Genomic DNA, 127,109 nt, shown 5'->3' with positions numbered 1-127,109 from the left:
AAGATCCTTCAGGGGAACAAAGGATGCTGTGAAATGATGACCCGCTTTGCCTTCTCTCATGCTCAGCTGTACAAGCAAAACCAAAAGGGGAGTGAGGGATCATTGACTCAGGTGCAGACAGGGAAGTACAGCACAGATGAAAGGGGAGAATGAGGAAGGAGCAGGCTCTCACCGAGGGCTGGGTTCTCAAGGGACAGAGCAGCTTTGCCTCAGCCCCCGGACACTTTGTGAGGGGACAACCCCAGCAAGAAACCACGAGTACACAACCAGCGGGTTGGGAACAGGAGGAACGGGAGGCGACTGGGCGTGCTCGAGCCCTGGAGCCCCGCTGCAGGGCCGGGGGCTGTGCCGGGGACGCGAAGCCTTTTTCCGGGCGGGCGGGTCCCTCTAGCGGCACCCGAGCCGAGCGCTCCCGGTCCCTGCCCGCGGAGCCCGGGGACACCCCCGGGTCACAACCCCGGCTGCCGTCCCCACGCACGTCCCTGGTCGGGGTGGGCTCGGCTGGCAGCCAAGCCCCGCTCCCCGTGTCCCCAGCATGGCACGCCGTGCCGCCCGGTGCCGGGCATCCCTGGCGTGGGGGTCAGCACCTGGCAGAACGAACATGCCGACAAGTTGGGGAACAGTCAGCATGGGATCCCTCCCTTCCCAGCAAGATTCTCAGAAACCCCATGCCTACCTGCACCCCCGTTCAGTAAGGTTCATCATAGAATCATAAAACATCCTGAGTTATAAAGGAACCACAAGGATCAACGAGTCCAGCCCCTGGCCCTGGACACACTAACCATCACACCACGCGCCTAAGAGCTCTGTCCAAGCACTTCTTGAACTCTAGCAGGCTTGGATCTGTGACCCCTTCCCTCGGGAGCCTGTTCAGTGCCCAACCACCCTCTGGGTGAAAAACACTTTCCTGATATCCAGACCACTCCCTCCTCCTTGGCACAGTTCCATGCCATTTCCTCAGGTCTGGACACCAGAGAGAAGAGAGCTGTGTCATCCACTCCTCTTCCCCTCATGAGGATGTTGAAGACCACAATAAGGTCTCCCTTCAGCCTTCTCATCTCCAGGCTGAAAAGACCAAGTGACTTCAGCCACTCCCCACATGGCTTCCCCTCCTGTCCCTTCACCATCCTCATGGTCCTCCTTTGGATGGTCTCCAAGTGATTTATATCCCTCTTATATTTTGATGCCCCAAACTGCCCCAAAGCACTCGAGGTGCAGAGCAGAGCGGGGCAATCACCTCCTTCACCTGGCCAGCACTGCACCCCAGTGTCTGCTCATTTAGAGACTTGGTGCACCATACGTGCAAAAGGAAGTAAAATTTCAGTGAAAGGTTGATTCACGTAAGGAATCATTACTGGGACAGTAACCCGAGAGGAGCCACTGAGCACAGAGCAGGTTGAAGACTGGGTTGGTGAACAAGGGAGTTGCAAGACAGCTTTCCTCAGGGTTAATACATCCATAGCATGAGGCTCCTGGGACAACCGGGTGCCAGAGGCAATGGAGGTTTCCAAGAAAGGGAACACGACATTTGCTCCCTCTCATGGCTGCTTCAAGACTGAGGTAGTAACATTTTGTGAGCTGAATGAGACTCCAGGGCATTCCAATTAAAGTTGGCAAGTCTGGGGAGTTCAGCAGTGTTTGTACAACCTTCCAAGCAAAGGTCAGAAAGGACTGTCATTTGAAATGGTGTGCAGAAACATCTAAGCAGTTGGAAAATGTACATGGGGGAGAAAAATTGCAAATCACCAGAGATCAGGGGAGCTGATAACACTTAAAGGCCTCAGTGACAGCTGAAAGTTTCTAAGGTGGTTTCTAGAGAAGCTATTTCTTGATGTGTTGTCAGGTTTATTTCAGGATTTAATTCCAAGTAGCTGTGAACAATACCAAGCACTACAGAGATAGCAACTTACCTCTCTATTTAAAGTAATGATACTAATTATAATAACTATTTTTGATTTGGACTTGTTTGTGGTTACCAGAGTAGAAGTTTTGTTCACAGCTGCTCTTTACCACCTTTTGCTATTGCACAGTACTTTGTGAAGTGGCCAAAACTTCCTCATTCCTAAAATCTGTAGCCCCTCTCATACTGCACAGGGACAAAGCAAATCACAGGGTGGTGGAGAATTGTGCTCTGGAATTATAAACTGGGCAATGACTGGAATTTCATTCTAGGAAAGAGAAATCATGCCGAAGCGTGAATAATTTGAGTCTTACTGTCTTGATACATTTTCTGTGAAATTCTACCAAGAGCATGTCTGGATTTGGTGGCATACTGGGCAGCAGAACATCAATGCAAACTCTGGGTATGGAGGAGAGGAGCTCTAAAGTCTCAACTGAGACCAGAACAAGTACACAAAGAAACACACATAGGCCACACAAATATTTGTACATGAACATGGAGCTAAAGTGTCACAAACAATCCTTTTCAGAGATAGAAATTACCAAATATAGGGAATTCATAATGGCAATTTTTTTCTGAGCAAGAGAAGAGCTCAGGAGCTGAAAGGGCTCTTTCTAATTCCCCTGGAATTTTTCATGTTAAGAAATCGTCTCTCTTGCATTGCCTAACCGTTGATTTATACCCAAGTGCTTCAGTTGGTTCCTGTCAGCTGTCCAACTCCATTCCTGTTTCTGGAAAAGTGAATCTAGAGTTGTTTATGCAATTCACTTGCAGCTTGAATTTTATGTTTCTTCTTTTTTTAAATATAGGCAGCACAAAAGCCAAAGAAGCACTTGAGCTCATTTCAAAGCAAAGCAAGAAAAATTATGACAGATTTTCTGAATCCTGTGTTTCTGTCAACATCTTTTTTCTGTCCTATATGCTTTCTTCACTGTCATACAGACACAAAACAAAATGAAGAAACAAATAAACAAAACAAAAACAACTCCACACAAACAACTTCACCAGATCTGGAAATTTCTTTCCAAGTTTTGTTGGATTCTTAGGGGGAGGGGAGGAAAAAAAAAAAATCAAACCAAGTCTCAAAAAAATCAATCCAAATCCTTCATAACAACTGTGAGGCCAGTTACAGTTAAATATGCTGCATTTCCAAGGGAATACGCAGTGGCAGTATGATCACATCTCATTCCCTTCTGCTGGGGAATATATTGCTATAAAGGTGGTAATTACAGATATTCAGACACCCTGAAGACAAGCTAGTTTTACATAGTAAAGAACTCACATTTTCAGGTTGTTTAGGGAGCGGTACAAACAGTAACCCTGCGTTCAGCATAGTCATAAGGTGGTGCAAAACCACATCCTCCTATTCAATTGCCCGGAAATATGTCAGTAGGATTTCTTGCCAGATAGTGCTCTTTACAATATTCAACATTTGTTTGATGTAGAAATACCATGGGGGCTCTTTCTACCTGCAGTAGTTCACCATATAATAAGCAAGTGCAGAGTAAACTCCTTCCCTTATTCCCCTATCTCAGTTTATTTCATTCTGTCACTGCATGACATACCCAGACAAATGTTCTGGCATGGGAGGTCTCCTCACTCAAGTGTATCTCCTGGAGTTTCATTGCTGTAGCAGGGAAGTTCACATATTGTCATCAACATCACAGGAGATCACAAATAAAAAGTGAGTGATCGTCTCTGCATCACACAAGGTAACTGCCAAAGGCCCCGAGGTCAAACGAAGCAAGTTAATGATCTGAAACAAATAAGGAAAGGAGCTTCCCCAGGCCCTGGTAAGGAAAAGGAAGACTGATGGTGAAACAGTCTGCTGAATGTGCCTTGGAGCCACAAAAGGAGGGAAATCCACAATCCAGCAGCCAGGGAGAGCACCTTCCCAAGAGGTGTCTCTGTTCAGCTGAGCTGGTGTCCCAGCAGCAGCTGCAGAAGGGCAGTGTGGGGACATGCTGGCTCACAGGTCCACAGGGCTGAGGCCACTGCAGGCAGGAAAAGGCCAGCCCAAACACACAGCCAAGGAAGATGACAGACCTGTGTCCCTTTAGTCCTCCCACTCAAATACAAACCCTGCTTGCTAGATAGCCTGCTGTCATTAAGGTATGGTCACTTCTGAGCCTTTTGAGGGCCTTTTTCGTACAAGGAAATCCTCTGCTGACCAATTAGTCCAGCTTGCCCTTTGCTTGGCATCCCGCTGAGGAAACAATGCAGACTATGAATATGCTCCTGATGACTCTGATCTTTATTGCCAGGAATGGAGTGAGGAGCATCACTTCCCTCAGCACTGCATTTTCTGATCTGGCTGTCGATACATTTAAAGCCTTGCATAGTGACCCAAAACGTAAATACAAAATGATCCTTTATTAATGCAGCAAAAGACTGACACACGTGCTACCATTTCCTCCCTGGTCTTTAGAGGTGTATTTCCTTCTTTCACACTGCATCCCCCACACTGTGGTAATTTTCTTGCTCTAACCCCATCATCATGACCTTCTCCTGTATCAGCACAACCCACTTCTTCACAGGTGGCCCACTGTTCCGAGAGGCTTCACAGACCACAAGGCAGCCAGAGTCTGATATATAGCTTCTATGTGCAGAATTACTGCCCACAAGCTCATGGGTTTTTCCATTTGCACATTTCCAAATGTGTCAAGAGAGCAAAGTCAGGCACCTGGAAGTTTTTTTCAAGTACAGAAACACAAATATTACCTTGTCTCAAAAAGGCTAAAAAGTGCTCCCCAAGCAAATGGGGATTTAAAAAAAAAAAGAATGAAAGAAACTGACAATAAACCAGACATTCATCTGAATGACAGCACTATCAGCCAACAGGTTTTCCTGTCCTCTTTTGTCCAGAGGTTGGAGGGAAATTCCTTCTTTCCAGGCTGCTTCTGCCTGAAGTTCATCAAATCCAAAGGTATCAGCCAGCACCATTTGTGGACAGTCTCAATAGCTATGGCATATCAAAGTGATGCGCCATATCCTTGCTGATCAACTCATCTCCTTTTCCAAGTTGGTTAAATGTGTTAATAAGCCCAAGCTGTAGCAATCTAGGCACAAAAATCAAGTAGGACAAGAGCAATTCATTAAGTGCCTTATTTTCTACTTTAATAACAACACCACCAAAAAAACCAAACCAAAACAAAAAAAAAAACAACCAAACCACAAGAAGAACCCCATAGAAGAAGCCTTTCCATCCTACACTTCCATTTCACAGGTGAGTGTGTTTTCTACAGTCTTTTTCAACATCGGAGATTAACAGCTGAAAAGATATTTGTAAAAGTAAGAACAAGGTTTGAGTTGGCAGCAGGGTTCGGATCTCTAACCCAGTAAGGTGCAGATGTTGTTGGTGTCCTCACTTCCCATGTTCACAGAGGGCACAACAAACTGATAGAAATATTTTAAAAATCCAGCCTTAAGTCAGGAGCCTCAGAGTGGCTTTTGGGGGTTTTTTCATCTATTGTTTTTAACATAATCCCTTGCTTTACTGTCTGAGCTCTTCATCATCTTTTATAGTAATTGAAATAATGCATCTCCAGGAGAAACAAGAAAGTTTCCTTTGTTCTGCATCCTCAGTTAGAGATAAAAAATCATAACGGAGAGAGAGAGAGACAGAGAAGGAGAAACTACTTGGCCAAGATCAGAAGAGAAAACAGCTGCAAAGAATTAAACCCAAGTCTCCTCACTTACTATGACATTGTTTGATTCTCTCCTTAGGCTGCATTATATCATTTTTAAATTCTGTAAAATGTTAAAGTCAGGAAACAAGCAAGGGAGCTCCTTTGACATAAACATGCAGGGTCTAGAGTAGAGATTTGATGAAAGAATATAGAAATTTATTATTTTTAGTTAGTCTCTTTGTTGTTAACCCTTACTCTTTGAAACCATGGCTAAGGCTTCAGAAAATAGTAGAACTGAGATTTGCTTAATTTGCCATTAACAGCTGTGGTGTCAGATCCACTGGCTTTTCAATCATTTTAAAATTCAGCAACACAGAATAAGCCAAACACCAAAACTGGGACTCAAACAAGTGGGATTTTAGGGTAAAACAAAGCAAAAATCATCAGAGACTTTGTGAATAATCAGTGAAAACAAGCAAGGCTATAGTCAGCTTGTGCTTTCAGAGATGTTGGAAAGTGAAAAATTACTTCACATGAGGAAATTTTGCATTAGGCCAGTAAAAAAAATGTTAAGCAGGTTTGTGTGGAAGTCCACAATCAAATTTTCACTCTGTCCATTCAACATCACGCTGACTCCTCAGGCTCCCACTTGGTACCCTGAGGAAGGGGTGTGATCTTCCAAACATCAAGCAGATGTCAAGTTCTTCCCATACCCAGCAGTTTTCTGATCCAGATACAGCCACCACAGGATTTGAGGAGGGGCACATTCTCCTTAGGCAGGTGGTGATTTTTGGTGTGTCCATTTATCCCCCCATATTTTTTAATGGACACAAAAAACATATGGGAGTCCTCTTGAATGTCTACCTTGCATCACACAGATTCCTTTCCATCTCTGCCCAAACACCTGCTGAATCCTCTGATGTGAAGCCATCACACATCAAACTAGCGATGAGACTGATAATTAAAATTTCCTAACACTTTGCAATAAAAGACTTTGTTGGTATTACTTCTCAAGGCTTTCCACTGCTCAGACTGAGCCCCTTCTGCCTCAAACAGATGCCTCATACCACAGGCATGTCTGGGCCAACACAGAACCCTGGCCTGGCCCACCTTGCCAGGTACCAAAAGCAAACTTGGACCAAAATGCTCCCCTCCTTACAGAAAAAACTCCAAATGTTTCTCTGTAGCAGTCCTTACCCCCACACCCCTTTTTTCTACTTACAGAGCACTGGTTGTGCATGACTCCAAACACCAGTCCCACAAGGTCTCCTGGCTCTCCCAAATTGCAGGAATACAACGAGAGCTTTGGGGCTCAGGGCTGCTCCCACCCCAGCTCTGCTTGCCCAAAACAGAGCAAAACCCCTGCTTAGCAATTAAAGGTACTTTGCAAGACCAGCTGTACAATTGCACAGCTGTTGGCAATTCCCATTTTCTCCCTGAGCTTCTTCATCCTTAAGACAGGCCTTTTTGAAGGACAACCACCTTTCCCCATCCTTGCAGGGTTTCCCTGTGTTCCTAATGTCCATTTCAATAGAATTTACCTTCATTTTCAGAGCTGGCTGGGCTGATGTTTCCTTTGGTTTAGAAGAGAAGTCCCCAGCATCTCTACATCTTTAACGTAAAGAAATTCCTGGCTTCATTTAAATTAAGTCCTGAGCTTTTTGGACTGTTCTTCACCATTTAGGTCCCTCCAGTTATGCATGATTTTCCCTTTTTAAACTAAGATCACATGCCCATGTTCCAGGTCACATCAACTAAATCAACCTCACTTGTTCACTCAAGGGTTTTGTCTACAACTGTCTCCTCTAAGTTGTTGATGTTAGTCAGAAAAACAGAGTTTTAAGTCATGTCATCCCCTGGTTCATTGACTGTGGAGTTAAACAGATCTTCTGTTGTCACTCCCATGGCATATGATTGCTAATGGTTTTCAGTGTGGATGACTAAGAAAATTTCTTGTGACACAAATCTCTGGAGTATTTCACTCTCTAAAAGCATTCAGTAATTCTTTATTTGCATCCAAATTCAACTCCCCAGTCTATCCCAGGAGGGCCTCCTTTGACATCTTTTCCTGGAATAATTTTGATGGAAACTGATCTACTTTACCCACATTACCACACTTTTTTCTTAACATCTTTAAAATATGTTTCTACCTTTAAAATCATTATTCTATCATTTCTCTACAGCCTATTTCCAACATGATTGCTCCTGTCATGTAATAATCACTGCTGCCCTTCCACCTCGATGTAGTTGATGTAGTTGGTGATGATATTCAGTTTCCTGCTCTAACAACACCTGCAATAAACACTCGCTTGCTGTGAACACCGTATCTGTTGTCTCCTACTGACCGTACTTTCTAGCCACATAAAAGTCAATAATTTGATATTGCCTACTTAACTACAGTTGGCAGCAATTTTACTCACTTTCCCCCTTCTCCTTGTATTATAAAAATAGCTGTAAATATTTCACTACTTTCCCAAACAATTTCATTCATTTCTTAATTTAGATTTCTTCTCACAAGCCTTCTTAACCGTGATCCCAGGAGCTGTGTCTTCAGCATTACCCACCCTCAGATGAATCCCCTTTGCATGGCTTTTGCCTCTAACCACACTCCTTGCACTGACTGCACCGATCTGCAGGAACTTTTCTGTCCTTCCTTTCAAAGTATTTTACCAAAGCTCACCTAAACCAAATCTTTCTTGAATATCACTTTCACACAGCTATTTTTTATTCCCTTCAGGCACTGACACTTGCTTTAACAGGGAAAAATCCACTGTTGATCCTTCCCATGACCTTCAGAATCTTTTTCAGCCTCAACACCCTGTCCTAGTCCTTCATTAGGGATGTGGTTCATGGGTCTCCCACTCACCAGTGAAAATCTGACCAATTTTTCCTCAGCCAGAGTTGTTCACATTCCTGGATGTGCCCTCCTGAGGGCAGGTGGGAATCTTTGAGGTCTTCTCCCTACTATCCTTCTTCCTGACTCTTACCTCTCTTTTGGAGAGAGGTGCTTTGCTCCTCTTCTTTGCCACTTGTTTCTTTTGCTGCTTGCTGATGTTTTCCTCAGCTTCACCACAGTAATGCCTCCTCCTCTCAGCATTTAACTACCAAGAAGTGGGTTTCAACCACCAACATAAATATTTTTTCACAGAACATAATTAAATTTGTGGAACTCATTGCTGCAGTTTATATTATAGATTAAAAACACACCATAAAAAAGGTTAAAAGAGAGTGAAATTATTATGGAGGGCAGGTTTATCAGTGGCTGTTAGGAGATGATTTAAATGCAGCCTCCATCTCACGAAGTCCTAAACCCTTGACTGTAAGAAGCTGAGCAAAGTGTTCAAAGGGTAAGATAAGCTGTGGTTTTCTATGATTTTTTTTTTCTTCTGGCCAGTGTGAACCATCCTGTAAAATACTATACAAAGTTAAAACAGTCTCAAGCCATCTCCAGAATGCCACTTCTGGGTTCCTAAAAAAGAGATGGGTTTCACAATATCTGGGCTTGTTTCACAGCCAGCTCCTTATTCAAATCACAGTATCATAGAATGGTGTGGGTTGGAAGGGGAGCCCAAAGTTCATCTGGTTCCAGTCCTGTTGCCATGGGCAGGGCATAAGGTACCAGGGAGGCATTCAAGTACTGGTTCAGAGCCAGTTCCATCAAACTCTACTAGGCCGAGCTCTACAGTGATGGTGCTAAAACTGGAAGGGCAAAAGAATTGCCTGCCCATCAGGCAGTGTCTGTATCTAAAATGTTTGCTGAAGGTGAAGTCCAGATATGGGACTGGCCTTGACATTGCATCTGGTAGATGTATTCCAAGAATTTGGCTTTTTACACATTTTTTTGTCACACACACCTTCCTTTGTATTTTTTTTTTTACAGATATGCTAATTCTCCACTTGCACTTAAGCACAATGACTTTTCAAATGCAAGCTGTTGTGCAATAACAGTAGAAATTTTATGCCAGTTTTTTATATGTGCATATTTATATATATGTAACTACTGAATAAGTGAAATGGGACTAATGCATGTGCAAATCATTGTGCAGACTGATCTTAAATTATGCTTTGTGGTATTTCAGCATTTGTGAAGAAGTGAGGTTTAGCCAGCAATAATGCCTGTGTGCAACCATGGCTCCTATGTTTTCTTGCCAAGCAATCCAGTTTTAGCAGGTCAAAAATCAGTCCCCAATGCTTTTTGCTAAACTGAAAACCACAGGAGCACACACAATATTTGGCCCCATCTTTTCCTTGCACATCCTTTGTGTGATCAAGAAAGATCTTCAATACATGAGCACTGCAAATCAGTATTTTTCAGTGCCTTCTTGGAGCTGATGCTGAAGTTATTTCTTGCATACAAAACAGATTAAAAAAAAAAATCACACTGCAGGAAGAGCTCGTTTAACAAAAGCTAAGTTTATCTCATCAGCTGCGTAGCTCAGCAGGAGTGATTTGACAGAGCACAGCACGGGTTGGGGGATTTTATTTTGGGCTAGCTCTGGCCTGATCCTGTGAGCTGAACACCCGTGAGCAGCTGGAGAGCATTAGGTGAACCCCCAGGGTGCTGCAGAAAAGATGCAGCGTTTGCTGTGTGCTCCAAGGCTGCTGGACAATACCAGCCCAGCACAGCGAGCACAGGACCACCGGGAGTTTCTTTTCAAAAGCACATTCCTGACCCAGGCTAACACTGTGTGAATGCATCTGCCAGCGGATGACTGCAGAAAACAACAGCTACGGGAGAGTCCCAAGGACAGAACATGGACAGCAGCTCTGGTGTGATCCAGCCTCTCGATACCAGAGCTCAAATCTCTTTTTGCTCATTTGACAGGCCCTATTTGAAATGTGTTTTTCTAAGAACGTGCTATAGAGGGATGGTGACAGCTGCAAGCTGAGAGCTAAAGCATGTTTTGTGTTTAGCAAAATGTTTCCTCTGTGCCTTAGACTTTTCCATAGTGTTTCTTTTTCTCTCCTCTATACCCTACCCCAAGCTGTCTCCTACACCAAAATTAGCTCCAATTAAGGTATTAATATCATTGGTTCCAAACTGCTGCGGCTGGTCAGAGGTGGGAAACAAAGATTACATTTTTTTCTGCCTTACACCTGATACCAGGACAAGAGAAAGGCTTAAAATATTCACAGGAAAGGAAAAAAAAAATTTTTCCATTAGTCTGAGATGCACTTTTACAGTCACCGTCAAGATGGGATTTCCATTTGTGTATCAGCAATTCAGATTCTTTCTAAAAGAGAGAAATGATATGCAAACAATATTCTAATAGAAGACAAAGACTGGGATTTTGAGTGCACAGAAGAAAGATTTTTTTCAGGTTATGGTTTCCACAGCAACTTTTCATTTTATCCCTCATGTGTCTATCTGTCTTATAAGGTCTTTCACAACATTTATATATAATGAGATGTTCTGTTGATGGGAAATTATTAAGAAATTAATTTCTCAGGGAAAAAACCCACAACTTTTCCTGTGTATATTCACAGCTTCGCACACACACAGAGCAGCATTCCTAGGAATCAAGATGCTTGCATATAGGAGTACATTTTTATTCTTGCTATCTAGAGCAGCATGAAATTGGCAGCCACCATTGATTACACAAGAATGACAATGATGAAGGATGTGATACTAGGTGTAGCTGGTAGATATTCAGACGTGGAGGCAGGCGGGGCTGAAGGTATCAGAGCTTTGCAGGCACTAACTTGCCTGTTTGAGGAGGCAGCCCTAACAACACACTAACTGATGCTGTTGGATTCTAATCTTCCTCATTTGAATATTTCAAGCAAGTTGCACAAAAAGACGAGCAGCCAGACCAGAGCTTTTCAGTAGCTGGCTCGCTCATCTGTTTATTCTACACAACACTTCTCTCACACAAGAGATGGAGTGAGTTACAAGACATTTATGTACTAAGCACACTGTTCTGATGCATGTGGCCGCATGTTTTGCACAGAAGAGGGGGTTGCATTCTTCGGAGATCATAAATCTAACACAGAAACTATTTCAGGGGGTTGTCCATGGCTTCTTTTTCAGACGTACACATGGAAATCTAAAATACAAGCACAGCTAGATACAAACATTATGATATGACAATATAAACTCTGTTGGACTGTGGCAGAAGTGAGACAAAAATCAATCCCAAAAGCACTTAGCCATGTTTGCTCAGCAGTACTTATTGACAGCTGAGAGAATAGAATGAGTGGAAATGAAATTTTTGGAGCTCAGTACACAGTGATGAGATTAGAGTCAGAAGACCCAGAGAGGGACCATCGGCATAAAAATGCCTTAATAATGTAGAATCTGATGTTTACAGCATCCTCTTTCCTATTATAGCTCTGCTGGTGACTAAGCCTTGCCTGGTGCATTGACCTTGGCTGGCTGCCACCTGCCCAGCCAGACACTCTCTCACTCCCCCTTCTCAGCAGGACAGGGGGAGAAAATATGATGGAAAAGTTCATGGGTCAAGGTAAGAACAGGGAGATCACTCATCAGTTTGTGTCATGGACAAAGCAGACTTGACTTGGGAAGTTAATTTAATTTATTACCAATGATTAACAGAGGAGGATAGTGAGATGTAACAAAGAAATTAAAACCGCCTTTGCCCCCACTCCCTCTTCTTCACAGATTTATCTCAAACTCCCCAGCCCCAGCTGTGCAGGGGGATGGGGAATGGGATTTGGGGTCAGTTCATACCTCTTCACCTCTGCCACTCCTTCTTCACATGGTTCCTCTGCTCCAGTGAGTTCGTTACCATGGGATAGAGTCCTTCACAAACTGCTCCAAGGTGGGTCCTTCCCACAGGCTGCAGTTCTTCATGAACTGCTCCAGTGTGGGTCCCCCACAGGGTCACAGGTCATGCCAGAAAACCCGCTCCTGCCTGGGCTCTTCTCCAGGGTCACAGCTCCTGCCAGGAGTCTGCTCCAGCATGGGATCCTCATGGGCTGCAGGTGAAGATCTGCTCCTCCATGGATCTCCATGGGCTGCAGGGGCACAGCTGCTTCACCATGGTCTCACCATGGACTGCAGGGGAGTCTCAGCTCTGGCACCTGGAGCTTCTCCTGCCCCTTCTTCTCCACTGACCTTGGTGTCTGCAGGGTGTTCCTCTCACATTCTTCTCAATCCTCATCCTCATGGGTGCCATAGAGTGTATTAGATATTCAGAAAAGTTTCCTCACTGAGAAGCTGGCTGGGCATTGTAACAGGCTGCCCAGGGAAGTGGTGGAATCACCATCCCAAGGTGCATTCAAAAACATGTAAATGTGTCACGGAGGGACATGGTTTAATGGTGACCATGATGGTGCTGGGTTAATGGTTGGACCTGATGATCTTAGAAGTTATCTCCAACCTTAACAATTCTATGATTCTGAAAGACAGATGTCAGCCAAGAACAAATAAAATGCTGCATATTATGCATTTGGATTTGGTGAGTGACCATGGAAGTCTAAGCACAGAAGATGTTTATTGTCAAGAGTGATTAATTTTCTATTATGTATTGGCAAAAAACAAACAAACAAACAAACAAACAAAAAAAGCAAAGGAGACCTGGAGTAAGTGTCTCTAAAAAATTCCAAAACAAGTCACAGTTTAAAACCTCTTGTTACGCACACACAAAAGGCAACAAAGAAATGAAGAATAAAATTGTATTTGATGCCAAAAAGAGAAGGAAATAAAACTAGATAATGAAATACTTTGAGAAGACAAAAGTCAGTAAACTGAGAAAACTAGTGTATGAGAAGATTGTGGAGGAAAAAGAGAAAAGTAGATATTTGCTTAAAGATGCACCATTAAGAGCACAAGCACAAACTATTGCAGGACAGAGAAGTGATAGCAAATGTAGAACAAATCCCACTTGTTTAATTCCTGAGCTCTTCACTGCCTCCAGCACATGACAGGTGCATACAGATTGTGGACACAAAATCAAGTGGCTGACAAGTTGTCATTAACTGCAAAGACTTCACAAAGTCAGACCAGGTCGCAAAGACATCACAGGTGTTACAGTTATTAGAGGAGAACCTAGAAAAGCATTCTTTTCTCATCAGAGAAGAAAAGCTGTGACAAATTGATGCCAAGAAGGTTAGACAAAACTTACAGCTGTAGTTTCCAGCTTAGGATACCAAGCTCTTCACTGAACTGGCAAATACCCTTTGGACATTTGCCCCATTTCCAAAGTCTGTAAGAAAATTGTTTACCTTCTTCATTTCAATCCTGGTGATGCAATTTGTGATTTTAAACAAATATTGTTCATAATCTGAAGTCCCATTCCAATTTATGAGGCCCTAAACATAATGCTTTGTCACCATTTCTTTCCATATTCAGTAAAGAGAAAGAGGCATCACAACACCTGCTATTTCCAGAAGATAAATTGTTCATAGATTAATCAGAAAGCAGACATCATCATTATTACAAAGAGTGTCCTATGAACAATGTGAGTGAAAATCCACACAATAAACAGGAGCATTTTCATCTATAATCACATCTGGTGCTAAAAAGCTCAAGTGACATTCAGTCAACTGTGCATTTGACTAAATAGTCAGCCTGAAACAGCAGTGTCACGCTCCCAGGCTTTTTTTTTAAATTTTTTTTTCTTGTGACAATGTGCAAATATCTCACTCCAATTTGCATCACTTTTTAGTAGCTCTCTCACAATGATTATTCAACAAACAGTCAGCATTTTCCTGCACATTTTGGCAAGGCCATTTTGGCAGTCTAAAATACCTGACTTGCTTAAATTTGCTTTCAGTGCAAATAAAAACAGTATAGAGTCACCAAAAGCGTTCTTATAATTAAGGGAGAAAAAAGCATGATAAATATACTCACAAAAACATTCTCAAGCTGCTTATTTTTGAGACCTATAAGACACAATTTGAATTATTCTTTGGGTTACACCACGTTGCCTGTCCCATGCAAAAGCAGCATGACAGAACATATTTAAGTTATTTATTTCTCATTCTCAAAATACTTAACAGATCAGCTCATCAGCCCAAAAAGCAGGGCACACATAGCTCTGGTGATGTCAGGCAGAGAGGAAGCCACCAAAGCCCACCCCAAGAGCTCCACATATGACAAAACCCTGCCCTTCACCAGTCACAATCAACAGTGAAAGTACCTACAGAAGCTTTATTGATGTCCCAGCCTTTCTTTCAACCACCCCCATAGCCACATTATTCTCCTTGGCCTAATAAGTTTTATTAATCATACACAACAAGCCTGAAAAGCAGGAGGGCCAATTTTATTGCAGAAGGAAGATACAACAATTAGGCAGCTGAGACCTTTTAATGCCTGCAACATGTGAGTTCCCCTGAGCTGTGCACTGCTAACTCAAGCTTTTTGTTGGCAATAAACAGGTTATGATCAAAGACTGATTATAATGCTGTAAGATAATTTTCTGCGAGGTTGAAGCAGGACTGGCTCTTGGGCCATCCCAGAAATAGGAAATCAGGCAAACCATAGCCCACACGGCTGCTAAGAGCTGTGGAACCACCAGGAGAGCCCATTTCACCAAGTACCTGCAGCATGAATGGACCTATGTCATTGCCAGAGCACCTCAGTTCAGCACAAAGCCTGTTCAGAACTTCTGGGTTAATGGAAGTGCTGACACATTGCAGGTGACTGGACCAATTCCACCACATACAAATTAAAGGTGAAAATAAAGTTACGAGTGTGAAAACCATAGTTTTCAGCCAGGGCAAATAATCACAGTGATGTTCCTTCACAGAGCTTCCCCCCCACACCATCCAACTGTCCAAGTTCTGTTTTTTCTGTCTCCATTAGATCTCACCCTTCAACATTTCACTTGGTGCAAAGGGGTTATGAAAAGGCCATACATTACACCCTAATAATCACAGCACACATGCACTAGGATTCCCAGAAGCACACTCTTCCACAGCCTAACTCTCTCAATTTTAACAGCCCTGTCATCCTTTGGTCTGGCTGCAATGATCCAACTTCTGAAAAAGGCACAGACTGCTGTAGCTGTCCGTAAAAACAATCCATGCTCACTTACCACACTGAGCAACACCAGCCCAGGAACCCAGGTTTAGACCTGACTGGGCAGTTCCTTAAGCAACAAGAGATCTTCCCCTCTATTTCAGAAGCTTCCAGTCACAAGTGACCCCTCGACAGCACCTTGGACTAAGGCGCTGCTGTGGATTTCATTGGAGCTACAAAGTACTCTTCCTATCATTTCAAACCTATTTGCACTAATTCCAAGCTGTCACTTATTTCTCCCAGATGTTTTACACATGAAAAAGTGCTTCTCCCTCCCCACAGAAGACATGATGGAGCTGCACACAGCTCTGAGAGCAACGCGTCACTGACATGAAACACCACAGGAAAGGCTTTTCTTGCCCACCAGTCGTGGTAGCCAGCCTGCCTCCTGGAGGCCCTTTTCCTTAAGGCAGAGAGTCTTCATGCCTTTCTGACTAAAAAGAAAGACTGGAGTGATGTCAGCAGACATCCATGTCTATTAGAAGCGACAAAGTGCAATTAAAAGTCACTGGGAGATGCTCATGCCTAAGAATACTGATGGAGCAGAGATGACCCTGCAGGACCAGCAGAAAAAGTCTCTTCAAAACACACATTTGAGTGTAGTTACTGCTGCATTAGTGTTTGGAAGGTCTGACAGACCTGACCAATGAAAACTGAAAGCAACAACCAGTCTGTGGACTGTTTTTTCAGCTTGGGGACATGAAGATGAGAAGAAATAAATGGTGTGGTAGCGCTTGGGTTTTTTCCTTTGTTTTAAACAAGCACACAACCTGCGTTTTATACAAATTAACACTTCTGTTCTCATTAAAACCATGCTGTGATCTCACTTCTCAGAAACCGGTCAACAAACATTTACCCAAATAGCCACAGAAATCCTTTACGTGAATATTTGCTTATTTGCACATTTACTTTAAAGAGTCTCCAAAAATTGCCCATTGCAGTTTCTCATTTCCATATCCAGTAAAATATTAAATTGGTTTTATTTTCCATCAATTATCAATGCAAACAGAAAGATTAATTGAAAAAGAAATATGTTAAAAATTTAAAAATAAACAAAGATGTCAAATACTAGAATGTCATCTGCCGTGTGCAACCATCTACCCAGAAAAAAAAGCAAAACAACAGAACCAAAAAAAACCTAAAACTCTCTTATTTCTGCATTTCTGTTAGATGTATTGCTTTGACCTTCTGTGTTTTGGGGTCCCCCCGTGTCACTCTCTGGTTTCCAACACAGAACTTTAAAGAGAATCCCATTACCAAAATGGAAAGAAAAGTGCTGTATTTTCACCAGCAGTCTGGTTCTCTGGCACAGAAATACGTCAATTATTGTTTTGAGGAAAGGCAGCACATACCTTAGAGTCCACTTTCAAACAAAATTAAGGCAGGTATTTCCCTAACTCAATCCTTGAAAGTTCCAACTTTTTTGAAGTCTGTACAAATATTTAGAGAAAGATAAAAACAACTTACTAGGACGGGCTTTTCTGCCCCACCATCATCAGCTCAGGAAAGGCAAAGGCATTTGTGGGTAAGGTCTGAGGCTGAATAGTTGAAGTACAAGTTCAAGTAGCTGAGTATCATTAGTAGCTGAGCTGGCTAGTTGTCCCTATGCTGTTGTAAGCATACATAAAGATGTCTTGTGTTGTAATTCTCATAGATTCTCTCTGGAAAGTCATGAGGCTTGTCTGCTTCTCTTCTCACACGTGAGGGCGTGAACTCAGAGGTTTTAATCTGCAACAGGAAGAAAAACATGTACCATTATATGATATTGGATAATTTTGTGGAACCATCATTCCTATAGATCCCAAACAAAAAGCAAGAGCAGAAGAAACCTGGTAGGTAATATGACTGTTGCAAAAGAACTTTAAGTGATTTCTCTGAGCTTTCTGAGCAAAAAGGAAGAGCACAGAGGGTGAAACATGAACGGCCAGAGAAATGCAAGAACAGCCTTCACAAAGCCTCAACAGAACAGCCTTTGAAATTCTTTTTCTTGATATGATTGAAAACAAATATTGGCATATTGGTATCAACAGTAAAATAGATGAAAATGAAGAATGCTAACTTCTCTGAAAACAAAACATCAAAACAAAATGAAAACAAAACAAAAAACAAAACCAAAATAGACAGACCACAAACAATCCAGTTTAGGCACCTAAAATCATTGGAAGACTTTGATCTCTGCAACTCCCACTCTCATCAATGAAATTGTCCTGAATGCCACACAAGAGCATATCAGGAAAGTAATCATTCTAACTTCAGAGCACTCTGACTTGTTTTGCAACAAATGAGGCACATGACCATTAATTAAATCATGAGCAGAAAACAAAATAGGAAATAATTGGTCTTTCCATGTGCATTAAGTGAGGCAGAAGCCCTGAGGAAAAAGCAGTGTATTTTCATTCTGTTAAATATATATCAAAAACCACTGGAATTAGAGAGTAAGTAAAAGTTGTGGTGGCAGATTTATCACTGCAGTTTCCTGGCTTCTAAGTATATGAACTGCCACTTAAAAAATAAAAGTTTCACAGCTGTGTTTGTCTCCAATACAGAGAAACAAAGTGGACCCTTTTCCCTCACTGTAAAAGGGATGTCTGGTTCCATCCAATCTTTAATCAGGCAGGTTTCTGCCATTAAGAATACACATTCTTAAACAAAACATCTGAGTTAAGACTACTCTGTGAAGCAGAAATATGAAAATATTGAGTTTTGGGAGAGTCCAAATTCAGCATTGTAAATGTAACTTATGGGCAGGAAATGCACTACACCACTCCCTTTCCAGTGCTTAAACAATTGCTCAAATACTCAGATTACATATGAAGATGGGGACATCCAAACAATAGAAATCCTCACAGAGGAGGTGTTCCTCATTGCCCCCTCCAAGTGCACACAGAGCTAAACGGGAGGTTTGTCACAGTAGACATGTTGCAAAGAAATTACAAGTTTTAGTGAAGAATACACCAAAAACTGCAAAAAGCCCACTTACTGTAAAGTGTTCTTCTGGGCCGTGTGCCCTTTTACGTAACCAGCGAGCTGAAAGTAGGATGTCAGGAAGTTAGAATGGTTTGATGGTGCAGGGTTATACAGCTGTTATATGTGGGGCTCTCCTCTAGCTGCCCTCAGCTCTTGAAAGACTTTCTTCAAAATACAGTTACACTCATATGTTAACTTCTTATTTGTTTTTACATCCTGTTCCTTAACAGGGGCTTGTTTTGTTTTTCCCTTCATTGAAACTTTTGGTCATGCTGGATGTCCTGGTTTCTACTGGGGTAGAGTTCATTTCCTTCTTAGTAGCTGTGTTTTGCATTTAGTATGAGAAAGGAACAAAATCAGCTGTCTAATATGCCCAATGCACAATTATCTGAAAGATATCAAAGTATGTATATTTGCCTATTCTTAGTCTTGCTCAAGGGAAAACTTATGAGTGCTGATGGAAACAGAGCTCATTTGTGTCTGATCATTAGTTTGTGAACTGTCATTCTTAAGTATAGAATTTTGTGCCAGTAAGTGCAGAGCAAACAAAATAATTCTAAAATCTCAAAGCCTGCCCTACTCTCAGAAAGCACCCTTTTTCATCCTGGATGAATCTCTGACATGCCTGTAATGCATAATAATATCATAATATCATAATATCTATGGCTTTTTCAAAACTCCAGACTTATTTTAAATTTCCACCCCTTATTTTATTATGACTTCTCCAAAAGGACAGTGCATATGTGAACATTTTCCTCAACCCTTGCCTCCCACCTCACTCTCAGCAATAAAGTGCATGTCCTTGTACCTGCACATAGTCAGCAACGGGATTGTAACATATTTCAGGGTCATCAAAGGACTCACCTCTGCACCTGAAAATCAAGCATGAAGTCACACCAGTGACAGCAGCGACACCTGCAGCTGCTCCTATCAGGATGTATGGAAGAATGTGGGAAGTGCCTGAGAGATGAGAAAAGAGAGCAAGTTACCGAGCTAGATGTCAATATCCACAGATTTGTGATGTTACTGCCTACCTTGGCTGGAGGAAAAAGCTAATCCTCTGCTTTCACAGCTCAAACAAGCAGCGAGAAACTGATGAGATGTCTGGATGCCAACCAGCAAGAAGAAGCTGCCTCACACATCCACTCATTTGTCTGTACAAACACATTTTCATTTTCAACTCATCTGCCTTTACACTCTCCTTTTCTTCAAGTACTATTTGCCCTGAACAACAGAACTGAGCAGCCATCCCTGCAAAATTCTGTTAATTAATGACTGGTCTATGCTGACTTCTGTCCTTTGTGCCACTACCAAGGTATTTTGATGATATAAGCACTTATTCAGCTATTCTTACAAATCCTACTTCCAACAGGTCCAGCACAGCCAGAGGAGAAGCTAAACTTTACACTTTACTACCTTTGGAACACTTGAAAGTCACAGACAGACATTCTCCAAGGAAATTTTCTCCAGACCATCACTACTGTGGAAAAAATGTTGTGGGGAAGGCGCTTTTAGATTCGTTCTTGTTTCTCGCTGTCCTACTCTGATTTGAGTCACAAGAAATTACTTTCTCTCAAGTCTCTTTTTCCTGTGACAGTAATTGGTGAGTGATCTCTCCCTGTCTTAACCTTGACCCGCGAGCTTTACGTTGTATTTTTCTCCCTGTGTTATTGAAGAGGGGGAGCAATAGAGCAGCTTGGAGGGCACCTGGCAGCCAACCAAGGTGAACCCACTGAAAGCAGAATAAGGAATTCTTGTAAAACAGAACAGGAATTGAAAGAAAAACACACTGAAAGCTTCTCCGTACAGTGCCACAAAACATCTGGTTTCAACTAACTCAAAATTATTAATTTCTCTCTCAACATGCTCTAGGACTTTACCTTATAACCACTCTAACCCAGCTCCAGGGCCCCAGCATTTAGTGGGAACAGCTGGACAGAACAGCACAGAGGAGCCCTAGGCATGATGAAGTGCAAGCACAGAATAACATTATTTACATGTCAGGTCCATGAGCAGAGTCTGGTTCATGGCTGGGTGGGTGACCAGGCAGGTGACAGAGGGAAATGAGCTGTTGGCCCAGTTGAAGTAGCTCACTCTGGTCACTGTTCCATTGGGGTGATGGAATTCTTCCTCAGAGCTGTGGTTGCTTGCAGGGATCCAGGAGATGTCAGCAGCTGGCTTTCCTGCAGATGCTTGACAGACAGCCACCCTGCTCTTGTCGTGGGTCAGGGTCACCGTAGGAGGCACTAGAGAAGAAATTTTAAAAAGCCATAATTTCTATCTTAGTTTCTATTTCTATTTCATTTTTAGCATAAAATCACCAACTGAGAAACTGAAAAACAGGTGGTATTTTTTAGTTTGTATGACCAATTCGTGAGATTTTAAAATCATTTGAAATATTAGCACATCTTTAAGGAAAAACAATACGTCAAAAAGTCTGAGGTGGACACCTCAAAAACTAGCTGGCTACATCTAAAGTACTGCTTCCTCCTGTTTTCCAAAAGGTGATGGCAGATTAGCAGATGTGATGACAGAGAGGGGTGGACTAAATAAAGCTTTACAGCTTGACTGATGAAAAGGCAGATTGCTGAGGCTTCAGGTAAAATAGGAGTTTGGATACATAGAATCCAAAATTTGATAGCAGGGAAATAAAAGAGAAATTAGACAAAACTGTTCTGCTTGAAGTCCAGCAACTCATATTCTGCATTTCGCAAAACAGGGAAAAGGCCAGCACCTAAGCCTTCATCAAAAAGGCAAGATTCTGCAGGGAACAACAAGAAGATAAAATCCAAAACCAAAACAAACTAAAACCAAAAACCAACTAAAAAAACCCAACAAAAAAAAAAAATCAAGTGACTAAAATTAATAATAATAGCAAATATAGAGTTCCAAAATTCATTTCCCATAATCTTTAGTTATATTGAGATGGCTTAATTAATATGGCCAAAACATAAAGTCTTCTTGTGTTTTTTTTTTAAACTTATGGAAACCTAGATATAGTTTACCTGACTATATGGAAAAGGTGACTTGATATATTCATGATGCTTCCTAATATTCTTTTGTTCCTGACTACATTGCAAATAGAATAATTTAATTTTTGTTTTAGTGATGCAATCTTACCTATCACAGTCAGAGAAAAGAAAAAATGAAAATTCCCTTCACTGTTGGCAGTGTCACAGGTGTAATTTCCCTCATCCCCAAGGTTCACAGGGTAAATACGAAGCGCAGGGTCACAGACAGGTGAATATTTCCACGTGATCCTCTCACTGCAGTTCAGCTTTCTTGTCTCATTGTGATCACTTCTATAGGACAACAAGCAGCAACTGCTGCAATTCTTCTTCCATGTCACCAGCAGCAAAGACACCTTGGAGATATTGGGGCAACTGAGCACAGCTTCATGGCCAGCCTCTACACTTACCCTGTTGTGAGCTGCATCAGATGAGAAAAAAAAATACATTAAAAGATGCTACAGCCATCATGAAAGCACAGGAAACTCTTGGCTTCATCACCCTTAAAAATACACTTCCTGACTGTACCGGCAGCCTTGGGGCACATATTAGTATTCAGCTTCCAGATCCACCTTCCTGAATTTGGAAGGCACCATCTCCACCTGAAGTGGAGATGGTGCCTTTTTGCTGTGTACAGTGATGCTGGCAATCTGCAAGTCCTTCACTTTTTTTTTTTAGTCAACAAATTTCTATCACTTTAATATAGGCTTTGAAAAAATGATTGGGAGGGAGGGCAAAATTCACTCTTAAGGGAAAGGAAACTACTTTTAAAAACTTTATTGTGTTTCTGAATTAGGTGCCTTGCTTCAAGCGCCAGTAAAATCCAAGATAGCTGGGGAATATACACCTGTGGCACAGTTAAAACCAAGACCTCTTGGAGCAGTAGTTTAGTAAGGGACATTTGTGGATCCCTTTTATTCCAGAAATCACATCTCTCCTGCTATTGTCCCAGGTGAACAGATGGCCAGTGTTGGATTCCTACCAGATTTATCATCCTGTGCCACTCTGCAAGGCACACAATTATTTTGCCAGCTGAGGTGACACTACTCCTTTGCATTCCCACTGAACAATTGGCAAAGTTTGCTCTGGTGTACTATGAAGTTTCAGTGTCCTGGCAAGTTGGAAATACAGAGTACCGAGCAGTGCTACAAGTAGTTTTGGATCTTTCTCACTTACCTTCAGCCAGATCGATTGGCAAGAAAAGGAGCGCAGCCAGAACTGCCCATTTCTGAGCCATCCTTAGCAGAAGGAATCAGCACTGCAGAAAGTGAAGGCAAAGAAAATGGAATGTAGTAACAAATTGTTGTGCTCATCCCTTCAAAGAGAACATGTAGTAAAACCTCTGATTCCTTTGAAAGCAGAAGTTTTAAACAAGACCCTATATCTTACTGAAGAAAGTAAGGAAAAAGAGAGTTGGAAAAAAAAAAGCTACTGTTTACAAACAGTTTTTTAAATCCTGGATCTCTGGTACCACTCAGGATCTAGACATCAACTATTTGGTAAAGAAATTATTCCTAACCTTTGCATGCTTTTAATTGCTTGAAAAGTAACTCCCGTTTTGGAGCAGAACAAAAAGAGCACCCCTTCTGCTGCGAGGGATCAAAGCCATATGAGTTTGTTTCCTGCTTTCAGAGAAGCCACAACGCTGCCACACGTGTGGCACAGGAAGAACAAATGCTGCCACAGCCACGAGCCAAATGCAAGAGATGGTGCTTTCCTTAAAGCAATGTGATACATGTCCACATTCAAGTCACTGAATCACAGACTGGTTTGGGTTCGGAGGAACCTTAAAAACCTTCCAGTTCCAACACCCCTGCCATGGACACTTCCACGACACCAGATCGCTCAGAGCCCCATCCAAGTTGTCCTTGAACACTTCCAGGGATGGGGCATCCACAACTGTTCTGGGCAACCTGTGCCAGGGCCTCGCCACCCTCAACAGGACTGTTTTCCTCAAAGAATTGTTCTCCTCACAACTCTAACAAAGAATTGTGGTGCATCTGGGTGAAAAGCTTTCATTACAACCTGGTAAAAATGCCAATACAACCACATTGATCTGTATTCCGCTACTAATGTGCAACAGGCAATGTAACTCTTACATTAAAAGCATCCCAAATTTCATTTTCATTCATGCAAAATCTTTGCCATAAAGGAAATATTTTGTTTTGTTTCATTTTATTCAAAGCTGTCAGAAGTTTAGGGATTTTTTTTTTTTTTTTTTTTGGCAATTGGGATACATTACACATGCAAAAGTTGCTTTCAATCAAAAAATTTTGAAACTTTAAAAGCTGAATTTTTTTTAACCAAAAAAAAATTAAAAGGATACATTTTGACCAGAATTATGTACTGAACTTGACCCAATTTGCAAAGAATTTCTCAGTCTCTTTCAAAAGGAAAGTAAAAGAAAAAACAAACCTCCCACAATTTCTATCAGCAAATTCACTGTTCACCAATTTTGATGGGTCCATAAATATTCATAACAGAATATTTTCACATTGGAACTTGTCCCAGAGAACTATCTTTTTTTTTAAATGCATACAAATCTCATATATGGGGTTTATTTGCTCAAAAGAACAGGCATTAATGATTAAAAATGGGACCTTACAGAAAGAACAGAGTACATTACTCTGTTTAAATATTCATGTGTGAAACACAGAATTTAATCTGCAATTTTTAAAATTCACAACCCTTGAATAGTTGTGCCTCTGAGCGAGAAGGAACTCTCAAAGTAAAATCCAAAAAGGAACAACCAAGTGCAGATTAATCAAACCCATTTAAAAGCAGCAAACCAATACTTGTGCCTCGCCTTGTGTTATTTCCTTTGATGGAATTAAAATGCCTCAATAGCTGCGTTTAAATAAATTAAAAGTTTTACTCAGCCTCGGTGGCGGTGGCTGGCACGAGACCGTGCGATATGTGTGTCACTCCTCCAGCCAGGGAACAGCACCGCTCCCGCTCGGATTCATCCCAAGGAGCGCTGAGGCTGGAGGAGAGTGACCCAGTTGTCAGCCTCAAGAGGAGCCCTCCTCATCCCGGGAACCTGGGAGGGGAGCAGCAGCAGTTCCAGTGTGCTCCGGTGCTCCGACTCTCGTTCTGGGGTGAGCAGAGAGATGTCGGCACAAGCACCCGCTCCCACTGGGACCCCTGTCCTGATGGCTGATCCCGAGACAGCTCCTGCACACCAGGGAACTGCAGAGAATACCTGGAGCTCCCCTCCCTCTCCATCCTCACAAAGGACTCAGACATAATTGCAAAGCGAGAACTATCTCAATTTAGGAGATCCCATCCCAGGTAGTCCCTGTGTTCAGCTGTACGGTTCATGAGTTTCTCTTCATTGCTGCTTCTGAGATCATAACATGCAGCTGATTCGTCTCACAGACAGATAAAGCCTCCATCCCCTCCAAAAGAGATGAGTGAAAAAAACTCTGGTTGTACACTGCTCTGAAGAGGATGTGGGAGAGCTAAACTGAGGGAAACAAACTCCTTCATGACATGAAGAACAAGTCACAACCTTAGCTGTCTGCTGTTACACATCAAACACAAGCCACAGGCCTCGAGCCATGCAAAGCACCAACTTAAAATCAGACAAATAAAAGCAAAGTCCAACATGATTAAAATATTTGCTAACACAACCTGAAAGAGGAAAAGGTCCGGTATCCATCAGCGCATCAGATGTCACCACAATTTTTTAAAGGATAACCAGTACGTCACAGAGCCATTTCCATGTTTAACTCAGCAAAATACGGTTCTGTTTTGAAGTGGAAGCACCTATTAAGGGGTACAAAAGGCCCTGCCTTAGAAGTCTGTTCTCTGTAAGACCTGTGTCTTGAGGCATGGAAGGGCTGAAAGGAACAGCAAGAAGAAGTGTTTGCACACATCTGTGTCAACTCTCTTGCTTCCTCTTATAAGGAAAACTGGTCTGCAAACCAAGGCTATGCTATTTAAAATCCAAACCCACACTTCTGGCAGTCAGAGCAGCAGCAGCTGCTTCTTCTATGCAGCATTTGATGTTTCCACTTCATCACCAAGACCACACAGCACCCAGCTCAAAAGCCTGCAGCTTTTCTGAAGTGAGAGATGCTGGTTGTATTGTACTTTCAACATCCCCAGGTCAGCCTCTTCTGCTCCCATTTCTCCCTAGCAATGGTCCTCTGTCGGGAATTCCTCAAGTCCCTCCACTGAAAATGAAGCAACAAATTACGGCAAGACTTTGGATGCCCTGAGAGGAAGACAAAACATATCAAAAGGGGCAGCATAGATAGTCCCAAAGCTGAAACCAAAAAGCTCTTGGGGGAGGGGAGAGGCTGTGTTCTTTCTCTGTTCTTAGCCATCTACCTAAGCCATCTGTGGCTGGCCCCTGACAATGCTGCAGGGTAATGAACCTTTGCTTTGACTTTAGAGCCTCCTGGTATTTTTTATTTTCTAAAAGATATCCTGGCCCTGAAAACTGATGCCTGAAATCCTGTACTAGCACAGCAGAAGACTGTTATCACTGTCATGGACTGATGGATCTGTACATCCACAGTGCATTTTCTTCTCAGACTCCCTGTTTGTCTCACAGTTGCTGGCATCGGTCAAAGCCAGAGACGATTTGAAATTCTGCCCATCCAGTTCGTGAGCTAGTTTCATCCAGTTCCAAACTACAAAGCTTTCTCTACAAACTGGGAAATAGAGAGTGGATGGCTTTCTGAAATAGAGAATTAGTCTAGTAGAAGGAGCTCTCAAAATAATCACAAGCGAGTTATACAAAACCACTGTAAAATTACAGTGTTTCAGTAAATATACATAAAGGTAAATAGGTTTGAAATTTCCTCCACAGCAAGGCAGAGATTTGTGGTGTCTATCTACTGAATTAATGAAGATACCAATATTTGGAGTAACACCAACTTTACAAAGTGTGGATTTTTTCCCCAGGGGAAAAAACAATTGCCATGCATAGTAGCTGTAATTCCAGAAAGCAGTTGGGCATCTCCCCTCTTCTCGGATATATTTACCTTTTTATCACTAGCTCATCTGGAAAATGGCTTAGTCCCATGACGTTCTTGCACAAGCCAAGGCATACTCCTCACATCTGTAGCTGCCTTGCAGCCAGTCCCCTCAGAGAGCACTGTAATCCAGCGTTGGGAAGAGGCAGTATGAGCAAAGGATGAATGAGAACAACACCACCCCTGGTAGCTCATTCTCTTCCTTTCAGAAAGAGGGAAGACATTTGCTTTACATTCTCCATTTTATGGGGGGGAAAGCCCAACAGTTCTCGTACCTAACACCTTGATTTTCCCAGGTATAAACCATCTGTGGCTCTCACCAATGTCAGCAAACAGATGGGGGAAAGCCCTGCTGATAATGAAGCCTGTAAAACCTGACACTTCCATGTTAAAATATCCTGATGCAATTATAACCCAATTTCCAGTGATCAAGAAAATGTATTTCTTTTTTAACTGTAGCTGATTGCACTGGGCCAGCAGGGCCATGCTCAGCAACTTCTACTCCTGGCCCTAGAGAATCCCCTTATCACTTGTAGGTCATTAACCTCAGGAGCTTTTCACTCGATCCCAATACTGCAGCAGACAAATCTATCTACCACACATATATTCACGATCTTAACAACTTTCACTCCTGCCCCTTGTGGGCCTACTGCTTTTTGTTGCTGATTTTCCAGGAAAAAAACTAGGAATTAGCAATCCACAAGTGCAATTACTGCTTTCAGGGCTGTGGATAACTAGAGAAAAATCTTCCAGACAAGTATTTATAGATGAACAGAGAGGAGATGGTTTATAGCTTGATGTTTAACTCCCAAAACACTCCGTTAAGAACCAGGACATATCTCAGGCTCCCCAAATGAAAGTTTCCTCCCCATTTTTCAGTCAGAGGTACTGGCCTCCCACTCCACAGCCAAACATGATGGAATTGCACCACAAATCCTGAACTGCAGAGAAAGACAAACCTCCAGTAATTCCTGCTTTAAAAAGAACAGAAATAGCAGAAGACCTGGTGTATAGCAGAAATAAAACCCCAGATAGTCCTTCCTCACCTGTCAGTAAGTCTTACCTGTAACATCACTAACCATGGTTTAGGCAGCACTTACCCGACCTCTCTCCTTCAGCTCTTCACTGCTCCTTCTCCTTCACACTTCAGGGAACATAATTTTCTCTGAAATCTACAGCTTACCCATTCCATGGATGGCTTTGAAGATCCTGCAAAAAGCCCCAGGAGCCCCCCATCAGCTGGGAGACAGCTTCTCCAGCCTCAAGGAGCTGCATTCTCAGCCCTCATTGGAGTCATCCAGTAGGGCATAGAAGAAGATATTTTACTTATTTATATATTTAAGGAGGAAAAAAATTGTCTCCTGTGTTTATAGAGCAGCTAGATCAACACTTACAAATATGAAGTACATACCGTTATTGTATGGCAAAGGAGGATGCTCAAAAGTTTTCTTTCATTTCCCTTTCTGCGGGTTTTTTTTACAAGTGGAATAAATTGTTTGTATAACAAAACATACCTAAAATAGAAACCCACATCTATATTGGAAAAAACTACACATCCCACCTCTCAAATGCTAAATAAAGTCATGACACCAGAGTGAGGATGTCATTTATCACGGCCTACACTCTTTTGGTGCAGTGTAATACACTGAAGGGGATGCTTGTCCTTTTTCTTTCCTCACCATATAGGTTTCTCTGCTGTCATAGACTCCCTTTCTCATGAGCCAGTTAACACCTATAGCTCCATGGTCTAGAAAAATTCTCCCTGGTGGTTTCCAGTAAAATTTCTCACCTCATTTCTCTTCTGGCAGATTTTAAGCTCCATTTGAGGCAGGATGATGCAGGAGGGTGGAGTTGCTGGGAGAAGTCCTACAACATGTCCTTATTCAGGTTTCTGCTAACCAAACTTCCCCCCCTATTTTGTAGACCAGTGGTCTGCAGGTGAAAACGTGACATAAATTCAGGTTGTCTCCCACAAACGTTAATGCTTCATGGGACTCTGAGCATTGCTGATAAAAAAATCTTCATTTTCTCATCTTCCCAGAGTGGCTTAAAATACAGCCCAGAGGGGAAGCTCCTGAGGATGGCAGAGCTTCTCCAGTCCAGGAGAACATGCAGATCACTGTCTCCTTATTCAATGTCCAAAGGCACTGTGTGAAAAGTTGAGGTGCAGCACTACGAAACAAATGAAAGAAAGGGAAGATTAAATAAGAAAAAAAAAAAAAAAGTCAACTAGCACAGAGAATGCAGAAGTGTCAGAGACTCAGGAAGCCTCTGGCTCCCCACCACAAGGACTTTGCTGAATGCATTCATGCAACAGACCACAGCCTTCTTGCCACCCCTGCCCTCAGGCCTGCACGGGCTATGTACATATATAGACTACAGCTATATGGCTGTGTCTGTGCACAGCTAAGGGCTCACTTAAACTGTATGTACAAAACCCATACCTTCACTTGCTAAAAGTGTCTGTGCTGGGCCATGTCCATGTATATTGCTGTATACATGAATATTTTAAAAAATCATTATATAGAGGTGCAACTTTATGCACACGCTTGGAGCTGCTGCACTCACAGACCTCTGACACAGCAGGAAAAGTTACTTGGCTTGTTTGCAAAGTCTCCATCACTAGAAATCCAAGTTGCACATTGCTTCCACATGGTTTATTGTCAGAGCTAGTTTATGGCTTCTCCAATTATAAAGAGTCTCTAGCTAAATTATTATAAAAATGCATCCAAAGGGATAAACCAGAGGCAACTTTGAGCTATACAGGCTTCCAACAAACCTCTTGGAAGAGAATGTCTTCCCCAAATAAGGTAATTCCTCATATAAAAGAAGATAACCTATGGAGAACTGACTGCATTTTACAGGGGGGTACCTGCAACTGGACAATGAACAAAACAACCTCACTCAGAGTCCAGATTCAGGGACTCCAGCACATCTATCCATCAGGGTTATGTACATGTGCTATAAAATTTCTCCAAACTGGTTTTAATGCAGTTAATGAGGGCATAAGGAACAAGTGGGATGAGGAATCCTGACTGAACGTATACGTGGACAGCTAGCTTGAAAACCCGTTTCCATTGAAAAAGACATTTTGATCTGGAAGCTTTGGACTAGCAGTCTATCTTTCTGTATAGGTTCTAAAAACATGTATTGCAGAATCTACTCAAAGCTGTCTTTTGCTGGTTCACACAGGACAGTTATGAGATGGATAAAGAACTTTCATTCTTTCCTCCAAAACAGGCAGATGGCATTGCCCTGGCATGGACAAAAAACAGGCACTTTCAATTTCTGAGCAGATCCTGAATGAAAACCCAGCTCTGGCTATACCATAGTCAAGGACAGGGAGGGGTCATCCTGACTTGCACAAGAGATTTTTATTTGGGAAAATTAGTGTTTTCTTACTACTGAAGGACACTTACAGAATGTCTCCCCCCACTCTCCTCGGGCCACATTATGAAATCATAATGCTGATTAGGCCTTGGCCTTGATGAACAGCATCAGGGCTGAACTTCTCTTGAGATTATCAGAAACAGTCTGTTCCCAGGAAACAGTGCTGTCTAACAAGCTTCTGGTTTTTAACACACAACTTTGGAAACTTATTTTTCTTGCCCAGATAATAACCTGAGTTTAGGCCTAAGCTGCTGGCCAAGCCCAGGCCTAAGTTTGGCAAGGCAGACGTCTTTGAACATTGTGATCCAGTGGGAGGCTTTCCTTATTCCTTTTTATCCATACCTTTTCGCATCCTTACCCCTTTTCCTTCCTCAACCTCAATGTAGATAATTTGTGGTTGATTTTAGTTTTAGATTGATTGATTTTACATTTTGGCATGATTTTTCTCTTTGTGCTTTAACCACCCAGTAAGCAGTAGAGTGAGCTTCGCCAGTGCCTTTTGTCACACTTTCACTTTAATATTAAACCTGCTCTTGCCAATTCCTTTGCTGGTGATTCTTTGAGCCTCCTAAAACACTCATTTGTGACAAAAAAATTAGCATTTTCTTGTTACTCAAGGCCACTCACCTCACAGAATTCCTAGTCTTGACTATGTGTCCTCTGTAACAGTATGTGCCTCTATAACAACTGTTGTTCCTAACAGACAGAACGCATAGGTATTTGGATCTGGAATTCCATTAGGTGTGTTCATGTCCCCAGTTACCATGGATATACACTGATGCTCCCCCTCTCCATGTAAAATGTCTCTCTGGTGTCTTATTACTCACAGACCTGCTGCAAGCACCTTGTTTTTATGACCTTTCAGCTCAAAGACTCATATTCACAGTTGTTGCAAAGCAGGTTATTTGGAAGCAGCTTCTATGCTTATACATAGTATAGAATACTGAACGCCAAGGAGTTAAAATCCCCCTGAGCTCAAGAGAACTGCCTCTTTAAAATTCCTACTTCATCTTCTAGAGCCTTGCAAAACCAAAAAATTCTCCCTAGTCTCTCCACAGCTATTCCTTGTAGCTGCCAGGAGGTGGAAACATAGCTTCACCAACCCACAGGAGAAGCATCATGTTGATGTGCAGTTGTACAGCGTGCTGCCTGCTGAAGAATGGTGCTAAAAATATCTGCAGTCCAAATTGGCTCATTGGAACCCAAACCATAGGCTCATACAATGCTCTCCCTGAGCCTCTCCACATCCCCTACCCCCACCTAGCAAGACATCTATACTGCTTGGTATGGGTGCCCTTAAAGCAGCTGGTTCTGTCAGATGTGGCTTACACATTTAGTTCAACAAGAATCCAAAATCAGGCTGCCTGTGATTGAAAGGCTCCCACAGCAGCAGCCATTGCAGCCCTCCAGAACTGATAAACAATCAGATCCCTTGCAAAGTGACAAAGAGATAAATTTTCACTTGGCCTATGTGTCTGCTTTGACGCTCAAAAACATTACACGTGCGTCCAAGTATGAAAAACATGTTAGAGATCAGCAGTGCTTCTCAGACAAGCCTTAGTCACCACAGAAACAAATACAGGTGTAACCATCTTCCCCTTGTCACTTAGTACCAAATCTTATGGCCTGAGAGACAAGTCCTTTCACAAAAGGGAAATCCACACAAATGCTTGGAAAAGGGGAGAGGGACACAGCACTGTTAAAATCTGTAGACAAAATAAGCTTTCAAAATATCCCAGAGCTGGGTAAAACATCACAACTTATTTTGATTTCTGTTTATAGAAGAGTGAGTTTGACACTGACTTCATTTCTGCTTCCTGTGCACTCCCCACCTTGAGCTCATCCCACTGAGAGTGGTCTCAGCTTTCTCAGAGCAAACTGAAAAGCACAGAGGATGGACTAGAAACGAGCCAGAAGATATTTCAGAGGGGAGAACAACACAGGAAATCCTTCTTTGCACAGAGAGCTGGAAAGGAAAGGAAAAAACCTCCCTGCATGGGAGGCAGGTCCCAAAAAAGTACAGCTGGACAAAAATGAGGAAGGGGTGTCAATAAATATATAGACAATGCCAGAAACCCACTAGAGAGACTTGTGATTTTATAAAATTAATCATACGCCTTATTTTCAGAAAAAAAATAAAAATACATGTATTTATCTTCTTACCTTTGACAGATATCATTATCCAGGATATCATGACCACAGCCCACATCTTCTCCAGCCCAGAATCCACACTCAGAGCTTTGTTCTGTTCCAGGTAAACTTCTGTACTCTCTGTGGAATTGGAAATGCCACACCAGATACAACAATTACTAACATGCAAATAAAGGTCTGCAGAACTGCATCTTCCCTTACCTAAAAATTGGTGTCAAAAAGGTGGAGGTGTAATTCTCATTTTATTTTTAGTCAAAATATTTTGGAGAAAACTTTAAGAAGGAGAAAGGTGAATATAAGCCCTGCATTTTGACAAAGCTGGGGAACAGCTTGGAATGAATATGAATCTCAGCTCAACTCAGATCACAACCAACCCACAAAGCTCCAGGAGCTCACCACCTTGGCTATCTAGGCCAAAGAGATATTCTCTTCTGCTGGGGCATGGAGCTGAAGTCAGTGGGCACAAGTAGAAGACACCACACAGTTGAGTGTCACTTAACTGTGACCAGCTAAGACACTTTCAGAAATGACTGCACAGGGGCACTGCCACTGTATGGATCAGCCTCCACAGCCTTTCTGCACAATATTTTTTCTCTTCTAACCAGTGAAGCAGGAAAATTAAAAAGTCGGGTCAATAAGAACAAAGTCGCTCACAGCAGTGGCTGCCACACCGCAAGTCCCACTCCCTCTAAGCACCAATACTTCCTGAGGTCTACATACACCACAATGAATTCCAGAGGTGATAAGGCTGGGCTGTTTGCATACACAAAGGTCTCAATTTAAGAAAATTCATGGATCTCCATTTTAGAGAAAATAACTTTGCTACCTGGGAATGCAGCTGTGGCTATGAACCCAGAACAGATGCTAGGTGAGCTGGGGCAGACCTGCCTCTAACCCGAGACTAACACACATTTTCCCATGCTGCTTTTTTCACCCAGTTCCTTTCAGCTCTGGTAACGGCGCTCAGAGTAGAAATCCCACGGGAAGCTATTTCCATTAGCTCAGGGAAAGCCACAGCCAACCTAAAACAAATCCTTTTCACATGTCAGCCTTGCATTTAGCATGCACAGATGAAGAGACAGAGGAATATGAGACTTATTGCCCATGTCACAGTGTGGCAGCAATCAATTTCAGTTTCACACCCTAGGAGGAGAGGATACATCTTCATGAACACGGTTTTTATCATGCAGAAATTTCTCCTGAGACACCACCGTGTCACCTCCAAACTCCCTCTACAAGCAAGCCCCTGGACACACAGAGCTTACCTGTTACACTCACCATAATGAAGTGGCCCACAGCAGTTAGGAAAATATTCTTTATTTTGGTTCTGCACTGATAGCAGGCACTGTCTGACTGGCTGACTGCTTATATTTTCACAAGTTTTCAGTGAGGACATGACTTTTGCCATGGGGTCTGCACTTTGTGAGAGGTGCAAGCTTTCTATCTCCTTTCCAAACCCAGCCCTGTTTTCCTTATTGGCTCTTTTATACTGGTGAGCGTCGATTTGTGACAAGTGATTCTGTTGATGCCTGATAAGGCAGTTCCAATCCAGGTTCTTTCCTTCTTCCAGGTATTTCATGGTAGATGCATAAATGATTTCCAGCACGCTGTGTTCTGTGGCGGGAGAGTGCAGACATTAACTGAGCTGACCTTTGTGCCAGGCCAATCCCCCTCCCTCCCCATACTTCTTCACTTATTTATGCACTGTAAAAGCAGGAGCTGTCTTGTGCTTCAGATGTGGACAGAGCACCCAGGATAACAGGCAACACAATGAAAACAATACTTTTTCCTTCACATGAGAGGACAGAAAAATCTATTTCCTAACACAGATCTTGCAGCAAAGGCCTCATGCCAGCACAATATTCTCTATAAGCTTTGCTGTTCTCATAAAAATGGAAGATGAGAAAAGCATCTTCTCTTCAACAAATAAGCAAGTGAAAGCATCAGGGGAGAGGGATATTTGGGAGGGCTCTTTGTTTATATTTCTTCAATTTGAAGGTTTTTCCTTTCTTCAAATATTGAGCTGTGCCACTGAAATATAATCTAAAAGCACTGACTGGCTCAAAGCAGCTCTCTTTTGGGACCAGGTTTCACCTCCCAGCTCTCTGGGCAAAATTGAGCATAGAGAAAACAAAAGACTCAAATACATCATGCAGAGCATGGCTCAGCAGAAGCTTATTGCAATAGATGTTCTTTCTTTCCCAGAACACAGGCAGCACCTCCTGGCCACACCAAGTAACTCCTAAACTGGACTAAAAAAATACCAAAAGCCAGCAAAATTCCTTTGTAATTGTTTCTTCTCCTCAGGAGGGCACCTGCATCAAACTATTTGGCTGGCACAGGTAAGAGCCTGACTTCCAACAATATGAATATATAGAACAACATGCTACTGCCATCTCTTTTTCAATGATGGGGGGGAAAAATGAATTCTCATTGCTTTAATTTGTACTTTAAGTAGGAGAATTCTGATGGGAGCATCAGGAAAAAATAGAGAAATTCTGAAAGAAAAAAGATTAATGCTTACCACAACATCCTTGTGTTTCAGACTAGCTTTAAGAGGCACAAGAGCTCCTTTCTTTACTTCAAAATATAGATTTTTCTTTTTCCTAGGAAAACAAAGCTGTCTTTTAGAAACATCTTAAGTGCCAGACCAGCAAGTGGAACTTGGTACACTGCTGGGAAGGAAAAAACAAGTGTCGTTTGCTTGGCCTCCATTTTCCAAATGGGTAGGTGGCTTGAGAGATTCTGTGATTCAATAAGAAACTAAACATCTAAAGAAAGTCTTTCTTTGCTTGGGGATTGATTTTTCCCCTCTCACCTTAGCCATGGAAGGACTTCTGGTTGTTCCACATTGTCCAGTCCTTGTAAGCTGTGTGGTTGTGTCCTGTGTGCTTGTGTGAGTTAAATCAGTTATTTGGGGTATGCTCTGATCTTGTTGGCAGGGGAGGACAGCAAATGGGGTTGAAAATGACAACCAAGGACTCATCTGCACTTTTCTACACTGCATAGAAGTTCCTGTGTAGGCTGTACTTGCAGGAAGTTGAATGTCTGGTTGGTTTCTGTGCTATTTTAACTATTATAGTGTTCTTCACTTATCTTTCAGCTCTCTGTTGGTGTTCTACAAGAGTCCACATTGCACTCTCTGGTATCAAACTTTCAGTTATGGGTCAGCTACCCAGGACCAGGAGATTTTGTTGGCTTTTACTAACTAAGGCCAGCTTAGCTTAGCCTTTTCTGATGGCCCAGTGATTTTCAGACACTTAGAAGACTCAGAAGACATTTCATTTTCAGAGTGCAGGAAACAAGTACAAGTTCAGTTACTCTTTTAACAGTTCCAGAGGTGCACAGAGCCCAGTGGTTCATGGAAGGGGAATAACGGGAGCTGCCAGTTCACAGCCTCTGCAAGTCACTGAAGCAATCAAAATCATTATTATTAACAACAAGCAGTTCAGTGCCCCAGACATGTTTACTGAAAATGTAAACTCTCTGTGCAGGAAAATATTTGTTTCCAGAATTGCTTCCAAACTTCCTTTGGAAGACATGAAAGGCGCTGGCTTGAGAGCTCAGACACAAGCAGCAGCCGTTCACAAAGCATGCACAACTTTGAGAGCAGAGCAAGACTTTTTTTCTCTTTGTACTTTCTGATATCTCATGCCAATCCCAAAGCAATCACTTCTCCTGCAGAGCAAGCGGTGAACTTTGAAGTCCATTCAGCACTGGGTCTGTCAGAGCAGTGTAATCCCAGTTACTCAGCCTCCTCAGTGAAGCCTCACAAGCAGACAGCACTGGACAGGTTTCTGAGGTTTTTGTCTCAGAAACAGGGTAGTGAACAGCCTTTTTATTTGAGAAAAGTCTCGGGAGGCTTGAAGCCAGCACTGGGAGCTGCACACACATTCTCAACAGACATCTGAGCTGAGTAACACAGGAAGACACTGTGCTTAGAGCTTAGAAGAGGAAAAGCTCTCTTATTTTAACCACCAAAAAAAAAAAAAATAGCAAAGTTCCTCTTGATGAGTAAATCTAAATATGTGCCCATTTGTTATCAGGCAAGTGAGATCTCCTCAGACAGCCCAGCTTTGGTAAATCCATCAGATTCTATACAACAGTTAACAAATTTTCATTACAAGATTGCAAGGCAATCAGGACTAGGAAAAACACAGATCACAAGATCAGACAGTGTGTTCTCCACTGTCCTCCTATATCCTACATATGTCCTGCTTTAGGAACCTACCTCCTTGTGAAAGAGGGGGAAAAAAAGAAAAAGGATGGTTTTAGTTCTTGTGTGGGTTTATACAAAATCAAAATATTAAACAGTGATAAAATTTAGCTATTGAGATCCTGATATTTTTATCCTACTTTGTTCAAAAAAAAAATGCATCATCATGGGAAAAATACATATCCACACAACTCAATGGTGACAAAAAGGCACCTTTTTACCCTCCTGCTTTACCTCAGTTTCAGACCTAGTTTGCTGGATTTGCTTTTCTAGAGTATCACTTCATTATTACATATCTTATACATTGGCTTCCAGAAATGACAAATGGGGTGTCAGTTTTACTTTCTTATATCAAGATTAAAAAAATTTAAAAAAAAATTTAAAAATTAACATCAAAACCCTAGAGTTTTATATTGAATTAAAAGAGGATATCAGTTAGTGAAAAGATGCACCTCTTTTTTTAATCAACATAACAAAATTAGTTATGTCAATCAAATAACAAAAAAATCAAGCAAACCTTGAGAAATCAACACTGCACTGTTAGCTAAATAATTAAATATATAACTTCACAGTATTACAGTAGATCAACAGACTAAGATAGTCAAGTGACCAAGCCCTCAAATGAAAACATCAGATTATTGCCACTCATTAAAGTAACTCTAGGAGTTTAAGACAATGACAACATCCTTCAATTACCTTACTCAATACAAATGCACTTTAAATGTTCACTAGGTACTTTTCCCTTTTAGTACAGGAGGGGTCATTTCTATCATTCTCTTTTTCAAAAGGACACAGTGAGCTTTAAAAAGATGTGTAAGAGTTAAATCATGCGACAGCTTAAAATGCAACCATTAATATAAGAAAATCTGCCTCGATGAGAAGTTGTGGTTTAAGTTTAGGAAATCATTAAAGAACTCTGCTGGGAATCTCTCATGGGCACAGACAAATGAAAACCAAGAGATAACAGTGTTACTGTCCCCTGCAAAGGCAAAAAAAACCAAAAACCAAGAGAGCAGGATAAATTATTCACTGCTTACCTTCTTGAGATCTTGTCACTGGCTATAAGGACTCAAACCCTGGACCTTACTGCCATGGACAGGAGTTTCATTCAGGCTTATGATGGCTTCCCCAGTGACAAAGAACTTGAAATTCTTCCTCCACTGGATGACCTGCCAAGGAATCAACTTCAGCTGTGTCTGTGGATAACAGGATTTTTTCCTTTTCCTTCTCTGGTCTTTACTTCTTGAAAGGGCATGTCCCACTCATTGCAGCTCTGAATCCAGTTCAGCACTTCAGGATCATTTAGGATCATTTCTTTAGGCCCAGATATAGTCAATGTCAGGATGATCAGGGTGATTTTCAAGGCAGGTAGTAAGCGAAGATGAAGGTAGGTGTTTTCTAGAAAGTTTGTGTCACCCTCCATCTTCCAGGGGCATAAGTTCTGCTGCCACCAAAACCAGTTTTACTCTTACAACCAAACCAACCTTATTTCCAGGTATGCATTTTATTGTGATTTATCCTGTCCTTAGTACTTTAGGCATGGTTTCCTGGTTGGATCTGTTGCTTATTTGGAGGGAATTTTGAAAGAATAAATATAAGCTCATATAAATTCTGCTGGCTTTTACACTATATTAAAATAATTATATTATATACTATTTTTTTATTTATTAATCTTGGCTTCAAATAGGGTCTAGGTTTACATCCCTCCCAAAGCTTATAAAATAGTTTTCAATAGTTACACAGGAAAAGGGCTGCATTCTGCATTTCTGCAGTGCCAAACATAGCAGTAGCCATTTTCTTTTTGTGATAACAGATAACAAGCCTTTCAAAGCCACAAAGTGACAAGAACTAATAAAGACCAGGCATTATCCACCCTCACGTTTCTATTAAAAGTTCTATAAGCATCACAAAAGCCTCATCAGAGCAGAACACAATAGTTCTCCCAACACAAAAGCCAATATACAGTGCCCAAGAAGATGGAAACCTACAGGAAGTTTGTATTTCTCTTTGCCTTCAAGGCTACATTCAGATTTTTCCATTATGTTCACTGATCTCAGATAGGAAGGTAAATGAATGCCAGTCCAATTTAAATCCTTCTTGGTGCAAGAGTGAATGCACCCAGTAAGAAATTTGATGCAGAAGTTAGGTCCTAATTAGCTGAGGCTAAAGCACCCAAGCACTCCAAATATCAGTTCAATCTGATCTTAGGGTAACGAAATTTCAGAATAGAGTCTTCACTAGCAAGGTGAAATTAAATACTGACTACTACAGAGAGGTTAATGCAGAAATTAGGGACATTTCCTTGAAGGATTACAGACTTGGGGGATGGGAGTGGGACGAGATAGGACACAGGGAGCCGGAAGAGGAATGGAAGAAGGGAAGAGAAAGAGCAATCAATGCCTTAGGCCTGGGTACTTCCTGCCTCACTGAGCTGTATTTTTTGGAGGAAGAGTATATGCTTTCTCTAGTAATTGTATAAGCACCTTTTCATCATACTCTTTGAGGAAAATAGTAAAATAGACATAGTCGTTATTTATATGTCTCAAAAGCTTAAAAGAAAAGGAACACTGTCTACTGTCAAATTCAGAAATCTATCTCCAGAGGGCAAGAAATGCATGTGCAACAAAGAGGTAAGTAACTTACACTGTTCTTTCATAGGTCAAGTGAAAAAACCCAGTTTTATAAGGGTACATACTGTAGTAAAAAGAAAGATCCATGTGCTGCATGGAAAAAGCCAGACTTGTAAATTTATGGCATTATTTTTTATGTCTCAGCATCTTGCATGTCCAAAGAGTACCAAATGATAGAGCAATTGAAAGGCAAAAGTGAAGAAATACACATCCAGAAAAGGCCCAACAGGATGAGCTGGAATGAAAAGTCTTCTCAAGGTACCAGGGCCAGCAGGAAGGGCTGAATTCCAAAGGCATTGCCTTTCAAGCAGCGTTATTCACACCAACATCAGCTGCAGTTACCCGAACAGTGCTGCAGCCTGATTGCTGTGCATGCATGTGAATATATCCACGTGTACTGCCAGTTACTAGAACAAACACATTGCTCCACCAAAAAGCCTACTTAGCTTGTATAAGTCCTCATTTTTAAGACCGTTGAAATTTTGCTGCAACAGAAATTTCCAGCTTTTTAACACTGATTTCAGTCTGACACGACGGCAAAAGAAGCTGCACAGACCTCACAGTTACCTCAGTAACAAATCCTGCACTTAAAGCCCAAATTAATGATCGATACAGAACATTCTAAAGAAGAAAGCATTGTTTAGAGTTTATGTTCTCTAGTAAAAAGGGCACTAGAGAAGACAATTCAATATTTAGAGTGAACAGAGCAAAGCCTGGGGCAAGAGGACTGCCACTGTAGTTCCTTACTGACAGGTCCAGGGGATGGAAAACCTCTCTTTGCTGCAAACACAGGGACAGCAAATGCTTTTTTTCCTCTCCTACTTTTTAGGAAGGCATAAGTCCAAAATGCTCGAAGGGTATTCTCTCCTTCCTCTAGAATCCTGCAAACCAGCAGGATTGCAATATTTGCTTCTCCTCTTTTTTTTCTCTGACTCTCTTTACCATGTCAGGAGAAGAGAAAGAATTAATTACCACTTACCTTTGTACAGGGTGACTGATGAATATTCATTTGGTAGCTCAAATGGACTTTGCTTCAGGATTAAGGAGGACTTCAGTGAACCAAATATTTCCATTACCAAATCACATGGTGCCTTATACATCACTTGCCAAACTAAAGTGGAAAAACCATCACTGACAAAAGAAGGGGCAAAGGGAAAGGGCTGTAGTGATTTTGAATACCTTAAATACAGGAATAAATAAATCATGCTTCCAAATATTTGGAAATGAATTTTCATTAACTGCTTTGTTATAAATCCAAGAAAAGGATGGCACTGCAAGGAGAGCAGCGAGCCTGTGGTCAGCAAGTATCCAGTTAGCAATATAGGTGAACAAGCACTATTTAGCAATCCTCATTACATCAATTTTTAAGGGATGTACACGCTCCCAGGCAAGAAAGTGAGTCACCATCATAAAGAAGGAACATTTTTGCACCCAAATAGTCACATAAACCTTTTGTCAACAGAACAACGTTGGCAGTGTTACAGATTATTTGAGCACAACTTTATCTTCCATACCAAACATATTAACTGTATTCATTCAATGTTAGGGCTAGACTCCTTGTAAAGTTGTGTTAATAACAAAAGGCACCTTTTAGTTAACTGAACTTTGTTACTTTATACTCCTATTAAAGACATTAAATATATACTTTACCTGTGAATTTAGTGAAATCAGAGATCCTAGCAAGTACCAAAATTAGGAACAAAGGTGCTTCCCTCCATCCACCCAACACACTGAGGAAATCATATGAACAATTATAACTACTAGAAAATGCTTTTTTCTGATCACTTATGTTAACGCAGGTGCGTTTCACAGAAACGTTTCTAACCAAACACCAGGAAAGCTTTGGCAAAATAATTAGAGAAAGTATTTTGTAAATCTGATCCCACAGGATAGCACCATGATAATAGAAACCAAGGTCCATATACTACTACAACCAGGCTACAGCTGAAAAGGGACATACTTTGGAGAAAGCAGATCCCCTGTGTCTAGTCCCTGTGCTAACAGAACCACACCACCTAAGTCACTGTGGCCAACTCCTGCATTATAGGAATATTATGAGTTAAAAGGATTTTTTCAGATTTTATCACTTTTCACTGTGTTAAAAAGTAAAATATCTTCTCTCCTTTTTTTTCTTAGTTATGTTCCTCATTTTTGTGGCTATATGAAAATGCTTGAGAACATTCTTGCAAAAGGATCAAGAGCCAGAAAAGGAGACATTACAAGCTGCCTTTACTCTGATCAATTCTCAAATAATTTTCATTCTACTGGTGGAAGGATAGGAGAAGTTTTGAATTTCTATGTTTCACTAACATTTTACATTTGTGTAGCATCTGATTATTGAAAAACCCTGCTGGGACACAAAATTACCTCACTTGACTATTGCAGTGGCACTACAGTGGAAAAATAAATCTTTATTCAAACGCAGAGTTGTTTCCTCGTATGCTGACCTGAGATCCTTGTAGAGTTCCCATCTGCACTGTGCTTGGTTGCAAAACTGTGAGCCACTCTGATTTCCTCCATCATCCAGCCTTTGTCTGACTTGCCTGAAAGGTTGCAAGCAGAGGACAGGGCAGGTTTGACTTGTCTGGTTCTTCTAATATCGGGGCTCGCTTACTTCACTTTGTAGGTTTGAAGCGGTACCAAAAGGAACAACTCCAAGTCACAACAGGCTTGCAAATCCACTTAGAGTAAGTGGATTACAGTAAGGCTTTTATAACATCAGTGACTGTTCTCTTGCAGCACATTTGGGTTATGATCATTTCAATTACCTTCCCTTTGAATTAAACAGTTGGAGCAGACAGCCAGGGAAAACACAGGTATTACTTCTAATAATCCAATTCCACAGCAAGCTAATGAGAGAAATAAGTAGTTTTAAAGCTTTTCAAAACTGAATTAGATTTTTTTAACAAGAAGTTCACACAGTCAGTTTAGTAATTGGTATTCTGAGATCTCAAATGTGGAGGCTTCCCTCTGTGTTAGAAACACCTTCAGGTCAGTCCATGTCCACAAGTATAGCCTGCACATGCCCATGGATCACGGATAAGATATGCCCTTGTGACAGACTGACCCCAACCAACAGCCAAACACCCGCCCTGACTTCCTCTCACTCCTTTCCTGCTGAATGGGAAAAAAATAAAAGGAAGGTTAGACTTATGCATTGAGATAAGGATAGCTTGATAGGGAAAGGAAAGCTGCGTGTGCAAGTAAAGAAAAATGGGAATTCTTTCCCTGCTTCCCATCAGCAGGCAGATCTCCAGCTACCTCCAGCTATACCTCAACATGCACAACAGCTGCTTGGGAAGACCACCATAACCAGGAACAACTGCCCTTCCTCCTCCTTTTACCAAGCTTTTAATGCTGAGGTGTGGAATATGGAATATCCCTTTGGTCAGTTCAGGTCAGCTGTCACCACTGTGTCCCCTCCCTGTTGTCTGGGAGGGACTGAGGAGGAGGAGAAAGCCATGAGAGAAAGCAAACACTGTTCCACAGCAGCCAAAAAAATGGTGTAGCATCAACACTGTCTTAGCCACAAATGCAAAGCACAGCACCACAAGGGCTGCCAGGGAGAAAGTTAACTCCATGCCAGCCAAACCCAGTACAATCTCAACCCCTTGTTCCCCACCATTCACACCATGTGTGATCTGAGGTATCAAAGCATCCTCTGTCCCATTCATACATTGCTTCATTTCTATACCCTACTCAAATGTTGTCATTCCATCTATTTCTCTTTCCTTCTTACCAACACTTACAACACATACTGTTTACTTAAACCACCTTTACATCCAATAGTCAGGTTTATACATCCTCTATAACCACTATACCTTGTCCCTTGACATACATGCAGATATTATCCCCCCATTCTATGCTCCCCCTCCCCCAAATTTCCACACAAACAGTCAATTACTTTGGTCCTATCTGTCAAGGAGATCACTCAGGACAGGAGAAGCACCACGTTGGATTGTTGAGCACAAAGAGCACTTGTGGTGGGTCAGCAGTGCTCTCACACGGCTCCTTGTGAGGCTCATTCTCTGTTGGTTCAGATGATTCCTTCTGTACTCCTTCCTACCCCACACAAGTCAAATAATGGATTATTTTCCCCCAGGGATAAATCTCCTTGAGGTACACAGCAGATTTCCACTTTCTCCTGCACCATGTGCACCTGGGTCCCTGAGCAAAGTCAATCCCACAAAGGCGCTTTCCTTTTCCCAAGGCAGAGCAACCCACACGGCCTTTCCCAGTGCACATGCAGCCTGGCCAGTTTGCCATGCCTCACTATATTGATATCACAGACACCTCCCTCCACCTGTTCCAGGGAGACTTCACCTACATGGGTCACTTGATTGCAGTGCATGTTTCACATGTGTGATGGCCTCATCAGTCAGGACCCACTCCTCAATCACAAACCCCATTTTTTCATTGCATCTCTCCCATTTATGGTCCTTATCTTGAATTCTTCAAGTGTTTTCATCCTGTTTTCTCCCCATGTTCTGTAGAGGAATGGGGTGAAAGTGGCTCAGTGGGCATCTGGCTGCTGGCCAAGGTTAACCTGACACAGTCTTTTTTTTTTTTTTATCCAACACAGGGCATACAGATTTTAACCAGTAACTTCCTAACCTGCAGTCAAATGCTCCTGGCCCAGGTCAATCCAGCACAATCCAAACATGCTCCCTTTAAGACATTTCTCAGAGCAGGAGAAGCTCTTGCCCAGAGCAAAGGTCAGGCTTGCCTCAGATGACCTCCTTGACTGAGTTTTTGAGTATAATATCTGCAGGACAAAACGCAAAGTTGCTGAGAAATGCATGTGATTAGCACTTCTGCCCACAAGGACAAGACAGCCTATCAAGGTATCACACATTCAGTGAAACTTGGTTAAATGAATCATCTTTTAAATCAACCTTTGCCCAATCAAAGTTCAGCCTTACTTATACGTACGGCCACAGGAGGAACAGCAAAAGAGAACTCCTGTGAAGGCTGCTCTACATAGATATACAGGTAAGAAATTCCTTTTTTCCTAATCCCTCCTCCCTTAGAAAACTCCTCTTTTGCAATACAAATCATGTTGCATGTAAAGCTCTGATGGATTAGAAAAAGTAGTATGCAGTGCATTGTAACCTTCCCTCCACTTCTAAATATGAAGAAATAATTTTTCCCATAAAAGCCTACTGTTTCTTCAGCTGTGTGTGTGGCACTGGTTTTGCATGTTAATTCCTGGAATTAGCACAGATCCCCAGTGTTTGTCAAGAAAAACTGCTTTAAATTGTACTTGCAGTTGATACAATCTGATGTGTTCTAAACAATGTTCAAACAGGGCAGTTCACCCCTTTATTAGAGAATCTCAGTGCAACACACAGAGACTCAAAAAAGCTCCAGGCATCTGACCAAGGAGTACAGGTGAATCATGATCTGCAGGCTTCATATCCTTGCCAGCTGAAATTCCTGTATTCTCCAGCTCCAGTGACATCTGTGCCAAACCCACACCACACATCCATGCTGTTCTGTGTGCTGCCCAAGTGACCTCAACAACGCAGCTTCAGCTTCCATAGCAAAAAATCTGCAGCATGGTTGGCCACAGCAGTGGCTCTGCAGTGAGTTGCTATCACAGAAGGATTTGACTGCCAGGAGATCTAAAGAACTGACTTCTGTCAGTAAAGAGACAGAAAAAAAAAATATCTTTCCAGTAAAATATAAACCGAGGTTGCTAATTACCTGGATTTTCCAACTGGAGGAATTTGTCTTCATTTGTCTCATTCCCCCATCTTCATGGATCTTTGGCAGGACAACTATCCTGGGATATGTTCCCTGATCACACCCACTATTTACCTTCCATATGGGGTATTCCTGTATGACATGCTTCACCCAAAACAGAATTTCATTACATCACAGAGCAGTTTAGGTAGGAAGGGACTTTTAGAGGTTGCCTGGTGCAATGTCCCATAGAAAACAGGGCTAGCTTAGATCAGGTTCCTCAGGGCTCAGTCCAGGTATCTCCCAGGACAGAGATTTCGCAGCCTCTCTGGGTACTTCTAGTACTGTCTGACTGCCCCAAAGAGGAAAAGCTGTCCTTATGGATGTCTGGTTGGAATTTCCCTTGCTGCAGCCTGTGTTGCCTCTCATCCTCCCACTGTTAATTTCCAGGAAGAATCTGGCTGTGTTCTCTACACAATCCAGTTAGGCAGTGGGAAGATACCAATAAGATCTTCCCTTTACTTTGTCTTCCCAAGACTGAACAAATCCAGCTCTCTCAGCCTCCTTAAATACATGCTTCAGAACGTAAATCCCCTCTGCAAACTAGCTCCAATATGTCAATTACTTAGGGACATCAAAACTGGGGACAGTGCTTACACGTGGTCTCCCAAGTGTCAAAGGGAGGGGAACAATCCTTTCACTCTAGTTACAATCCCTTTTCCCAAAACTTCATTTCCTCTGTAAGACTTAATCCTGGTATTACACCCACTCCTCAGTTTTTACTATGTTTTTCACAGGCACTTTTCTTATTTGAGTTCTGCATTTTGCTTAGCTTCATTTGAGATACAGAGGCAAAATAAGCAAGGAGGGTCTGGGAAAAGGATTTGGTTTCTTTTCCCTAGCCCTGTTAACTAAATTCAACTTTGCACCGCTGGATTTTCTGGGGCCAAAAAAAACCCCAAAACTCCACACCAAAAAAAAACCACTTCAAGAATTATGTAGAAAACCCCTTCAACGTGTAATCAGAGGGAATACACCCTAGGCAAGGTTACTGCTTTTACTCATAGGTACCTTTCCATCCTGTCTGGTAGAGATGAGTTCTGCTCTGCAGCCCCGAGAGTGTAAAGTGAGCAAGAAGCCCCAAAAGAACTACGGCTTCTTCCTGCGTATTGAAAAGGACACCGCAGGGCACATCATCCGGAACGTGAAACACAGCAGCCCAGCCGAAGGGGCTGGCCTGAAGGATGGAGACAGGGTCCTCAGGGTTAATGGTGTCTTCGTGGACAAGGAGGAACATGCACAGGTACATCTCTGTTCAGTCTGGGATCCACACCATGCCCCCATCACCCAGGCCCACGGCTGCTGCGTGAAGCTTTTTCTTCCAGTTTTTATGGCTAGGAAATCCAAGAGCAGAGTCAACTGCTCTGAGTACCCCCCTGCATCATTCATTACCCACCATGGGCATGAAATGTCTTTGGGGTGCCTCCCTAGTGCATGAGCAGGGGGGTGAGACAACAAAGACAGTGGACAGTGCAGCTTTCCCTGGGGAGAGCTTTTAGCTCCATCACTCAAGCACCTGCTTGCCATTTCCCCCTGTGCATTACAGGTGGTGGAGATCATCAAAAACAGTGGGAATTCTGTCGTGCTCCTTGTTCTGGATGACGCATCCTATGAAAAGGCACAAAAGGAGGGAGTGAACTTGGAAGAGCTGGGTCAAAAGGCATCAACAGGACAACAGCAGGAGCAGCAGTGCCAACCCTCCATGGGCAACAGAGGAACTGCTGCAGTTCCACAGCCCCGGCTCTGCTACCTGGTGAAGGAGGAGACAGGCTACGGCTTCTCTCTGAAAAGCACAGAAGGTGAGAGCCGGGAGAGAAGAAACTGGATAGATGTATGTATATAATTACATAAATATATAGATGTATAGATACATATATATTTAGCAGCAGGGACACAGGTGACCACAGTTAACACGTGAGGGCCAATGGTGACACACAAACTGTTCTGGCTAACAGAAAGAAAGTGAGAAGCAGCAAGATGAGTTCAGATCCATCTCCAGTACATTTCTGTACAGCACATGCAGCACAAGGTTTTCTGAGGGCCATGATTCTCATGGGGTGGAAAACAGATGAAAAAAAGAGAGAGAAAAATAATAAGCTTTTTTCTGCTTGGTTTTTAAGCCCACTTAACCAAATTTACAGTCCCTGCTCAAACACCAGATATACAGTCAATGTGCTATGTTAAGTCCTGTTCCATTCCACAAAATCAACTCAGGAATCAGCACATGAGGTTCTAGACAGCTGTAAGAAACACTTTCCCTCATTTGTAAGTTAATTCATTTAGAAAGAAAAGGATTTTGAACCTTTTCCATATATGCCTTTCTTTCAAGGCCAGTCAACAGAATAGGGAATCACCTCTAAAGAGCCCTCTAAGAGGTATTTTGGAATGTAATATAATTGAAGGACCAAACATAGAAGCCTTCCAAACACAGAAGCCTTCCAAACACAGGAAATTATGAAATGTATAAAACAACAGTAAAAGCAGATTCTCTCTTCAAAATGATGGGGGGAGAGCAGGATGGGAGGGAGCAGGAATCAAATCCCTTTCAGCTGTGGTAATCAGCCCCTTTGCGCTCCTGGTAGGGAAATAACAATTTGAGCTGCAGATAGTGAACAAATATCTCCCTCCACCACTGAAGGGATTTTTCCAGGACAGAGTAAGAGACAGAGCAGTGGCTGTGCGGAAGGTTTGTGGTGCTCCTGTAATCTGCATCCAAGCAGAGGCCAAGAGTCTCTGAGGACATCAATGCTGAGTTTCCTTAACCACTAAACTCAGGCCTATTGCAGTGATTTACCCTGTGTAATGAGTTTTCATTTATTTTAGGACAGAAGGGGTTGTTCATAGTAGAGCTTTCATCACAAGGAGCAGCTGCAAAGGCTGGTGTCCAAAATAACGATCGCCTGATTGAAATCAATGGAAAAAATGTGGAAAATGACACACACGAGGAAGTGGTGGAAAAGGTATTGATTCATCTTCTATTCTGGCCTACTTTCACAGCAACCTATCAGGGTTACTGAGGAGGCCAGGTTGGCTGATTTAAGCACTTCACAGTAAATCTTGGGAGCTGCTGTTCATGTACCATCAACACATCAGCATAGCCCTCTGCATTGGTGCTGTTATCAAGCAGCCTCTTGAGCTGCCTCTCAAATGAACACTGGCATCAAGACAGGCCAAAGAATTTTAAATAACACAAGTATACTGCTGCCAGGAACCCTATTAAATAAATTCATTTCCTAGAAGTCCTGGAAATGCTCCTAATGGCAGGAGGGCAAGTCATCAAATGTGGTTTCCAGGGCAGGAAGAGGGAAGCCTCTGATGACACAGCATGGAGCAGGGAAGATTCATGATTTTAGACAGTAGTCCCTTTCTCCTGTTAAGAAGTCCAAAACTAATGAAAATTACTGTGCAAGTAATTCCACTAACTGGCTGCAAAGAACACTGCTAATGAGGCTTCCAGCTTTCTGCTGTCAGCACTGCTGAAGCACAGCTGGAGCTGAAGAGGTTTCAGAGAGCCATGAGACTCCAGCATTCCAGGAGCACTCAGTGCACACAGCTAACTATGGAATCATGCAACACCTGTGTTTTGTTTGAGCTACTGCAACACCAGCAGCAATGTGACACTGGTTAAGATGGATAAAAAAGGTATCCATTAGAGTAGAAAGGACTAAGAGAAGGATGGACTTGGGAGAAGCTGAACAGACAGAAAAAAAACCCACCTCAGAATCAGTAATCCAGGGAAACAGAAGAGGACCAAGAGCGACAGAAACTTGACTCCTGTCACTGTCATCTAAAATAGTGGTACAGATGGCACAATAAGTCTATACCATAGAGTTCCACACCTAGAATAACCAAGTACTGTCTACAGAGGCTCACGGGATTCTACGGCACTGTATGCCACCTCCATGGCCCTCCACAGACAATTCCCTATAGGTCAGGAACACGGTATGAAATATGGATAATTTCCTCATGTATTACATGCCCCTGATTTTGTCATGGCCCAAATTTCTGATGGGGCGGGGTGGGGGGGTGGGGGGGGATAAGGAAAAAAATCAGTTTATAGTAGCATGGCCTAGACTAACAGCACCCAGCCCCTGCTATGTATCAGTGCACCAGTTACCAAAGTATCTGCAATTCCCATGAGCTGTTGAAGGGGTGACATCTGAGACTGTACATGTGCTGTCACAGGTAAAGAAGTCTGAAAATCATGTTATGTTTCTACTTTCAAATGAAGAAACAGACCGCTATTTCAAAAGCCAGAGGATGGCACTGAGCAAAGAGAGCGCCAGCCTAAGGTTGCTTCCCCTCAAACCACGACTTATTGAGATCCAGAAGGGAAAAAGTGGTTATGGATTTTATCTACGGATGGAACAAAACACTGGTGGTAAGAACCAAGTTAACACACAGACCATGACATTTGCTGTGCCATTTCTTCCTATATGATGTTTGAAGCCCTCATTCCCTTTGGCTTCTTACTGACCATCTAGGAGAAATCCTCAGGGAAAACAGCCTCAACCTGAAGTGCAATTCCGACCATTTGCCTCTGCCATGCATTTTAAAGTCTTTAAACTTACCAAGCTCTGCCTTCACGTCCATCTTTCTCCCCTTCTTATCTTAGGCCACATAATCAAAGATGTTAATTCTGGAAGCCCAGCAGCTGTGGCAGGTCTCAAGGACAATGACATCTTAGTGGCTGTCAATGGTGAGCGAGTGGATGGGCTGGATCATGAAAGCGTAGTGGGAAAAATTAAGCAGTCCGAGGCAAAAACCTCCCTGTTGGTAGTGGATAAGGAAACTGACAGCATGTATAAACTGGTAAGAAAATGCAAACTACTGCTAGGAATAGATAATTTATCACAATGAAACAGCCAATATGCTCTGATACTTTTTCAACTTACAGGAAATGTCGAAGATACCCCTGTACTTTAGCAACTCTATTTACACTTGTACAGAAAGTCACTAAACACCCAAATCTTTGGCCTCTTCCTGATTTTTTACACACCACTGCAACAATTCTAAATTCAAACACATGACAAGAAAGGTTAAGGTTTGCTGTTAAGAGAGGAAATTCAGAGCTACATGGCTGTGTAACCATTTATGAAGAACAAAATTTCCTTCTCACACAGATCAACACAGTAGTTTTCCACTCAGCCAGAAATTAATAGGGAAGAGTTCTTCACTGCAGCTCAAGTCTGAGTCACTAACAAAGTTTCAAAGTATGTTGAGTGTGAGAGCCTGAAACAGATTTCACAACAGAAGTTTTTATATTAACATCGTTTTGTTACTTTTTTCAGGCTCAAATTTCCCCTTTCTCATACTACTACAAAGCACAGGATCCAACTCCAGCTAAAACGGAGGAAAGATTGGAGTTCCACACTGAGCAGAAAGTGAGCCACAAGCCAAGGATCTGCAGCATGGTGAAAGGACCTAACGGATTTGGCTTCAGCTTAAACATGATCAAGAACAAGCCTGGATTGTTCATCAACGAGGTACTAATAAAGAATGAGGAGCAAGGAGAAGCTCAAGTAGTTTGTTGGACAGTTTCCTCCCTTCCATCCTGCAAACAAATACAAGAAAAGCCACAAAAGTCTCTTCTCCAATGATCTCAGATAAGAGATAGAATTGTTTCAGTCAGATTGACACTGTTGGCCCAAGACAAAAAAGGAGTAGCAGAAAATATTCCTCATGCTGTTAGTTACTCAGAGGGAAGGAGAATTCAGCTTTTGCATAATTTATGCTTTTAGTCATGAGTCTCACACACTAAAATTAGTATTTTAGACAGAATTGGTTTTTACTGTAGAACAGCTTAATTATAGAAGAGACACCTTTGCCCTACTTCGACCCACCTTCTCTGAATTCCACAGCCAGTAAAAGCCAAACTCCTGCTGTCCCAAATTACATCTGCAGCTTCAGCTTTCTTGAGAGGAGGGGTTCCACTCATTACTAAGGGATCTGTGAACTGTACTAAACTTTGAAGTTACTGGACAGAGACCTGCAAGTAGTTAGAAAACTGTTTTTCTACCTGTCTTTATGGTTCTACCATGCCACATTCCTATAATGTTAAGTCTATCAAGATCAAGATCAAGATGCATCTTAAAACCTCGAACTGATGGGTTCCATGTTTATTACATCTGGGCCCATTGCCTGTCCTAATTCCTTCCTGCCCCACAAATCTCCCCTTCCCCAAGCTTATACCACCATCCTCTAGGGAAAGCTAACCCTCAGCTGTTAATGCATCTTTCCAAGTTTAATGCCAATATGCTGCTCTGAACTCCCCTCTGCAGGTACAAAGCCAGGGCCCAGCTGACAGAGCAGGTGTGGAAAACAACGACTTCTTGGTGGAAGTGAACGGAGTGAATGTGACCAACGAATCCTATGACAAAGTGGTGGCAATGATCCAGAGCAGTGGGGACAGACTGACGCTGCTGGTGTGCAGCAGAGATGCTTACAGGTATTTCCAAGGCCAAAACATTCCCATCACAGCCTCCATGGCAGAATCAGACACTTCTGAGCCTCCTGCTTACACAGAAAACCACCCATCAGAGCCAGAGAGGAACTCACCTGAGCCAAGGGAAAGGGTGAGTAATCCTGCATCAGGCAGATGCTGAGGGATCACACAAGGAATAGGAAAAGAACTTTTTTTTCAGGTAGTATGTTTTCCAGAGCTAGGACTGTTAACTTAAGCTTGGATTTTTACAAGTTACTTAAAGGAAAGCTGCTGATTATCACAAACAACTCTTCTTTTCCCCACACTAATACAGATGAGTATCTTTAATGCAAGATTAAATCACACAAAGAATGCACGTACAAGAGATTTTATGGAACAAGATAATCCAAATACAGTAATCCCTAATGATGATGGGAAACAGGCAATACTATTGTGGAAGTGCAGGGAAAAGTGCTTAAATACACCAAAAACATAAACAATGTTTATGGAAACCACATTAAATATTTCAAAATGGATCATTTTGGAGAAGGAACAGCAACTGATAGGTCATGATGACACTTTCTAGACAATGTGCTAATTTGAAATTATTTTATTTCGTGCCACTAGAAAGAATCTGAAGCATGACTAAAGTCAGAAAAGCAGGAAGGTATTACTTTCTGAAACACTTTTAACCCTCTGTATGGTCAGCCTTAAATATTAAAATATGTATTTTCTGATCACACAAAAGAGACAGACAAGTTAAGACCAATACTGTTTCTCATTTATTTTTCGTTAGCCTTGTCTGCAAGTTTTTTCAATAATTTCTTAGTCCCCACGGTGCATTTTGCAGAAGTTACCACTACTTTTGTGTTCAAATTGAGCAGATAAGGGAATTCAACAATAGGAACCCTCTATCGAACAAATTTCTCTCAAATTGTACTTAACCAGAAAAGCCCTTGAACAACAAAAACTGTATTTGTTGGTTCATTCTACCAAGTGTGTGACTACTGCAGATGAAAATAGGAGTCTGCAACAGTGCAGACTATCAAACGTGTTTACAAACTCAAAATAATCACAACGTATTTGTTACTCCTCTGCAGGCAGACTCATCCTCCTCCTCCCTATCAGCTGCCTCCACAAGAGCTGACGGTGACAACAGTGATGACACTAAGTTGTGAGGAGACAAAACTATGCCAACAACAAAAAAGAAACCTTCCCAATCTTTTCTTCAGTTCTTCTTTGCTATTCCACCTCTCAGAACTTGGCTGCTCCAAGGAGTACCAAAACCATAAAGGAACGCAAACTCTTGCTGCAATAAACACTTCGGTGTAACTTGCACCTGTTTAACACTCTGCAACTGTGCTCCACTGGCTTTCTGCCTCGCGAAGTGGGCACTCAGTCACTCACTCCTGAAAAGGCTTAAAGAACTGCAACTTTATAATTTAGTGTCCTGCAGCAGAAGCTGGCAATGTTTTATAGATTTGTAAGCATCTTAGCCTGTTATAGATAAGCTCTTAACAAAGAGCAATTGATTTCTCATCATATCCCAGGAAAGGCAGCTCTCCCACTAATCCAAGTCCATCAACTCCATCTCTGTGGCATCTCTTTGCTTACAGCAGTACAGCTGCTGTGAAATGGCATAAGCCAGGTACTCTGTGCATTATGATCCTTTTTCCTCCTAACACTGCAGAAATTTCTTCCAAACATTAAGTTAACTTTGTAATTCACATCCCAAGATGTTTAATCACTATTCTCTCTCCTCTGCATACAGCTCTGGATTAGAATACTGTATGTAATTCAGTCATGCACATTTGTCTAACCCCAAGTCACCACCACGTTGTCTTGAATGCAGCATAAATGGTTCTGTAATACTGGTGCTGTATACTTTGCCTCCTTGCTGTACACCAAAGACAATACAGAAATAAATTGTTTAGAATGGTTATTTTCCCCCCTCCAGGTCTTACTCTCACCACGTACAATTTATGTCCCAGAACAATTATAAAACAAACAAAGCCTCAGAGAGTGGCCATGGGAACCTACAGGTTTAAGTCACACGAATAAAATTTGTAACATACAACGTAAACAAGGCATGGCAGTGGTCTTTGACTTTACACTGAACTCTAGATAGGTACCCAAAACCTCAGTTCCACTGACACAGGGAGAGAAAAGAAAAGCTGACACTCAGTAAGAGAAAGCCAATCTCCAGCTGCTAAGGACGGTAGGTACTAGTGATACACACTAGCACACACTGCATACAGAAATGAAGTTCTCTCCACTCCACTTCTGCCAGACAGCAAATCCTAACCACCTTCTATCTAGCTCAAATCCAGCCAAATCTTTGGGACTGACAAAAAACAACTGTGATGCTTGCACATTACAAAAGCTTATTTAATTCCACAGACTCAAACATTCAATTCCAGAATTGCCATCCTCCGAATCCCAATTACGAGTTGATTTTCAAAAGAAAAATCACATTTCTTGGTGCCTTCTATGAAGATGTTGTTCCAACAGTAGGAGGTGTTCCCTCAGCCAGCCTACCACACAAGTTCTGATGCCCCTGGATAGTGGTATGCCCACGATTGCTTTTATTACTTGGCAATGAACTGTTTCAAGTTCAATACGCACACCTCTGTCCCTTCCAGCTGTGGCACTGAACAAAATGAGCCACAGAGCTTGATGATGACATGTGTGGAGGTTCGAAGAGCCAAAACACACAGAGCAGTCCTGTCTCTCCGAGTTTTGCAGATACACTGCCAGAACACACAGAACAGTCCTATCTGTCTGAGTTCTACAATCCACAGGCGTTGCAGCAGTGCAGCTGACTGGACAGAGAGCAATGCATGGCTGCAGTTCTGCCTCAGAGGGCCATATGCTTTTCTGGGGCTTGTTTGTGTGCTAAATAGAGAAAGAGGATACTGGACAAGGCACTAACTAGGAATATCACATCAAACCAACGGTGATAGAAGTTGAACTGGAGCTCTCCCAGGACTTCTGTAATAATGGTGCGGTACTCCGGAGGCATGCTCATGCGGATCAGGAGCACTGATGACACAAAGTACATTCCCTGGAAGTTAGAACAGGGACAGCAGTTACTGCTTCACCACAGGCTCTGAGCCTAACAGGGGACAGCACACAAAGATATTGGTATGTGTTTATACACACACAAACAGGTCTGCAAGCGCAAATGCACACAGGGTGTGCCCACGGCTCTCCATACTCACCATGATCTGTGCTAACAGCAGAACAATAACATTGGAGGACTTGCTGCTGGAAATGGCATAGAAGAACTAGGGAAAAAAAAAAAACCAAAAACATTAGAAATAAGCAGTTAGGTAATTCTGATGTGCCTTAGGACAGCGCGAAAGGTACATACCATTCAATACCTTTTCATCCAAAAAAACTAATCAAAACATTCTAGAGGGCTACCTGTAGCCTACTTTCATAAACCTCAAGCTTTCATAAACCTTTCATAAAATTTCATAAACCCTAGTCTGAAACCTCAATCTCCCCCAGGCAGTTGCACCTTGTGGTAAAAATCACAAAACAATACAGACAAGTTTAAACATAGGTACCAAAGGCCAGGTCAAGTCAATGAGTCACATGTCTGTTGAGTCAATGCCTTTCAGTAGTACCAGCATCTTAAATTAAGTAATCCAAATGCTTTTAATCACCATCTTATCAACCTTACTAATAAGCCTTGGCTACAGCATCATTTTGAACCCTTGCTTACATTTAGCATCTTATTTAACATCTAGATCCCTTCCTGACAGAGACTGAGAGGGGAAATATCCTACAAAGGTATTTTTCCTACCTTCCTCCCTCTTGCAAGAATTTCTATTCAGACATTTAAACATAAATGCATATTGAAAGTTTAAGACAGTATTTGTTCCATCTAAAGGTAAACATCTCATAGTGAATTTCTCTTTGTAAAACCACTTAAAGAGACCCAGTTCTTACCTTTGTAAGTGTGATTAACAACCCTCTAATAGAGGTAACAATGATTATTCCAACAAGAATAAAGGAAATGTGCTGAGACCAGAATTTGACCTGTATCAACAAGAAGAACACAGTTAAAACTGTAACCTCATTTACACCACATTGTATAGCTGTCAATTCTTCAGGGTCTTTGTCCTTCCTAACTATACAGATATCCATTGCAGACAGCTTTATATAACAGACATTTTCACAAATGTATTAGCAACTGTTTACTCCAAACACAAGAGAAGGATATTTAGTTTATACCAATCACAAAGAACCCATTTTGAAACATACCCCAAAACAGGGATATGTTTCAGAAGTGTAAACGACAGAACAACCATTTGCATAAGCAATCAAAATTACTCTGTAGCTGAATGTATTAATCTAAGCAGGTTGCCTAAAGTGCTTCCATTTCTTCAAAACAAAAAACACAAATCACTGCCTCTCTGGCAAGACCACATCACCACCTCAGCATAAAATCAGTGTGAAAGCAACGTTCACTGCATATTTTCCCTTCCTCCCACTAAGTCAAAAGTCAAAGCCACGTTCTCAGGGTCTATCACTTTCTCCCTAGCAGCAGGATGGTTTTATTTAGATAAGATATGAATTGCTGAAAAGGCTGTAAGAATTAATAAAGGCTCACATCAAACTGGATTCCCAGGTAATTTACAGTGATCTCAATCCCTCTTGTGACTGGATCAGTCTTCCCCACACGGTCAAATACAATATTGATGGTCGCCTGAAAGAGAGATGGATTTACATTCAAGCAAAAAGGCAAAAGCATTTCGCACTCTCACATGTGAGGCGCATGCATGACTCTTCTATTGTACCATCAAGGAAAGGGCAGGGGACAGTCAGATTGTCTAAGAAGGCACAGAACACATCCACGTAAGAATTACTGGTCTAAGGCTGTATAGAAAAAAGCCAGACCCAGAGCTTTATTTCAACCAAGGGCCAGTTTCTTTCAGAATTTCTGCATTTTAATGAGACTAGAGTGTAACTTGATGAACTGCATGCATAGCATAATCTATGCAGGGTATGATATTTGCATACCACAAAAAATGCAATAAAATATTTACATACCATGAAGATTTTCCAGACACAATAGATGGAGAAAAAATAACCCAAAAAGTTAAAGTATTTTCCCTGGAAAGTTTTGGAGTACTCTATTCTCTCCTGGAAATACAAAAAGACAAGAGAGGAAGTAGAACACAGAAAAATACATCATTTCCACAATTACCCACAATATAAATTGTAATGGAGCACCAACAGTAGCAAACACAGCCCCACCTTTCTGTATCTTTTAATTCAAATGTTTCTGAACTCGTGATTGTTAATTCGTAAGCTTGTGAATGGTTATGGGGCCAGTGGGGCAAACTCAAGGATGGATCTGAACTGAAAGGGAACTGTAATCCAGCCCCAAAGCTAAAGAAACAGATCCTCACTCCACTGCATTACAATAATTCACCATCTACCTACTGAACGGGTTTCAATTTCTCATAACAGATGTTCTCTTTCAAACTATTCTGACCTCCCAACACCCATCTGGGCAGTTATTTGCTGTATACCTTGGTTGCATGCAAGTCAGCAGTTTCCAGGAAAAGCTGCCGACTCAATTCTTCCAGGGCATCCACTTCTTGCTGGATAAGGGACAGATCTGGCAAACCAGCATAGTCAAGGCTAGAACACACCAAAAATTCTTAATTAAAAACAAAACATTCCCCACCTTCAGCCCAAGGGCCACATCTAACGGTTTGGTCTCTTCTTTGATCCTGATGAACTTTTTCACTCAATCTTCATGCTCCTCACTAATACAGCACCAGAGAAATCTCCAGGATGTACGTGGTGAACACTACTCCAGTTTAAGGAGGTAGGCAGGACACAGTATTTAGGCAGTCATGCAACCAACTCTTTATTTCTCTGCCTGGGAAACACATCACAGAATAGAACCAGAGCTCTCAAAAACTGCTGCTCCACTTTGATCAGTGTCCCTTGCCACTGAAGTGCATCTCACAATATGCCATCCCAGATCATTTTCATAAACAAAACTGCTGAGTACCTGCTCCAAGAGATTAGTGATTACTATGAAGAGTCTGTTAAATAGCCAAATTCTGATTTTAGCTCCTTTTCTCTTCTAGAGAAAGGAGAGGAAGAAGAGTCCTCAGCCTTAAACATGCAAAATGCACACTTCAAGTGATCTGACAGAAATCATTGGTAAGTAACTCTGTTAAGAGAAGTACAGACCCTTGTAATTCCCAACAGATCCCTTCTATAGGGAAGATTGAAACTGGGTGATCTTTAGGGTCCCTTCTAACCCAAACCATTCTATGATTCTGTGACAAGTGTGCATGTCTGTCCCCTGATCTGCTGTACATTTATAGAGCAGGGCAGAAACATACAACTTCTGCCTGTGTCACAGTAAAACCATGCCCAAGCCTGGGCAAAAGGTCAGATGGTGCTGGAGAACAAACTTCCCAGGAGATGTTAGGCTTGAAATGTGTTGAAACACAAATGCTTTGTAACTGTCCCAACTAACATTTTACCTTTCAAAACAAAGAAAGCTGGATCCACCTCCCAAGGCAGGTGCCAGCATGCAGATGAAGGATACTTTCACTGCCAGGAACAGATGTTGTAACACTTTTTATCATTCCCCAGAAGCCAGTGGGTCTGTTATGCACTTCTCCTCTCTGGAACATTGTTCTGTGAGCCACTGCTATCCTGAAAGAACAGAAAACACAAGTCCTTAGGAATAAAATATTTTTATGAAAAATCAAAACAAGAAAAAATAAAACAAATCCACCAGTTTCTTAGAAGATGCTGTTAAACTAAATTCACTGAAAACAATGACCCTTTTTTCTTGCCCTAAACATCAACCTCGTTACATAAAATTATCCTGATTAGCTGTGGAGTAGAGCCCAGACCAAATCAAGTGCGATTGAATGAGACACTTCCCAAGCCTTTCACTCAGGATCCTGTTTCAATCCTAAAGGGGTTTAAACCCAGTTAAAAATAAGAATTCAAATGGATTTTTCAGCCATATGATTAGTTGCTTTCCTTTCCTCAAACACACAGCTGCGTTATCTCAAGCTCAGGACTTTTCATGCTCCTCTCTCCCCTTGGACACCTCTTCTTTATCGCTGCACATCCGCCTTTTCCATGGAGCTATGAGCTCTGGGTGGTGTGCAGAGCACCCTCTGATATGCTGTCACTCACTGCTGGGCTGCATGACAAGCTGCTATGAAGCAGAAACACACAAATCCATTCTTGGACTGAACCACTGGATGCTTCAGGCAACGTGAATGTGACTCCTGAAGTTAATTCCAACACTCCAGCAGCAGCTGTGTACCGTCCCTCACACTCCCATGCGCACCAAGGCATAATCCCCACGAGCAGTGTTGGCTTCCGGTCTCGTTCCCTCACATTTCTCCCCACTGAAATTTGTGAGCAAGTTATCCATTCCTAAGCTGAAAACTTTTCACAGGATTTTCAGGATGATCCACAATTCTGTGGGGTTCAGTCCCTTTCTTGTAGCTGCAGCCAGCATTGCTACATTTGGCACCGAGCCCTACTCAAGGTTGTTAATAAACAGTGTAATAGAAAAAAAATTTTAAAAATCATTCCGTTCAAATCAGCAAAAGAAACACCCTTGGGGCACCCCACATACACATAAAAGCACATATGGCCACAGACTAGAGAGACCTTGGAATCCTGATAGCTGCCAAATGTAAGAAATGCATTTTTAATCCTTGCTTTCTTCACAGTACACAAATTCACGTGGTCCATGCCAAATGATCCACAGCATTGCAGCAAAAATGCAGCAATGTCCAGGTGAAGCACAAGGCTATAGATACACAAAGGCAAATCTGTTCTTTTGAGAGGTGAGAGGGATCTCTGTATCCACACAGAGGCCAGTTCTGGAGACCTCACAGAAAGGATCCACAGGCAAACCCCACAAAACTCTGTTCGTGTAGATTGGTAATGATGTTATGTGATATTTGTGTCTCACATCAGTTGATCTGACTCTTTCATGATCCAAATGAAGCAATGTCATCACAGAATGCTGGCATTTCAAACCTGAGGCTTAGTTATGTCACACCTGCAAGGATGAGTATAAAGAATCTGACAGCTTTAGAGCTGAGTTTCCATAAGGCCTTACTTGATTGTGTTCAGGAAGGAGAGAAAAGTGATTCCTGTGCAAAAAACATCAGGGCAAACAACCTTCACCAACTATCTCTTACTGACTAGGAAGTCAGCATCAATCAGGGCTGGCATGAGAAGAAATGTCAGGATCAGCAAAGAAAACAAAAAGCTTTATGTTCTATTGCCTTATAACTCTTGCGCTCACAGGTAAGTTCTGAACTACCAATAATACGGAACTGTAGCATTTACCCTACACCGGAAAATACTGCTATTCCCACCTGTTCTGCCAATTATTTGGATTGCATTTGGACTGATACATATCATACTTTTCAAATTCTGCTTTATATGAACAAATAGTCCAATCATGCAAGCCAGTGCTCCCTGTCAAAGCAAAAAAGAGAACAAAATCTACAGAACTCAAGCTTCTGCTATTTCTTGCACAGTTCTGAGACTACCTAGTTTTGCAGTTTGTTTTGGGTTTTTTGTTGGGCTTTTTTAAACATATACATGAGTTTCATTATAATTCCCAAGTCATTAATACGTGGCTCTTCATAATGGTTAGGAAGTTGCTATATTCAGAAGATACCCTGGCCGTAGGAAGGCAAGAAAGTGCTAGCTAGTTACAAGCCTCTGGCATCCTTACTTTTACCCCAACATCACGCTTCCTGGACCAGAGGTCCAAAAACACTGTACAAAACAAAAGAGCAGACTCAGAAACAGCACTACACAGTATCTTTTAACTCCAAAGACAGTCTTTTAGTATGCTTCCAGCCAATTAAACCTGAGTAATTAAATTCTCTCACTACTTACCATCTCACACATGACCACAAATACAGAGTTTACCGTTGTTGACCACTTAACATTTTCAAAGGGGAAGGAGGTTATGCTTTAACTACACTTCCATCAGCTAATACTGATCAGCAGATACATACACGGTGATAAACTTAGCAAGGTTAGACTATCTAAAAGCTACGTTAAAAGGTTCCATTGAAACATTAGGACACAAAAGGTAAAGTTGGGGAGACTGCTGTGAGAATTCAGTGTCAGACAGTCAAACCTTTGAAGTGACTCCAGTGACTGGATTTATTCTGCACTATTAGCAAGACATGAAATATATGATTTGTAACAGCAGACAAAAATCTTCTCAGTGTAAATCAAATTACATTGTTTCTGAAAGCAGTTTTTTTAGCTTGGGGTACATGGAATAAGCTAAACCAACACCAGCAGAATTCTGAGAGCACACTTGTGTAGTACAGTATATCTACATCACCAATGTTTTGCAATTCTGCAAAATTTAACCAAAATAAACCTTGCTATTTGCAAGAATATAGATGTGTCCACACCACCTCACTACCCTACTTCAGCTTTGACCAGGATCCACCCTATGTACAAACCACTTTCTGTCCTGAAACCACCAGTAAGAGCCAGCTGCAGTGGCCTAAGGGTCACTGACTAAGCAGGAGAGAAAGGTGCCCATCCTACAGATCAGTTACGCAGCCAGCAGAGCGACACATGGTCTTGGAAGCCTAATCTGTGCCACTGCAGTCACAAAGGGCACTACTTAGTGTTAAAAACAGTCATGTATCAGGCCAGAACAGAACACCACACAGCTCAACCCAATTCAGATTTCAAAAACCATCTTATACTACTTCAAGAACCATCTTATACCATACTGACTGAAAATCTTTGAGGCAAACGGTTTCATGCTAATGTTGCCCTCTCACCTTTTTTTCTTGCTAACAATCATGTCCATAGTCTGAAGGAGCCGTCGCTCCAGAGCCAGAATATCTGCATCTGTCACATTCCTGCAAAATAAAGACCCCCAATTAGGCCTGCTACCCCATTTCAGAGGAGATGTGCACATGCCCATGAGACAAAGAGAAAAGCCTGTGTAAGGAGAATATGCATCAGCAGTGGAAATGGTTCTAGCATGCAGACATGACAATAGCTAGATTCAGAAAAAGAGTAACAAAAAACTTGAAACAACGCCACAGGAAAAACAGAAAAATAATCTCAAAAAACTGGGCAAGTATTTCACAAGGCTGCAGTTACCTGAGAAAGTAGGACATGTAAGTGTATGGACAGTTGACAGCCCCAAATCCTGACAGCAAAGCCATGAGTGTCACCCCAATCACACCAACGCGGCTGATGAGCTGTTCTATAGACAGGATTCCTGAGGGAGGGAAAAACATGGCATCAGCAACCTTGCTCTCTTCATTCTGCTCCACACTTGGTGCCCTCCTAACACAACACAGAGCTGCTTAATTAATCTGACTGCCTTCCCACTGCAATGACCCCAGGTAACAGGAAGGACAGACAGGGACTAGGAAAAGAAAGGGGTAGGATGTCTCCCTCAGAAATCACATTACCACGCTTAGAAACGGGGACGGGGAACTCCAGCTGTGAAGAAACTTAAGACAGATATATGGATATGTGGAGAGGACTAAATGTCAATATTTTGGTTCCAAACTAATAAAATGTTTGCCTTTGGCTGAGATGGGAACACAGACCATCCACCAGGCACTTATAAAAGAGTGTCTTCCATAAAGACACTTCTGCAATTATCAGCAATTATTACCAAACCAGTCAGTCCTGGCAAACTGGACTAAAAATGTCTGAACCATAGAGAGGAACCCCTAGCCTGTCAAGTGTCATTAGAAGTGACCCCTCCAGATCAGACACAAGTTGTGCTTGTAGGACAGTGGAGTTGGGAAGCTTAAGCTGCTCCTGGCTGTTCAGTATTCATCTGGTTGACACAAACACTTTGTTGAGGTGACCACCAACAAGGTCTTTACCTGAGCACCAAGTGGACTCTAACATGTTACTCAACATGAACATCAAGCCTGTGCTGTAATCATCACCAAGCACTGAAGCTATATTTATTCTTACACACAGACCTCAACCTGTCTTCCCAGGACACAGTGCCACGTGTAGTAAACACCACTCACTTTTTAGGGAGCTGGTTACAGAGCAGCTGCCACACACAGCACATTTGGAGCTTACACGATTGCAAAGCTGAGATGGCCGAGCGCCAAGCCACATTTCATGCTTCAGAGAAGTGGAATAAATGATGAAAACAAGGCAAAAAGACTTCACAAAGGGAAACTGAGACACCCAGTCATGTGCAGCTGCACAGAGATTTACAGGAGCTACAGAATGTGCTACAATACACTGGCCTTTTGCCCCACACAGTCAGACTGCAGCACTTAAAACAGAGGTGCCTTCAAAATGACATGACATTCCACTGGTTGGAGCAATGCTTTCCCGTGAAACTCACAGCAACCCTCTTGTGATCAGGTCACATAAACTGAATGAAAGTTCCATCAACTCACATAAAGGTAAGAGCTTTATTAAAATACTGGTGTGTCATCAAGCATAACCCTCCTTCCACTACGAGCTCCCAAACCCAGGTCTCTTAAATAAGCTGCAGACCAGCGGAGCCCTTGATCAAGGGTGCACTTCCCTGCTGCAGGACACTGCCATCCCCATCCCCACCTGCCTCAGCTGGGTCACCACTCCCTGATGAAACCCACAGCAGCCTTGTCCATACATGCAGGACACAGCACCCCAAAAACACAGCAGGGAACAAACATGTAGAATCCACTGCTTTAACCATATGTCTATACCCGATAGGAGAAGGCACTCTACAACTCTTAAGTGGAAGTATCACACCCTGTAAAGTACAATTAAAAACAGAAAACACCCTACTACCTGTTCTGGAAATCTGCAGGTGTTACACAGCCTCCCAGAACCTTTTGGTGACCTGAGAAGGATTACCCAAACCCCACAGCTAAGCTCCCACTGGGTTATTCCATTCTGCCAACTCACACACCTTCTGCAGCTCACAGTGGATACAACTTTTTCTTGGCCATGGAACACTGGGCAGAGGGATCTGCACTACACATCAGCTGCTACATTGCAGAGGCAAATGACACAATTACAAAACACAAACACACATTTTCTCTTAGGAAACTTTCAGGATCACAGATGAAAGGGTGAGCAGAACCTACAGCAGTCGATATCCTTCAACTTCTCATATGAGTACAGAGTCATGCAGCTTCCTACAGAACAGAAGGACTAAGCTGCAATGCTCAGACAGACATATTCATCAATTTCAGTGAAACAGACTGAATTTCACATGATGGGCACAATATACAAGCAATTTTCCAGTGCAGGGAAAATATAAGGCAAATATAAGTTTCACAGGAAACACAGGTAACAATCTGGTTCTAATCCTTCAGCACACTGAGGTGCCTCAAGGATTCAGCACAGCCAGGCACATGCTAACAAATTCTGTTGGACCCAAACTATCCTGAGTGCACACAGTATCTTCACACTGTAAATACTCTTGGTTCCACGACCGCAACAGATACCCAAGCTAATTCTGCACACAAATAGCTCTGGCATCCAGCAGGACTTACCAACTCACACTCCAGTCCCATGCAACTGCACAGCCTCTGGGGTCAGGCAGAGCAGGAATCTGTACCAAAGCCAGCACAACTGCCAGGCTACAGCCTGGGCAGCTCTGGTGTTTAGGCACAAAGCTGTGTTTTGTCAACTGGATAGCCACTCATGCTAAACTCATCTGATTGAAGCCACAAGAAAGAAAAATCTGACTGAAAAAATGTCAGATGAAGGAGTGATTGTTCAGCTGCTTCTTAAATAAACAAGGTTTAGTCTCCACAATAGAAAGAAATAAGTAAATAAAAATTGTGATCAACTTTTTGTGGAGCTAAAGCTTCTGTGTCCTCAAAAGTACATCATGTCCTTACATAGCCTAGGTTCAGCTAGGACGTACTTCATTCAAGTTTTCCTGTGGTACTGAAAGAACACTAATGAAAATAATCCAGGTGTATCCATGCCTTTTTGTCAGTCTGACTACCTTCATATTACAGATTTCAAAGCAGAGCAGACCCTCAGTTGCAGGAACTACTTTCCACAGTCCCAACTGCAGATCTGAGATCATTATAGGTCCAAGGTAAAAGTGAAGTAACAAAGCCTATTTGGGCAGGGGGGAAGAAATCAGCAAGAAAATGAAACTCACCATGTTTTGGGCTGAGGATAGGAAATGGATCCCCCAGCTTCCAGAAGAAATACATGAAGGTCAACCACACAACACATGCAAAAAGGAGTTTCTGTCTGTGCACTAATGGAGAGGAAAAAGGGAGTGTTTAAAATAGGTTCTTCCTTTAGAGCTTTTTATAGCTTGCAAAATTTCTACATTGATCTAAATGCTACTTTGAGCACAGGTGGCCAAAGCAGGCGTCACCTGACAGAGCTACAGCTTGCAGTGTGCACCCCGTCACCTCCCACAGATGCAGCCAGTTGAGAGACCATGACTTGTGAGAGCTCCTGCAGGGCCACACTTGGCCTTTTTCCCATTGTGGGACCACTTCACTGCTTGCTTCTTGTGTGACCTTGAACATGACTCCTAAATACTTCATCTTCATGGCAAAACCACACATTTAATATTCCCAACCTATGTGCCTAAGCTTCACACAAAAGAGCGACAAATATCAACAGCCCAAGGGTTAGGTGTCCATTAGCCCATAGAAGAGGCCTCATCCAGACAGTAGAAGTAAAAAAAGCAAAAGTAATTTATTGAGCTTTTCTGCTTCATGAGTGATGTATTGAGCTTCTCTGCCTCATTTCTTTTGCCCCCTAGCAGAACAACATAGCCTTGCCAAGGGTTGCAGAGTTTGGCTGCAAGCTTAAAATTGCAAAGGAACAAATCCCAGTAACACTACTCTGAAGTGCTCAACTTTGTTGAAACCTGTGAAGAAAAGCAGCACTTGCTGGGGTCATGTAAAGCATTTCCTGACTGTTCAATGAATGGTTCATGCTAAAGCATGAAGTTCCAAAGGGAAGTTATCTAGCCAGACAAAGCCAGGGGAAGGAGGGAGCTATGAAGACAGTGACCAGAATTATTTCTCATTTGTATTCTTTGTCTCAAATTAGCAACTCCCCTGCCACAAACCAAGTACTCACATAATCTGATATTGCTCACAACAAAGTAACCAATATAGAAGGGCACCATGAAGACCAGGATGAGCAAAATGACACACAGGTTCAGCTTCCAGTGAAAATATCGAGAGCTGAAATAAAGCCAAAATACTGATTAGCACGGTATCATAATACAACAAATTTCTCAAAGAAAATTGCATGTCAGTGAAATCTTTTCAACTACATCAAGCATTGAATAATATTAGCCTAGCATATAGAATATTCCGGATTTTTTTGTTTTTATTAGGGCAGTTGTTTGGTTTAGGGTTTTGTATGGTTTTATTTTTAAATACAGAGGTCAAGAATGTGTATTTCAAAATAAACACTGGGTATTTTATCAAACACTGTATTTTCTATGTTGACTAATGCCAGTTGCAGCATGATTCACGTGACTGCTCATCTAGTTGAACAGTAAATCAAAACTAAGTAGCAATTAATTTTCTAATGAACAGCTGAGTCAAAAAAAGAGCTAATTCATATAGAAAAGACTAAAAATATTTAATGTTGATAGTTCAGCATGTTTCACTTCAGAGAGAATTGTCCCATCTGCAATATTTTGCAAAGCAAGGTTTTATAAATATGTATCTCAACCAACATGAACAATACTCCCTCTGACCAACTGAGAGTAGTCAAATGCAGGTGAGATTCATCTTGGCTGAACTGACATTTCACTTCACTTGAATGGAAAAATACATGCCCCATTCCCAATATCAACTCATATCCTCTTTATCCTCAGGGAAGAAGAAATTACAAGGAGCCTTGTCACTTTTTCCTAACTAATTCAGAGGCAAACATTTTCATGTGTACTGAAGTCTAGCCCTTTACTGAAGCTTATAAAAGCATTCTCGTCAGTGATCTCTCTGGCGACCAGCCCCACACATTAATAACATACAGAACTAACATTACCTTTCATCAGTTCTGCACTTCTTGCCTTTCAACCCCTCTGACTGCTGTCTTATACTTGTATGATGAGATAGAATAAGAAGAAACCCAACTTAGCCTCTACATGTTATTGTTCTATCTTCTCTTTCCTACTGACTTCCCAAGTTTTTCCCAGACAGTTTTTAACATCCCCTTTATGTGGAAGTCCTCCCCCATGGTCAGGGGAAGATGCACCTTTGATTCACAAATCCTGTACTGTTACAGATTAGCTTTCACTCCACAATTAGCTTTGCATCTTATTCACTGCTCTGACCACCACAGAAAAACTCGTGCTTGAAGTTTCTATAGTGCTTAGCATCTGAAAAGTGCCCTTAGCATGATCTGAAGCTTTAACTCCCATAAAAGAAATCATTTCTTTTGACTTCACAAATGGAGAAAGTCAAAGGCCTTACCCTAAGGACCTAGACCACATTACCAGCAATTCCATGGAAAATTGGAAGCTTATGGCTTCTAGTCTCATTCTCAGTCAAATAAATGTTACTGCACAAACATTTTCATTGAGTTATTGACAGTTTTCTCACATGATTTCCCCAATCCAAGACTAATCCATTAATTTAGAAGTTAGACTAAAGATGCTGTAGAGCACAAAGTAGGCCAGTCCCCAGTGGGCTCCCAGACTCACCTGCTGTTCAGCACTCCCAAAATCTCAAAGATGATGAGTTCAAACATGGTACAAGAGAAGGCAAAAGTCACAGAGAAGATTACCTGGACCACATACTGCCGCACCTGTAATGCAGAGAAAAATCCAGAGACATCAGGCATTTACATTTCTGGAATGGCATCCTGATATCCCTCAGTGAGCAAAACAAATCACAAGGTACAATGGCCCACAACTGGGTCTCTTGTTGCAAGGCACCAAGACCTTTAACTACTTAGGAGGAAACCAAAAGCCTGTTGGAAACCAGAGGGCAAACTCATGCTAAGAGGGCTCTTCGATATTAACCTTAGACTTAAAAACAAAATCCACACCACAAAAACTGTTGGGGTCTGAGTTTGGCTTGCACTTAAGCCATCTCTGACCTAGACTACAATCTCATAGCCCACTACAGATAGAAGAATGGCATTTTTATTCCATCCAATCCTCACAACTAATGCAGCTGCAATGGACACATCTCACTGAGTTCAAAGTTAACCACTGGATTTTATTTTGCCTCAAAAATTTCACTTTACATAAGGTAGGCTTACTAGGGCAAAAGGCAAAACAGTTTCCTATTACTCCTGCATCTCCTCCATATTTCTTTTTATTTAACAGTAGCCAGTATGGAAACTTTCAGTGGCTACAGAAAAACCCATTTCCTCAGATAGCTAGGAGTCTTTCAAATAGAAGCACAAGAGGAAATTAAAAAGAAAGGAACTGCAGGTAAGATAAAAGGGATTAAAGAGAGGAATAAGGCTAAATGCAGTTTTAAAAATATTTCTAAAATTGGGAGTAATTTTTAAGACACAGACTTGTAATGAGAGATGCCTTCTCACCTCATAATCCTTGAAGAGCTTTCTCATGAAGAAGAGCCATCCAAATCCAAAGAACAGCACCTGCAGAAGAGATTAAGCACTTAACATTTGCATCCTGCAACTTGCAAAACACAAACCCACTGCACTGCTGATTGTAAATTAAACAAATGGAAGGAAAAGAGCTAAGCCAAAGTACCCAAGACCTACAAAAGATTAAAACTTGCCACAGTACCAAGGGAAAAAATGGTATTTTAAATATCCAAGTGTAGCACACACAAAAGGCTATGGCCTTTAGGAAGATCTAGTCAAGACAGAGTTCTGTGCTCCTAAATTCTCAGAATTCCTCAGCCTGCCAGAATCCTTTGCACTGTTGATTCTTGCTTCACTCTTGTAATCTACAGAATTAAAGCCTATGGGGTTTTTTACAGGAAATACAGTAATAGAGGCAAAGCAAACACTTGAATGTCCACCGCATCTTCTAGGGATGAGTAAATTTTATAAACACACCTGCTGTTTCTTGTAGACTAGAAGTGCACGTGCATTTTTTGTAGAGGTCTTTACAGTGCATCTGGTTAGACACTGACACATTGTGGGTGAAAGGTGTTACAAGCATCTCTAAGGTGGGGAAAAGGAAGTGCTAAATGCCCCAAACCCCAATCTGGAGTTGAAGAAAGCCACATGGACAAGGTAGAGGAAGCAGAACAAGCCAGTAACACTTTACATTTCAGTGGCTGTCAAAGCACATGACAAAATTTGTTTAACTTTCTTCACACTCCTGAAGGGATCAATTTAATATCACAGCTATTCTGCAGATGACTTAAATGAAATAAATACAAATTGAACAAGGTGGCCAAAATTGTAATTACCTGTCTTCAGAGAGTAAAAGGGGACTGTGTTGTCAGGCCTTCCATGGGTATTCCCATCTATTCCTCATAAGACTGAAAAGGAGTGTAATGATTTAAAAGAACCCAAGCAAAAAGAGAATTCAGAAAATACTTAATATTTTTTACAGAAGTAGCTTTGACCAAGGCAAAGACAAAATTCAGCATAGGTCACACATCAAGGAATAAAGTCAGTGTATCTCCTCAGAGCACATAGAAAAGGCCAGAGCTTTCTGCCCACCCTACCATGGAGATGGGAAACTTTCAAAGACAAAAAACAAAGGAATTATTGTGGATTACTTCCCTGCACGTCAGGAGTAACCACAGCGGCAAGGGTAACACACTAACATGATTTACAGACAAGGAACACCTGGAATGCTGGGCAAGAAGATCAAACACAGCTGCCTTGAAAGAAGAACTAAAATAGGAATGAAGTCGAATGAGTGATTTGTAACAGCTGGCAAAACTTGTTTGAAGAGGACTACTTTAAAGTAGCTGCTAGCAAAAAGCAAGGATATTTCATAAGCCTCCTATCTAGAGGTCATAAGTTAAAGAAGTATGATAAGCAAATGAGATCTACATAAAGTAATTCCACATGTAACAGTGGGAAGGAGGAAAAAGGTAGAGACAAACTCTTCAAAAAGAAGTAAGAGAAAAAGATTAAGAGATAAGTAAGTACAACAATAACAGAAAATTGCATATGAAGATTAGACTCCCCTTGTGTCAGGGACTGGCCAAAAGCATAGAAAGACATTTTGGTAAAAGATCACAGTCTAAGACACAGCAGGTGAATGTGACATGTAAGATCAGCAGAATCTTGAGCATTTGACAATTACATGCACCGACTCGAACATCTAACTTAGGACTGCTGAAGATGATGGGAAGATTCAAAGCTGCCATCAGGAATGAAAGAAAAGCTATTAGATAAGTTAGAGCTCAGAACTCAAAGCAAAAAAGTGGGAGGTTTTGTTCTGGGCGAATTCTTAACAGTACCAGAGCTATGTTCAAGCCACCAAGAGCGAAAAAGTACGTTGTGAGCAAAAATCAAAGCATTATCACGTAGGAGGGCATCGCTCTTCTGAAACCAAAAGCCATCCTGAAAACTGTCAGGAATTAGGCTTGTGCACTGAAGTCTATATAAGACAAGCACCTGCTGCTGAGAGGGGAAAGGGTCCCATTCCTCGGCTCATCCCTCATCACTACAGAGCAAAACTTTCACGCCAGCTCAGCAGCTTAAATCAGATCCCTCTGTGATCCACCTAAACTCATGTTCATCTGGTCCAGCTGCCTAGGATCGGCCTTGTTGAGGAATATCAGGAACAAACCAAGTACTCAATGGAGACCAACAAGATGAGCTTCCCTGTCTGTTCCAACTGGAGAAACTTAAATTTAAGCTTAAACGGAGCTCGGCTCGCCTTGGTTGGACCCGGCTCGGTCCGGCCCGGCCACCCCTGAGGGTCCGGGCGCCCCTCGCGCGGAGAGCTGCGCACGCGCTGCCCCAGGCCCCGCCCCCCGCGCTCCCCGAGGAGGGGCACGGCGCGGGGAGAGGGGAGCCCGCTGGCGGCGGGACCTCCCCGTTCCCTCACCCTTCTCCTGGCCGGAGGCGCGGCGCCGCAGCGGCGGGGAAGGGGTGGGTACCTGTGAGGTGAACATGATGCTGGAGTCGATGAGGAAGCTCATGGCGGCGCCCACCGCTGCCCGCCCGCCCGCCTGCCGCGCTTCCGGCTCCGGTGGCTGCGGTGCGCAGGCGCGCGGGCGCGTGCCCCGGGCACGGCGCTCCGCCCTCCCCGCGGCGGGGCCGGGGCGGGGCCGGGGCGGGGCCGGGGCGGGGCCGCGGTGAGGAAATGGCTGCGGCGGCGACCTGCGGGAGCCTGAGCCATTCACCCGCCCCGCCGGAGCTCAGCGCTGCTGCTGCCGCCCTCGAAAGCCGCGGGAAGGGCACCCGCTGCTGGCCGGGGGGCAGAAGGAGGTGTCCGAGGCACAGAAAGAAGTGGAGGGTGAACAGCGTTCTCTGGGGTCCCCAGCACGGGAGGGACATGGACCTGTTGGAGCAAGTCCAGAGGAGGCCACCGAGTTAATTAGAGGGATGGAGCACGTCTCCCATGACAAAAGATTGAGAAAATTGGGATTGCTAGCCTGCAAAAGAGATGGCTTTGGGGTGACCGAATTGCAGCCTTAGAGTGTCTGAAGGAAGCCTGCAAGAAAGATGAAGTTTTTACAAGGGCATGGAGTGACAGGACAAGGGGGAATGGATTCAAATGGAAAGAGGGCAGATTTAGATTAAACATTACAATGAAAGTCTTTACTGGAGGGTGGTGAGGCACTTCCCAGAGAAATGTGAATGTCCCATCCCTGGAAATGTTTAAGACTCGGCTGGGTATTGCTCTGAGCAGCCTGGTCTACTGGGAGGTGTCCCTGTCCATGACAGTGGTGTGGAACTGGATGATCTTTAAGGTCTCTTAAAGACCCAGACAGTTCTGTGATTCTGCCGTTTCACCACCGCTGTGACTCCTCTGCAGGAGCAGGGCAGCAGTGGCTCATGGCACACCACGACTGCTCCTGGCCCATCTTCCCATCTCCCACGTGGGGCCCTCTCCATCCTCCTTCCATGCCAAGAACTGGGCTGCAGATGCCTTTCAGGACTTACAATTGTAATATATCAAGGAATGGGGCCAGGAGGGAAGCTAAAGTGCAGACAGGGAATTTCCTGATGGCTATCGGTGTGAGATCCAATCCTTCATGTCACAGTCATGTTCCCACTTGACCTGCATGGCGTCTGAATCTTTTTCTTTTTTCCTCTTAAGAACACACCTTGAGGAAATGGCCTCAAGTGGCACCAGAGGAGATTTAGATTAGGCATTAGGGAAAAAAAATTCACAGAAACGATTGTAAAACATTGGAACAGATTGTGCGGGGAAGCGGTGGAGTCACCATCCCTGGAAGTGTTCAAAAAACATGTGGGTATAGCACTTGAGGACATGGTTTGATGGTGGTGCTGGGTTGGCACTTGGACTTGATGATCTTGGAGGCCTTTTCCAACCTTAATGATTCGGATTCTATGATTCTAATCATTGCCACTCAGACCTCTCTGTATTTGGAATATTAAATAGGAAGAGAAGAATTAAGTTGTGAGTTTAACAAAGCACAGAGCCCCTGCTGACTGGAAATCAGGAACCTTTATTCATTACAACTCATTTCACTAGGAAAACAAATCTATGTTTGGTTGTGCCGAGTCACTGGATTAGTCCCACAGTCTCTTTGTTTGGGTTTCTGTCTTGCTCTCAGACTTCTTGGTTTGAAATTTGTCTCCTTGTCTGCAGCATTGCAAAGAGAAGAAAACATTCAGCTTTCATGGAGAAATGAACTGAGGGAACAGGTTATCATAGCTGATCTGAAGCCTTTTATTTTACAGCTTCTGGTATCACTGCCAATTGATGCAGAGCTGAGATCAGGCCCTGCCTGTTCTTTCTTTCTGTATCTGCTACTTAGAAACTGTTCTTTCCTAAAGTGATGAGATTCCTGAGTTTGGAGGGATTTGTGGTTGTTTTGTTCTGTGTTGGTAGGTTGCAGGGCAAGGTTAGCTGTTGGTTGCCTTTTAGAGACCAAGGGTAACAGGAAATCCTTTAAAAATAAGTTATACAAAGCCAAATTCTGCTCTTGTTTATACCGTGGCAACTCAACTTCCACACAAGGGTAAAAAAACAAGGCAGAGTTTGGTCACAGGTCTTACACTTTTTTCTTTGCATGTATTTGGAAATAGGCTTGAAACATGCCTCTGCTTAGCTGTAAATTACTGATCCCTGGGCCTTGGGAGAAACACACAGGGAACAATATAATTCCTACAGGAAAAACCCAGCCCCACACGCACCTCTCAGCCCCAGGACTTCTCCTTCAGAGAAGACAAAGTGTGAAAAGAAAAATGGGAAATTTGTTTTGTGGGGTTCCTCCTTAGATAGTCACTGATGTTCATGTGTGGGAAGAAGGGTCCATGGCCCTCCATGGGTACAGAGGCAGCTTCTCAGTTGCAGTTATTCTTCCACATATTAAAGTGAATGAGGCTATTTTATGCTCAGTTTGTAGGGAGAACCAAAATCAAGCCTTTTAAGTAAAGCAGGAAGGTGCAGCATATTGAATTAAATCATGGGGTTTGGCCCAAGAGTATATTTAGAAATCACACAGGTTTCCAGAAGGTGATACAGGGCATATTTATGACAAATAGGCTTAGCTGGCAGCCAGCCACCCATTTTCTTTTCTCTTCTTTCCAGAGGTTTTCATAAACAAGAACTCTGAAGCTGGAAGTATTCCCACATCGTTCTGATTTCTGCATTTCTTTGGAGTTTAGTTTTGATGAGTTCAGATGATGATGTTCACTGGCAATTCATGGATTCCTTTACAGGGTTGTCTATGACTCTTCTGCGAACTAAAGTTATGTATAGAAAAACTTACCTGAGCATTTTTTTATATAGCTTTTCCACCTCGGAAACCAATAAATGGCTGATTTGCTTTCACTGTACCAGTGGATCTAGCAAGGTGAAACCAACAGTCTTTGTTTTTTTCAAAATGTTCTGTCAGTAGCTCTGTAATCACCATTTCTATTCAGTGCTGCTTCATCCCAGATCAGCAAGCTTTAAAACACACAGGTTTTTGTTGACAGAATGTTAAAATGCAGTCCTCTGCACTTTCAGATGGATTTAAAGGCACACTTGACGCTGAAGATAAAATATGGAAACACCTAAGCCGCTATATTTCCCTGATTTTATCTGTTGACAAGCATACTCTCTTTTTTCTTTTTTTTTTTTTTTTTTATTTGTAATGCTTTTTCCAAACCAGTTACACAACACGATTCTGGCCTCAAGCAGCTTTTGTAGCTACCAAACATCAGTTCATAGAATCACAGAATCATAGAGTAGTTTGGATTGGAAGGGACCTTGAAGATCATCCAGTTCCAACCCCCTGCCATGGGCAGGGACATCTTTTATCAAACCAGGCTGCTCAGAGCTCCATCCAGCCTGGCCTTGAACACTTGAATAGCTGACTCTGTGTGTGCATCAGCCTCTGCTGGTGCCTGGGGAGCTGGTGTGGCCTTTGGGACAGCCTAAACCAGCTCTACCAGGGCACCCCGTGAGGCAGGAAGTTCCCTACACGAGTCATTCCACCACGCAGTGGCTGCACTGAGCTTTCAACTTGGGATATCCCATGGGATAGAGAGTTCAGGCTGGAAGGCATCACCTGGCCCAACCCTTCAGCTCAATACAGAGTCAGATTACGATGCTAACGCTTTTCCCAGCCAGGCTTCATCCCCCAAGGATGAAGATCCCACCATGTCTCTGGGCACCTGCTTTAGTGCTGAACCACTCTCCATTTGAACGATTTTTTTCCTTGTCAGAATCTTTGAGTCAAAATTTTCCTTTGCTGCTCATTGTGATTGTTGCCTCTGGCCTTTTGCTGTGCACCTCTGTCAAGAGTCTGCCTCCATCTTCCTGGGAACTCTGCCTTAGGAACCTGAAGACAGAACTTAGAGCTCCCAATGCCCTTAGCCCCCTCCTCTCCAAGCTGAACAAACCTCCTGTGTCTCTTTGTACAGCAGGCTGCTGAGAGGAAAGCTTGAATTGTTGACAGATACCTAAGTCTTGCCTCTTCTACTGAAATAGGTTGGTGCCAAGCTAGTGGCAAGGAAAGGATTGTGTGCCAGGCTATGTCTTGGCAAGCCGACACATATTCGCTCGCCATGGTTACTGCTCAGCTGTGTAAGCACATTTGGTGTTGGCAAAAAGCCTTTCCTGAGCCATGTTAAAAGGTACAGCACACACAGAGCCCAAGGAATGGCAGTGTCATTCTGCTGGGGGAAAAAATTATTCCAATACTTGGACAAGTCCCCTGATTTTGGTACATTTGTCCAGCCCTGGCCCTCAGGAAATCTGGCACCATATACTGTTTTATCACAACTGCCTTGGGCTTACAGGAAGGCTTTAGTGTAGTTCTCATGGATGTTCCTGTCTTTACTAAACAAAACTAAGCCTAAGCTAGGATTACTTTCGGTTGTCAGCCTGAAAAGCCATTTTCTATACAAAACAGCAAACTGCCACTTTTTTTTCAGCATTGTGTGACACAGCCGCTCTTTAAATGTAAAACTGCACTGTCAGTGAGTTACTGAGCAGCAGGAGAGATGGGACTTCCCCCCTCAGTAAGTAGATTTGATGTCCATGCAGACCCAGAGAGCAGAGATCCCCCAAATCTCTCCTCTCCTGCAGGAGGAGGAATCTGCAGCTCACTGTGTTTCAGCACTAAGAGATGGTGGGTGTCGGTCTCTGTTGTGCTGAGTGGTTTAAAACAGAAGCCCAGCAATATTCTGTGTGATACAACCCTCTCCCACATGCCTTGCAAGGACCTTAAAACTGTCAGAGCTCCACCAACCTGAACCACGTGCTCCAGGAACTGCCTTATTTAAGCATAAATGCTGCCCCAGAGTGGATGCTGGGGATGGAGAAGAGGGGTCCATGTCACCACACTGTCACCACAGCTTCATGCATGGCCTTGGCTAAGGTGGGAGAGATGGGTGAGGGAATCAATAAAGTCTTTTTTACCCATGGCAATTCCACATCCATGTTAATGTTGTCAGTGCAGTGCAGTGCAGTGCAGTATTCACATTTCCAAACCACTACCCTTCTGGTCGAGGAGTTATCTATTACCCAAGTTAGCAGTTCTGCCAAGAAATAACAAGGATACCATGCATTTCAGCAGTGCTTTTCATCAGATCATTCCTACTTACTTTACAAACAGAATTAAGGAAGCCTCACAACATCCCTGTGAGGTAGGTGGAAATTCTTACACCCATTTTACAGGTGGAGAAAACAGGCACTGAGAGGTAAAGTGATTATCACAGCAAGTCAGAAGCAGAGCTGGAAATAAATCTAAGATTATTATCCTAGGTCCACTGCTCTAGACACTAGAGAACACCAACCCCCACATGCTATTGTAAGCTAAGAGACTACCTAGCTCTCCTACTTTCACCTCCTTTGGTGATTTTGACACTTGCATCTTATGCTCCTTGCAGAGAGCCATGTGATCAGTTAGTAATTTATTTGCACAGGGAGCCACGGGGGCAAACACACCTTTAAATGATCCAGGTATGGCTCTAATTGTCCAGTGATTTCCCCCTTCCCAAGGAAATAATTTTCCCCATTCTTCATACAGATCTCTGTGTTTTGCTAAATTATTTTTTGAGTAGAATCCACAGCTCTGAGGCTGTTATGCAACTTCACTAGGAATTTCTTGAATGAACAATTAAGTTTGTCTCATTGAGAGGGAATACAACACATTTAAGTGCTATCACATCCAGAAATAGCAGTAATCCTTTGCTCATCCGTAGGGCCTTCCATCCAAGGACCTCCCTTTCCATTACTAGCACAAGTCAGGACTCACATCATCATTGTAAGGTAGAAAATGATTCCCAATTGCACCAGCAGGAAGAATGACTTGGTGGCAGTCCCACAGCAATTTCCTTGCAGAGATGAGGCCGAGTGCCAGAAGACCGGACTGTTCCCAGCCCCGTTTGCTGAGCAGCACTGTCCTGATGCCGTGGCCCGTGCTTGGTGGCTACAGATTCACTGCTGGCCAGGCAGAGTACTTGAAAACTGGCTTTAAAGAAAAAAAAAAAATCAAGCAGCAGTTGAGTGGATGCAGGAGCAAAATGCCAGCTTCTCCTTGTGCTGTTGGGACCCAGAGGAAGAAAGAAGCATTCTTGTGGCAGCTGTGAGAGAACTACAGTGTCCATGGAGTATACTGCACATGGTGCATTTTACTGAGGCTCTCTAGTGGAAAAGGACTTAATTAACATATGGTGATTAAAGACTGCCCCGCCTGACAGCCATGTTGTGAACCATGTACTCCTAATGAACAAGCACTCATCTTTAAGTAGTCCTGTAGTCTAATGAGTGTATGAATGTCAGGATTAAGGAGTGGAATTGTCGAGTAATTAGAAGTCAACAGGGGTGGGTGTGATTCAACCAGTCCAGTACCTTGCTATCTGGAAGGGTGAGAGGCTCTGATGCAGATACCTCATCCTGTTACAAGGTTGGGGTTTTTACCTGCAGGAGAGTATGATTCCAACCCCCTTCAACAACTGGGCTGGTTGATGCTTAGAATCATTCAAACTCTCTTATCTCTTTCTGTGGAGAAAAGAAAATAGATCCCATCTAGTATAAGTGTGGTGATTGTGTTGTTCATCTAAATCTTAGCCCTTTCTTTAGTTCTAGTATCTTGAACTGGGCACAGCGGACTCTTCCTGCTGAAAAACATTCTCTTTCCTCAGTTGTGATAACTGTTCTCCTGTTTCTGTGTTAAGAGAGTGGATAAATGGTAGCCTCCAGACTCTCTCTCTGCATGTGTTGCTTTATCATATTCCTTCCCAAAACTGAGGAGGGACCTTCAGTCTTCCTTCACAAGGAAGGACACCCTAACAGCCTTTGTCTAAGGAATAAAGATTTTGACCTCAGCCTGCAAACTTTGGGAAAATACACAGGCCCAAGAGGAGCAAAAGGATGAATAGTGTAAAAAACCAAAAACAAATACATTGCACCTCTGTGGTGCTGAAGAATCCCAATGCACCCTACAGACTTTCTACATATGTACAGCTTAACATCACTCGGCAGTGAAGTCCAGCCACCTTCGCGGTGCATGGCCAGGCAGGGAACTCCACCAAAGGGGTGGGATCAGGAGCGACAGGACTGACTGTACTGGAGCTGGGAGAGGGCCCAAGCCCACCCAGAGCTCTCACAGACACCCATTTGCCTTCCCTGGGCTTTGAGTTAGACCTGCCACAATGGGAGGCCACAGGGGGTCTTTTCTAGCTAATGGCGGGATGAGTTTTATGCATTGTGCCAAAGACCTTTTTTTCCCTGACCTGGATTAGAGCCTGCCCTGGGAACAATGGGATGGGCTGCAGCCCAGCAGAAAGAATTTGCTGAGACGGCAGGGTCTGAGGTTTGCAGAGCAGAGCAGAGCAGAGTGCATACCTGCACTTTTTTGGCATGAGGCTCAGTTTTGGGGGGAAATCGCTGTTAACCTGAAGCTTTTGAATGCATTTGCTGCACTGTCCCAGCCAAGAGTTGCTGCTGCAGTCCTAAAATTAGAAATCTATATTAGACATCTAAACATTTGCAAGCACATCTTTTTCTGCCTTCTGTAAAAAAAGATTTTTCTGAGTCTCTGAGAGTTCTGTACCGACCTCTTGGCACAAAAGGTCTAAATCATCTTTTGAAAGACCTTGTCTTACTTGAGCAAGACTTTGGCATTTAATACTAGTGCCCACTGAATGGTTCCAGTCTGTCAAATTAAAAACAAAGGCTGTCAAAAGACTTTTACCATATCTGTATTTTCAAACTTGACCAACCAGTTTTGTATTTAGAGGTTTAAAAAGTCACATAGTTACCCAGACCTCTGGTTTAGGTTCACAGGTGCCTTCAGGACTCTGTACCTGAGATTTGCTGAGTGCCTGGGAGCTTGGAAGCTCCAGGAACTGAACACTTGTCAGGATCATACCATGAAGGCTTGTATTTAGTTTCATGCTCTGGGGGCTGTAGCTGTCCCCTCCTTTCTTAGAAGATTTTTCCCTCTTGCTTGGCTAAATCTAGTTTCAGATCTTTAAGTCACAAGGCTACAAGTAAAAAACATCACTTGAATTTATTCTTTCCAGTATTCTGAACTAGTCTTTGGGCTGGATGACCCTCTTGGGAACAAATAATCCATCTCTAGGCATCTCCTAAGTCATAGTAGAGAGCTACTGTTAACCTTGCCCACTGTCAATGTCACTGGAAGAGCAGAAATATTTTTGTCCGGGGAAAATATTTTTACCTCACTCAGATATGCATTCACAGAGAAATTTGGAACACTTTTGCCTTTATTTTCTGAATAAAGAAGGGAATTTGGGCTTAGTATTCTAGTGTGTTGATTCTAAGCATAGAATTCACTTTGTGAATTAAATAACTGCAATTCCATGCCAACAGCAAAGGGGAGATCTGCTCAGTGAGCCATAGGAGAAAACAGAGAGAGAAAGACTAGATGCAGTTGTTGATCAGTCTTTCCCCTCACTGGCTGAAAGACAGATCCTCCCCACATTCCTAGAGAAATGTGGAACACAAGGCTTTCAGTAAATACGATCACAGTGGCAACATTTGGGTATTACTGCCATGCTAGGTTTTAAAATACATCAGTTATGCGTACAGTGTAGATATTACTGTAAGGAGTGAGCTGGCATGTGGAAACAGGGAAATAGAGGGACATATGGGGCAAATAAGGCACAGTTACCATGGTAGTACCTTTCCAGTTGAGAATCATAAAAGGAAATAATATCCAAGTGGCCATTTTAGCACTTTGCTTAAAAACATCTTTTGATTCTTTCTCTATCTCTCCTTTTCTCTTCAACCTTTTCCTTTTCATGTGCTCCCCCATCCTGCACCTTCATACAGTCAAATCATCTGACCTGGCCCGGCTGCTGGCTTTGCTTAGCCTGCTCAGGGGTCTCATATCAGTGGCAAGTTCAGCAGGTGCTGAAGGCCCTTCCACTTCATCTCTCCCCATCTCCTCTTCTGCTTTCTTCACCCCTGGTTCTTCCTGAGGCCCTGGCTTCTCCTCCTCTTGTTCCTCCTCCTCTGCTCGTACCTTCTCCTCTTCTGGTTCCTTTGCTTGTGCATAAGATGGTAACCTCTCATCGAATGCCCTGGAGAGATCTTCCAATGGTCCCATCCCAATCTTCTCCTCAAACTCATTGTAGGCTGATGGAAGGGGGCTGGGCTCAACCCCTACTTCCGTGAGAGGGAAATAATGGGACACTGGCTTCTCTTCTTCCAGCAGCTTGTAGCCTTTGGCCTTCGGGATGGAGGGGACTGTGATGGCATGGAGGGGCTTCTCTGGGACCTCTCCAAGCTGCTCCTCTGCTGGTCTTCTCAGAGCCCTCCGGATTCTTTTCAAGATCAAATGACTGATCTCCACCAGGTTGAGGAAGAGGGATACAGAAGCCACCACCAGCATGAACATAATGAAGATGGTCTTCTCTGTGGGCCTGGAGACAAAACAGTCCACAAGATTGGGACAGGGCCACCGCCCACAGCGGTAAAGAGGGAGAATTCGGAAGCCATACAGGAAGTACTGACCTACTATGAATCCCACCTCAAAGAGGGTTTTGAAAATGATGTGGAAGATGTACGTTCTCAGGAGAGTACCTTCCAGGCGAAACTTCTTGGTTCCATCAGGGTTGTTGCCTTTGTTTTGATTTGGAGCCAGGGGCAGCTTCTCTTCATCAACCTCAGCTTGCTGGCGCCTCTCAGCTTCCTCCCTCTCTTTCCTCTTCTCCTCCATGCGGACGTGGTGCACAGCATGCCCGAAGTACATTAGCGAGGGCGTGGATACGAAAATGATCTGCAGGACCCAGAGCCGGATGTGGGAGATGGGGAAGGCCTCATCGTAGCAGACGTTCTCACAACCAGGTTGCTGGGTGTTGCACACAAAGTCTGACTGCTCGTCTCCCCACACTAGCTCGGCAGCCGTGCCCAGGATCAGGATGCGGAAAATGAAGAGCACTGTGAGCCAAACTCTCCCGATGACAGTGGATTGCTCGTTCACCTGCTCTAAAATGTTCCCCAAGAAACTCCAGTCACCCATTTCTTACTGTCTAAGGGAAGAGAAAACAAAGAGAAAGACCACAAATTATGCTAAATTTTAAGGATTTCAGGTTTTCCCGCTGATGTCTTTTGTTGCTTTCAATCAGTATTTCCCTAATATGCTTTGAGAACAGAAAGACGATTGCTTGCTTGCTGATTTGCCTGTTCACAATGATTTATTAGCAGGAGAAGGGCTGGGAAGCCAGAGCAAGCTGCCTGCTAAATTCTTTCTTCTATGGCTCTAAATGGGCAATTACTTTTCAGCCAGGGAATATATTTATCTCCTTTTGCAGGTGAGAGTCTTCTGTGGTGCCTTGTAGGCTCAGTTCTGTGAGTCTGCTTAGATTTTGTACACGTACAAACACTCAGCAGCAATACAGTGGAACAGATTTATCAGCAGGCAGCTGCAGTGGTTAGGAGAGAGGGTGAAGCTTTCAAGCACACAAGCTCTTCTGCAGCAGAACCCCTCACAGGTCAAACAGATCTCGAATCTGCGCCCATCCTGCATCTAAACAAACCTGAATTCTCTCTAGGTTGCAACTGTCAATTCTACTTTAGCAATCACTCTGTTAGGTAAGAACAGCAATTGCAACACCACTGCTATGTTAGTAATGCTGTATAAGCTTAGTAACTACTATATAGGTTAGTTTTGCTATATAGAATGTGTTACATGCAATATAATTATTTGGTGCTATTGGGGCTGTTCTTTGCATCACCTTCTGAAGTCAGTTGCCACACTGACAGTGGAACCAACCTGGGGAAAACACCAAGGTCTCTAACTGGGACCTGAAATACTACTTGCTGTCTCTAAAATGTCAGTGCCACTATCTCAGTCTAACACAGAGCTGGAAGCCAGCCGCAGATATACTATTGGAAAGCTCAGAAAGCCGTCCGTTTTTAAGTAATGCAAGTCAAATATTACATCTGTCATTACTTCTGCATAACAAGAAATTATTCATAGGTCAGAGCTTCATTGTGCATATCCTGAACTTCCCACTATGTAATTTCTGGCAAGGGAAGATCTATGAATGAGGGAAATAGAGATGAAAGTTGTTTTGTATGGGTTGATTTAACACATCACAGCAGTCTGAAGTCTCTGAGGAATGCAGAATATTTCAGTGGCCCAGAAAGACCGACTTGTAGAGCATGACAAGTGAAACAGGGAACATTATTCATAAAATAGCTGTTCACAGGGATCTAGAAGTTCATCTCTTAGATACTACCTCCATCTATAGTTCCCAAAATGCAGACACATACACAAGCACTGGGAAAAGGAAGGTACAGTCAACAGCATGGAAATCTGAGTATCTAAACTTCCCTCCTCCTTCAGATACCACTGGGATATATTTGTAATGCCATATGTTATGACACACCAACGCATACCAGTCTCTTTCAATTACTCTGTGTATGTAGTCACACATAGGCAAACATGCAAAATAGTGAGAATTCTATGGTTTGGGGGAGGTTCACAAATTTTCAATCAAAAAGAAAAAATGCTTATGATAGCATTTTGGTAAAACAAGATGGACTCATATTCCTTGCCTTCAAACTTCACAACATTTTTACCCCAGACACCCATGTTAGAAAATGAAGAACAGAACACAGTTCCTTCAGCTTGCACAAACACCTCGCATACATAAGCAGGAAACATATAATTTAATCACCAAGGAAAATTGCTACTTTCTCAGTCATTAAAGTTGTGTAAAGAAGTGTGTTAATGTCAGCACTTACATTAACAAGTCTAGCAGAAGATTATGCTGTTTACATACATTATCTAAACTGATTTAAACATCCTCTTTCCGCAAGTTCACAGAGCAAAGTACACCCGACAGTTACCAATCATGTGCAACTCTGTATAAAACATGACTACACACAGTACAAGCTTCATTATCCCCCAGGCACCTCAGTTAACTCCATCTCTGTGAGTCACGCTGATATCTACGCTACCATTCGAGCATTTCCACTGCAGCACGCAAGAGCCACATTCTAGATGTGATAAACCTTATCACACGGAAAACTCACTGTACAAGAGAAGGGAGAATGTTTCCTGTCTAACTCCATCACACATCTTGCTGCGTTTGGCTAAACCCTTCCTGAGATCTCTTCCAACTGGCCACATTCTTCACAACTCTGCCATACCCATCCCCTCTGTTTTCTGCAAGTGAAGTGGTTCGAGGTTGCTCAGTTGGTTCAACTGCAAGCAACGATACTGGGTGGATGGATGACAAGAGTGGCACAACCAGTTCAAATGTCTGGGATTCCACCTGCAAGCAGTCAGCTCCTCCAGCCTCAAAAAAAGGTATAAGCGAGGTATTTCGGCAGTCACCTTTTCCCTGAAATTGCCTGTCACGAGGAAAGAGCAGGACTCTGCCTAAGTCCACTCAGAGTCAACAGATTTGTGTTCTGAACCCTCACGGGCTGGCTGCAGACCCCCACCCTGCACTCCCAGACGTCGCAACCTGCGCACACTACCAGCAAAAGAGGCTGAATAGGTTAAGGATGTTGAGCAAGCAACTTGCCGCTGTGAGAGGCTCCACCGAAGAAATGTGTCCCCCTCCTCTCTTGGCACTCTGCAGGGAAGAGTGAACTTTTGTCTCTCTTCTTCCCTACCCTAAAAGCCCCAACCTTGTCGCACGACTGAGCAGATATGACTGAATTGGCTCTGATGGTGGGTTTTAGTTGCCCTGCAATATTTAAGCTCCGAGCCAGACGGCTTTATGAAGTGAGTGACAGTCAGTGACGTGGGGAACAATAGGGAGAAAAAAAATAGAGAGGCAGGCAGAGACACAGAGAGGAGAGTCCACTGAACATGAAAAAGCAGAGGGGGGGAGAGGAACAGGCAACAGGCAGTGAAAACCTAACACATGCATAAATGGGAGTTTGCTCAGTTAAGCAGGGACCAAAGCAGCTCTGCAATTCCACTGTGGTTCAGCACAGCTCTGTGTGTGCCCGCACTCACTGGTCTTTAGGTGTTGTGGTGTGGCAGGTGAAAAGGGAATGCCAAAATCTCTGAGAGTGGCAGCATTAATTGAATTAATTCGTTGCCCTACACCCAGCTCTGACAGACAAGTTGCATTACTGATTTTCAGGCAGATACTGAAGTACTGGGTTTGTATTTGGCATTGTCAGATACTTTGGTCTGCTCTTTAACATCTTTTACTGGGAAAAAGGAGCAGAATGGGAAAACAAGATTATCAGTCAATATTAATCAAAGCTGAGAAAGACCAACTTTACAACCTCACCTTTCAGTGTCTTTGCTCTGCTTAGTTTTTTCTCCAAATGCATCTTGCACGTGCACATCCACCAAAAATGTCTAAACCAAACTATTTTGTTCAGGAGCATAGCTGAATTCCAGCAGCCCAGCACACAGGAATGTTACCCCAGGCACACTCGCCTACCCCCAGCCACCTGCAAAAATGCTGGAGAGGCCACAGAGGAGAGGAATCACAGGCTCAGTAATGCATCCACAAGTACAACTAAATGCCCTGAGAGTTTTAATTATAAGTCAAAGGTTATAACCTTACTCAGAGGTATGGTTTTTGTAGTCTTTCTGGAGGCATTGCTCAGAATGTGCTCTTGGTGCTCAGCTCTGGAGAAAAGGAGGATTACTGGAAGCAAGATTTGCTAAGCAACGATACAGATGCCAGGCTCATAAAGTGATGAAGCAGCAAGCAGCTCTCCTCTCTCTTTATGCAAACTCAACACCGAATTTAATTTCCCAGAATGGCATTGGGAGACACTCTGTCTCCAGAAAAGCTGTAATTTGAATGAGATATTAAAACACGAGGGCCACAAAATTTTGTACCTTCAAACCGACAGTTTCAGGCCACTCCTCAGTGTTTCTGGGCATTTGTGTCCATGTGAGCTCAGAGCCTCATCTCAGCAGTTGTCTTCCCAAACAGCTTTTAGGCTGATTTGCAGAGTCCCAAGGTCCAAAGCACAACTGGAGGCAGAGATGATGTTTTTCAAACTGGATTTCAAAAGAGCTAAAGCACAAGTGAGAGGTGGAAAAGAATCACATTTTGCAAGAGGAACCAGTCTGGAGACACAAATGAAAAATCACCCTCAATGCATGTAGTTGGACTGAAAGTCATATTCTGGACACCTTAAGAAACCACTCTCCTAAACAGCAGTACAGAAAAGCAGCAGCAGTACATTTTTCAGTCAATGCTACATAAAGCATGGGAACAGTCTTCCTGGAGAGAGGACACACAATGTGGAGCATTCACAAGTCCCAAGAATACGAAGTGAATAAGAAAAGGCGTTGTTGGATCAATGAGAGGAATAAGGACAGGAAGGAGGAGGAAGGAACACCTTTGTTGTTTTGTTTTTGCTACATTCTACTGAAATAAACTAGTATCAATATATGAGTGAGTGGTCATCACTGCCACCCTCAATCCCTCTCTGGGAAGCAGTAAGAGAGGGACTAAATGGTACCACCAGCATCCAGCACTGTTAGAGAGTGCATCACAGAAGGCAGGTGGTTCAGATGTTAAACTGCCCGTTCCTTTTCAGACCAAAACTGTCTTTGTGGAAAACTCAGCTCTAGCTGAATGTGCACATCCCTTTCTAGGCCTCTTCTCTCTAATATAATGAGCCAAACCCCAAATCTGGTATGTAACTACATGGCTGTAGTCCATCTCTAAATTACATCCAGCTACTGTCAGAGACCTTTGCCATTAACCTTCTATCTGCCTTTTGCAAACACTATCCTAATATCAAACATTGTCTGACAAGTTGCAGAACAGCTTGCAATATGCAGCTGATGCAGAAATTACATTCCGGTCTGATTATTGGGTCTGTGTTAGCCTGATCATTTGAATGAAGGTTTCTTTGGTATCACACGGTCCAGAGCCTTTAGCATGGGGCACACCCAGTTTGCAGGACATTTCTGGTTTGTGGAAAACCACATATTCCCTTCCTCTGGAGGCCTTTTACAAAGGCACTGCTGAGCTCTGGGTCAGATTCCCCAGCTCACTAGGGCCTCCTCCCTCTGAAGAAAAGGATCTAAATGAAGATGAAGCTGGGCAGTGAAGAATTCCTCTTGTACTGGGACTATGCAGGGAAGTGGTTGGTTGAGATGGGCATGAAGAGAAGGCAGAGCATGAGAAGGGCAAGGAGACTTGATTCTCTTAGGCACCAGGGTAATGCTGGAAGTCAGAGCTACCTTTGTAGCATGAAAGCAGTGGCTGTGAAAGAAAGCAGCAAGACCATAAAAGCAAAGGTCGAGGAGACTGGACCTCACATGCAGCACGTGACAATCACTGAGTCTGCAAAAGAACTGCAGCACTGACAGTGCCAGACTGAGAAGGGCAAACACTTCCAACCTGTGTACCTGGCTCGGTATTTATGCTGTCATTAGGCAACCTGTAGATGTGCTGAGTACTTTCACCCCCAAAAAACCAGTGCTAAAAATAGTAACAGCTAGTGAAAGTAACACTATTAACTCACAGTGGCTTTTCCTTGCCTTTGGGACTTTTCTTGCCTTCAAAGAATCATGGGCATCCTCCTACACTTTTAAAATTCTATTTTCTTTGGAAAGAAGTTTGCTTCAGTGCTGACTTCTCAACCTTTAGCTGCTTTGAGGCTGGTGACTGAGCTTCTGTCCCTGGCACCACTGAGTCTGTGAAGTCTCCACTGCAACTCAGCCTTTTGCTCAGAGACTACGAGGTCACTTGGGGAATGTGGGATTTTTCATTCCAAACGGATTTCCAACACAGACATGATGTCAGGACAAGGCAGGGCCACGCTATTGAACAGCTCTGTTCATGCATGATAGCAGATTGTGCAATTATATAGCGCACAACCCTGGATAACGATACCCCTCCCTCAAACAAAGTTATCTTCTCGGGATCTGCTTAGCTAGAAAGTGGCACACGCTTCCTGTTCTTCTGCTGAACACACAAACCTCTCTCTCACGGCTGAGGCTGAACGCTGGGCATATTCAGCCTCCCTACAAGAAGCTGGGACCTTCACCCAGCGCTCTCCTCTGCCAGACACTCGCCCAGCTCTCTGGTAACACGTGTCCTTGTCCATCCCAGAGCCAAAGTGATCTATCCTCTGATCACCAGGATCAGTCTCCCAGATTTTATCATCTCTCTGCCACCTACCGGTCTCAGAGATCATGTAAGTGTAGCCAGCCCTGGACAAACCTATAAGCAGACCTTACCACATCCCTCCAAGCCTGGCAAATATCACTGCATGCATTTTTAGGGCCAGGCTCTCTGATTTTTCCAGGACTCTCTCCAGGCATTGGTGGATATGAATTGCTGGGGAATATATTTTGCTAAGGAGCTGCAAACAAACCATAAAGAAAAGAGAGGGAGGAAGATATAAAGCATCGAAGAAGAGGGAGATTGGGGAAGTATGAAACAGGAGGGTTTGGGCAGGAACACAGAAGAGGTGAAGATAGGGCTGGGTTGTTCTGAGCTCCAAGTGGAGGATGAATACTTATGGGAAACATGTTTTTAATTTAAGGGATGGAACCAAACTAGACAATTAATAAAGATAAGCAGGGCAAAAGTGGAATGTCTTTCAATATCTGTTAAATGCAGTTCTTCTCTGAAAATTACTGTTCTAGGAGGACCTGGGGAATTACAGGCCAGTCAGCCTAACTGTGATACCTAGAGAGATACTGGAGCCAATTATGAAACAATCCATTTATAAGCAGCTAAAGGACAATAAGCTGATAAGAAGCAACGAGCAGGGAATTTTGAAGAACAAATTATGTCAAACCAAGATAATTTCCTTCTTTGACTAACAGGCCTGGTAGATGAGGAAGAAATGGTAGGTGTAAAATACCTTAACTTCAGTGAACATTTAGAAAATATCTAGATTGCAGGCTCCCAGGGCAGCAAGCAAAGTCACCATGCAGAGGGGACACAGGTTGAAGTACCATAATCAAGGGTAATTATCAGGGCTTCACTTTTCCAGCTGGGAGAATCGCATTCCTGAAGTTCTGCCTCCAGGGCTGTTCAGTATTTCCTTGAGTGTCTTGGACAACAGACTAGAGGACAAAACTAAGAGGATGACAGCTGGGCTGGGGGTCAGCAGTCCCTCCTGAAGGCAGGGGGCTGAAGTGATTGGAATTTGAGAGGAATGTGAGACACTGGAGAGCTGGGCTGCCTCTGCAGAGGTGACTGCACCGAGATACAGCTCAGGAAAGGTGGCTGCACAGACACCAAGTGTGCTGCTCCAAACGAAATTGTGACCAGTCCAGCAGAGAGAGCTGGGGTGGGACCCAATGTGTGTTTGTTAAGTGAGATCCCCACAGAAGAAGGCAAATCTCATTCTGAGGTGCTTTAATGTGGATTTTGTGTATAAGGCAACGGAAGCAATTATTTTGAGCGTTTACTTGATACTGCTGAGCTCCCAGCAGGAACAGTGTGTCCACTCCCAGGCACTACATTTTACAGGAGATGCAGACAAGTTGGAGAGAGTCCAAAAAAGAACAGCAAAATGAAAAGAGAGGTGAAAAAAACCATGACTTATAAGGAATGGATAAAATAATTGAGTTTGTTTTCTCTAGGAAAAGAACAACAGGAGGAGAGGCATGATAACAGTCTTCCAGCACATAAACATTTGTTACAATGGGTGGAGAGACTAAACAGTTGTCCCCTACAATCAGAAAAGTAGAAGAGGAAATAATCAGCTTAATTTGCAATAAAAATGATATAGCTCAACACTAGAAAAACACTTTGCAATGGTAAGAACAGCAAAGCACAGCAGCACACTGCTTGGGGAGGCTGTAGAATCACAGGAGGTTTTTATGAAGAGGTAAACAAACATCTGTTAAGGAAGATCTTACCACATAAGCGGAAAAACAAGCAGGGGGAAAGGAAGGCTTTCCGAGGTCTTTGGATCTATGGTTTTGTGTAGGGCCAAAGACCTGGAGAAATCTCAGAGAAATATTTTCAGTTGAAAAAAAAAAAAAAAAAAAAAAAAAAATCATCACATCTTTCCACCAGTTCTGAAAACCCAGCCTGGACACTGCACCACCCAGTGCAATGCTGGCCTGGGGGACACCAGCTCAGGCCTGCGAGCAGGTTGGCTATGTCAGCAAGGAATTCCACTCGAGCTCATTATCTCCTCTGGAGCGGGGCTAATTAGCTGGGGCAGTGTGAAGCACGGTAGTGCTGTGCTGCTTCCCATGGCTCAGCCCAGGTATTCCACGCTGCCCTGCGAGGAGGGCTGTCCTCAGGGAACCTTCGGGGGAGTCATAAACGTGTTCTTTGCCTCCAGTGACAGCTCTGAACGTGCTGCAGATTTAGAGGTGTTTGCTCCCCATAACCCCATTTCAACCAATTTGCTCTCTTTTCTCGCCCAGCTCAGCGAGGACCTTTTCCAGAGGTGCTGATTTTATCCGAGGGCAGCAGAACGGAGGGCCACGCACCTTGTCCCAGGGAAAGTGCTGGAGCAGCATCAGCGGAGCAGCAGGAGGAGCAGCCTGGCTCCCGCAGCCCGGGCCGCTAGCGGGCGGTGTGTTGTCATCCATGCGCCGGCGGCGCCGCAGCACCAAGGGATGCTGCGGGTGACAAACAGCGCCAGGGACACGCCGTGCCTTCTCCTGGCTACCCCCGACCTTCCTCTTCACTCACTTCTTTCTTAAACTTCTTCTGCAGATACAAAACTAAGCACAGCAAACACGGGAAGTTGTGGCGATGCTGTAGTACCTATTCTGAATACGGTTTTCTACAGTACTTTTACAATGGTTAAGCTGACGTGAGGATCACTTTGATGCCTATAATTTTACCTACAGACTCAGTGTAAACTTTGGTGACAAAGCACCTTTTTTACTAGTAAAATCTCCATTTTCACCTCAACCTGCATCCTTTTTCCAGCAAATATTTCACAGGTATACCAGCTGACCTGCATGATTTTTCCTTTAATAATAACACGGTTTAAAAATAGAAACTTCACTAAAAGTATATCAGTAGTAAAAATTCACTAAAAGTACAAAGAACAAGTAAGGCAAAAAAGATGAATTCTCATGTGTCAAAGGTAGGTGTTGTGCTACTGCAGCAGAACCAGAGCCAGGAAGAGAAGAGTACTGCTTTAGACACATGATTTCATGGATCAGCATAATTTCACTTAAAACCTGACCAGACTACTTCTAGAAGCACAGACCTTTACAAGAGTGTGTGGGTTAGAAATTTTAAGTTCTTATGCCACTGCAGATGCTCTTTCTGAAGAGCAGCACTGGGACAAGGCCCAGAGCTTGTAGGCAAATTGTTAAACATGCATTACGGAGCCATCATATACAAAATGCCTTTCCTAGGTCCCCATATAACCTCCTCTTAGCTGTCCCTTTCTCTGCCTCCTGCCTAGAACTTACCCCCTGGTCACAGAGGTGGAGCACATCAGCCAGAGGACATCACTGAGAAGATGTAAAAATACAGGCATGCTGCATATTTAGGTGGTCCGTGGACTCAAATTTGTCTCAGCATATATTTGAGGTTGTGGCACTTCCACCACTGCTGAGAGATCCTCAGGAGAGGAGCAGAGGAACTGCTATCAGGAGTTGTGAGGTATCAGGCCAGTCAGGGAACATGTTGCTTACAGCCAATCTGGGCTTTGTGAAGTGGATCCAGGGAAAGCAGTGACAAGTACCTGATAATACTTCTGGTAATAATTAATTGCTCCAGGCCTGCCAGTAAAAGAGGAGCTAATAATATCTCCCAGCCTCTTGAGGGGATCTCCATATGTTTGTGTTATCAAGACTTTTTGTACAATCTCTTAACATTCCCAGGCACAAGGAGCTGGAAGGGACAAAGCTTCTGAAAGATGGGAACAAGTCTGTATGTCTGGAAGCATCCTGTGTTACCTCACTGTCCATGGGGTTTTTTGCCTCCCAGTTTTTGATGGGGGCTCATTCTCTGCTCCTTTCTCACTTCTTCTGGGCTCTTCTCACACCACCAAGGCCTGCCTTGCTGAGTGGTAAGCTCAGGGCTCTCAGGAGTGTTGTCACCACCCACTCTCCACCTTTATCTCCCTGCCTTCATTTCCACACCGTGGAATGACACAGTGGAGGTGCACTCTGCACACAAGGTGCAAAGGTGGCCCAGGAGAGCTCACCAGCAGCACAGGGCAGGGATGGGGATGGCAAAGCAGGCCATTATCTGTTCCTCCCGTCCCAAGAGATGTGCATACCTGCTCTGCACTTTGGCTGACCTCAGCTTCCCATTTCCCACAGCAGAGCACGTTCCCAGCCTCTCTGGGGAGGACATCCGTGGGGATGGTTCCTGTTTCCCTGCCCTTTCAGTCTTCCTGAGCCTGATATGATTGTTTCTTTGGGCACAGTGTAAAAGATGCCAGCAAGGAACGGAAGCCTCTCATGCCTCAGCAATTTATTAAGAAGTAAGAGAGGTTACTGAACTTGGAAGCTGTTGAGCCAGTCATTCTCTTTTCCTCATCAAGAAGGCAGCCTGTCCATAGAAACATCTTTCATCCAGAGGTGTTCAGCATTCCCTGAGACAATTTGGCTTCAAACTAATAAACAGCCAGATGGAGGGAGTCAAGGATTATCTATGTAAAGACCTGCCAGAAAACATAGGTGAGAGAGCCAAAGGGCTTCTCCAGTTTGGAGAGAGGCCTGGAGAGTTTTTTCTTCATTATTTCCAGCAAACTTCAATCCCTTCCAGCCCTGTTATAGCTCAGTGAGTATTATATTCTTAGGAGGAATGTGGTTTAAAGCATATCAGGATCCTTTTAAAAGGAGCATTAAGACTCTTTGGGGGTGCCCAGTCCTGTGTGAAACCTGGCAGAATTTTCAGGAGCTACTTCCATGGCAAACTCCTAAATCCTACCTTGGCTCAGCAACTGTTGAATACTCTCCCACAAGCCCTGAGATATGAGGCCCCATTCTTGTCTGATTGATAAACACCATCCCAGTGAATGCAGCTATTACCTCAGCAAAATACAGGCATGTTTTTTAATGGCCTGTGTCTCTCCAGTCCCCAAAGCTCTGAAGCAAGGACATGAGCCCTAATATTTCTGTTTGCCCCCCTGCTTTGGCCCAGGGGGCAGCAGGTTCAGTGGGTTTCCATTCCCCCTGAGCAGTGCTGAGTTTATGCAGCTGCAGCCCTGACTCTGCCTTTCAAAAGTGTGCCCTCCTTTACAGAAACACAATATAGAAGTCAAGTCCATTCCAGTACATCCTCTCTAGCTGCACACAATTGTGGCATTCCTTCCAAGTTTGTATTCATCAAGGCTGTGCCTGCCCAGGGGACTACAGCTGTAAGACATTGGAATAGATTCTGGGATGGTTTGTAAGACAATGTTAAAATCAATAGGCATAGCCCTAAGAAAGAGTGAGAGGACAGAAGTGGGGCAAAAATAAAAACACCTGCTAGCTTGTTTGTGACTTTGAATCACAGTTTCCTAGTTATCAGTATTCAACATTTGTGAGTTGGTGCTCCAGTAACTGGATTGATGATTAGGGTCCACAACGGATAACCAAGCAACACTGGAATATGGAAGCCCTGGTTACTCAAGCACTCACCAAAGAAAAATTAAACCTAAGTTATTGCTTAGCTCAACACATGCTGATGCTGCTGACTCAAAAACAGCCTTGCGGATTTTTAAATGTTCTTAACAGCTTCCTCATTTGGCAAACTTTAAATCCGAAATGAACAAAACCTGTCTTTCACCTTACCTGGATGGGCAAGGTGTTGGCAGAAATGAGAGGCTGGCAGCAGGTTCACTGATCCCCAGCCCACTGCACTCTTATATGAAAGCAGAAGGAGGTCCAAACTGGTAATGCAATGCTTTGAAAGATATGTTGCTTTTTAAAAAAACCCCGTTTCCCAGCCCTGAGTAGAATTCTGGGCTAAATAAACAAAAAGAAAGTATTTAAATACAAAAATATAAATAATCACTAACAACTGCTTAAAAATCATTTGTGGGGCACCAAAAATACACAGCTCCCCAGTACAGAAAGTATAGTGCAACTGAAAAAACACAACCTGATTTAAAATTGAAATGAGGGGGCTTAAAGAGAGTAAAGTAAGTAAAACACATGTAACAAATAGCAAGAGAAGCTGAATATAGAAGACAGGAATTATAAAAAATATGATGGGGGTGAACCAGGAAAAAAAAAGACTGACAGAGGTATTTTTTTAGAAGTTAAATTAAGAGCAGAATGAGTCCTATTCATAGTATTGATCTGTTATCATATGGAAAAGTTAGATTATTCAGTAACAATGCAGAGAACAAAAAAGAGATCAATAAATACTCCTACCCTACTGCTGAGAGAAAAGAAAGTAGTTGATGAAGTCTTCGGTAATGACATGTCTATTCTTGTAGTATCTCAGAGGAGTTAAATACCACCCACTAAAATCAGGCATTTTAAATCAGCAAGACTGGGTACCTTACACCGAAAATTTCTAACTTCCTTTAGTTTTGGGATTTTTTTCATAAGCTGCACACATAATTCCTCTGATTATGTTGATCTTCTGTATTTCTTGGTGCAATGGGTAAGACCTGGAGGAGAGGGAGAAACCCCATAGTCTGGCATTTTGTAAAGACTATGTAGAAGGGCATAATTATTTTATTATTATCTCATTATTGCTCACAGGTAACTACAGACTTGTGATAGGATCTCAGACCTGAGCTAAATAATGAAGTGGCTAAAAAAGAACACGAGGAATAAAAGGAGGGAAATATAACTAGGAGCAACCAACATGGATTTATAGAAAATTCACCCCCATTGAACTGTGTTCCTCCTTTTCTCTGAGGAAATTGCACATACCATTGTTAAATAGAACAAAGTTGGTACAATATACTTGAGATCCTGGAAGGCAGTTTCCCTTCCATCATGTGGCACTATGATTAAACAACTTGCTTGGCATAAAAATAAGATAGGAGTCATTAAACAGACTGTAAATGACTTATCAGACTTCCAAAACACAACTGAGAAGGCTAGAAGTGATTGGGGTTTTTTATAGTATGTTTATACCGAGATCCTGGAGGGCGTTTGGCATCAGGATATTTTTAGTCAATAAGCTGGAATAAAACAGCAAATATTTTACAAAAGTCACCAAGTTCTGGAGAGGGGTGAATCCTGAAAAAGGGAACTGCTGATCTAGAGCACTCCTGATGGCTCAGAGGATTGGACAACCACAGCCTGGGTTTGCTTTAGCACAGGGAAGGGAAGGGAAGGTCAGTTCCTGCACTGCTGCGGAGAGACCAGCAGCAGCTCTGCTGTGGAGAACTTTGTCCCAGGAAGCAGTGACTTCCTGCAGGGCTCTGAGCCCAGGGTAGCTGAGGAGCTGCATATGAACTCCGACTCCACATCTTAGGGGTGACATATAGAGGCAAGGTGGATACACCTCAGTCCTGCCTGGTTTATCCTCCAACTTTCATGAAAGCCCTCTGCTGTTAAAAGCTCCCATTATGTGTTCTCCATGACCCCAATTCATCAAATTAGAAAAAGAGTGCTTGTTTCTGGTTCAGCTTACCTTAATGATGACCTGCTGGCTTGAATGAAGGTGAGAAGGGACCCCCCAGAAGTGCCTTCTTACCTTGTACTGATCGCATGAGATAGCGCATCTACACATGGGCTGCTGGTATGTAATTTAAAGGGCTCAAATCTGCTCATCTCCAGTCCACCTCCCAAAAATAATTTATGATTTGTGAGGTAGCCCAGAAAGCAGTGTCACAAGTGGTGAGGTGCTGCATCATCCTGAGGATTCTTACCCAGCAGGAGGGTGCCAGCAGCCTCCTGTTTGGTACCGCACCGTTTCCACTGGAGCACAAGCACCAGTTCTGGAGAGCTGCTGATGAACCTACAAAGACTTCTGAACAACCACCCGCCGATCATGCACTTGAAGGAGATCCCCAAAAGTACAGAGACTCCTGCAAATTCTCTTAGGGCTATTTGGTGCTTACATGGTCATGCCTATCAAAAGCCACGTGACTGTCCTACAAGTGGATTTTAATTTAGCTGGAGACAGACACTTGCATGAACAGGTCTCCCTGATGCCAAAGACCAGTCACTGATGAATCTCAGATGTCAAAGGCTGGAACCACCTCATTATTGTGCAAACTAGTCCAGTGCTGTTGCACTGTTTGAATGTCAAAGCATGGAAAACACGGATGTCTTAGAAACATCTGTCCTGGGTAAACCAAAGTCTGCCAAAGAATTAAGGAAAGGTTCTTTGATTAAGGAAAGGATGCTTGAGCTTGTCTGGGCAGAAAGGTCTTATTCATGGAACAACAGAACAAAATAAACAATGTAGGGTTTCTCTTAGTGCAGGGAAGAGGGCAGGCTCAGGCTGAGACTTCTAGAGGTAGCATTTAATCTACAACACATCCCTGAGAGAGAAGATAGAGCTTCTATAGATTGCCATGAAAGGAGATCTGTGAAACTGCCAAGAGATCCTGATGATCCAGGCCCAACGCTCCCTTTTAGGCAAGGTATTTAACAGTGACAAAAGTCAAGATGGTTATAGGCAGACCTGGCATCCCTGACCCATGGAAACCACTGCCATAGGCTGGGCCTGAGCCCTGAAGGACTGCATTTATTTATCCAATGGGTTTCAACAGCTGTGTGTTTGCTACAGAGAGGGGAATGGGCTTTTTGGGAACGATTTCCATCCTGGCAGCAAAGTCCCCATGCAGCAGGGACCGAATGTTCTTAATGACTCATTAACTCAGCTGTTTTGCACAGCAATAAACCCTAGATAAGGGAATAGCCAAGAGCAGCCCAGATTACCAGAGGGGGGTAGAGTAGAACTCCCTGCTTCAGGTCCTGACAAAACCTTTCACTTTTACTCCTCACAACCAGATCTCCTCCTTGGTGGCATAGGTCACCCACAGGCAGACTCAGTTCTGGTACCACTGGAAACAAAACCACGGAATGGGGCCGTGGCGTATTTCTGGCAAGAGCCATCAAGGCCAAAAGCTGTAAGGACTGGAGAAAGTCTCCTGGGGCCCCCTGTGTGAGCACAGCCGTCCTGGCCATGTGCTGGCTTGCAGTGATAACATTGTGTGCCGAGGTTGGCACACAGTCCAGGTGAAGTCACAAGAGGAAAAGCTTCCCACCCCACACAGCCTCAGCGGTCACATCCACAGATCCTCACACGCCCCACCCAGCCAGCCCTGCTGCCCACAGGGACATGCTGCCCTGCCTGGCTTCCCTCTGCTGCCCTGGGGTAGGGCTGGCTCACAAGTGGCCATTGTGTTTCCTAGGAAGTTGTGTTACTGTTACAGCAAGGACCTGGCCATGCTGGCTGCGTGCAAAGGCTCAGAGCCTCTGCTGGCACCTCTTGATGCTCTCCCAACCTCCACCTGCATTAGCACCCATCCTTCTCCTGGTCCCAGACCTCATTTCTAATGGTACACTGCACCTCTGATCCTGCCACGGGCACAGACTTGGCCTCTGACGAAGTTTAAGTCTGCGGAGAATAAGGTAAGAAATGAAGCAAAACCCTGGCATCATGGGAATATAGATTTTCCACAAAAAAAACCCCAAACTATAAGATGTTCACTGAGGTAGCAGAAGGAAAAACTCATTCTAGTTTGGCTCAGAAATACAAGATAGTAACTGTTCACGGTTTAAGTTTGAAATGGATGACAGAGCCATAGATGATGGTATGTAAAAGGAATGCCTTGATTTGGCCAGAGGAGAATTAAAGCCACATTGATAGATGACAATTAGTACCTCATCACTGACCACCTCAGTGGACACCAATGAGCCTCATTTACTTTGGAATATCACTTCAACATAATCCAATAAAAAGGTGAACCAAACACTGGTGTTTGCACAGGGCAGGGTGAAAAGGAGCAATGCCTGGGCTGAGAGGGGGTGCCTTTTGCTCTTGCCCTGAGGTCCCAGTGCTCGACCCCAGAGCTGCCAACAGCTGTGAGCCAACATCTGACTAACGCCAGAAAGAAGTGGCATGGTCATCCAGACCCACATCTTCATAAACTTGCGTCAGAAAACTTGGCAGAAATCCTTCACATCTCTACAAGGGTCCACTTTCTGACAAGAATCCAGGCACAACTTAAAAGTGTCCTGGGAAGGATCCTCCAAAAGCCTGAGTTTTTCTGGTGGTTAATTACAGGTGATGTTAAAAAATAGTGCTTTTCCTCATATCATTTTTTGGGGTCTTTTTAATTCAGTCTCATATTCCTGTTTTTGGATCTTAGTGCCCCTCAGTCTGCTAGACTATAGAGAGTTTGTTCTCCTTGTAAGTATATCTAAACACTGAAAAAAGTTAGCCTTCATCTTTCCCTTTTCCCTCTCACTCTTCAACCTCTTTTACTGGAAGGCAAACTTCCAGTTCCTTAACACCCTCAGGCATTGTCCCTGAAACCTCTTCCATCCAGGAATCACGGACAAAAGCACTAAACAGAGTACATGGGAAGTGACCGCGTTAGTGCTAAATGGCACACACACACTCAACCCTTCCTAGAACAATTCAGTTTATTTACTGAAATCTACATGAGTTCCCCCAGCTACAGCATCCTCCTGGAATTCTGTAGTCAGCCAGTGAGCAGCCCCCACTCCTTCCTGAGACAAACTTGCCAACTGATAAATGCAGCCTGTATTCCTTATTCTTTCACATGACTTAACAGCAGCTAATGTTATGCTTGGCCCCATCTTTCTGAATCATCCAGACTATTGCAGTAATGGTTTTTTTTGGTTTGTGGTTGGGGTTTTTTGTTTTGCAGATCACTGATTTTTGAGTCATTCCTACTGATCAGTTACTATCTTGCTGTCTTGCTCAATAGTATTCAGCCACAAATGACCAACTTTCCAATGTTTACTCCTCCTTAGAACTACACATCTCCACCCATGTGGAGGACTGATGGGTTTCCCGTAAAGTCCTAACATCTGCATTGCCAAAAAACAGCAACAACAAACCTCTCTAGAAGCACTGTAGCAGCACCATCTCTTCCTGGCTCAGCCCACCTCATGTAATTTGATTGTAAGAGCTTTAAGTAAAGTCAACATTTAGTAAGTGTCTCTGTAGAGCCTAGCACAAACAGGCCCCTAATGAAGAAAGTCTTTCCCTCTCTGGCTGGGACAAAAACAAGCTTAAGCACACTCTCAGCTCCATCCTGTGTCAGAAAAGCCAGTCTCAATGCACACTGAAATACAGGATTTCCACAACACTGGGCACCAGGAAGATGCATGGCCTGCAATAAGGGAAGTGAGACAGGAGGTTAGGCAGTCACAGTTTTCTTTATATTGTTGTAAACTCAAACCTCTTCTCACATCATCTTTTCAGCTGTTAAATACACAAATATGGGATTGCATTCCCATGCCTGGTTGCTTCAGGGGCAGTATACAAATTATAAATAAGCAAATATATGGATTCCTTGATTTCCAAGGGATTTTTTAAGATCGACTGCTTAACCCCTAACTACACCAACACTGGCTGGCTAATGAATAAGGTGAGGCAACACCCTTGGCTGGTAAGATTCACAAAGAAAAAAGGAATTTCATCCCAGCGAGGAAAAGGGCTCATGGATCTGGCGTTTTACAATGCAGATTTCCCATCTGGGATACAGTCACGTAGTCTGTGCTTACAGGAATATCTGAACTTTCACATTTTACTGTACTAAAAGGTATGAAATCCAATGGCTTTGCTCAGTGTAAACAAAGGGTCCAGGTGAAACAGGTCCTACCAGGACAGGCACTTTCCCCACACTGTCATAGCTGATGAATGTGAGAACAACCTACCTCCTAGAAGATTTTAGTTTAGCTATAAGGGACACTTCTGTTCCTGCATCACCCAAGTGGTTTGCATTTTAGTAACCTTCACTTCAGTCTCCTGAGTAGGACCAGGCAAAACAGAGCAATATCTTACAAATAATCCCAAAGCACCAACGCCCTGCATACTCTGCACCCCAAGGAATGGCTGTAGCCTGTGGTGACAGACCCATGGAAATTTTTAATGCAAAGAGCCTACATGCCAAGAACAGCTTCAGAGACTTAAGCTGCAGTACCACTGTCTTCCAGCTAGCAAGAGGGGTGAGGATAAACACAGCATCCACGACTGCTGCATGTGGCACTTGCCCTGTGATCCACAAAGTAAAATACCAAATGCATTCCCTTGCTCATATCAACCTTCACATTACTTTGGGGAATTCAGGCTTACTCAGAAATCCGATACAGCGGAGCCAGACCACGCTAGAGCCACAGCACCTCCCCCCAGATGAATCCAGGATAGTTATATAGGTGATAAATTCTACTCTCATTGAGAGAGCAGCAGGGCTTGGGGACCCATCATTTGTGTACTTGCCCCCACAGAGGCCCTTAGCCTAGCTAGCTGAAAAAATACAGTGTTTATGGAGTGTATTTAACAGCTGAGCCACTTCTCCATTGTACAAAACAATGCTAATAGTTCTCCCACCTTTGCCTAATTATTTTCTTCCTCTTTCCTGCTTTCTTTTTGTTTTGATTCCTTCCCCTGTCTCTGTCTGCTTCAGCTTGATGGGACTTGATTTCTTCTTTGCCCCATGACTCTGCGTTCAATACCATCTTCTCGGATGTTCTACACCAGTAGCACTGGGCACCTCTGTCCCCCTGAACTGATGGGCTTCATACTCCCCACAAAAGCATATCCCAGTAGTATTAGACGTGTTCAGAACAGCAGACAACTCCTGATTACTGTTAGATCCTTATTGTTTCATACAGGAAGAGCCTGTTTACAGCCTGGAGCTTGCAAGGAATTTGAAATGCCTTCTCCTTCCACTTGGAGGGCAAGCAGCTGAAGAGAGCAGGAATCCTGCCTCCCCTCACAAATATCTTGGCATTCCAGATATCAGCCTTACCTTTAGATCCTACAGCCCAGCAAATGTGCTATCATATATCCCAGTGTTTACCCAGCCTATGCAATCTGATAGGCCACCTATACTGAAGGGGGTGATTAATATCTAAGAAGGGATGGGAGGTGACCTTCCACACAGCCATGATATATTTTTGGAAGGGCAAGGCAAAGTCAGAAGGTCTTACTAAACTCTTTGATCATTTAAGCTTCTGGTTACCAAATAACCACCAGTATCCTTTCCATAAATGCATTTATTCTTGGCTGCACAAATTCCCATCCCCATTTCTGCAACATTAGTGTCTACTCCTAAGCTACATCTTTCCTCACAGCTACCCCATCATCCCCCAGCAGCTCCAATAACCCATTCCCCAGATGCTGTCCTTTTCCTGGCTGAAAGCATACCATGCATCATGCTTGCTGCACCCTTCTCTCACCTTCTACAACATCCCAATCACTCGACATGAGCAGCCAGTAGGACACACTTTGAGAACTGCCACTTCTAAGACCTCCACACAAAAAGCAAGAGAATCTACTTAATTCATGGATTTCTCATAGCTTCTCTCATTCCCCTGACAGTTGTACAGCTGTTACACTCACATCTGCTGCTGCTAACTAGACTCGTTTTTAGCAAAGCACAGCAGGAGCTAAAGAAACCTAATTCTGGTAACATTATAATACCAGAAGTACTCCCCCACTTTCATTAACTTCATGCTCTGCTTTTTATTTTCTCTATTTCCCTTTTTCTTCTCCCCCTCCCTTTTTTGCTGGCATGGTGAACTGTTTCACCAGGTCAGCAGCAAACAGGAGCAGCTCAGCTGATAGCTCACATCCCTTCACTGCTACACAAAGACTGGAGGTGGTTGGCACTAGGTGCCTCAGAAGAGCACCAGAAAATACCAGCACCCTTAGGGGATGCCACATCAGATATCCATGGAAAAACAGTGGCTGAGGGTATGACTTCATAAGGACATGGATATCTCACACCGATCTGTAGCACGTGTATCCATCTGAAAATGGGACTCTCCACCTCGCTGTCTTTCCTGGTCTATGTACAAAATGCAGTGGGGTTTTCATAAAGCACTCCAGAAAAAAAAAAAAAAAAAAAAATTATAGTAAGTCAGGCTAGTGGTGGTGATGTGGCCCAGTAGGTCACTAATTAGGACATTTCACTAGAACATGGGGAAAAAAGAAGAAAAAAATGAAGTTCAACGCTTTCTCCATTTGACCTCACGTGTCTTGGACAGAAGGCTCTACCCTTCAGGTTGGAGCACATTCTGAATGAAATTCACTCAGATCTGACAAGGAAGCTGTTTAAAATTTCAGAGAAAATCCTGTATGAGATCTAGCCCAGACAGAGGGAGAGGCAGAGGGATCCCAGTGGACTGAAGCAAGAACTAGATACCATCCTCAGGCTGTTACAAAATACAGACTTTAAGGATATTATTGACAGAGACTAGAGACTTCGAGGGCAAGGTGGCACCAGCAGCATTGGAAATCTAAGTACTGCTCTCTCAAAGGACTAGCAGTAGGTGCCAGGTGGCACACAAAGACCTTAGTATTCCCTTTGCTAACTCCTAGGTGGGCAGACAATCAGTATTCATGTCAAGGGGAATTACTTATTCACTGTTTTCAAGGTGTTGTGGTCTCAATCCTGCCTAGTATGAGCAGAGTCCAAAAAAAATTCAAAAAGACCAACAATGTTGAAGTTCACTATAATAAATTTTGAAAGCTTGGAAAAGAGGCATAAAGGAGCTTTTCAAACAGCCAGTGTAGACAAAAAGTCAGGTTTCAGAGGAAAAAAATGGTGAGATTTTATGGGTTCATATGCAAGACAGAGCTTAGAAACAGTAAAAGGTGTGGGAATCTGAATGTCACTGTCAGGGAGAAGAGCAAAAGTTCTGGGGGTGATGAAGCATGGTGGTCTTGGGAAAAGGCCCAGGTTTCCCACACAGAGTTCCAGATGTTGGCGGGGGATGATAGAAGACTGGAGAAATGGTGAGACACTGAAACAAGGAGACATTAGTACAAGATGTTGGGCAGAAACAGAAGAAAGCAGAAGAGAAGAATAGTTCAAAAGCACGGAAAAGATCAAAGTTGGTGGGAGAAAAAATAAGAGACTCCTAAAGGTGACTGGGGCAACACTAGATCTTCCTGTGAGAAAAGCTTTGGGACTATGATTTGGAAAATAAACTTTGAGGTATCTCAGCAAGTATTGGAGAACAAGAACTTGGCAAAGTTCCCATGAATACAGGGAATATGGAAAGGAGCTTCTTCCATTCTGCTAGTCTGCAGCATGTGGAAGTGGTTACAGGGATGACTCCAAGAGTAGTGCTATATAAGAGACCTGGGATAATAGCATTCAATGAATAACATAGCACAGAGTAGAGCTGTAGCCAAAGAAGAAAAAAAATATGCTGGGAGCTGCTTAAGCCTATTTTCTGAATAGGATGTAACAGTAGAACAGCAAGTCAAATTGAAACCTTTCATTGATTTCACTGCAAGTTTCTGTTGTTAATGATAATTCCTTCCTCTAAAGGAAAGTTTGTTTCACTTTTAATCATTTAGAATATTTGGACCAGTAAAGGTGAAGTCAAAACTTCAGTCATGAAAAAAAGTGAAGGACTTTGACCCCAGCTTCTGTGGTAAAAACTTTAGAAATTTTTCTCCAGCAAGGAACTCTGACATCATGAATTTTTCTCTCCAATTCAAGAAGAAGGACACTACTTCAAGGCCCTTTTAAAATAAATTGAAAAAAAATAAAATAAAGGAAAAGAAAAATAAAGCATTCTTAAACATCTAAATTTCACACTCAGAGGAAAATTCTTCTTTCCAGCCAGCCAGGTTTCATTGTTCTCCTGCAGTGGCAAGATACTGTACACCAGTTACAGGTTTCAAAAATTACATACCTGATCAGTAGATGCTCAGGGTTTTATACTCAGGGCCCCTTAGTTCAAACCCATCAAGAGAACTCTCCCATGTGTATTCCTGCAAGTTGCTCACCTGTAAAAAAAAAAATTAATTAAAACTACCTTTAAAAGTTGCTGCGGGCCCAAAGATAGGCCTACCCCAGAGGTAAGGTAGCAATAACATTTTGGAAAATAATACCCTTTTTTAGTGATAATTAAAGTTTCTACCAGAACTACTTAGGTGCTTAATGCCCCGAGAGAAAAATATTATTACTGGGAAAGAAGGAAAAAAAAAGACTAAAAAAACAAACAAACAAACAAACAAAAAAAACCCTGGGCATTCTTTCCCTACTCTATTGTTTATAGCTCTGAGAGCTAACACCCTGCAATCACTTCACATGGCTTACGCTTCCAGCTCTGCTGGCTATGGGAAAGTCACAGCGAGCCCAACTTCTGCAAACCCAAATTCTAACCTAAGATTCACGTGCTGCCGTGCCAGTCCCCTCGGATACACCTTGGAGGTCATCCCGCCCTCGCCTTGTCCCAGGTTAGGATGTTCCTTTGTTACCTTGCTCTGCCCTGGAGCCCCGGGCTGGTCGCTGGCAGTTCAGGCTCCCATGCTCTGCAAGGTTTCTGCAGGGCTGCTCAGCAGATCGCCCCGGCCATGGCATTTTATCAGCGCCGCGCGAGGTGAGCGCAGACGCGATAAGGAAGCGCTAAAAGTCAACGAGGTGCCACTGACAAGGACTGAAGCCGGGCTCACGCTTCCCCACGGGCCTCGTGTGTGGTGACACTGAGCAGCCCAGGCTCCTTCTCACCAGCTGCTGCCTTGGAAGGAGGCACCTTTCGCCCTCTCCTCTCGGTACACAGCCTCCTGTCCATCCATCCATCCATCCATCCATCTCATCTCCACTGGAAGCTGTCACAGCACCAGCCCTGCAAGGAACAAATTTTTTCTTACAAAACGCCCACGGGTTCCTTAGTGAGCATTTAAGAGATTTTTCATTGCTCAAACACGCTGATGGACCTGTACCATGGTTGCTTCATGCCTGCCCACCATTCCCTCCCCGAGAGGGAAAATCTGCTGCCTGGAGTGACTTGCTTTCCCAGGCAAGCACTCACACATGCCTGGCATACACCCCACAGAGATTAGCCCCCTGCTTAGGCAAGCCCCAAGGCCTGGGAAACCTGATGTGACTAACAGCTTGATTAGGACTTAAGTCTTTTTCCACCAGATTTTCAGGGGAAGGTGAAGAAGTGCATAAGAAATTTATTTCTGTTGTGCAGCCCCTGAGCTGAGTCCCACACAAGAAGAGGAGGCTTAACCGTATCACAGGGCAATAAATGTTGTTAGAGCAAAAACATCCTGCATCCATCCTTGCCATGATGACCATTAACTCCATATGGCAGCAGCAGAGACAGCCTAACTGGCCACAGACTGATCAGAGTGTTTCAAAACAACCTGAAATTTGGGAATTTGGACCCACACATGTACCAAGGATGCCCCCACTGCCTGGGCTACCACAGCTGAGGCCCAGTAGCTCAAGCTACACTGCTCTAGACAGCAACCAACTCACCACAGCACTGCCACCAGGCTCTAACCCACAGCAAACACCCACAACCTCTGCAATGAGCTAAAGGACTCCCTTATATTACCATGAACCAGGTGTGCTTGGCTTAGCTGCTCCCTTTCCCAGCTGGTGCCAATGAAGCCCTGATGAGCAGCCTCAGCACACACACCCAGGTCTGAAATGTTCAGTTCACCTCCAGGGAGTCCCCACCTGAGCAAGGCTGAGCTGCACTGAGCGTTTAACCAGCCCAACTGTGTGATCCTCTGGCACCCTGAATTTACATTCATAGAGAGAAGAGAGAGTCACTTTTTCTTGGTGTGTGCTTGCTGGAAAAAACCTCCTGAGATACCCATGCTTTCTGTTTCCTAGTTTTCATAAAGACACCATGGGAAAAAGAGCCTCTCCCTACTCCCTGAGATCCAACACAAAAACACATCTCACCAATGCACCTCACAGGCAGCAGCAGCACAGGCAGATCTCCCTGCTCACTCTGGGGACAGCAGGCACGCAGGGTTTAGGGGTGAGAGCTTGGTGCTGGGCCAGACCAGCCCTCCCCATGCCATACCATGCTTGTGTTGGCAAGCACCACTTCCCGTGCTGTGAAAAACACATCCAAGGCTCACAGGAGACTTAAACACTCAGGGATATCACTAAAGGGAGATGTTTCTTTCCCAGAAGAAACACATTTCCTATATGGGAACTCTGTCACACACTTACATGTGGATGCTGACCTGTTTATATTTGCACAGGGGAAGAGGCTGTGACAGTATCTGTAATGTGAATTGCTGTAAGGATATCTGTAAGCAACAATCAGGGACTACATGCAGGAAAGGCCTTGCTCAAATATCTTGTAGATGCTATTTCAGCTTAATTTGAAATTATTTCTCCATTGTCTGTAATTTCTATTTCTCCCTCCACCCACACCCCTCTCTCTGGCTCCTGACAGACATCCTTAGCTCCTGATTCCTCTGTGCCATCAGTCTTCAGGCATTTTAGGCGAGACCCTAGCAGGCTCCTCACAGACCCCATGGATAGTGGCTGAAGGTCTGCTCCCAGCCCCAGACAGGAGCAGCAAGTTCACCAGTCTGGCAGGCTTCCCCCAGCATTTTCACAAGCACTTGCTTACCTTGTTTGAGCTTCAGAGAGTTCAGTTTGGGGTGAAGGGTAGGTCAGCTCTTATCTCATATCTACACGTGCAAATGTAACCCTTACCAGTTCCCTTTGCAGCTCCAACAGTTCCTGCTCGGCGGCACAGCCAGGACCGCGCTCTCCCCCTCTGCTGAGGCCTTTCAGCAGGAAGCAAGCAGGGCCAAAGAGCCACAAAGATGTCCTAGGGACGCCCCAGCCCTGAGGAAAACCCTGAAGGTCTCTGAGCTTTCTCCTCTGCAGCCTTTGGTGCAGGTGAAGGAGCAGAGCCACAGTTCCCCCTGTCGCAGTCCAGGCTGGTGAGAGGAGCCCTGGGGTGATGCTCTGGGATGACAGGAGCAGGATGAAACCCCCAAAGAGGATCCTGCAAATCCCTGAGAGATTCAGCGATTTCAAAAAGCTTCGCCAGCCCCCTTCTCCTTCTGGAAAAAGTTTTTAGTGCAGCTGAGGTGGGTTCAAGAGTTTGAGCCACTGGATCTTGCAGTTTGTTTAAGCAAAGATCACTTCTGTCAATTTTCCAAATGTCTGTTCACACACAGACTGTCTTAGCATCCTGCCAGGGCTCCAAACATTCATCTATGGAGAAATTTTCTGGAAACCTGTGCCTGCATCTCTGTCTTGTCTTCTGACCAGTTTAAGACCAATCTCATAAATATGAGCCCACATGGAAATGTGGGTGTGAAAGCGTGCATTCTCTAAAGCCTTGCAGATGTGTGTGATTTAGGGTGCCCTGCTCAGACCACAGCCACCTTGTGCTGACCATAGCACAATCACACTCAGCTCCAAGTCCAAACTAGCAAATCGTATCTATATCCCTCACTGCTGGAGGCCACCACCGGACAAAGACAGCAAAACTGAATGGGGGTGGTGTGGGAAGGAACGGTGGAGCAGGCAGAGACACTTGGTCCCATGTGTTTTCTTTCCTTAAAGATAAAAATTTACCCTAGTCAAATGAGAAATCAGGAACAATGTAGGAATTTTAAAGAAGCCCGAGCTGCCACCTGACTCAGCGTCTAGGCAGGATATCGATTAGCGAGGCCATTCTTTACTCCTCTGCTATTGTTCAAGACCGGCCTCCCTCATGACAGCAACAGGCGTGGGAACACAGCAGCTTTGGTGTTAAAAAGTGCTTTTATCACTGAGCTGAGGAGAGGGGTCTCTGGGAACCAGAGATGGTTGTGTCTGATAGCCAAGGGAATGCATTCAAACCAAGAACCTTATTCTGGGATCTCTGAGGTCCTGAGGCACACCAACACCATGCGGCACATCCCCCATCCACCATTTCCACCGAACTGTATCCAGGTTCTGGTGAGTTCAGAGAGGTGCAGGAAGAAAACACCTCTGCCTGCTAAAAATTCTCAGCTTTCTCCTTGAGCTCCAGGAGCTGCCATGATGGCTGCTCCTACCAGACCTTGTTTTTAAACAAGCCAGGCTGGGTTCTGTAACTCATGTGGCACAGCACAGAGAACAGGCCCCCCACCAATGTCCTTATCCCTCCTCCTGAGCAGGTTTTTTGCCAGTTGTTTGCAGGTTTGTTTTGCAGGATGGGCTCCAGCCTGCACTAGCTACCACAATGATGTCAGTAGGTGAGGGCGTCTCCTCCTTGCTCAATAGACCAAACGACTGTAGGGTGTTACACATCACTGCCACTTCAATTACCCGGGTGCCTGCAGCCAACCAACAAGCCAACACAAGTCCCTACCAAGTGAACTGACAGACACTGACACAGCTTCCTGGTAGCTCCAGGCAGGAATAAAGAAAATCTTCAGTTTCTTGGTAATTCTCAGTGCATTAAAAAGCAACACGCTTCAGTACGTGGACACTTCTGATTTGGCTGAACAGAGGACAAACAGTGACCAAGAACCTGGTTTTCAGCCAGCCAAAATATTTCTGGCCATCCATGGAGCCGTACAGTTGGCTCCTGATTTTATATTCTTTGTAGGTTTGTTCTTCATTTGCAAAAAAATCTCATCTGTAACCACCTCATATATACACATGGTGGTCTTTATTTTCACCTACCCTGAAGATAAAATTAAAAAATGAAAGTCCTTCAGGTGCTGACTGGACAAACATCAATATATGAATTCACTTCAAAGACACCCCAAATGAAAGAGCAGAGTGCACTAGGGAGTGGATCTCCAGACACAGCACGTGTTCTCTGTAGACACCAGATATTTATTCCAGCATCTAGAAATGCTCTGTAGCATTGATTCCTGTGTCTGTGTAAGAATGCACAGTTTGGTAATAGTGTGACTGCACCAACTTTTTTCTGTAGGCTTTCACGCTCCACTTTCATTCTTTCCACAAATTTTTCACCTTCCCAAAGTTGAAAAGCAGTCAAGAATCAGCCAAGATTCTCCTCCTCCAATCTGTGACAAGTGGACAACCAAGCTAAACTTAGATGCTTAATAGCTGTTGGCTTCCCTTCTACAAAAAGCAACGTTAGTGCACAAATACTGTTTTTCAAAGATGATGGACGTGTTGTCTCAGGACTGACTGCCTCCCTGCCAGCTTGTACTCAGTGCCTGGCACAGAGAAAGCCACGCACAGACTGGGAATTCTGAGGCTCCGAGCTTGGCTCACTGTGCCCATGGAGACACCACAGACACAAAAGGCTGGAGCCATTTGGCTCTGCAAAAATCAACCCTACTGACCTGCGCATCAGTCCAGAGCTACACCAAGTAGATACTGCATCAGCTCATCAGTTTAGCAAAGGTGTTGATTATGTCCTTATCCACTTACTTGGGCAGCCAGAAGTTGAGGAATCCATCACCTTATCCACTACCAAAAAAGCAGTCCAATAAACGCAGCAGGTTGCAATTTAGCGGATTTAATTTTCCCTCTCTCCCTGAGCTCAGTGGTGTGGTCATACTTTCATTGTTTACTTTGTGACCTTCCTCTTCCAAACCTAGTGTTCTCTCAGACAGTGAAGGTCCATCTAAAACTCACAAACTAATAGGACCAAGGCACAGGTTCCAGTCTGATCCCACTATCATCAGTACTGTTGAACAGTCAGCATGCTCCCTGACAATTTATTCACAGGCCAGTGATGCTCTCCCAGGATGATTCAGGATGGATAACAGCTCCCACAAGACAGCATGGACAAAAGCACCCTGCTTGGGGTCTGAGGGAGGAAGGGAGGCAGAGGAGAGCCAAATGGACATGAGCTGTGCCATGTCATTTGTTCTCAAGGTGAGCAAAGCAGTATCTCATCAATATTAAGACATCGCCTTTCACCTCCAGCAACAAGCCCCATGTCTGGGAAATCTGGCCTCTCTTGTCACGGAGCTGCTCACAGGAATGCTTCCTAAAACCTTTTCTGAGAGGAGTTAAGGTCACCCAGTGGCCTGGAGTACTTGAAGATCATTACACTTCCTCTGCCAGTGCAGCAGCTCATATTCCTCCAGGAGTTTCAGCTGCTACCACACTGCTTCAACTCCTGACCATTTTAGATTACTCCATCACAGGAGTCCAGGCTACAGCCCCCACAGGACTCGTGCCATGGTGTCTCAGAGCAGGAGAGATGGCTCTTCAGGACAGCCTCAGAAATCCCCTGGCACACGAAAAGAAAGATGTCAATCTATGAGGCACTTCAATAATTGCTCCCTAAATGGAACAGGAACTCGGAGGCAAGAATAGTCTCTGTGAAACCTGGGGACAAAGCATCCTCTGCCAAAGGAGTCTCAATCACAGAACAATGTTCCAGGGAAAGTAAACAAATCAGAATGCCTGTATCCATTTTTCAGGACTCCTTCTTACTGAGAAAAGCCGGCCATGAAAAAAAGTGGATACACTTACTCCTAACCAGGAAAACCCAAGCAACCAAAACAAAAAAAAGCCACTCTGACAGATCTGCACCTAGAAAAGTAAATAAAATGTGTGTTAAAACATAGAAGAAACCTTCTCAATGAGCAATTTAACCCCCCAAATTAGGAATGTTATTGATGCCATGGGACATACATGCCCATGTATAACATCACTTACCAGATACATACACAGGTAGGTAGATATATTTGTACTAGTGATGATTTTGGTCATGTTCTTGTCCCTTTTCAGGGTCACTACCATATATCTTAAACAGCATCTGTGCTACAATATGCTTCGGGATATGTTCCTTTATTATTTTTTTCTGTGTTAGACTGGCAAACTACTTCATTAATTTCCTTCTTTTTACTTATTCATGATCTGTAACAAAGCTTCCTTCTCAAACCAAGGCCACTTGGCCCCCTTAACAGCCTGATATAAGGATTTTTTGAAAAATAACATAAATAATTTCTCAGTTTACTACTTTTCTCGCAATGCTGAATAAATTCTGTACATTGATAAGATTTACCTGTATAGAAGATGCTGCATTGACCTCAACCTGCTGCAGACCATCTGCTCCCAATAATTTATAATCACAGCAAAATTCAGGTGGGAAGGGACATCAAGAGACTTGAACTTCTTGCTATTTCATTTTATCAGCTGAGACCAGCCTTCCTTTTTGACACCAGTTCTTCCAGCAGTCCATCTTTATTACCAGACAGACTAGGAGTCTAACCTGGATGGTGGCAAAGCTGAGGAGGGGTACAGCTCAGAGGACAAACTGTTTTCAGACAGAGCTGCTTGGAGGCTGCTCTGTGTAATACAAGAAGCCTCAAACAGGTCCAGAACTCTGACAGCTTTAAGATGACTTGAGGTACAGAAGTGATGGGTCTTCTCTGCTGTGTGTCCATTCTCCTTCACTGCACCTCACAACCCAGTCCAGAATGAATTTCTGTGTATCACCCACACTGACTATGTCACCATAGTCACCAGAGTTCTGCTCAACAACTGGAAATGCTGCAGGGCATTTCTGACCATCACCGGCTGGGTTCAGCCACTTGGACAGGAGGTAAGAGCAGAAGGCTAAAGGAAGCAGAAGGCCCAGAAATTTCCATCTTTGGAGCACTCCGACCATTCCCAAGGCCAGATAATATTAATGGTGGCATCACATTAAGTTTCTTCATCTCCATCTTCTTTTTTTTCATATCTGAACCATCTCACAGCTTTGTTGTGCTTGGAAACAAAATGTGAGCTCCCATGCAGGTCAGCACAGAGCAGATTGCCTGCACAAAGCAGGCCAGATACCAGTCCACAGATCACCACTCAGCTCTGCATGGATTCCTCTAAGCCTGGTCTATTTGCTTACACAGCTGCGGGCTCCTAGTTCACATCACTTTGGTAGCTGAAAGATAATTTTGTGCCATTCCTGTGATGGAGTTTTCACATGGGTCCACTTTTCAGGGTGGAGAATAATACTTTTTAACTATATGAAGTGGTTTATCAAAATATCTTTTTTAATGCAAGAGTGATCAGAGTTCTGAGAGGAGAAAGAAATGGAAAGGATTGGTCAGGTGGAAGGTAAAGTTGTGTGACCTGGATTAGAAAGAATTTGACTGGAAGACTGGCTTGGTTTTGTTCAGACCTACCAGATAGAAATGGGAGAAGAACTTCTCTCAAAAGTATTTGGGATAGGGCTGTAGGGAGTGCTAGAGAAAGCATCTCATGGGGCCAGCACAGACAGCCACAAGAGCTCCAGGAGAAACATTTAAGTCAGGTTTAGATTCACCCTAGATTGTGGTACATCGAGAGTTCTCCAGCTCTTAGGAATCTGATGGCATTAAGGCATCAGCAGCTACTCTCAAGGCAGCATTTCTCATGTTTTCCAAACAATTTGGGAACTGCAAATCGTTGCAGATTTCTCAGCTCAATAATTGTGGTGTTGCCTCAGCATTTTTCTATCAGGATACTTCAAAGCCCTTTAGATTCTCTCCCCAAATGCAGCCATCCATCCTCCTCCAAGAAATCCCAGACCTTAGTGATTATTACCAATAAAGTTATTGATGTTGGAAATGCTGATACCGGAAGATGAGGCTATTTAGGAACGTTTCACCAGATGCTGGTTGAGCGATACCTGCATCATTTCATGCAGCACATCGCAAAACCTCTTCCTTCCCTGCTGTGTTAAATTGTTACTTTCCCTGAGGGACAAACATGGTTCTTCAAAAATCTGGCCTGAGAGGAAAGTGGGGGAAGAGTGTGGGAATAGCAGACAACACCAAGGATTCCCATTTCCCTATTCTCTGCTTCTTGTGAGCAATCTTGTGTGGCTTTTAACCACTGCCACTCGTTTTCTGAAGCGCTCTTTCAGTGGCCACATCCTGTGCTGTCTCTGGTTTGGTGACAACACTCCTAAATACTGAGAGCATTGTCAGAAAAATCGGTCTTGGGCTCCTCTTGGGCTGAAAGAACCAATTTACTGCTCTCCTTCCACAGGCATAGGATAATTATAGGAAGCCCCTTTGCCATATCACATGGATATCACATGCAAAAACCATCTATTCTACTAATGTGCACTGCTTAGGCATCTCTGTTTCTCACACACAGAAAGATGAAACTGATCACTCCCAACCAGGAAAAAAATTGCTTATTATTTTGATAGCTATTTTTTCATATCCCAGTTGAACCTGAGGGGTAGTTTTTAAGGAAAATAAATTTAACATTTCACAACAAGAAGCCAAACAAAACTGCAAGATTCAGAGCAAAACCAATTACTTTATAGCTACTTCAGCCTGTTTCAATCAAGTTTAAATATCTTTTTTCACCAGTTCAAGGAAAACTACAAATATCAGCAAACAAACACAGTCCTGTCTGACATCACTTACTGGTTAGATTTTATCCCCAGGTTTCTGCATGAGCTCATACAGGAGTCTCTGCACAGTGCAAGCCCATATTGACATCACCTGTCAATCACCAAATCAGAGAGATGAAAAACATTAACCCACAAACAAAACATTTCAGTACAGGTAGCAATTTGGGGAGTTTTCTCTTAGGTGTCCTATGGTCCTACTTCATCTTTGTCTCCACTTAGCATTAAAAACAAGGAGCGCCAGCATGCAAAGGACCCAGTGAGAATGCAGTGCCTGGATTTATGTGGAGCAGGGCATTGCACTATGTATGAGCACCAGGAGAGAATTCAAATTAAAATAAATGGGAAGCTAAGTGAGGAAACCTCTACGTTAGGCCACTGGCAGGACTTCAGTCCTCAGAGAACTCCCTAGCCTCCTCCCCACTCCCTGTAGCTTTAAACATGACCTTGTGGCCACCTGGAGAGCCAGCAGGGCTCCCTTCGTGGCTGTGGGGAGAAGCCAGGGCACCACTTCCTTGCCTTTGTGGCTGCAGGTGACTCTTGCATACACCTGTTTCCTCTGTAGCCTCTCACCTCTCTGGGCAGGGGGGGCTGGTAGAAAGTCAGACAGGGTTTTACCAGGAAACCCAGGTGTCCAGAAAAACAATTAAGGAGATTTGAATTGACCAAATCCTTCACCCTTCCAGAAAGCAAACCTGGGTACAAATCTTTTCCAAGCTTCCCTCTGATAAGTCCTCGGGACACCATGTGCCTGATGCATCCCTGTGGGAGGATTTGCCTTCATGCAGCCACACAGAAGTGCAGCATGAAGGAGCAGGCCTGCCTGCTTTTCTCACAGTGCTCATGGCACACTTTGGAAAAGGGAAGCCCTTTGAAAGGCACTTTCCCTGCCCCACAGCACTGCTGGGCTTGTGAGCTCTTGCACACGCATGGATATTTGGTCTTCTAGTGTAAAATGCACCCTTCTAATCTGCTTGAGTCCTCCTGCCCTGAAGCAGTGTCCTCCTGCCCCCTCCATTTGCTGTGATTTACTCTATAGAAGGCTTCAGAATCCAGCCAACACACATCACAAAACTGCTGGGAAGAACCATTACTCATGGATTTCTGCAATTAATCAAGCTCTTAATTTTACCCAGGACGTCATGCCTTGAGATTCTTTCAGACCATCACAAAAGAGAAAAAGCTGGCTGGGAGCAATAAGTACCATCTGAGAAGCCTCCCATAACTCAGGCTGTTTGCTTTTCAGTTTCACTCACCATCATCCAAGCACGTGTCTCTTTTCCCTCAAATCCTTTCAACTGTTTCTTCCTCTGAAGCTGACTTCCAGGGAAAGCTCTAGAGATTTTTTTCCTTCAGAGCAGATGCAAGTCCTGATTTCTCTTCCCTCTGTGGAGAATGTATAGAGCAGGCTGAGGTCCTTCTACCCTCCAGCTTGCTTTAGGAAGAGACATGTGCCTGTGATTCTTTCCACCTTGCCAGACTTTTCCTAAAGCCTCAAGATTTAGAGCTGGGATCTTGCAGCAGCACAATTCCTTAACTCCAGGATGGGAGAGCACATCCCAGGAACTCAGTGCCAGCACTGGCACCACATGGCTGCATGTCACAGCCTTCTGGGGCGAGAAGTCCCCCAGCATCCACGCGTCCAGCAGGGTAGGAACCATTGTCATTCCAGAAGTTTCTGAGAAACCATGCTGGGTCCTGGAAGAAAAAAACCAGGAGTTTCAACAAATAGAGCATTTTCCAGTCCATGACATTCGAACACAGAGGGGCCTTACCCACACAGATGGCCCCAAGCTGTAACTATATCAAGTTACTCACATGACCAAGTCTTTGCAGGATCTCAGCCTCAGGGGCTACCAAGAGCCCAGCAGTCCTGAGAGACTGACAAAAAGATTCTCACATCTCACATTCAGGATTGACACACTACTTACTAGAACAAAGCACAGATTAAGTGATGCCAGCCCAGATGACAGAGATCACAAATAAGTGCAAGGAAAATATTTTTCTGCTGCCAGAGCACCATCATGCGATTTGCACGTGGCATCTCTTCCTGCAGAGGCTATGGAGAAGTATATCCACTATCTGCTGTCTGCCTCGGAATTCCCCCAGGAAAGCCGGCCTGGCTGGCAGGGTAGGGTGCCTAACTTCCAGACTATTAAATTACACTGCAATCAATGCAACTCAAGAATGTACTTAATTTTAAGTAAACACTTACAAACTGTAATGAACTAGGATGCTGCATTGCTCGGTGCCCTCCTTTGGCTGATTTGTTTACCAAGGCAGTATCTCAGAGGGACAGAAATTACAGAAACCTTCTAAAAGCTGCAAGGATACCTCAAATAAATGGAAGACTGTTGCATTTACATTAAAATTACCAAGTTTTTAAGACCCAGTTTCTTAGGCCCTTCCAGAGATAATGCACACAATTTGACTCTTTTAGAAACACCTAACCTGGATAAATTAAAAGGAACCTATAAACCAAGATCTTCTATCACTTGCGAATACAAGACGCATCATTGCCCCAGGCCTCAGAGAAAACTGCAGCTTTGCATTCCCACTTTTATTTAAGCTAATGAGGAGAAGAAGGAAGAGAATTTTTGAGGTAGGTTCTTCTTCCTTTTATCTGAAAAGTGGTTATTGAGCTGTGCAAAGCCTGTGTGCATAGCTCTGCGATCTCAGTACCTCAGCGCCTGAGTTCCTCAAGACTGCACCACTGAAAGGAGAGGTGAGTTCTTCCTATATCCTCCCTGGAAGCTGGTCAAACACTCAGTTAGCAGAGGGCCCTCTGAAAAAGGGATATGGCTTTGCATTGGGTAAAGTTTGCAAATGCTTCTCAGTTACCTGTTTTATTCTCTTCTCATTTCGTTGCAAACAATGCAGCTCCTCAGGAAGGCTCAGGCTCACAGACACTTTGTGCTCGTGACTGATGGTTTGGCTGCCCATTCTTCTCACCAGCCGCATGCCAACATGCATTCAGTGACTTCATGGTGTGGCTGCTTTGGGGGAGCTGGATGGGGAAGCAGACTGCAGCTGCTTCTGAAGGATATAAATAATTTTTGCAGTCGAGGGGCTCCAGCAACAGGGTCAACAGGGTCAGGGACACCTGGGCTCTATTCCTGGCTCTTCTGCAGACCTGCTGCATTGTTTCGCTCCTTTCAGTAGCTCTAAATGAAGACCTTTTCCTGCCAAATTTGTTTTCTTAGGTGTGAGGCTTCCACTTGAAAATTTGAGCCACAGTAAGGAATTTGGGGTGATGGGACTGGCCTGTGATTGCAAGCCCAGGTATTCATTTGATAACAAATCGCACAAAAGCCATTGCTCTGGTGAACACCACAAATGGCTCACAGGCCAACCTTACTCACACCATTTACCAGTTAGCCGTCTGCTCCCTTCAGATATTATTTTATGGCTTTCCTTTGTTTTCACTAAGGCCCAAACAGGAATGAAATTGTGGGTCCTGTAGCTAGCCCTTTTAAATAAATAGTTCTGCCATCATGCTAGTAAGTTTGACAAGTTGGTCACAGGCCCTGGGCAGGAAGCTAATAAACTTCAAGTTGCTTTTCTATTGTTTTCCTAAAACAATTTGACTTCCTTTCTGATAGCCTCAAATTCCTTCAATAAAAATAGAGTAGCTGGGAGCCAGAGGAAGAGCTGAACCTGAGCCAAGTTGTGCTTACAATGCCGTCTGCGTAAGATCACATTTTATCCTGATCCACGAAGACCCTTTAAAAGAATAGCAGGCAGACAGCTGCCAGTGCATGTCAGGAACAGCTCAGGAGCAAGTCTCCCCCAGCACTGGTCCTCCAGGCTGGAGGGGATCTCCAGCCAGTGAGACAGTGTCAGACCACAGGCTGAGCTCCTGGGAGCTGACTGGGGTTTGCTCACCCTGCCCGGAGTGTCCTCCCTCAGACACTTCAGGATCTCTTCTGGGAGCCGAACACTGGCAGAGAGGTGGGCTCCAGCAAGACCAAAGGGCTCTGCTAAAGCTCACCCCACCCTTCAGTCAACTTTACCTGTTCCTCTCTCTACCTGTGCAGGCTCAGCAAAAAGAGGTAAAGGTCTGTTCTTTCTTTTCTTCTTTGGGAAACATAGCTATGTATTTACATATACACACATATTTCTGTCAAGCAGCAATTCAGCTAGCTGGAAGTTTGCAGGACAAGATGAATGTCTGGTGGCTAGATAGATGGGGACTCCTTGCTTTAAAATGACTTGCTGATCCTTTAGACAAATCCTTTATGCTCTCCATGGTCTGGTTCCTCCACCTGTAAAGCAAGGAGGGTGTTTATAGGAGCTGCAATTTCATTATCATGTGCAAAGCACTTCTCAACTACTCAGAGATGCTGCAGAGTTGAGAGGTGGAAGCAGGAGGGGTGAGAGGGCCCTACTTTGTTTCCAATAACATAAAGCTGACAACCCAGCATTTACTTTGGGATAGATGGCAATTTCTCCTCAGTGAGATGAAAACCTCTTCCAGTTTTTCTTGCTGAAAACTTTACTGGCAAATGAGTCTAGCACACAATGATATTTCACACCTTGCTGTTTCTTGTTTCCTCTTTTCCTCACTCTGTGCTGGTATGGTACTCTGCTGGGAAGAGGAAAACATCCATCCATATAGAATAATTTGGGATTTTTTACTAAATAAGAAACTGTGACTATAAAACTGTTCTCATTCGGGGGCCTTTGCTACTCCTCTTCCCTTGGGCCCAGCCTGTCCTTGGGAATTTGCCTCCTGCTGGAGGATGCCTTCAAACTGTCTCCAGAGGTCTAATGTATAACAGAGAACTTCCCTCTCTGGCCTTCTCTTTCAATCATATCCATGCATGGGGATTTGAGATAAAATGTTTCACCAGGAAGGCACCATCCTTTGGTGCTTTAGAGAAGGTACTAGAGGTGTCTGTCCAGCATGGGACATTATGAAGAACCAGAATAAGTGCAGTGCTGTGGCCAGGCAGCAGACATGAACTCAAACATCAAATACTGTTGGGTGGTGTTTTTTCCTAGAATTTTCCAGTGCAGTATAACCTGACATCCTCCCCAAGGACAAAGTCCTCGGTAATGGCAGGAATGCACAAGACATTTTCCCTTCAGACAATCTCTTTCAGTTTTCACATCTCAGGAGAGCATCTACCTGCATTTGAAACAGCCTTCCAGCAAAGCCAGATGCTCTGGGAACATCTGTTTTATGTGAAGAAGCTCTTTCCTGTGTGAGCTCTCATCTACACTACTGCATATTTGCAGACTTCTCGATGCATTGTCTTGGCTTGCTCTTTTTGCTTGTTTAAATCCCAGGCACAGAATGAATCCCTCCATTAAATATCCATGGGATCAATGCTGAAAAACTCATCACACAAACTCTGCTCCAGATTTACCTGGCTTTTGTGTGCAAGGGTGCAGATGTGATAAGGCAATAAGGCAAGTACAGGAAATAGAATGAAAAAGGGACCTCTTGGCTTATCAGATTCAATCCCTTTGAATAATAGGCAAGTACAAAACAAATGGCCTTTTCTAAACTTACTAAACTCTGTCCTAAATCTCATTAGGTTTCCACCCTAACTTGTGCTGCTAAAATGCTGTTCCAGCACCTCCTTCCCTGCCCTGTTGCTTAGAAACCTTCTAATTTCCAACCTAAATTCATTCATGGCCAATTTATATCTATTTATTCTTGTGCCACATTGTCCTTTAGCTTATGTAGCTCTGCTCTCTCCTGAGCACTTACTTTCCCAGCCCCCAATTCCTAAAAGTATTTATAGGCAGCAAATCTCTCCTCTCTTAACCTTTGTTCTGCCAGACTAAGTAACTAAGCTCCCTTATAGTATTCACCCTGCAGGCACATCACACCGTGGTTTAATTACTTCATGTTGCTGCACTAGCATGAAGTTCAGTGCGAAATAATTAATGCTGAAAAGCTCAAACTGGTACCACATCTATTTTCAAATCTGCTCAAATATCTCTGTGCAGTCACTGCTGTGACTGATAAGTAAACACACAGTTGGCTGAGACACCCTCCGTCTCTCTGACCACCCCACTGCCTTCCTCTGCACCTGCTCCAGGCTGAATATCCTCCTTGAATGTGGGGAGGCAGCACTGCACACACTATTTTGGAGAAGTCTCATCCTCTTAGATGACATTACTTCCACTCACTGCAACTGGAAATGCTGCTACATCCTCAAAGTTTGCTTGCCTTTTTCACCCCCACATAGCATCGCTGGTTCCCCCTCCTTTGAACCATGAACTTTCCCCATCTTTCTCCATCTGTCTCTCCTGGGAGATGGAGATTCCTGTTACTCTTCAAGCAACAAGTTCCTAGTGTGCAACTTTGCACTCTCCCACTTAATCTCACCTTGATCACTCCAGTCAGAAAGAGCCTTCAGCTCTTGTAGTGCTGGAATCCACCTCTGCCCTCATGATACCTCCCAGCTTTGTTTCATCAGCAGATTTCATTAGTATTTCTACTTTCCGTGCCAAGGTAATTAACAGAACTATAAAAAAAGATCAGTCCTAAGAGCAATCTTTAAGCAGCCTCACAGATAATTTCCCTTCAGCCTATTAAGGAACCAGTGTATCAGTTCTGTCAGTCTCTTACTCACTTGAGGATTTATTTAATAATCCCTGTCTTCCTCAACTGAATCTTCTACACTAATTTGTTTCTTCTGGGACACCATATCATATGGTTTACTGAACTCCAGGTAGATAAGGTCTGCTATATTTCTTTTATCTAGGGGGTCAGGAATCATAATCCAAGAAAGCTCTTAACTTTTGATCAAAAGATAGTAAATGTTGTCTTATTTTCCCTTTTCCTCCTGGCTTTGTTTCTGCTTTCCTTCAAAATCCATTGCACAGCATCACAAACTGCTGTGATCTGCGAGCTGCACATGGCAAGCTGTCAGCTGTTCTCCTCATTCCCTCTGTCTGGGGGAGCATTCTCTTCCACTTGCTCTCCTCACTCAAATCAGACAAGTTTTGCATAAGAGGCTCTTGGGAAGGGGAGCCAAAATTCTTTTTCCATGCTTAGGAGTGGTCAAACCAGCTATTTTTCTAGCTGAGGGGTTGGAGAAGCTGCCAGGACACCTCTGTTTTCCCTTGAAGAGGGTGCAGTAGAGAAGGAATGACACATTGAGGGGCTGGCTGAAGTGTCCATACAACATCTCTACACACCCTTCTGTCTTTTGCCTCCCTGTCTGCCTTCTACCATTTCCCTTCTGTGCAACAAAATCCAGACAGTTACCACCAGCACCAAAACAAAAAGAGCTCATAGCAGGTACGTCTTGTGCCCCATGCACGTGTTGGACAGAAACCTTCTCTCCTCCCTCGTACATTCAGCAGAACCAGACTGTATCTGCTGGATTCAGGATTACCTCTGCATGCCACTCAGGAGCAACACTTGGACAGGAAACACAAAGGAATGAGGAGGGAGAATCAGACCTGATCACCCTCAGTGTACAGCAAAGTGTCAGCCACGCAGGGAGGTGAGGGCATTTCCAACAGCTCTCTCACAGGACCTGTCTCTCTACAGCATGTGAAAAACACTTGACAAGCCTTATCCCTAGCCTATCCCAAAGCCATCTGTGAGCTAGACCTGTATTATTAACACCTTTTTTTTGGACACTTCTATGATGAATTCCTTGACAATCTCACTGGCATAAAATCAACATGACTTTACATAATAATGCTTCATGGAAATTACTCCAGAAAGACCAAAAAAAAATGGAATAATATTCTCCTTCCCATGAATTTCCATTGCAGATACACAACTGCCACACAGGAGAGAGAGAAACAACCCCAGAAACATTTGTATTTTCCTTAAACCCACAGAAGGGCTTTCAATAAAGTTAGAAATGAAGCAGCAAATGCCTATAGGTTTCTCCATGCCAGGAGGTTACTGAGCTGCTGTGGGAATTTACTGTGCACTCTATGCCCTGCATCCTGCACTAACCATCAGTGAGGATACAGCCCTCCTGGAAAAGAGTTGTACTCCTAACTTCAGAGTGAGAGTGTCCACATAGGACATGCTTCCAGAGGTTGCCTCTGCACAGAACTGTTGCTTTGTAGACTGGCTTTCAATCTCGTGACTAAAGGGGGTATTAAATTAGTGAGAGAAAAGTTATTGGAAGAGTTGCCAGCACTGTGTTTTAGTCCCTGGACTGCTTTTGTTTCCTGATGTGCATTTGCTGATGCATAGAGACCACCAGGCACTGTTCTGGATGGGAGATATCTAGCCTGGGAAGGATTGCTAGAGGGATAACCACCAAAGCTTGTGTGCAGCAAGTCAGTTCTCAGGTCAGCAGAGTCTTCCGCGCAAATCTCGCTCTCCTGCCGCCGGTTCTTTGAGACCTTCACCAAAGCCAGAAGGCATCTCTGATTCTGCCTCCTCCCTGGGCCATTCCTGATGTGGAATCAGAGGCTCAGCTTGACACATACATGAAATACAAGACCTTCAGACACTTGATATGTCACAAATATTTTTAAGAGAGCCCCAAATGCTCAAGCATCTGACTGTGTGTGTGGGGAGGTGGTGGTAGGGTGGTGTGACAAAAAGCACCTCTCTTGACAGGCAGATTATTCTCTATTTATCAGTAAGGGGCATGTAAAAAGTCCCTGGGAAGCATTTGGTGCCCTTTAGGACAAGGCTGCAGCTGTGCTGGGCCCCCCGTCGAAGCCAGCAGAGCAAGCTCTGTGTGATTTGAAGAGGTGGAAGACCCTTCTCCACATGAACTCTGCTTTGCCAGATTAAGCTTGAAGGAGTCAGAAATATGCCCTTTGTTGGTTGAATTGTCCTTCTTCTTGCACAGAAAAAGCTTTCCAGGGCCAGGCTGGAGTAACTGTGGGGCAAGCCTGTCTCTTTTGGTTTGGGGAAGGCTTAGACCGTAGAATGATCTCTGTGGGAAGATGTGCAAAGGAACAGTGGCAGCAGTGACTGGAAGGGACTGCGCGAAGCCAGCAGCGAATGCATCCTGTCGGCATGGGGAGGGTGGCACAGGGAGAGGCTGAGAATGGAGAGGGAGGAATGAGATCCATGGTCTTTAAAGGAAAAACAACGGGAAACCAGGTTAGAAAATAGAAAGATTAGGCTGGAGGGGGTGGGAGAGACAAGAAAAGTAGGTGAAGAAAGAAGAGGGGGAAAGGCAGAGAGGCAGTGGGGAAGACAGAAAGTGACACAGAAAAGGGGTGGAGAAAAAGAGAGGAAGAGAGAGAGAGAACCATATTAAAGGAATGAAACGAAGCGACTGAGGAGGACAAGGAGTTCAACTTAACTACAAAACGGAAAAGTGCTAAAGCAAGGAAAGGAGACTGAAGACAAGATACTGGAAATCAGGTAAGCAACCATGAGGGGGAAATAATTGAACTGCAGAAGTGCTGATGGTAGATCAAATTATTACACTCAAGGGGAAAACAGCATGAGGGAGAAAAAGGATTTGGAGAGGCAGGAAAAGAAGGATGGCCAAAAATAACTTTAAATTTTACTTTTTCTTTCATTTTCTCTTCAAAACATTCCCACTAGTAACATGGTGGGCTTGGGACATTTTAAAAATTAAACTGTTTTGCCACAGGCAGTTACAGAAATAACAAGTAACTTCCCTGCGATGAGCATAGATACCAATAGATTCCAATGTATAGGAAAGCAGGATAAGAGCCCCAAACATCCTCCCTCAGACAGTATGAAGTGCAAATTGCCATTTCTGTCAGATCCCATTTCAGCATGCTGTCAAGCTGCTCGGGGGACGGTGGTGAAGGGAACTCTTACCTAGGAGAGGCTCTCGGGGTACAAACACTTTATCAAGTGCCTGCATTAACCACCTATATTCTGCAGTGTGCAGGATGCTTCCAAAATATTGCAGTTTCTTCTCCTTGAGAGTATGGTGTCCTGGCTGGTCTGTGACATGGAGCCTGGGAATGTAACTCCAGTGTAGAGAAGTGCCTCGCTGGTATCTCGCAGTCACACGTTCTGTGCGCGCCGCCAGGGAATGCCTTTCTCCTCCATCCTGACACTGCCCATGGCAGCCTCAGCAAGGAGGCACGCAGACCTGAAGGGACAAATGTCCTCTCCCACACCAGCAGCTGCTGCTTCTTTTTATTTGCCTTCCTAACTTCCCCCCCTCTTTGTACTTGGAATAATTATGCAATGACATTTCCATAATTTAACACTGCTTTTTCAAAGAATAGCCCACCTTAAGACTACAGTACCCCTATACACCCAGCTGGAAAGAAGCAATCTCACTGAGTGTAAAAGTTGCTGTCTAATTGCCACCTCAGATCTGTGGTGGCTCCTTTGATTTCCTAAAGGATTGTTTGGCTGCTCATTTGTCATGTCTAAGGAGCTTTGTGGCATTCTGGTTTTAACAACTCAGGTAAACTGAGGCAGTGCCTCTGTCCTTGAAGTACCATAAAAACTTTTAGAGGATCCTATAAGTGGCTTTTCTGGATAAACCTCAACTAAAAAAGTCTTGTGCTGAATGAGGCTTAAGCATTGAACTCTTCCTCTGTGATGATAAACCCATCGAAATTCCTTGGTGAAGCAGTGTCTATGAGAGTTTTCCCCTACTGCTGCTATGTGTTCCTCTCTTTAAAACTAAAGAACTTCATGCATGTAACATATGTGTGCGTATGTGTGTGCAGCTAGGAGCAGCTTAAACAGTTATTCAGAAGCCTCACAGTATTCAGGATTTGTACCAGGAGACAAGAAATTCTGCATTTGCTGCTGTTTTCAAAATCTATTCTGAGAAAAGAGCACATTTCCAACTTTGCTCCCCTTTTCCTTGGGAGCAGAGCAGTACTTTAGGAGAATTCCTGAGGCTTCAGGGTTTAAAATACTCATCAGGCTCTGGTCGCTTGGGAACTATGTTAAGTATTCCTGTTACTATAAGTATTTGGGGTTGTTTTTTTTCCACTCAACAGTATATAATACCACCATATTTTTAGTATTATGGGCATTAAAAAATTTAAACTCTGACAGAAAATACAGAACTTCGTACCTTAGCCTCTCTTCTCTTTTTGACCTTCAGACAGATTTCACACATTCTGCACACATTTGCACATCTTCTGACTTATCTTGCAGCATTGAAAATAGGCAAGGAGGAATGAGTAATTCAGCACTACATTATGTCATTAGGGAGCACATTTCGGAGACTGCTCCACACTTTGGGTGCTGTTGTATGAGGCACGAGGACAGAGGCTTAAAATTAGAAATAATTCCCAGGAGACAACAGAGAGACTTCAATCTTTGGGCTAAGAATTCATTAAAGGGGGGGGTGGGGGGTGGGGAGATGAATCAATTTTATTGCTATTGATAAGCAACAGAGAGATCTCTGTGAACCACACTTGGCATGCCAGCTCTTCCCTGAAACAAAGAAATATTCCTGCCACCCAGCATGCAATGAGCAGAGAGATGCACACTTTTAAGTCTCTCTAGTGTTCTTTGAAGAGAGGTCAGGGGGATTTAATGTAAGAACTACGGGATTTACTCTTACATTTCTGCTTTTCTCCATTTTTTATGTCATTACGGATATGCCTTGAGAATGGCTGAGAATTTCCATATGAAGCTGCTCTCCCTTAGAAGCAGAAAAGGTGACAGATGCCTTGGTCAGGGCACAGGGTTGCTCAGAAAGTGAAGCACTCTGGCAAGGGTGACCCCTGCAAAGCTCCAGGGTCTTCTGCTGCACTCAGATGTCTGGTGAAGAAAGGAGGGAATAGTGGGATGGGAAAAAAGCTGTCTCCAGTTTGTAATCAGATAAAGCTATCCAAGAGGACTGGGGTTAATTTTTGCTTCTTACTCCAATTTCCTCTGTCATCATGGGGCAAATCACTTAAGCCACATTCCCCCACAAATGCCCCTTTCTTGTCTTTAGGATATCTGATTTCTACACATAGTGCAACCGGTGGAAGTGATAAACTCTCCCACTCCAGCACAAAGCAGACAGAGCTCTGCTTTGAATACCCATTACACAGTGCTAAGTACACTGGAAAAAAAGCACCAACAGATTAGCAACATCACCAAAGAGCTTCCAAAATTAATGAACAGTTTTTATCTTAATCTCTCACTGCCTTAGTTCCTTGGCTGCACAGTTGATCTACTACCATCTCCTCACCTCTGGGTGGTAATGAAAGTAAGTAGATTTATAATTGTGAAGCGATCAGATACTGTTGTGATGAAAGCCATAGGAAAACCCATGAGGAAACTAATAATTCTGTCTTTAGAGCTGGACTTGAATAATGTACAGTAAATGAGGCATAGGCCACCCACTGAACAATGAGGAGAAAACAAAACACTGAATAGCTGCTGTTAAAGAAAGCCCCCGCCAGGCTGGCACAGAACAAGGCAGGCATCCTGTGCAAAGAATGAGGTGACAATGTGAGGATGTGGTTAAGGACTCTAAGAGGCACAGGCACAAAGAGATTGAAATAAGATTACTGGGAACAGTCACCCCAGCGTTTCCTAACTCCCTACCACTGGGCTTTGCCGGTTTAGTATTAGTTGATTTCAAAAGGGGGAGGGGGTTGTGCATATATGTATATGGTACATACACTGAGTACAAAAAATAATCCACTCACATAGCCAGACTGAGGCAATGAGGCTGGAGTGTGAAAAGAATCCTACAGATTTTTTGAAAGAAAGAAGAAATGAGATTTGACAAGGTAGAAATAAGTGGGAAATAGATAGTTGCTGAAAATTTCCCCTTTCTAAGGCTGAAAGCATTAGCAATTTGGGTGCTGTCAAGAGTTAGCTGGTCAAAACTGCCAAAAAACTGAGGCAGGGCTCTCTGGGGGAGCTTGACTGGAGGGAAACCATGGGGAACCGATAGGCAGGGAGATGCTGCAGTGAGAGGAAGGAAGAAAGGATGGGAAAAGTCTGAATGAGAGCTCTGTCCTTCTCCCATTACCTCTCCAGTCTGTTTCATTTCAACACTATAACAAGTTGCATCTCATGCAGGCTACGAACCAGCCTAAAATCACATGGGCAGGTTTTGTTGCTGCTATACTGTGCCCAATGTGAGGCCTGACATCACTGCACATCTTACACCAGCCTTCTCCACTGACTGAGCAGTGCTTGAGATCAGCTTCTCTCAGCAGAGCTCAGGAATAGCTTTTACTACAGCAGCCTCCAACTTTCTCCGCTTGTTTTTGTTTTCCAGAGCTCCCTATGCCCTCTTTGGCTATCTCCTCACCTGTATTTCACCCACTTTAGGCTGCCCAACTTACCATCATCTGCAAATTCATACAGCTTCTCTCTGCAAAGATAAAGATACTGGAAACAGCATCAAGTTTCCAGCATTTACATTAGAGAGAGAATTTATGGGGTTTTTCCTAGAAAAAGAGCACAGCGATCCTTCATTTAGTTTATCCCAAGTCCAGTTTTGTCACATCTGTTGGGGTCTCTAGGGACCCACATTTTTCAAAGGCAAAGAGAGAGGATCCCAAGAGAACTAGAAGGTGCTCCCTGCTTTTTAAGTGCGAGCCTGGATGCCACTATCATGTAACTATTTGATGCCAGCTTTTCAAAGATAGTGGGATAAATTCATCCCTCAGCTTGACTCATCTGAGTTCAAGGTCTCTTCTGTTCTTGGTCTCCTGAGACTACATCAGGCAGAGCTTGGCCCTAATATTTGGATATATGAAAGCACAGAGGGAGGAATAACATTAGATGTTCTAGACAGACGACTAATAAAAATTCAACTGACTGGGAGTCTTCAGCTTCTACCATCACTTCAGATGAAAATATTCTACATATTATTATCATCCGTGTGTGTAACACATCCCTGATGTACACACTTGAAGGTGCTGAGTGATTCCCCTCCGTCTGTGTCTCTGTGTGCGTCAGGGTTGTGTGCCTGTGTGCGTAGGAGGTGACGGGTCATTCAACTCCCTTATCTTCTCACCCACTCTCTTTTTCGTGAACTCTGAGATTTTCCACATTTGGAGAGGAGGGGGAATGCACATCTCGTCAAGGAATAACAAGCTGTCTGCAACTACAAGTAGGGGCAGTGGTCTGGATACCAGTATGACCCTTCCAGAAATTGCAGTGAACTTGGGAGGAGCAGAAAGATAAGAAACATTGGATGTCTGTCTTCTAGGACAGGAGCTGTTAACACAGAGCTGTTCTTCTCACATGAGATTTCAGTCCTAGAGTCCAAGTCACTCTGATATTGGCTCAGCACAGGGCTTTCAACCCAAGGAACTAGAATGGAACCTATTCCAAACATGTCAATTCTTTTTCTTTATAAGCATAAGTACAAAACTATTTATTCCAGGCTCATGTGCAGATCAGAGTTACAAATTTGGCTAAAGAAATGGCCTGTTTCAGGCAAAAACTTATCATAAGCATATACATGCATATATGAAGCCAGAGAGATGGTGTTTGGACAAAAATGCCTCATAGGTTGTTGCTTCCCTATTGTATATCCATAGGAAGGAGCCAATGCCAGTAAACTCTGAACAAAAAATACCTGCTGAGGTGGGCTTTAGCATCACAAATCCTCTGTAATCCAAAGCACTGCACCCACTCTGCACAGTGCATTTCTAACTCTATTCATCATTTAATGTTGTAAGCCACATGTCCCCACAAGGCAAAACAAAACAACGCAAAACAAAAAGCTTCTGGTTCTGTCAGGCGTACCTGCTATAGAAGGGCAGCAGGAGAGGGTTTTCTCTCAGGTAACCAAGACGGTGTTGTCCCAGGGCAGAGGAGAGTAGGGCTGTGGTCTGTAGAAGCGGATGTGCTGTAGAAACAGTGTTGTATTGCAGTCATGAAGTTTTAGAGGCAGTGTTGCGTAGAAAAAAGGACACAGTCTTGCAAGTTACAACCCCTGAGCTCTGTCCCCAGACTGTCTCTAACACAGTGACCTCAAACAAGCAGTTTGCCCCTTCTGTACCCCAGTGATCACTATTTGCAAGACAGAGGTGACAGCATCGACACTGCATGAGATGCTGTGAGGCTACCAACAAGGGGCTAGAGATCCTTCAGTAAAGTAGCATCAACCAACCTCCAGGGCAGAGCTGGAAGTGTCCTTCCCAAGTGCCTACAGGTGTGAGGGGGAGTTTGGCAGTGTGGGCTCCGCTCCTGTCTGGCTTCAGGCTAACAAGTGTCAGCACAGGGCAAAGATCTCTGCCCACACACCCACCATGATCTCTATCTGCTGTGCCACGGGCTGGCCTGGACCTGGTATGAGATAACACGGCTGGAGGGAGGAAAGCCATGAGCAATTCCTAGGCACTGAGCGTGGCCCAGCTGGCCTGGATGCCCCACTGCAATGTCACTGCTCACATGCCCAGTACCCAGAGGGGACAGCTGCCTCCCCTTTCAGTAGCCTGGAGGGGATGCACTTCTTGCATGGCCTCCCCACACAGCCATGTGTCTGGCTTGTGAGCTTCTTAAAACATCCTGGGCCCTCTGCTTTGCTGTGAAATCTCATTAATTCCCAGAGACACACGTTTGCACCTGATTAAGCAAATCACGCACAGAGATTGGGCAAAAATACAACGGCTTTGAATCCAGTACTTTCCCCCTCCCTAGGAACCGTGCTTGCCTCACACAAAGGAGCCTTCCTCAGAGAGCCTCTCCACGAGCCCCTGGGACCTGCCAAGGGGAAGAGGTGAGCCCAGCAAGGGAGAGCAGAAACAGTGTTATAATCAGACTCTCCACTTTATTTTAGAAACATCCTGCAGAGATGGCGACCTCCTGTCACCTTCCTTGTGGGAAAAGCTAGCTTGAAGTGTTGAGCTCAGCTATTTATACCACTGCTGATAGTCTCGCCTGTCTTCTAAAGAGGGGAAAACTTTCTTCCTAACCACCCCCAGGGAAATAAACTCATATAAAGATGATTGCACAGGAACAGCCCTCCTGGCTCTCTGGTGTGGATCTCCTAGCCGTTCATCAGAGCCCTGGCTAGTTCCAACCAGAACGAGCGTGCTGGCTGGAGCAAGCAGCAGTGATGCGAAATGCTCGCCTGCCCTTCAGAG

General features: G+C 43.6%; 5 protein-coding genes and 1 long non-coding RNA gene across 17 annotated transcripts in view; 2 read left to right on the top strand and 4 right to left on the bottom strand.

Annotated features, from left to right (window-relative positions):
* Nucleotides 1–14,740: 14,740 nt before the first annotated feature.
* LOC104689404 (cell surface glycoprotein CD200 receptor 1-B-like) lies at nucleotides 14,741–49,383 on the bottom strand. 3 transcript variants are annotated; one of them, XM_019285911.3, is made up of 14 exons: nucleotides 49,178–49,383; nucleotides 39,841–41,404; nucleotides 37,269–37,400; nucleotides 34,540–34,621; nucleotides 33,281–33,629; nucleotides 32,028–32,135; nucleotides 28,264–28,646; nucleotides 27,575–27,683; nucleotides 22,666–22,747; nucleotides 21,602–21,910; nucleotides 20,479–20,727; nucleotides 19,346–19,441; nucleotides 18,495–18,541; nucleotides 14,741–17,242 (listed from the first exon to the last, which is right to left on the bottom strand). In XM_019285911.3, the coding sequence occupies exons 9-14, from the start codon at nucleotides 22,724–22,726 to the stop codon at nucleotides 17,108–17,110; spliced, it is 897 nt and encodes a 298-aa protein (XP_019141456.2). In that variant the 5' UTR covers nucleotides 22,727–22,747; nucleotides 27,575–27,683; nucleotides 28,264–28,646; nucleotides 32,028–32,135; nucleotides 33,281–33,629; nucleotides 34,540–34,621; nucleotides 37,269–37,400; nucleotides 39,841–41,404; nucleotides 49,178–49,383; the 3' UTR covers nucleotides 14,741–17,107. The 3 variants fall into 3 exon arrangements, with proteins under 3 accessions (XP_019141456.2, XP_039412508.1, XP_039412501.1); XM_039556574.1 differs by lacking the exons at nucleotides 27,575–27,683; nucleotides 28,264–28,646; nucleotides 32,028–32,135; ... (3 more) ...; nucleotides 39,841–41,404; nucleotides 49,178–49,383 and adding an exon at nucleotides 25,123–26,224; XM_039556567.1 differs by lacking the exons at nucleotides 27,575–27,683; nucleotides 28,264–28,646; nucleotides 32,028–32,135; ... (3 more) ...; nucleotides 39,841–41,404; nucleotides 49,178–49,383 and adding an exon at nucleotides 23,009–23,653.
* On the top strand, nucleotides 43,583–52,546 carry PDZK1 (PDZ domain containing 1). 2 transcript variants are annotated; one of them, XM_039556538.1, is made up of 9 exons: nucleotides 43,583–43,853; nucleotides 45,638–45,849; nucleotides 46,153–46,405; nucleotides 47,430–47,566; nucleotides 48,792–48,987; nucleotides 49,222–49,418; nucleotides 49,898–50,092; nucleotides 50,888–51,181; nucleotides 52,131–52,546. In XM_039556538.1, the coding sequence occupies exons 2-9, from the start codon at nucleotides 45,640–45,642 to the stop codon at nucleotides 52,206–52,208; spliced, it is 1,560 nt and encodes a 519-aa protein (XP_039412472.1). In that variant the 5' UTR covers nucleotides 43,583–43,853; nucleotides 45,638–45,639; the 3' UTR covers nucleotides 52,209–52,546. The 2 variants fall into 2 exon arrangements, with proteins under 2 accessions (XP_039412472.1, XP_010397802.4); XM_010399500.4 differs by lacking the exon at nucleotides 43,583–43,853 and having other exon boundaries at nucleotides 45,237–45,849.
* A 591-nt stretch (nucleotides 52,547–53,137) lies between these two features.
* GPR89B (G protein-coupled receptor 89B) lies at nucleotides 53,138–70,169 on the bottom strand. 5 transcript variants are annotated; one of them, XM_039556543.1, is made up of 14 exons: nucleotides 70,065–70,169; nucleotides 67,567–67,626; nucleotides 66,716–66,819; nucleotides 65,137–65,243; nucleotides 64,193–64,294; nucleotides 61,201–61,321; nucleotides 60,873–60,953; nucleotides 57,617–57,726; nucleotides 56,577–56,674; nucleotides 56,092–56,184; nucleotides 55,652–55,747; nucleotides 54,988–55,077; nucleotides 54,252–54,317; nucleotides 53,138–54,094 (listed from the first exon to the last, which is right to left on the bottom strand). In XM_039556543.1, the coding sequence occupies exons 1-14, from the start codon at nucleotides 70,104–70,106 to the stop codon at nucleotides 53,888–53,890; spliced, it is 1,377 nt and encodes a 458-aa protein (XP_039412477.1). In that variant the 5' UTR covers nucleotides 70,107–70,169; the 3' UTR covers nucleotides 53,138–53,887. The 5 variants fall into 5 exon arrangements, with proteins under 5 accessions (XP_039412477.1, XP_039412483.1, XP_019141450.2 ...); XM_039556549.1 differs by lacking the exon at nucleotides 70,065–70,169 and adding an exon at nucleotides 70,013–70,059; XM_019285905.3 differs by lacking the exon at nucleotides 70,065–70,169 and adding an exon at nucleotides 68,412–68,457.
* Nucleotides 70,170–73,378: 3,209 nt separating this feature from the next.
* Nucleotides 73,379–105,837, bottom strand: GJA8 (gap junction protein alpha 8). Of its 2 annotated transcripts, XM_039565720.1 has the most exons (4): nucleotides 102,337–105,837; nucleotides 101,769–101,862; nucleotides 83,889–84,069; nucleotides 73,379–80,094 (listed from the first exon to the last, which is right to left on the bottom strand). In XM_039565720.1, the coding sequence occupies exon 4, from the start codon at nucleotides 80,082–80,084 to the stop codon at nucleotides 78,885–78,887; it is 1,200 nt and encodes a 399-aa protein (XP_039421654.1). In that variant the 5' UTR covers nucleotides 80,085–80,094; nucleotides 83,889–84,069; nucleotides 101,769–101,862; nucleotides 102,337–105,837; the 3' UTR covers nucleotides 73,379–78,884. The 2 variants fall into 2 exon arrangements, with proteins under 2 accessions (XP_039421654.1, XP_039421660.1); XM_039565726.1 differs by lacking the exon at nucleotides 101,769–101,862.
* A 5,333-nt stretch (nucleotides 105,838–111,170) lies between these two features.
* LOC120410714 lies at nucleotides 111,171–114,635 on the bottom strand. Its single transcript, XR_005603035.1, has 3 exons — nucleotides 113,997–114,635; nucleotides 112,412–112,853; nucleotides 111,171–111,249 (listed from the first exon to the last, which is right to left on the bottom strand). It is a non-coding gene; the product is annotated as an uncharacterized LOC120410714 (long non-coding RNA).
* The window catches only part of GJA5 (gap junction protein alpha 5), a 19,048-nt gene continuing 6,573 nt past the window's right edge, over nucleotides 114,635–127,109 (top strand). Inside the window, exons 1-2 of one of the 4 annotated variants that reach the window (XM_019285908.3) lie at nucleotides 114,635–115,207; nucleotides 118,902–120,471. The gene's annotated coding sequence lies outside the window, so the exon portion shown is untranslated. Of the gene's footprint in view, nucleotides 115,214–118,901; nucleotides 120,472–126,673; nucleotides 126,743–127,109 lie in introns of those variants that run through there. The other 3 variants (XM_010399492.4, XM_010399493.4, XM_019285909.3) reach the window with 3 other exon arrangements.

Source organism: Corvus cornix, chromosome 1 (genome assembly GCF_000738735.6).
Source record: "Corvus cornix cornix isolate S_Up_H32 chromosome 1, ASM73873v5, whole genome shotgun sequence".
Taxonomy (NCBI): domain Eukaryota; kingdom Metazoa; phylum Chordata; class Aves; order Passeriformes; family Corvidae; genus Corvus; species Corvus cornix.
The sequence above is the reverse complement of the archived record's forward strand: the minus strand, read 5'-3'. Positions and strand labels throughout refer to the sequence as shown.

What these genes read in the sequence shown, in the direction of transcription:
- LOC104689404 (XM_019285911.3), bottom strand. Translation starts at nt 22,726, where the DNA reads ATGGCTCAGAAATGGGCAGTTCTGGCTGCGCTCCTTTTCTTGCCAATC. An exon ending in CTTTTCTCTGACTGTGATAG is followed by an intron (nt 20,728 to 21,601) that starts GTAAGATTGCAT and finishes TTTCTTCTCTAG; the next exon opens with TGCCTCCTACGGTGACCCTG. An exon ending in CTTGATTTTCAGGTGCAGAG is followed by an intron (nt 18,542 to 19,345) that starts GTGAGTCCTTTG and finishes TCCTACTTTCAG; the next exon opens with CTCGCTGGTTACGTAAAAGG.
- PDZK1 (XM_039556538.1), top strand. Translation starts at nt 45,640, where the DNA reads ATGAGTTCTGCTCTGCAGCCCCGAGAGTGTAAAGTGAGCAAGAAGCCC. An exon ending in CTCTCTGAAAAGCACAGAAG is followed by an intron (nt 46,406 to 47,429) that starts GTGAGAGCCGGG and finishes CATTTATTTTAG; the next exon opens with GACAGAAGGGGTTGTTCATA. An exon ending in CACCTGAGCCAAGGGAAAGG is followed by an intron (nt 51,182 to 52,130) that starts GTGAGTAATCCT and finishes ACTCCTCTGCAG; the next exon opens with GCAGACTCATCCTCCTCCTC.
- GPR89B (XM_039556543.1), bottom strand. Translation starts at nt 70,106, where the DNA reads ATGAGCTTCCTCATCGACTCCAGCATCATGTTCACCTCACAG. An exon ending in ATTGTTAGCAAGAAAAAAAG is followed by an intron (nt 57,727 to 60,872) that starts GTGAGAGGGCAA and finishes CTGTTCTTTCAG; the next exon opens with GATAGCAGTGGCTCACAGAA. An exon ending in ATCTGTTCCTGGCAGTGAAA is followed by an intron (nt 56,675 to 57,616) that starts GTATCCTTCATC and finishes TTGACTATGCTG; the next exon opens with GTTTGCCAGATCTGTCCCTT.
- GJA8 (XM_039565720.1), bottom strand. Translation starts at nt 80,084, where the DNA reads ATGGGTGACTGGAGTTTCTTGGGGAACATTTTAGAGCAGGTGAACGAG.